The sequence below is a fragment of the Saccostrea cucullata genome, unplaced genomic scaffold (assembly GCF_032062105.1).
Source record: "Saccostrea cucullata isolate Sc308-1 unplaced genomic scaffold, CSIRO_AGI_Scuc_v1 ctg627, whole genome shotgun sequence".
NCBI classification, from domain to species: Eukaryota; Metazoa; Mollusca; class Bivalvia; order Ostreida; family Ostreidae; genus Saccostrea; species Saccostrea cuccullata.
In genome coordinates, this window is record NW_026922202.1 from 1 (window position 1) to 144179 (window position 144179).

General features: G+C 33.9%; 12 protein-coding genes and 1 long non-coding RNA gene across 22 annotated transcripts in view; 6 read left to right on the forward strand and 7 right to left on the reverse strand.

The window, feature by feature from the left end:
* Window positions 1-287: 287 nt before the first annotated feature.
* On the reverse strand, window positions 288-813 carry LOC134261374 (uncharacterized; the record flags this gene model as incomplete). Its single annotated transcript, XM_062743814.1, has 2 exons — window positions 426-813; window positions 288-333 (listed from the first exon to the last, which is right to left on the reverse strand). Coding segments are annotated over exons 1-2 (317 nt in total), but the record flags the coding sequence as incomplete, so codon positions are not given.
* Window positions 814-18196: 17383 nt separating this feature from the next.
* LOC134261371 (NF-kappa-B inhibitor alpha-like) lies at window positions 18197-19776 on the reverse strand. The gene has a single exon (XM_062743809.1). It carries the CDS (start codon window positions 19554-19556, stop codon window positions 18489-18491), a length of 1068 nt encoding a protein of 355 aa, XP_062599793.1. The 5' UTR covers window positions 19557-19776; the 3' UTR covers window positions 18197-18488.
* Window positions 19777-22891: 3115 nt separating this feature from the next.
* On the reverse strand, window positions 22892-27097 carry LOC134261372 (receptor-interacting serine/threonine-protein kinase 1-like). Of its 2 annotated transcripts, none has more exons than XM_062743811.1 (5): window positions 27038-27097; window positions 26034-26126; window positions 25830-25917; window positions 25071-25232; window positions 22892-23182 (listed from the first exon to the last, which is right to left on the reverse strand). In XM_062743811.1, exons 2-5 carry the CDS (start codon window positions 26064-26066, stop codon window positions 22914-22916), a joined length of 552 nt encoding a protein of 183 aa, XP_062599795.1. In that variant the 5' UTR covers window positions 26067-26126; window positions 27038-27097; the 3' UTR covers window positions 22892-22913. The 2 variants fall into 2 exon arrangements, with proteins under 2 accessions (XP_062599795.1, XP_062599794.1); XM_062743810.1 differs by lacking the exon at window positions 27038-27097 and adding an exon at window positions 26886-26975.
* A 3787-nt stretch (window positions 27098-30884) lies between these two features.
* On the reverse strand, window positions 30885-44604 carry LOC134261368 (receptor-interacting serine/threonine-protein kinase 3-like). Of its 4 annotated transcripts, none has more exons than XM_062743805.1 (12): window positions 44516-44604; window positions 42802-42975; window positions 42342-42642; window positions 41889-42102; window positions 41424-41570; window positions 40936-41033; window positions 40034-40700; window positions 39729-39927; window positions 39304-39396; window positions 37384-37586; window positions 36529-36614; window positions 30885-31602 (listed from the first exon to the last, which is right to left on the reverse strand). In XM_062743805.1, exons 2-12 carry the CDS (start codon window positions 42960-42962, stop codon window positions 31180-31182), a joined length of 2592 nt encoding a protein of 863 aa, XP_062599789.1. In that variant the 5' UTR covers window positions 42963-42975; window positions 44516-44604; the 3' UTR covers window positions 30885-31179. The 4 variants fall into 4 exon arrangements, with proteins under 4 accessions (XP_062599789.1, XP_062599788.1, XP_062599790.1 ...); XM_062743804.1 differs by lacking the exon at window positions 44516-44604 and adding an exon at window positions 43090-43213; XM_062743806.1 differs by lacking the exon at window positions 44516-44604 and adding an exon at window positions 43090-43211 and having other exon boundaries at window positions 37384-37583.
* On the forward strand, window positions 31986-34892 carry LOC134261370 (micronuclear linker histone polyprotein-like). The gene is made up of 2 exons (XM_062743808.1): window positions 31986-32074; window positions 32338-34892. The coding sequence occupies exon 2, from the start codon at window positions 32382-32384 to the stop codon at window positions 33597-33599; it is 1218 nt and encodes a 405-aa protein (XP_062599792.1). The 5' UTR covers window positions 31986-32074; window positions 32338-32381; the 3' UTR covers window positions 33600-34892.
* A 242-nt stretch (window positions 44605-44846) lies between the features above and the next one.
* Window positions 44847-52598, forward strand: LOC134261381 (nudC domain-containing protein 1-like). The gene is made up of 10 exons (XM_062743826.1): window positions 44847-44959; window positions 45764-45915; window positions 46513-46698; window positions 47924-48113; window positions 48370-48558; window positions 48953-49002; window positions 49654-49733; window positions 50858-50999; window positions 51567-51695; window positions 51931-52598. Exons 1-10 carry the CDS (start codon window positions 44848-44850, stop codon window positions 52426-52428), a joined length of 1728 nt encoding a protein of 575 aa, XP_062599810.1. The 5' UTR covers window position 44847; the 3' UTR covers window positions 52429-52598.
* LOC134261373 (uncharacterized protein SCO4629-like) lies at window positions 52591-53898 on the reverse strand. The gene is made up of 4 exons (XM_062743813.1): window positions 53813-53898; window positions 53672-53721; window positions 53324-53447; window positions 52591-53207 (listed from the first exon to the last, which is right to left on the reverse strand). Exons 3-4 carry the CDS (start codon window positions 53370-53372, stop codon window positions 52744-52746), a joined length of 513 nt encoding a protein of 170 aa, XP_062599797.1. The 5' UTR covers window positions 53373-53447; window positions 53672-53721; window positions 53813-53898; the 3' UTR covers window positions 52591-52743.
* A 50-nt stretch (window positions 53899-53948) lies between these two features.
* Window positions 53949-74903, forward strand: LOC134261365 (kinesin-like protein KIF15). Its single transcript, XM_062743801.1, has 31 exons — window positions 53949-53976; window positions 55327-55348; window positions 55595-55772; window positions 56100-56176; window positions 56684-56700; window positions 56909-57009; window positions 57224-57394; window positions 57610-57711; window positions 58066-58176; window positions 58525-58650; window positions 59811-59869; window positions 61316-61379; window positions 61625-61745; window positions 62084-62184; window positions 62504-62668; window positions 63095-63296; window positions 64737-64858; window positions 64939-65118; window positions 65463-65660; window positions 68381-68488; window positions 68956-69061; window positions 69308-69438; window positions 69907-69984; window positions 70249-70365; window positions 70889-71065; window positions 71317-71511; window positions 72144-72230; window positions 72616-72696; window positions 73740-73825; window positions 73992-74049; window positions 74225-74903. Exons 1-31 carry the CDS (start codon window positions 53967-53969, stop codon window positions 74585-74587), a joined length of 3714 nt encoding a protein of 1237 aa, XP_062599785.1. The 5' UTR covers window positions 53949-53966; the 3' UTR covers window positions 74588-74903.
* Window positions 74904-91091: 16188 nt separating this feature from the next.
* LOC134261376 (nucleoporin SEH1-like) lies at window positions 91092-101270 on the reverse strand. The gene is made up of 10 exons (XM_062743816.1): window positions 101112-101270; window positions 96962-97012; window positions 96049-96273; window positions 95643-95773; window positions 95309-95401; window positions 94086-94226; window positions 93546-93630; window positions 93339-93417; window positions 91695-91809; window positions 91092-91430 (listed from the first exon to the last, which is right to left on the reverse strand). Exons 1-10 carry the CDS (start codon window positions 101220-101222, stop codon window positions 91331-91333), a joined length of 1131 nt encoding a protein of 376 aa, XP_062599800.1. The 5' UTR covers window positions 101223-101270; the 3' UTR covers window positions 91092-91330.
* On the forward strand, window positions 95227-106344 carry LOC134261378 (uncharacterized). The gene is made up of 3 exons (XR_009990804.1): window positions 95227-95260; window positions 105590-106131; window positions 106199-106344. It is a non-coding gene; the product is annotated as an uncharacterized LOC134261378 (long non-coding RNA).
* Window positions 101355-105575, forward strand: LOC134261377 (neuralized-like protein 2). Its single transcript, XM_062743817.1, has 3 exons — window positions 101355-101521; window positions 102528-103229; window positions 103569-105575. The coding sequence occupies exons 2-3, from the start codon at window positions 102551-102553 to the stop codon at window positions 103682-103684; spliced, it is 795 nt and encodes a 264-aa protein (XP_062599801.1). The 5' UTR covers window positions 101355-101521; window positions 102528-102550; the 3' UTR covers window positions 103685-105575.
* A 1500-nt stretch (window positions 106345-107844) lies between the features above and the next one.
* LOC134261375 (cytoplasmic tRNA 2-thiolation protein 2-like) lies at window positions 107845-124864 on the forward strand. Its single transcript, XM_062743815.1, has 15 exons — window positions 107845-107960; window positions 112365-112436; window positions 115014-115152; window positions 115262-115322; window positions 117126-117235; window positions 117712-117929; window positions 118322-118457; window positions 120400-120449; window positions 120542-120623; window positions 121215-121306; window positions 121466-121529; window positions 122340-122497; window positions 123049-123112; window positions 124267-124325; window positions 124709-124864. Exons 1-15 carry the CDS (start codon window positions 107905-107907, stop codon window positions 124764-124766), a joined length of 1419 nt encoding a protein of 472 aa, XP_062599799.1. The 5' UTR covers window positions 107845-107904; the 3' UTR covers window positions 124767-124864.
* Window positions 124865-129950: 5086 nt separating this feature from the next.
* Window positions 129951-144179, reverse strand: part of LOC134261379 (ataxin-1-like) — a 43172-nt gene continuing 28943 nt past the window's right edge. For 4 of the 6 annotated variants that reach the window (XM_062743820.1, XM_062743822.1, XM_062743823.1 and 1 more), the window contains 2 exons: window positions 135998-137514; window positions 129951-132061 (listed from right to left, as the gene is read on the reverse strand). In XM_062743820.1, the coding sequence (XP_062599804.1) occupies window positions 131669-132061; window positions 135998-137514 (1910 nt within the window). In that variant the 3' untranslated portion in view covers window positions 129951-131668. Of the gene's footprint in view, window positions 132062-135997; window positions 137515-142085; window positions 142476-143791; window positions 143936-144179 lie in introns of those variants that run through there. The other 2 variants (XM_062743821.1, XM_062743824.1) reach the window with 2 other exon arrangements.

The following is a 144179-nucleotide window of genomic DNA, read 5'->3' on the forward strand; positions in this document are numbered from 1 at the left end:
CATACAAATGACTTCTTAATATGTTATGCTAGTCCGAAATATCTGACGTTTCCCTGGCTTTTATTTTATGATTTTGATATTTTACGTGCCTTACGTTAGGACTTATGTTATGTATTACATTAAAAAATGAATTTAATTAAATACCGGTATGCAACCCACCCTACAACCCACCCACCCCAAAAATTAAAAATGAAATTATGGTGTTTTTTTTTAATTATTATTGAAGAATTTTATCATGAAATACTGATCAACCGCATTTTTTCGGTTCAACTAAATGGGGAACTAACCTTTGTAAAGGTCTTGTATAAGTAGCATCTGTTGTAGATGTCAACCCTGAAATTTAAAATCCAAAAATGTCAATAAATACACAATATTTTGTAACACGGAAGTAGAATTAATTAATGGGATTTACTTTTACTTCTTACCGACAACAAACCCAGAATCGCATAGCTTTTTCATTTTCTCGCCAATCTGAATCTCGAATTCCTTGATGAGCTCTTTAAGTTTCACAAGATCTCCATTTATTTTTCTGGCATACTCGGCAACTCCTTTGATGCAGTTCGCAGACCCTCTAGTTTCATCACTAACTTCCTTACTGAAAGTCAGAAAGTCTGCAGTAGAAGCTAAAGAATTCTCTAATTTTCGATGGATTCTTACTCTTTCCGAAATTTGCGACAAAGCATTGATGTCTGCCATGATTCAAAAGACAATATTCACGACTAGGACAGTTTGTTTTTCTGCGTACCAGATAACATTATTATTGAACTAAGGTAATACAAGTTGAAACTTAACAAAGTTATTTAAAAGACCTGACCATGAGAGCGATCAAATATACCAACAAGAGTACCTGTGTTGGATTGCAGTTTGTAAAAAACACGCGATGTATTCTTTTTTCCAAAAGAAGCTGCGATTTAAATTACAAGAATATTTGTTTAGAACCAAAGACCAAGACATACTTGAAAATTTCATGGAATTGCTTAGGGTGTTTTGAATTCAGAGTTATTTTTTGGTAAATACAGCGTAATTTTCTGGAAAGCTATATTCATTTAATTATATTGGATTACAAGTAGGCCTTGGATTTAAAGACATCTGCCATATTTTCAAGATATAAAGAACTGATATGTGTTATCTTTTAATTAATGATCTTGATCGATGCATGATGCTTAAATAACATAAGACACTTGACGCATTCAAAGAACATTACAAAGTACGATAATTATCGAATAAAAATTGCCATTAAAATTCATATGAAAAGTGACTGGCAATTACTAGTATTTTGAAATAACTGTAAAAATAAATTTTGGACGTACCAGGCCTGTAGTATTGATGGGGTTCCTTTTTTCTCCAAACCAAAGTTTTTACTTTTGAAAATGTTTTTTACAAAAAAAATTTGTTATTAGCAGTAAATTATGGTAATTTTGTAATGTGTTTTTAAGCAAATAGCTGTGAAAGGAAGATGAGCAAATATAATTTGGCTTAAATAAAACACTTTTTTTTTTCAAAATAAGCTCGATCTAGTACTCCATTTATTTAGCATTGTCTGCTTTATTTTCAATTGTTTAGTACGCTACTGGAGTTATCTTCCTTTGAATGGTTTGGTTCTTTAACAAACAGAAAAAAACGTCAAAGAATTTTATTGTGGCAAAAATGGGACAGGTCTGTGGTTCCAAAGGCACAAATAATTAGATGAGTAATTACCAATGCTAGCTGTCTGACTCTGGTAAAGTAATGGATGGACGACCAATGCAAAGAACTATCCTCTCCATGTCATATGCCCTGAGTTAACACAGTAATGTTTGCCACATCATGTGCCCTGATTTAACACGTTGACGTTGGCAACGTCACGTGCCCTGAGTCAACATGTCCGTTACCGTTTGCAAAACAAGTACCGAAGATCAAGGTACATGTACTTTGTAAACTTAACTTAGTCATTTGAACTAATCTTTAGAACTGTGAGGTTTTTTTATGATAACGTTATGTTGCAGGACCTGTTTTTGTCACCTTCGCAACGTGACATTCCTCTGTGACAACACATCGTTGGCCGTGGCAACCTGTTAAATCAAGGCCCTGACGTGTAAAACGTTAACATGATAGCTCAGGTCACCTGAAACGGCAAAAGCGCCTTGACTCAGAGCACCTAATGTGGCCAACGAACGTGTTGACTCAGGGCACCTGGTGTGGCAAACAGCAACGGACGTGTTGACTCAGGTCACCTGACATGGCCAACGGATGTGTTGACTCAGGGCACCTGACGTGGAAAACGGCAACGAATATGTTGACTCAGGGCACCTGATGTGGCAAACGGCAACGAACGTGTTGACTCATGGAACCTGGTGTGGCAAACGGCAACGGACGTGTTGACTCAGGGCACCTGACATGGCCAACGGATGTGTTTAGTCAGGGCACCTGACGTGGCAAATGGCAACGAAAGTGTTGACTCAGGGAACCTGGCGTTCCAAACGGACGTGTTGACTCAGGGAACTTGGTGTGGCAAACGACAACGAATTTGTTGACTCAGGGAACCTGATGTGGCTAACGACAACGAACGTGTTGACTCAGGGAACCTGGTGTGGCAAACGGCAACGAACGTGTTGACTCAGGGCACCTGACGTGGCAAATGGCAACAAACGTGTTGACGTATATGGCACCTGACGTGGACAAAGGTAAAAAATTTGTGGTATTCCAACAAGCAAAGGTTATATAGGCAAAGTTTTGCGGACAAACAGACAGACGGAAAGACATGGCAAAAGTTCTGTCTCTTTTTTATTACAAGGCCATTAAAAATGATTTTAAAAATAGGTGGGGAAAAAACAATAGCTGTCATACATATACTAGTTCGAAAATCCCTATAATTCCCAAAAACTAGTTACAGACATTAGAAAGGAAGATGAAGTGATCATGCTTACTTTATATTTTCGTTTTAGTCTGAATAATACTTTATAAATTATTGATGTTTGATAACCATTTCATTAAGCTTAGATTTGAAAAAGTCTTAATTTTTTAAATAGCTTTCAAATGTTATTATGTTGGCCAAAGCAACTGCGAAATCAAAAAAAAAAAAAAAAAAAAAATACACACAGTGTACTAAACGTGCACATTGGCAAAACGGAAAATATTTCAACAATACGGATGGATTTCCACTATTTATGGTATTTTGTCTGCTTCAATCGAACTTCCTATCTGTTGAGTTTGGAAAATTTACCTATTTCTCAGGACATTGTTTAAATGTTCATTCATGATATAGACCAAAGTGTAGAATGAATTGGGGATTTCCAGTTCATTCTTTGAATGGTCTACAACCCTTGATATACTGATCTCTCTGTTCAAGCTATTCAAAACCAATGAGAAATTGTGGCTATTTACAATTTTCTCTCGAATCAAGTTTTGAAAATTTTCAAGTAATTTAATATTGATAAAGTCATTCATACATTCCGGTATTATGAATGAATGTAGACACGTACGCCATCATATGAAAAGATACATTTGATATGCGCAGGCAATCAATTCGAGATGACAATGAAATGAATTCCATTTCATACATTTTTAAAACTAATTCAGAAATTTTGAAAAGGAAAACACCTTTCCTCTCAGAGTAGTTAAACAATTTACGGTGATAAAAAAAAGACATTCCATGAAATTCAGCCAGATTTAAGCGTTTACATGTACATTGTATATAAAGATGATTTTTAATATAAAATTTTGCTCCTCCTGAAGTGTGTAAAACAAGCACTCTCGAGTCTTAACAGTGATGAGAATCCAAATCTCTCTCTCTCTCTGAGAGAGAGAGAGAGAGAGAGAGAGAGAGAGCAAAGGAATTTTTATGAGATTGATCACTGTATTATCTCATGCAAACTTTACAGTGCTCGTTTTTTTAATATAACAAAGTAGAAAATATATTATATAGATATGTATTTTGAAAAAAAAAATTAACAAGTTTTTATAAATAGTATTTTTTTTTCATACTTTACAGTGAAATTGACATTTTTTTCTAAGTACTAGTAATTAATATTCCTCTTCATCGTAAGTATTATTCACTCGATCCTTACTAAATGAAGAATAAAATGAATCACCGGAAATCCCTAAATTGTGTCACTGATTCATAGATTAAAATATAAAATGTGCTTTTTTGGGTCTAAAATCTAAACATATATTTAAAAAATCAATTCAAATAGTCAGATAAAACTTATACTGTATATAATTCCTTTAAACCGTTACAAAATATGAAAAAATTTTGATTTTTTTTAACATTTCACGATGCAGCTTTTTCTTGAGAATTTGAATGTAAACTTGAAGGTCATATTGGGATGATATTTATATCATATTGTAGCACAGACACTTATTTCGGTAAAAAAAAAACCTTTAGTATAATAAAAACACAGGTACTTATTTCGGTAATAATTTTGATAACCCACAGTATAATGTTATTATTATTTTATGGTTTAAAAATTTATTACCGAAACAAGTGTCTGTGTTTTTTACTACTATTTTAATTTCCACAATGATTTTGAATTTAGAATTGTAGTCCAAATCTAAGTTATGCAACTAAATTCGTAACAACAGTATTATTTTCTCTTTCATTTGCATGGCATATTGCATAATATATTTATAATTAGCTTGCTAATTTCTTGCACAATAAAGGGCTTTGGGAGCATGCAAGAACTTGTTATGGACAACATTTTTGACGAAGTTTAAAAAAGAATGAAAAAAAAAATCATTTCTCTTTTCTTGCAAGGAATTTAAACATTGCATGCTTGTGAATAAATGAAAGGAGATTTTGGCATTTCCCATAATTATAAAAGTCTGGATCAATATTGAAGTCCGTATGTTTTAGGGAAATTCCATCTTTTTTCACGTTACAAAACACGTTCAAATTCCCAGAAGTCAAGAATGAAATAAATACTTCATGTAAATCGTGTTTAGGCCTATTCAGTGATAATCAATTAAACATGCAATAGTGTATAAATTTCAAATTATATTTCTCAACGTGCATTATGCATATAAAAATAGGCAAGTAATAATTAAACATGCAATAACTGTTCAACAATAGAAGATCACTGTAAAAACCTACAATGTGGAAACAAAACTCTTTTTTTCTAAATGTGCATTATGCATATAAATACAGGCAGGTAGACTGGAACACCGTAGTGCTATAGGTTGAAACGTCAAACATACTAAACGGAGTCGCCGGCGTGGCCCAGTGGTTAGAGTGTTTGCTCTAGAGTCGCAGAATGAGGAGTTGATCCTCTAGTCACTTGTTTGAATCCCACCGCTGGCCCTGGAGACTTCAGTCTTCTCCCTCGAAGGAAACCGTAATGAAAATTAATAGAAATATATTGAAGAAGACATGTTACCCCCTCCCTCCTTTCGAAAATCATTGCCTTTAAAATTCATAAGAAAAGTAACTGTCAATGATTTTGAAACATTGTTATGTATTAAATAAAAAATGGGGATTCGTGCATGTTTCGGGGGACAGAGGTCCCTCTTCCCCAGACATAACCTTTTACGTTTAAAACTGTTCAGAAAGACTGCTCTCCTAACATTTTGATGTTACATGTCATTGAAGAAGCATCGTTTTTGAAAGGGGAAACCCGAGAAATTTTTTAACCTACCCGAAAAAGCTTGACAAATAAAGGGGGAAATTTCCCTTTTCCCTGTTTCCTGTTTCCCTATACGAAAAATCCTATTTCGAGGGGGTGGGAATATGTTCTATTACTACTTTAAGTACCATTTTTTTTACACTCCATTACCCTCATGGGGAGGGGAAGGGTCAACACGTTGTTGTTGTCGCTGACCACTTTAGAGGCCCTGAGTCAACACGTTGTCGTTGGCCACTTTACGGGCCCTAAGTCAACACGTTGTCGATCGTTGCAGTTAGCCATTTTTTGGGCCCTCAGTCAACAATTGTCTTTGCCGTTGGCTATTTTAGAGGCCCTTGATCAACAGGTTGTCGTTGACTATTGACATCGTGTTTACTCAGCGCACATGACATAAAGCAACATTGTCATCAAAAATTCAAATCAAGATTATTTTTAAAGTTCATGATTCAAAGTCATAAAAAGTGAGAAATAGGATCATGCTTATCTTGCTTGTCTTTGTGGATTGTAGCTTTCAAACATGCTTATGTAAGCCAAAGCAGCAATGGAAGAAATTGAAAAAATATACATATATACATGTACATGTATTTCAAACTGCCAAAGCGGAAAATCTTTCAACAATACGGAAGGATGTCCACAATTTATGGCATTATGATTTTGTCTGCTTCAGTAAAACGTCCTGTCCCTTGTATTAGAAAAATTAACTCCATTCTCCAGACTTTGATTAAATTCCCATTCATTATTATAGATATACACGAAGATCAAAAAGTAGAATAACTAGGGCTAGGTGTTTTCCCAATTTATTCTACAACCAACTCTTGACATTCTACATGATACTCTCTCTCTTTCTCTCTCTCTCTCTCTCTCTCTCTCTCTCTCTCTCTCTCCAAGCTATTCAATATTAATGAGAACTTGGGAAATTTTACAATTTTCTCTCAAATCAAGAGTCTTGACATGACTCAAGCCATTCACTATCGATAAAGCCATTCATACATTCCGGTTTTATGAATGAATTTCGACATGCACGTCATGATATGAAAAAGATGCATTTGACATGCGTAGGCAATTAGATCGAGATAATAAAATGAATTCCGTTTCATTCATTTTTGAAACCAATTCAGAAATTTTTGAAAAGGGGAACACCTTATCTCTCAGAGTAGTTGAATATTTCCTGGTTAAACCATTTACGATAGAGAAACAATATCAAGGGTTTCAGATAATGTAGTAGCTGATTTAACGAAATCTAAAATCTTGGGGGAATTTGTTAAAGGAAAAGTAACATTATTCCATTAAATTCAGTCATACAGAATCATTAATATAAAAACAATTTTTCATATGCACCTCCAGAAATGTATAAAACGAACACTTTTGAGTCTAAATATGGATGGGAACCTATTTTTTTACTCTCTCTCTCTCTCTCTCTCTCTCTCTCTCTCTCTCTCTCAATTAAAGAAAATTAAATATAAAAAAAATGATGAGATTTATCACTGTTTTATCTCCACATTATACATTTCAATGATATTACATTTTTAAATGATGAAATAGAAAATAAATTATAGAGCTATATATTTTGAAAAAATGAAAGAGAATTAAAAAGTATTACTATTATACAAAGAAATTGTCTTTTTTTCTTCTTAGTAATTAATTTTCCTTTTCATTATGTGTTCTTTTTCTTGTATTAATCAACGAAATTCCCTCCTTACTAAAGAAAAGAGTATCGTGAATCACCGGAAATCCCTAAATTGTCTTCCAGCAATTTTTTTGTCATCGATTTAATTTATAGATTACAAATGAATTTGTGATTTTCATATCTACATTTAAAAATTGTTAAAATAGCCAGACCACTCTAGTATATATATTTCATTCAAACCGTTACAGAATAAAAACAATTTTAAATTTGTAAACATTACACGATGTGGTTTTTTTCTGGAGTATAAGGATGTCCAAAGTTTAAAGTCAAAATGGAGTATACAGCGGGAACAAAATCTTAATTATTTTGTAATATATTAATTTTCATAATTTTTACATATGTATATAAGTGCATAGCGATACAAGTATTCCGGGGCGCATTTTACACAAAAATGCTTTTTTTATTTTCATAAACACAAATCTATTATTCATACGTCACCTAGAATTGTATTTTGTTTCCAACATAACTCCCATGTATATCCTTTTTTCTTTGTTACAACAGTTTTTAATTTCTTATGTCCATTTTAAATGTTTCCTTTTTTTTTTGGTATTACAAAAAATTTCATGATATATGATCAAAATCTAAGTCGTGCAACTATATTCGTATCAGTTATAGTATTTTCGTTTATTGCCAAGACACAATGTAAAATATAGACAAGGAACTAATCTAGCAAATTATTGATAAGAATTTGTTTCCAATCCTTTTGATGTAGCCAATAAAATATGTTCAAAACAAAGAATAATTTTCACTTTACTTTTCTTGCAAGGTATGAAAAATTTAAAAAATGACTTTTAAATAAAGGAAAGGCGACTTGGGTATTTCCCATGATTATAAAAGTCTGGATCAATATTAAAGTTCGAATGCTTTAAGGAATTTCCATCTTTTGTCACGTTACACAGACAGTACGTTCAAATTCCCAGAAGTCAGGAAAAAATACAGACATATCGTGATCATCAATTAAACACAATAACTGCTCAACAACTGGATATCACTGTAAAAAAAAAAATGCACTGTTTAAACAAAATTACATTATGCATATAAAAAAGGCAAGTGATAACACGTTAAATATGCAGTAACTGTTCAACAACGGAACATCACTGTAAAAACCTAGAGTGTTGAAACAAAATTCAAATTATATTTCTCAATATGCATTATGCAAATACAGACAGGTAGACCAGAACACTGAAGTGCTGGGATAACACAAAGCTAAGTACAGAGTTGCCTGCGTGGCGCAGTGGTAAGAAGCTCTCGATTCGCGGAATAAGGAGATCCTCGCTTGTTCGAATCAAGTTGTGGGACGTGGAGACCAGTCCCTCGATTAAGGCCGTAATGAAAATGAAAAGATTGAAGAAGAAATATCATCCACTGCAGTGATCATCCCCTTTCTCTTAATTCCTAGAGAGAAATGTTTATGGACTCTTAATATTTGTATTTTTTTAAAAATTGGAAACAAAGTGATATTTTGTACATTAAAGATATAAGTATTTAGAGAAACAAAGGAAATATATGATATCAATTATTTCTTGAACAAATTTAATAGAAAGAATAATATATTATGTGAATATTATATGTTTAAAAAAAAGCTGGTAAAGATTATAAACAAAACTTTGACTGTTCTTATGCTATATACGTGAAAGTGAAACCAAATGTACATTTTTTATTTTTTTTTTAAATTGTAAAATCAATACGAGATAAGAAGCAATTCTTATTACTCAATTTTTATTGATATGAAATTTCAAAAAGCTTTGTTGGAAAAGAGATGGACAAAAATATTAAATGTTCAGGATGCTTGTATATGGAAAAAATATTTGTAAAAAAACTCGAATACAGTGTGTATATACGAGAAGAGAGAATCAGAATTTAAATATAAATTATTACATTGTATTTTGAACAACAATGTTTCTGTAAGCAAGTGGAACAAAGATATTTCCCTTCTAAGTGAAAATAGTGAAGATGATATGAAACATTTACTGTTTTATTGTAAAATTATTAAACCCATATGGGGAAAAAATGAGCCTTTTCTTAATTTGACATTATATGTATTTGGAAATTAATTGTACGTGGATTTTATAGTGAAAGTAGTGGGAAAACTTTCCTTTTTAATAATTTGATAGCATTTATAGCTTCACTGTGTATAAATATAAGATGAAATGTAGACTACGAAATGAAAAAAAACATCTTTAAAAAATCTACATGACTGATATCTATGCTGTATATTCAAAATAATGTGTCCTTAGGAAAATTGGTCAGATTAGAAGTAATATTTATAATGATTTAGCTGATTTTTTGCTATTTAATACTGATATCGGATATAGTGTTAAGTATTGATATGTTTGTGACCTATTAGGATTTTAAACTAGAGGTATACTGTGAGCAATGAGCTCACTAAATGATACCCATATGAATATATTGGCAGTGTCCATGTTTTTCTATTGGAAACCCCAAAAATATGTCGGATCAAAACGCAAAATAGGAGGTGCGCGATGGCAATATGTAATAAAGATTATGTGAAAGTCTCCTCAAATTTCATTCAGTGGTATGAAAGGATAAGAGATGGGTACCCCAGAGCGTAACAGACGGACATCCCGATTAATATCTACCCTCCCGCTTTTCAAGGGGGGGGGGTAAAAACAATTGTGAGCATGTGTACGGTGACCATTTTTGCAAGTGTTAAGAAAGACTATCAGAGAACTCGATCAGAAATGAAGCGGTGAACAGTGACACTGGCCAGTCTCGAAAAACAAACCCTCTTTCTTAGGCTTCGTGCCCCCCCCCCCCCCCCCCCCCCCCCCCCCGTATTCTTTCAGATCATTTGTATAAAGACATAAAAATAATTTCTTATACAAAGGCCCGATTATGTAAAATAAAAAAAAAGTCCTTTCCTTTTATCATGACCATTTCTTTAAATGGCACGGTTGATTATACCCCCCGCTTGAAAAGTGGGAGGGTATAAGATAAGATAAGATAAGATAAGATAAGATTTATTAATACCAATTTGGGGCCCATCAGGGCATACAAGAAATAAGGAAAAAAAAAACATACAAGCAGAAATTCAAAATTGATAGCAGTATTTAACAAAAGATAAATGATGTTACAGCAGTTGGGGATTACAACATACATAATCAATATACTGTAAATAAAAGTTTGTTTAAAGTATTTCTATATATTACTCTTTTGTATTTATTTGTTTCTTTGTTTAACATTGCATAATTTGCTATTTCTTATTTTAAAGATATTGATTAAAAAATTACCCAGCTTGGTAAGCAACATGTCATCTTCATTAGACATAATCCATAAAAATTTTTCTTTATTTGTTAAAGTATAGAAATTTTTATTACTTTTAGCAATAATATTAAAAAAGTCATCTCTATCATGCTTATATAATGGACATTCAATCAGTGAGTGTATCTCATCTTCCACACAGTTCATGTCGCACATTCTACAAATTCTTTCATTTCTTGCAAGGGTGGTTTGCTCTCCAGCAGAGTTTAGTTTTTTTTCGTACCTTCCACTTTCTATTCTGAGGTTATGTGAACTCACTCTAAATTTGCATATAATTTTTCTTTGTTCAAAATTTTTTAATAATAAATACTTTTCAATTTCAAAACTTCTTTTTATATAGAAATATGTTGTAAGTTTACCCGATAGACAACCATCATCTCTTTGTTTAAACCAATATTGAAGGAAATCTTCTCTAATAATTTTTTTCAGATGTTTCTTTAAAGTTATTAGTTTCATTGATTTACATCTTGACAAATCTATGCCCATTCTGTTACAGAAATATGTTACATTTGAAAACCAACTATTTACATTACAACTGTCCAAGATAATGCTTTCTTTGTATGCACTGTATAACAAAGAGTTTTCAGGCATGTTTTCCAGTCTGTGCCAGTAAGATATAATTGCTATAATAATAGAATAAAATATTGGTTGTCTACCCAGTTCAGAGAGAACTGCAATATTGGTACTTCTTTTCCCTGACCCTATGATAAATTTGCAAAATTTCATATGAAGATTTTCAATCTCCCAATCTTTAAATATATCAAATAAACATTTTTCTTTTCTTTGCATTGATGATGACAATACACCCCATATTTCGGATCCATAGGTAGCTATTGGCTTGATCATGTGATCAAATAGATGAAGTAAAGTTTTAATGGGTGGATCTGTTGATTTTATATCTTTGTATATTTTAAATGATGACTTTAAAGCTTTGTTATATAAATTACACCTTGCTTCTTTGAAAGAACCAGAATTTGAGAGTATTATACCTAGGTATTTATACGTTTTTACACATTCTATATTAATACCATTAATTGAAAATGTTTCTTTTAATAAATGCCCACTTCTGTTGAAAATAATTACTTTTGTTTTGTTAACATTGATTTCCAAACACCATTCTTTACAATATTTGTATAACATATCAAGTTTTTGTTGCAGGGCTAGCTGGTTGTCAGATAATAATACTAAATCGTCTGCATATAATAAAGCTCCTATTTGCTTTTTGAAAAGTGAGACTGAGTTAACAACATCTTCATTTAGTAAATTTGCGAGATCATTTAAGAATATTTTGAATATATTCGGGCTTAAGACATCACCTTGTCTTACTCCTAGTTCAGGTGAGAAAGGTTGGGTTAATTTATTATCAATTTTAATCGAGATATAACTGTATTTGTACATACTGCATATTATTTTGTAGAATAGTCCATTTATATTCAATTGAAGAAGTTTAAGTTTTATGCCTTCGTGTATTATTGTATCAAATGCTTTATGGAAGTCAACGAAGCAAGCATACAAACGTTTATTACCTTTGTTGGTGTATTTGTCGATCAGACATTTCATTACAAATAAATGATCCGAAGTTCTAGCTTTTTTTGAAAATCCTATTTGGCTTTCGTGAATGATGTTATTTTCCGATAAAAAATTATCTAATCTATTGTTAAGTATTATATTGAAAAGTTTGCCAATACTGTTGGTAATGGTTATGCCTCTATAATTTTGGGGTAATCGGGGATTTTCTGATTTAAAAATAGGTGTTATATAACCTTCTACCCATTTTCTGGGATAAATTCCGGAAGTGAAGACATTGTTAAACAATTTTAGAATACAAGGATTCATGTAAATTTGTGCTACTCTCAACATTTCGTTGGTAATATTATCCAGGCCAGGGCTTTTATCAGATTTTATACTAGACAAAGATTTTTGTAATTCCTTTAAAGAGATTTTAAAGTCTAGTTTACTAAACGATATAAAGTTTGGTCCATTTTCAAGTTCCTTAATTTTATTTTGAATAATTTGTAGTCTCTCTGAATGCTTATTAGGCAGTTTAAACAGGGTACTAAAGTAGTTATGCCACATATCTGGTTCAATACATTTCTCAGTTTTTTCCTTATTCCCCTCTTTGGCTTCTCTGATTGATGCGACTAAATTCCAGTATTCTTTAGGATTATTTTCCTTTAGTTGATCTAACTTGTCGAAAATATTTTGAACAAACTGTCGTTTTTTGTATTTATTTAATTTAGCATACACTTTTTTAGCTTTGAAATAAGACCCTCGTATGAAAGGGTTGTTAGGAAATTTAGATATTAAGATAGCCTTTTCACTAAGTTGTTTCTTCATTTTCCAAAGATCTGAATCAAACAATTTTTTGTTAACTTGTTTATTTTTATGAACCTTCTTATTTAGTGATAATTTTGCTACTTTTTCAAAAATGTTATGGATATCATTTGTAGCTTCATTAATTTCCTTTTCATTCATTTGTATATCTTTATTTAAAAAGGTTTGTATGTCTTGTTGGATAATAGGGTGTGTAAAAAAGTTCTGGTAGTGGCTTATTAGTGAACTGTTCCATTTGTAACGAATAGGCATTTCTTGAAGATTATTGTTATTTATCTCCCTTGTAAAAGATGATAGTATTTTTAGTGAAATTTTACAATGACAATCAGAGAATGGTAAAAAATCATATACATGAAAGTACATAATATCGTCAAGTAATTTCTCTGTTACAATAAAGTAATCGACAACACTTGAACCTGCATAGTTATGGCAAGTAAATTTTCCATATGAATCACCAAAAATTCTACCGTTAACTATTCTCATCTTATTTGCTATACACATTTCTAACAAGTCTTTACCTCTATTATCTAATGTGATATCTCTATTTTTCCTATCCCCAACTGCTATATCTACATTATAAAAGTCTTCTTTAATTGGAATGTGTGAGGTATTATCTCCTTTTATGTAATCAGGTTCATTACCAGTTCTGGCATTAAAATCTCCAGTAAGTATAATATCACCCATATCTCTATACTTAATAATATCTCTCTCCAGTATTTCTAGTATATCATTATTATTTCTTAAATAACCTGATGTGTAGGGAGGAATGTAGATCAAACATAAGTATATGTCTGATTTAAAATTGAAGAATTCTTTTTTAAGCTTTAACCATTGAAACTCTGTGTTTGTATTTTGAAGTACTAAAATGCCCTTTCTTATGTTTTTCTTTATTAAAATTCCTAAACCTCCAAAGTATCTGTTATTCTTTGACTTATCTCTACAAACTGGGTAGTAAGAAAAGTTATCCACTTCAAGGGTAGTATTATAGCCTATGTGTGTTTCAGTGAGTAATACAATATCAAAATTTTTTATCTGATCTATAAATTTGTTATCTGTACATTTATTTATGCCGTCAGTGATCATACCTCCCACATTCCATGTACATATGTTTAAATAGGTTTCAGCTCTACTCATTGTATTTATAACAATTAATATAATGAGCTATCTTGAATAATTATATGGACAGTTTTGTTTTTCTTTTTTAACAAAAACAAAAACAAACAAACAGAATCTATCAATAAAGATTTGTTCTGATTATAAATTCACAATCTCTTTTAATAAAGATTTGTGTACTGACTAAAAATCCACAAAAGCTATGTGTTATGATATAGCTAAAAGAAAACTTAGTGCCAGGGTCTGCCTCGGTAAGCATGGTAAGGCCGGAAGTCTCTCCAGTCATTATTTTGGTATGGGTTCATGTGCTGGTTTGTTTTCCAGGACGGACGATATGGGTTTGCTCCTTTGTATGGAGCATTCTTGCTCTTATATAACGGTTGTCTCTTGTAGCTGCATGCCTTGTCGATCGCTTTTTTTAAATTGCAGAATCGGCATTTCCGTCCGTCCGTCTGTTACGCTTTGGGGTACCCATCTCTTATCCGCAACTCCTCTCATATCACTGAAGGAAATTTAATGAAACTTTCACAGAATCCTTATTACATATTGCCATTGTGCACCTCTTATTTTACTTTTTGATCTGACAAATATATTTGAATTGTATTTTCCAGAGCAAAACATGGATACTGCCATTATATTCATATGGGAGGCGGGGGTATTATTTAGTGAGTTCATTGCTCACAGTACCTCTAGTTTAAATTGAGTAATTTACAAGAAAGTCCTATCTTTATATAAAGTAAACTAGAGGAACTGCACATGAGCAAAGAGCTCACTAAATGATACCTCTGCCGCCCATATGAATAAAATGGCAGTGTCCATATTTTTCTATGGGAAATCCAAAATATGTGTCGGATCATAAAGTAAAATAGGAGGTACACAATGGCAATATGTAATAAAGATTATGTGAAAGTCTCCTAAAACTTCATTCAGTGATATAAGACTAGATGAGGTCACAAAATGTTACCCACCGCCTCCCATATGAATATAATGGAAGTGTTCATGTTTTGTTGTGGGAAACCCAAAATATGTGTCAGATCAAGAAGCAAAATAGGAGGTGCACAATGGCAATATGTAATAAAGATTCTGTGAAAGTTTCATTAAATTCACTAAGTGGTATAAGAGGAGTTGCAGATAAGAGATGGGTACCCCAAAGCGTAACAGACAGACGGACGGACGGACATACCAATTACTATATATCCTCCCGCTTGTCAAGCGGGGTATAATAAAACTAGAGGTACTGTTCGCAATGAGCTCACTAGCTATTTAATGATACCCCCGCCTCCCATATGAATATAATGGGAGTGTCCATGTTTTTGTTGTGGGAAACCAAAAATATGTGTCAGAACAAAAAGTAAAATGGTGCACAATGGCAATATGTATGAAAAATTCTGTGAAAGTTTCATCAAATTTCATTCTGTGGTATGAGAGGAGTTGCGGATAAGAGATGGGTACCCCAAAGCGTAACAGACAAACGGACGGGTGGACGAACGGACATACCGATTACTATATTCCCTGTCGCTTTTCAAGCGGGGAGTATAAAAAATCAAAAACAAAATTAAAAGTTTACAGGCAGACGGACCAGAAAAAATGTGATCAGAAAAGTCCACTCGAGTATTCGGCTCAGGTTGGCTCAACCTGAAGTTATTTTTGGTTGTTGTTATAGACACTTCCAGACCATTAATCTTCCCTCCCCTTTTCAACAATTTTGGATCCGCCATTGTATTTTGTGCTTTGAAGTTGTCATTCGTCGGACGAATCCATATTACTTGAGCTTTTTTAAAAAGTTGTTTTAAATATAAAAGTTCCAACGATAAATCTAACTACAAAACTTGAAATAGAAAGTATGGATAAGTGGAAAGAACACAAAACAGCTGACGATGATTTACGGATTATTATAGCAATAGGCAAGTCTAAAAAAAAAGAACTAGGTCAGAATAGGGCTATGACCCTTCGTTTGAGTCTAAAAATAATTATAACCGATAAATGAAGGCAATAATTTGCATAAATTGCAAAATCCTTAATACCTATTTGTTTGTTCATTGTTTTCTGGTCATGTAAAATAGTTTTCGCTGCAGTTTTCGGAATAGGAAACTATAGTGTTAGCAAGGAAATTATTTTTTTTAAGAATGAGGAAGGATAAATTGTTTTGTTGGCATTTGGTCAGATTTTAATTGAACTTCCTATTTTCCTTGTACTCGGGAAATTTTATTGCAAATTTCAGGAATTTTAACAAATGTCCGCTCATAAAATGGGACAAAAATTAGAACAACTTGATTTAATTCAATGAGAATTCGTTCTATATATATATTACTTGCGATTTTATTCATTCATAACTCACTCAAAATTTTCACATTTCATATTTTGAAAATAAGAAAACAATTTTTTTTTCAAATCGTTCAGAGTTAAACACGGTTGTTAGTGCTATCTTTTCCCCTTTAGATGAATGGATTTTGATACGCCAAAATAAAGGTTGTAAGGGGGAGAAATGTGATGTGTTGTGGAATGAATTTAATGAATGAAATAAAATACAGTCCCGTCATTCTAAAGATTAATTATTTAAAATGCAATTCAGCAAAGAATTCTAAACAGTTGTCTTTAATATAATGCAAAATTCAGTCATACAAGGATTAAATTTTGTTATTAACATACATGTATTTTATTGTATAATTTATACAAAGGGATTGGTTACAAGTTCTTGCAACTTAAAAAAACCTTTCCCTGAATTAAATTTCCTGTTATAGCAAATTAATTTACCAATGAGACTACAGTGTATATACTTATTTTGACCTGAATCTTTAAATTGGTTGAACTACGTGAATTGGTTGAACTACGAAGTCTGATCATACCGGCATTTCTAATGTTATACATGTAAATCTAACAAAGACATTGAGCGGCATGCAGACCAACTTCTAAATTTACGTCAAGATTTTCGATTTTTACAAAATTCGGACTTGCTGGTTGAAAAAAAAAAACGTACAGTGTGTATGATTTTGAGATGTGTATAATTTTTTGTGTAATTTTAAAAAATTTTCTTATGAAAATTAGAAATATTAGGTTTTAACAATGGTTATTTTTCCTATTAGTTATATATTTGCCTTTGTTGTGTCATCCTTGAACACTAAAATAAACCGTCTCTCGGTCTATCTGCCTTTACTCATATCGTGCATAATGCATGTACCGGTATGTAATATAAATATATTTTTTTCACTGTGTAGATCTTTTTAAAAAATGATATTCAGTTGTTGATAGTTAATGCATGTGCGTTTATCACTGAATAAACAAGATTTATTGATGTCTCGACTTCAGGGGATTTAAAACATGTTTTGTAACGTGATAAAGGACGGGATTTCCATAAAGGCTTATGAACTTTAAAATTGATCCACACTTTTTTAATCTTGGGAAATACCCAGAATCGCCTTTCCTTTATTAACAAGCATTTTTCCAATTTTCCGTACCTTTCAAGAAAAAGGAAAGTGAAAATTGTTCTTTTGGGTATTTAAGCAGGCTATTCCTATTACACACTGATAGTTTAATTGAATTTTAATTTCATTATAAAATTAAAATAAGTACATGATTATCTAAATATACCCGGTACATGTATCAAGTAATATTAATCTATTTTCATTCATATTAAAGAATCATTATATATATTGTTTAGTCATTTTCCCCAGAAAAGTTGCAAGAAGGATTATTGTGCTAATTTTTCACCTTTATCGAATTCTCTGACAGTCTTTCAATTCTACCTCTCCCCCTTTTCCCCCAAAAATATCTTTTGGAAAATGGACCAAAAAAAAAAGTAAGTCTTCGCAAATAAAGAATCATGATATTGCAATATAGACGTGTTCCAATGCTTCAGACATGTACGTCTTCGCAAATAAACAATCATATTGCAATATAGACGTGTTCCAATGCTTCAGACTTGCTTTAACTCGTAAGTTAAAGGGAAATTTCGGGTCATTTTGATGACACAGATTATTCAAATCAATAGGTCTACAGTAGTATATATTCTCCCTGCGGAGTGTCTTTAAAAAGCCAAACTTGTTTCTTTCAGAGTTGCATTGTGTTATCTTTGGTTTTTCCAACGTTCACTCAATGTGTTCTTTGTTAAAATATTTCAGGATATGATATATCATTCACATTGCATGTGAGAAAAAAATCATCTGAATAAATCAAGACAAGGAAACAAAATGACATTAATTTATTCCAACTACATTTTCTATTGAATGTCAACTACACTTTAATAGCGGAAGTCGATCCGACCTTACCGAATTGACGGCAGATCGAAAAGATCATTTAAATAGCTAAGTTAAATAAGCATGATAAATATGATAAATAACAAATTCCCCGGATATACACTCTCAGCCAATCACAGTGCTGCGTACAGCCGGGTTGACTGGGTGCAGAAGTACGAAAAAATGTACATCACAGAACCTCCCTGAGAAACAAGTTTTTATTATTATATACTAATAAACAGCTTATGTTTCTTCATCTTCTTCACTAGAACTCGAAGTCAGAGATTCAAGGAAGTCAATGTTAGCGTTATGGCTCACGAGAAGTTCTGAAATATCGGAGCGCTGGCGCTCAACTGCTACCATTAGGGGAGTTACACCATTGTACATCTTCTTGTCTATGGAGATTTTGGGTTGCTCTAATAATGACGAAACAATGTCTATTTTGTTGCCTTTAGTAGCCAAATGTAGGGCGGTCGCGCCACTTTTTCCATCACCGACGTTCACATCAGCTCTTGATTTCAAAAGAATGTCTACAATTTTGGTGAATCCCCCAAGAACGGCTACATGCAAACAAGTGTAACCTTCATAGTTCCTTACATCGAGATTTTGAATAGCTCGCGATTCTCGGTGTTTCAGAATTTCTTTTACCATGGTAACGTTTCCAGACCGACATGCAATATGAAGTGCCGTGTCCCCGTTGTGGTCAAACATTTCGGGATTAGCACCATTGTCTAATAAAAGTTTGACAATCTCGACCTGTTTCATCAAGACGGCAAGATGTAACGGCGTTTGCCTGAGCTTGTCGTTGTAAATATCTAAGCACTCAGTCCATGGCGCCACTTCTATGAACACCTTTGCCAACATGACATGTCCTGAAATTATTGCAAGATGGAGGAGGGTGTCCCCATCTGCGTCCCTCCCATATATCAAAAAATCGTCATCCGTGAATTTCTCCGACTCCTCCTCGCCTTTCAGATCAGTTTCTGGTACGGAATCGCATATTCCTTCGTCTTGATCCTTCGTACATGTAGTACCAAGAGTCAATTTTTCAGAAAACTCTATTACATCTATTTCCACAGATTCGTCTACCGTTGGCTCTCGTTTTTGGGATTGTTTCAAAATTTGATCTCGAATGTCTGTAAGGCAGCCACTATCTTGGGATGTAATGGAGGCTCCGAGACCAGGGTCCGAATCGAATCTCTCCTCAGACTTCAGTTTGTCCAATCTCCCGTCTGATGGTCCAAATTTATGGAAGTTGTCAGCAGGCATAGGCCCTGCACAGCAGTCCTCTTCAAGATCATTAACGTCCATGTTTAGCTGTGTAGAAACTGTTTATCTCAGTCGAATGTTCAAAATTAAAGAATACAATTCAAATCTCGCAAGTTATGTACCGCTTCGGCTAAATTCCCAAGGAATACTGTTTTCGTTTCGATGGACTTTCCACCCAACGTAGAAACTGGAAATTTTCAATCTAACAAAGACAACGCACAAAGGGACTTGTGCGATAGGGAATTCCCGTTTGGATTTCCCCGTCGATGTGACCTAGATATTTGCAGCGAGCGGCGGTTGTCGGCAGTCATACAGCGTATCGAACTTTAACATATATCGTTATTTTATCGAAATAGACTTTTTTTCCTGATGAGTATATTTTAGTTTTACATAAAAAAATTTTAAAAAGATAAAAAGAATATTATTGTAACCGGTAATTTTGACTTCCGAACAAATTATAAATTAATGGAAATTACATGATTAATACATTAATCGTACGAAAAATATTTTTCTTTCATGAATTTCAAAATTGCTTCATTTAATATCACATTAATGAGGAAATCCATTGGCATTAGCAACACCTTAATTATTTGCTTTGTATCTGTTATATTTAGCATGTGGGCGAAATCGTCTTTTACATATTGCATATATATATAAGTAATTTAATAATCCGGTAATCAATACCTATGCGTACGTCAGCCTTTTAAATACATATATAGCCCGTTCTTTTGATATACATTATGTAAGCTTCTGTAAGCTGATTTCATCGACCCTGATCATTACACGAAAGCAAAGAACCAGAAAATATAAATAGTTTTGTAAAAAAAAAAAAAAAAAAAAAAAAAAAAAAAAAAAAAGGTATTTCTACAAATATCTGCGTTTAAAATGGAATTTTAATATTTTACGACGACAGTCGACTTTAAAGGTGCGACCTCTACTTTTTAATGATTATTAAAAAGTATTTTTACTTGTACTTGTTCTGATACGTTAATGTAAAAACAAATACTTATTTTAATATGATGTATATATCTTTAAATTGTTAATTACATATATACATGTAACTGATGATATTTAAAAATGTTCATATTAATGTTGCTGATAAAAAGATAGTAATTATTTCAAATAATTATCATAAAGTGGATTTTAAAAATCGTAAATGATGATGACATAATTTTTTTTTTCTATTTGCCCATATTTTCAAAATTACAATTGTACAAAGTAAAGAGAAAAAATCAACCCCCCCCCCCCCCAAAAAAAAAAATTACATGCTATAATAAAATTTTCTTTTAAAGATTATACGTTTGCACTCTAACAACTTTTAAACTCTTTGTACTTCGTATACCGTACGTGTTCCCCATCTCGTTAAAGTTATTACATGTGGAAACTTCAGTTTTATTTATTAACCCTAAATTTAAGGAGGGGCACGCCTTTACAAATAGGAGGGGTTATGTGTAAGGTGCGCATCTTGAAACTGTCAATTCTATGCGATTATAGCTGGGACTATCTGAAAGAATATTTATTACTCACTTGTTTACATAAGGGTCTTTCCATTTAAACAGGAAAGAAAACAACAATAATACCAAGCTGATAAACCGGAAACACAAGATGAAATTCCTCGATGAGGGTGTGATGTAATAAAAAAAAAAAAACAGCACCCATTTATGGCAATGATAAGAAAATTCCTAAATGTTCATTCTTTTTTTCCTTAGAGCGGGCGGACAGATTTATCTCAATGTTTTATTGAATAGATTTTAAAATATCATATTTGACACTTTGGGGAAGGGGGGGGGGGGGTATTGTGGGGAAGGGGGGGGGGTAATCGAGGCAGCCTTGTTTAAATGGGCTGCAGTTGTGTTCGAGGCGCCAAATTTTCAGTGATAGCTCATTGTCAAATAATTGAAAAAAGTTGCATTTTAACAAACTGAATTGATCAATAAATATAATAGAAGATAAATTTCATAGTTGAATATGGACTTTATTTCACAAGTGGGACAGCTAGAATTTTTTTTATATTAATTTTCGTGAGTGCGATGCACTTTGAAGGTTTTTCTGTCTGTTAGGGGTGTTTTATATAGTTGTATTTACTCTTTCTATTTTATAACAGGTCAGGGATTTTTTTTACCACAATCTTCGTGAAGGGAAGGAAAATTGATGGAGAGATTTTTTTTGAACTTTTGATGTTCTTCCAACATCGTGAAAGAATACCATTTTTATTCCATAAATATTATTTCACTGTTGAAAATTTAATAATTCCATTTACAATGGGCGCTTTTGAATTGATGTAAATATATATCAAAACAGTTACTGCTCTATTCACTAAATGTATATAGTTTATATATGCATTTGATGTGCGCATCAGTTGAAGCAGTAATCAGTACATGCATTCATAATTTATACAATTGATGAGAGTATTGTATCAATGCAGCTATTGTTTACACAATTTCATTTGATATTCAAATGTTGAGAGCGGCTTCGTATGCAATAATTCAGAATTGAAACATGTGAACAGATTTATAATATTCAATTGTTGCTCGCATCAATGAACTGATTCTATAAACTTATCTGAAGTTATTCTGGATTTTTATCTTAATTTGGAGCTTTATATAGTTGTCTAACAAATCCAGGTGGAAGGGGTGAAAGGAAAATAACTTTTTTGTTAATGTTGGAACCATTTTTTTTTTTTGCTCACAGTTAACAATTGTGATAGCGAGAAGGGCATCTATCTCCATATTATATATGACTTTGACACTTTCAGCCTCGTATGCAATATTTCCATTGATTTTATACCCCCCGTTTGAAAAGAAGGGGGGAGGGGTATAGTGGTGGGGATGTCTGTCAGTACGTCCGTCCGTTGCGCTTTGGAGTACCCATCTCTTATCCGCAACTCCTCTTTTACCACTGAATGAAATTTAATGAGTCCTTCACGGAATCTTGTTAAGAAGCTACACCTCTCCCTCGCCTCGTTGTTTACTTGCAGACAAAAGTTGTAATTATATTATGTATGATTTACTGTGGATTCAAACCTATACACGGGGAATCTATTAAATAATTTCGCAGAAGAACAACTCGAAAAAATAAATTACTAGTACTCGAATTCCCGATCAACATGTACATATGCAGTTCAATGTGAAAGTTTTATCGTAATTTGACTTCTGTGATAATTCATACTCGCGTAAAATAAGGAGTCTACATTACATACGCCTCATAACTAAAAAAAAATATGATGGCTATTATCTAATATAAAAAAATCAAAAGAATAAAAAAAGAATTTAACAAAATGCATTGCAATTTTATTAAAAGTGTGTATTAGCATCACAGATTTTTCAAGGAATTTATGTACAATATAAAATAATTTTTATTACTATATATACAAAATAAATTATAAACATTTTAAAAATTCTACGTAATATTCAACTCCTCCAAAATATCATCTCTGTCTATACTCTGTAAGGCCTCCACAACACCTTGAAGATTGTCTTTTCTCATGTGTTTGAGTTTCCTGAGAAGTTGGTAAGTAATTTCATAATGCCCTTCATCTCTGAAGTCCATTTCTACTTGTTCAATGTGAACCTCTTTGAAACCTAGCCTTCGACAGAATTTTTTATAATCCTTTCCTAAATTCTCAGACAGTTTATCACATTCTTCTTCTGTTAATGTTCTGTCTGGCACTGGGTAAAAAAATGAAAATGTCAATAAAATTTAAGTTTTCATTTTTAAAAATGTATTTTTTTAACATATTATCTGGAAAAAAAATACATCTACAAAGAGAAACAATATTTCTTTTCTCTATTTACAAAAGGTTTTTAGTACATTTTTTTTTTCACAATTTTAATGAATTTTTTAAGATCTGTGAATGGACTGCAGGTGAAAGCTTGGGAATTTGTGAAATATTTTTAAAAGTCAATCCAACATTACATGAAACTACATGTACATGCAAGTACATGTGTACTGCTATAATACCAGTATGCTTGTTAAATTTCCCTGATATTAACTATTCTTGTCAACTGTATGGCTTATTCTGATGGAATTTCCACAGATAAGATAGTTGATTCATTATTTTCAGTTTTAAATCTAGAACAGGGAAATTAAATCTGTGTTTACTTTTCCTTCCTTAATTCTACTTCAACTGGTACATTATTCCTAAAACTGTTTTCATATTTGCTTGGTAATTTGTGAATCATCTGCAGATATTTCTTGGGATTCACTTTCTAATGAACAGAATGGAACATTTTCATTTCAATATCATAGTAAAATTTATTATCTATGCATTACTGGCAAAGATTTAGAAGAGGGGAGTGGATAAAGGAAGAGAGTAACAATGTGCATATGCTGAAGCAAATAAGAAAAGACTTTGGACCCACCCTGTGTTAATAGGCTTTTTTCATACATGTATTTGTGAATGAACTTTACTTTTATTACTGTTTTTTTTTTTCTTCTTGTCAATAAAGGACATTCAGATATTAGGCTAAGACCCCTTTTGATCCCTGGTTTGGGTGGGGTGGTGGTGGGTGATCTGCATTTTTTTTTGGGGGGGGGGGGGTTCCAAGGTCTTAGTTAAGCATATAAATTTGATAATTCTGCAAATTCCAGGGGGGGGGGTCCGGATCCCCTAACCCCCCCTCTAGATCTGCTCATGTTACCATATCTTGTCCTTTCTCCGTAGGAGATTTTTTGACTGAGGTGGACCCCCCCCCCCCTTTTTAAAAAAAAATCCTGGACCTGTGCATGAATTGGTTTTGCATGTCTTTAAACATACATACACACACAAAATTGGATGAATTTTTTCCCTGAATTGCTTCAAACTTGCACATGAGTGGGAAGTAATACCTGTAGTATGGCCTACAGTAGTCTATAGTTGTTTTACTTTAAACTTCAGAGAAACGGTGATGCATTCCATAAAATACCTATAAATGGCCCCTGCCTAAATAGGCACCCCCAGGTCTTTTTCAATTGTCAGGAAATAAGGACCCCCTGTACAGTGATTGAATCTCAAGTCCACCAAAATTTGAAGAAAGTAAAAATGAAACTTCAATGCTTATTGGGTAACCTGTACGTTCATGAAAGTGAAAGATTGTTATGAATGACTTATCACTATGTTTTTCAGAAAGTGAAAGTTACCTATAAGATTTGTTCTATTTGGTATTCTCTAATTTCTCAGTGGAAAAATAAACCATTTATGAATTTTGTAATTTGGGTGGATTATCTTAACTTAAAGGAAAGTTAGATAACCTTCTAGTGGTTTTCTTATTTTCTTTTCAAAAGATTTCTTGAAGTTAAAATATGACATTAAATATTATAACTAAAATAACTGCCCCCTTTTTTCAATTTTTCTAAGCACTGGGGCAGTTAATAGGGATTATCTGACATTTTTTCTTTACATTCTGATAATCTTCCCTGCAAACAAAGTCAACAAATAAATTTAACAAAATATTACAGAAAATATTAGAAATAAAGTAGATATATAGAGCCCTGTCATTGGATCAACCCACAGATATATTGACTTCACAGAAAAGTATATCGACCTCATAAAAGGGCTATATCTGTATAATATCCCACCTTCAATCTTCTTCCTGTCCTTTTTCTTGGCTTTTTTCTTCCACTTTGAACTTGACGCACCGTGATCTCCTACTACCATAAAATTCTGATCTCCTATTTGTATATTTGGAAGTTTGTCACTGGGATTTGTACCCAAGTGTAATGTGGTTCTACCCCCTCCTCCTGAAATGACAGCAGAATGAAAAAGAAATCAGGAATGTTGATAAATTACTGTCTTGCAAGGAGATGACCATTACAAGATCTTTCAATTCCACAATTATTAGGCTACTGTCTTCATTCTAATTTCAGTACATGTACTTTAATTTCATTAAATTCATTTGAAATATAAGTATCAGTTCTCTATCCCTCAATTAATGTTAAATCTGTAAGTTTCCTCATCTCTCCTCATATAAAGGAATTCAAAAAAAAGACATATGAGCTAAATTCACTTTTTATTCAGACTTATGGATTTCTCCAAGCTACTTCAGTGTAAAGATACAATTATCAATTTTATACAGTGTCTTATTAACTAATGGACAGTGATCTAAAAAAACTTCGGGTAAATTCATAAAAAATATTGGAGGACAGGAATTCATTGATAAGAATTTTTCAAGTAGACTATGATGTTAATCTGTATATTACGTGTATCAAGTGTACATTGTAGCTTTAAGATACTAGTTTAAATATAACAATATTTCAATTCCTATATTTAGGAGATGCATTTGTGCATGACATAATGATTATTTTTTTTGTAAATTTTGAATTATAAATGATATTTACTGTGTTCAAAATGGATCATTTGTGGTTGATCTCTACTTTGAGATTTCTTTGCTGAATCTGAAGTGCCTGGTCTGGCATCTGTTTCAATCTGGCAAAAAAAAAAAGAAATTCAATTTTTTTTTGTACATATATAGACTAAATACATATGTGACAGTATTCATAGGAATGGAATGGTCATATGATAAAGATGTGAAAGCGAATCACCTCTGACTGACACGGTGCTGCGTCTTCCTCCATGAAGTCTGGAATTGTCCTTGAAGATATTTTTACAGCTTGAAAGGATGAGATCCCTGTCAACTACAAACAACAATAGCTAGTGTATGAGAATATTTCCATACGTACCATGTATTAAACATGTTAAATGCAATGAAAAACTGAAAAAGAATAAAATGTTCATTACCCTCTCATATTACCTATACAATTTAAATAGCTTCTGTTCTGTGATTTATAGTTTTTGTTTCTAACTATATCAGAGACTTATATACCTAGTACTGATATGATAGAGGTCCTTGTTTATAATGAAAATGATCCCAGTCCTGGACTCGGAATTAAGATTGTTTTGCTGTCCTTTTAAACTAAAATGCTACAGCATAATAATTCCATGATGATCTTATATGTCTTACACATATCAATTTCATGTACATATTTTTGCTTAGATAGAATGTTCCATCGTTAAAATGATAAATGTCCTACGGACCCGGTTTGTCCCATGACACAGATTATTCTAACTAATTTTTGTTATGTCATATATGTAACAGACGGAATGCTGTACAACCAGGTAGAAAGTGAGGAAAGAATAATTCAGCCCCTTTTAATACTAGGCCTACTTTTTTCTGTCAAGTAGCTTAATATTAACGGTTATTCTCTATTGAGAAATTGGTTCCTTGGGTGTAAATACTTGAACCTATTTTACCCCTTGGAGTTTGACCCACTTTTAAAAATCTTTAACTTTGGCCATATCTTTTTAAACAAAGTTGAAGGGGTTATTAAAAAGAGCCATCAACTTCTCAATAGAAAAATAGCTTAACGACACCAGGAAAGAAACCAAAAACATACAAAATTGTCGATTGTCATAATCTAAGAATCCTCCTTTCGTAATTCCTAAGTGTTTGGTGAATCAATAAAGAAATTGAATTGAATTGAAGTGCCAGTATTCACTCTCTAACAGGTCTTTCTGTGTTTACGGTGTCTAATTTAAATCTGTTTACCTTAAAAAGATTGTGAAAATTTCCAGATCGCGCAAACCGAAAGTAGAATGGGAAGGCGGTAAAAGTAGTTCGTCAGAATGCTGGCGGTAAAACTAGTAATCTTCATCCCTGTCTCAACTAATTTGCTTCGTTAGATTGTTTATTTTATTCTTAATGTCATAGAGTAGAGGATTGACCTTGCCTTGTATCCCCCCCCCAACTCTTTTAATGCTAAAATAAGATTTTCCAAATAGACTTTCTTAACATAAACAAGAGGTCCGTGGACCTTAACAGTCACCTGAGTAGAATCCTGTCAATAAAGGATTGTGAGAATGGCAACTTGTAAAAGAAAATTAACTGATAGATGAAGATGAATTGCATAGGCGTCGGAACCGGGGGGCCGGGGGAGGGGGGGAGAGGCGTAGCCCACCGTACCGGGAGGTAGTGGCCAACTTTTCTCTCAAGGCCAACTTCCTTTCACTTCAAATGTTTTCCTATATTTCCTTGCTATAAATGTACTGTGGTGAAAAGTGGGGGGGGGGGTCAACCTTCTCTTTAATGGACATTTTCTATAGTTAAGGTAATGTTCGGGAAAAAAGTGGGGGGGGGGGCAGGCCCCCCCCCCCCCCCCCCCCCCCCGGTTGTTACGTGCCTGTAATCGATATATAGTTTTTTTTCTCGTAATAAAATAATAATAAAAAAACATTCATTTTGACCCAGGCTAAACTTAAACAAAGATTTTTAGTTCCTAAAAATCGACGTTCCTAAAAATTGACGTTCCTAAAAATTGATTTATTACTATAATATATTATATTATTTAATACATGATCGAATGGAACAATGTATGTAGGCTTAGAGTAGAGGATTGACATTGCCTTGTATCCCCCCCCCCCCCAACTCTTTTAATGCTAAAATAAGATTTTCCAAATAGACTTTCTTAACATAAATAAGAGGTCCGTGGACCTTAACAGTCACCTGAGTAGAATCCTGTCAATAAAAGATTGTGAGAATGGCAACTTGTAAAAGAAAATTAACTGATAGATGAAGATAAATTGCATAGGCGTCGGAACCGGGGGGCCGGGGGAGGGGGGGGGGAGAGGCGTAGCCCACTTTTTTGCAAAAATAGACATTATATAGGCATTGAAAATTGGGATTTACCTTTTTTGTTGGTTTAGCCCCCCCCCCCCCCCACACTTTCAATTTGCTTCCGATGCCCATGAACTATATATGTACCGAGAGAAATGAGAAATATGACGTCGGGGATCAACAAAAAGTAGAGGATTGACCTTGCCTTATATCCCCCCCACTCTTTTAATGCTAAAATAAGATTTTCCAAATAGACTTTCTTAACATAAACAAGAGGTCCATGGACCTTAACAGTCACCTGAGTAGAATCCTGTCAATAAAAGATTGTGAGAATGGCAACTTGTAAAAGAAAATTAACTGATAGATGAAGATAAATTGCATAGGCGTCGGAACCGGGGGGCTAGGAGGCGGGGGGGGGGGGGGGGGGGGGCTTAGCCCCCCCCCCTCCGCTTTTTTTGCAAAAATAGACATTATATAGGCATTGAAAATTGGGATTTACCTTTTTTGTTGGTTTAGCCCCCCCCCCCCCCCACCCACTTTCAATTTGCTTCCGATGCCCATGAACTATATATGTACCGAGAGAAATGAGAAATATGACGTCGGGGATCAACAAAATGGATAGTATGGTAATCAGCAACAACTTGATCAGAATTAGTTCTTTTTACTTGCCTCTATGTAACGGAGCCATCTACACCAAATTAACAATATTTTGATCTTTGAATAGCATTAAAAATACAAATAATTATATAATTAGGTATTTTATCTCAAGTGCATTCAGTCATTTATAAAGTCCAAGACTCACTGCCTGACCCCGTAAAAATTACTAAAGTACGCTTTGTATCACTAGCATATAAGTACCTTTCAATATGCATTGTTTTTAAAATACTTTATTCAATGTAACTAATTGCAACATTATTTAGAATGATAAATTACCACATTTGAACAATAAAGGACAATGACTTCTCTTATTTCCAAACTTGATCATAATAGAAACCCAACGACAAAAAAATAAATTAAATCTATCTCAATGGAGGAACACCTGTACGGTGCACAGGTGCTTGGGGACGGGACCCCCCTAGCGGCTAATTGTATTCGGCGCGTTGGCGCGCTCGCGCAACTAATTTGTTTATAAAATTTATCGCTTATACAGTTCGGGCTCGATATTTCACTTAATATTCTTCTACTAATCAAAGTACTGAAAGTACTAATAGGAGTTGAATTTAATACCGGGTAATATAATGTTTGACACCTTGTTCACAATTTTTTCAAAGTATGTTCATTTATGCTTGATAAGCAAGTTTGTGAGAATTAAAAAAAGAAAATGGCACGATTCTACAGAGTGAAAAAGGTAAGGTTTGTTTTGATCTCAACATAACCTGAGAATGATATGCCAAGTAGTGTAACTTTTTTTCTCTATTCATTTTTTTCAATAAATTAATAAGATATTTTACTGACCAAAACTTTGTTTGAAAGGGCTATTAAAAGCAAAGCCATTTCTGTAACTAGAGTTACTCTACATCCTCTAATAAAGAAAAGTTAATTTATCGTAGTAGTATTATTTTAAAACATAACTGGGAATCTTTTTCAAACACTGTTACCAATGTATGGCAGCTTATTGCCATGAAAATCATGTCTTTAAAAAGGAGGTTAATAAAACTCCAGAGTCTAGGGTCATAACGTAATACTGGTAAATTTTAATTTGTTACATTGGTGTCGAAAGCAAATTAAAGTGTGTGGGAAGGGGGGGGGGGGTAAGTGAAAGAGGAAAAATTCGAACCTGAAAAGTCTTAAAAAGAAAAGAAAGGGGGGTTTCTATTATCTAAACACGAAAATCCTATTTCGGGGGGGGGGGGTCGAACTTCCATTATCAATTTTTTTTCTTTCAAATACTACATGTACCACTTACCCTTCTTCCACTTTACTGCAAAGTGCTTATTGAAAGGTGGGGGGGCTTAAACATACGCCATAAAGTTTAATACCTTCATGATATATAACTTTGCAAGCCCCCCTCCAGTTCCAACGCATGTGTTATACATAAAGTAAATTTATAAAAAACAAAGCACTAAATATTTTAAATGCTTTAGATAAAGTTTAATTTGAAGATGTGTATATATGTATAGAGAGAGACAAATCGAAAGTAGGCCAACTCAAAAAATGGGGTAAATTTTGGATTACTCTTGCACAGATTGTGGTAAGGTATGCAGTGGTGGATCCGGGAAAATTTCTAAACGGGAGGGCGCGGTAGAAGGCAGGGGGTCTGTAGGCTGTACTGAAGCCCCAGCTGGGTCTAAGGCAAGGTCCTTTTGGGGGTCAGGGCTGACAAGTTTTTACAAATAAGAGATGTGTTTTCCCCTTTGTTTTAGGATATTGGACATATACATGTAACTTTAACATACAAAAATTTCAACCGGGGGGGGGGGGGGGCGGGATGCGCCTTTGGTATACATGGATCAAAGGGGATCCGGATCCCTGGAAAATTTAAAATTATTTAAACTGACATAATAAAATTACTAAAACTATGCCTCGGACCTCTTCCCCTTGCAACTTGAACCACCACCTCGTATGGAAAATTTTCTGGATCCACCTAACCCAAAAATATAATCGGGCTCGGGCTGTCGACTTGAATATAAGCGATAAGGCTTAAATTATAAAGAAAATCCCTGTCATTTGAGTGTTTTAATGCAGGGTAAAAATACTTATGCGATATTGGGATGAGATGGACGCGCTGGCGCGCCGACGCGCCGAATACAATTAGCCCCCCTAGCTCCCCCCTTCCCAGTATTCAGTATACTCCTAGGGCTATTTAACTTGTTTAAATAAAATATTTTTGTACGACACATTCACAAAAAGGCTAGTTTTAGCTTAAATTTTGGATTTCTTACTGTAATACTTTTTGAATATGTCATAGAAAAATAGTTTATTTAGAAAAGGTTAAAGATCCCTTGGGGTACGGAACACCAGAGGAGGGGGTGTACAATATGCGTGTGTATATGAAATAAGTCCGGTAACCGAATTTCCATACGAATCAGGTCAATTTATTTATATATTGTTTGTTAAAATCAATCATCAATCGAATGTCAAGTAGTCTCCTTGATTTCTATGTTCTGTTCTTGGCCTTCCTCTGTTGACTCTCGACTTGTCCCAATTCTTCTCTCCCCTGACTCAGATTTGCTGCTATCCCCGACGAAAGGAGAAGCACCTTCCTGGATTGCTGTTTTTCTGAAGTTTTTTGATTGTTTATCTCTGTTGCGTTCTGTGTCCAAGGAGTTCTGGTCGTGTTCAGCTTTGATCGTGCTAAGCTTTATGAACTTTACTTTAGAGGGCGCTAAATTTTCTGTCGATTGTGTTTCCCTCTCTTCATTACAGGGATCGACATGAACTGAAGTTTTATTGTCTTCAACGATTTTATCTTCTGTTTCACTGGATGTAACTGTCGAAGATGCTGAGGACATTCTTGACAATGGAGAAAAGAGATGTCTTTTCCTTGAAAATATATCCCTCTGGAACATACAATAAATATAATTCAAAACAAATCGATACATATTAATTTTAATAGCCTACAGTTAAAAAAATACATGCAAAATTTTTTTTTTACAAAAAGTAATAATATAACCTCTTTTTTTCCTCCCTACAAAAATATATAGTTGACTTTAAAGAAATTAAGGGACTAGGAACAAAATGACCAAAATGTGAACTGCAATGATTTATTACCACCACCAAACCCCCCCCAATATTTGTGCAAATTGTGTCTTTGTTATATAATTTAATCTTCTACGTCAGCGTAATGTTTATATAGAGAAATTGCAGAAATGCCCACCATACATACAAACTACTGTATGAAAACGTCCAAGAAGTTGCGATTGATTATACATTCGGAATGTCTCGGTAATCAGCTTTCGTTTTCTGGTTATTTTGGCGGTTAGACTGTGCAGCGAGGTATAACAATAGTGAATAGAAGTTTAAAGCGTGCAGGTATGTGCATTTGTAATTCACAGAATATCCATTTAATGAGTTAGTCACTGCATAACGTCCCATAGCACTTTTGTTGACATTCGACATACTAAGTCTAACGTTATGTAGAGTTGTGTGTCAAACTGTTTCAAAACTATAAGTATAACCAATGGATACCGTTTATATTTTAGATTATAATTGCTTAATCTTCAAAAACCATCACAATGTACCATGTAGTTTTCCAGTGCATGATTTTATACCAGAAAATGTGATGTTATTTTCAGGAGCAGCAGGAGTTTTCTAAATTGAATGCAGCTTGCCCAGAGCCATGAGCTTGATCAGTTTACTTAGATGTGTAAAACAATCAAATGTACCAAAAGCATTGACTTTGTTTCAAAAGACTACATCTAACCATGCAAATAACAATCCATTCAAAACATTGACAGTGAATAGTTCCTTCAGTGTTGTTTCACAGAGATGTGCAGCTACGACTAATATATTAGCAAGCAAAAAGTCATCAAGTATTGAAATCTCCATTCCAGAACCACCAAAACGCCCTTCAAGTTCCTACCTACTGTTTTTTAAGGATCATCATGATCAGGTTCAAGCAGAGCTTGATACAGACATGGGGGAAAAAGCCCCCAGTACTCGGGTCATGGCTGAAATAGGAAAGCTGTGGAAATCTTTGCCTAAAGCCGAGGCACAAGTATACAAGGACAAAGCTAAAAAACTTTCTGAGGAGTATAAGAAGAAAAAGGAGGCATGGAAGGAAAATTTGACTCCATTACAAGAAGAAGTTATCCGTCAGCAAAAAATGGATCATGACGAAGCCTTAAACGAAAGAAAACTCAAGAAACTGTTTAAAGAAACTGAAAAACCTCGGCGCCCCAAAAGAGCACAAGCCATCAACTTAATGGATAATGCAGACCTTGAATCACTATTGAAAGAGGGTGGTGGAGACCAGAAAGAAAAATTTACCAAGTATATCCACGCCAAAACTGAAAAGTGGAAATCACTGCCTGAAGAGGAAAAAGAAGCATTGAGGGAACTTGCCAGTGAACAAAACAAGCAAGCAGAATCTAATTACCACAAGAAACTTGCTGAGTGGGTGCTGAGAATGTACGACGAAGGCATGCTGGATGCCGTGACAAAAGAGGAAGCCAAAATAGTTCTGCATCAGCTGAATATGCCGAAAAAGAGAAGATCAGCCCTGCAGATTTTCCTAATGTCCGACATGGGAAAAGAAATGGGTGTGACGGTGTCGACAGCCAAGGCGTTGTTTGATAGCCTCCCTAGTGGACAGAAGGAGCACTTCAACAATCTGTCTACAAACGATAAGAAAAGGGCAGAGAGGGAGTTTGATGAGTGGATGGATGAATTGAAAGGAAGAGATCTCGGAGAGTACGCTAAGGCACTAGTTAAAAAATCAAGGGCAATCAAATCATCTAGTGATAAAGTGAAGAAGGAAGAAAAAAAATCGAAAAAGAAAACCAAAGGAACTAAAGGAAAGTCAAAGGGGAAAAGTAGTGCAAAGAAAACAAAGTAAATGACAAAACACAGTCTCATTACGAAAATCTTAAGGATGAGTAATATGTACTACAAATCTGTTCTACATTTATATACTAAAAACAACAGTTTGTACCTGTGAATATAATTTTGTATAAGATTAACCACATGTTTTGTTCACACAATTGGTATTGATTGAATATGTCACTTTTCCATATCTTTTCACATCTATCTTGAAGTTCATTTTATTTGATGTAAATGTCTTTTAAAAACTGTATTAGAGGATTTGTCTGATTGCCTTTTTCTGTCTTATACCTTTTTTATACTCTAAAATCTGGTATCATTGGCATTATATATGTTTGGATATAAAGTGAGTCTGTTGAAATTTTTTTTTCTGTTGTATGTTTTGATATAGATTTTGTTTTTGTTGTACATGTAAGTTTGGATGTAAGGTTTGTTTTGTTTTGCAGCTTTGTTTGCGACTGCTAGTGCTGTGCATGTAGTAGTGGTTTACTTGTATACTCTATCATGTACATGTACACGTCTTCTTTCTGAATGTGTATGTAATTTTGTAAATCATTTGGTCCGGTCATTGGGAAGTGGAGTAAACGAATGTAAAATTGATAAGATCTGAGATATGGTTGAATACAGAGTGAGATATTAAGGGTAATGTTCTTATCAAAGATCTGATTGTCATGACATCACATACCTGTAGTTTCATGAGAGCAAAATATTTGGAAGGTATGATTTTATGCAAAATACTAAGTATTTAAGTTAATAATAATTTTCATAATGATGAGACATGTTTTTTCTACTCATTTGTCTGTCTGTAATAGATTCTAGACTTCTTCCTCCAAAAACTGGCATGTTTTGAGCTAATTTTTGTTATGTGATCCAATCTTGATGAGTTACAGATTAACTTTGCATTTTTTTCTGCTTTGACGGAATTTATACAGGCTAAATTCATTACAACACTACATGAAAATGTCCGTACCCAATTTGTTACCCATTTCACTCTGACTAAAATAGTTTCTGTATGTGTTTATGTTTGGAATTAGTCAATTGAAAATTAAGATGCTTTGAAAAATTATTTACAAATTGTTTTTTATTTTTTCTGATATTGTATGACAGAGTTAGAGAAATTGATATTTGTAATGTTTGCTACATTATACGTACATTCTATGGAACAGTATTAAAAGAAGGTTGTATTTCTTGCCTTACAGTTTCAAGTTGATCATATGATAGTATTATTACAGAAAAAAGGTGAATTTTTAAGTTTGTTAAAATACTGAAATAAAATTTAGTCTTCAAGTAAGTAAAATTTGTTCACAAGTGTAGCATTTATTTGATTCTTTATGACTGTGGCAGAGAAATGATCACATATTAATTTTTCTTGAGTAATTGTTGCCTTGATCAATTTAGCTATGACGCAAACTCATTATAAAAACCAAAGAATTTAAGCTATGCTGACGTTCAATAAGATTGTTGAAATTCATATAGTGCCAACTTATGTGCCTGTAGCCTTCCCCCAATTTTAGAGATTGATTGTACTTGGGGCATGCTTTTAAGCATCAATTGAGTTTGAAAATGAATGCTTAATATACAGGTTATAGCTAGTGGAATATTACTACATATATGTAAGGAAAGCTGAGAAAAAAAGATGAAGTCATATTGTTTGTTAAACAATGTAGTTGTTAGTTGGAATTTATCATTTGTAATAGTCAGTAATCCATATATAAAATGTGGAAAACTCTATGGTGACCTTTATTCATATCAATTCCAGTTAAGTAGGCTGTTTTGCACTACGTCTTGATCTTTTTAGACAGATGTTCCCAATGTAAACAATTCACGCCCCAGCTGTGTGATTGGTCAACTCATTTTATGTCAACAATGACATGGAAATAGTCTGCTGCATGAGCAAGAATTCGGTAAGAGCTAGACTACCAGTCATAACGCTTCCGGTTAGGAGGCGTGTACTATTTACCTCGAGCGCAGCTGTCATCATAGGTTGTGACCTAATGCAAAAGTGAAAATGGCACACTACATTGGAATTACCGGGTATTGAATAATATTCAAGTTTATTGGAGTACATGTCCCGGTTTTGAGAACATATGAAAGTAACTTAACTAAATTAAATACAGATTATATATGAGTAATGTGAAGAAACTCGAGCATCCTTTTTTAATGATATAGTAATTTTGTTTAAATAATTTTTTGGTGCATCAGTCCAACAAGTGATCTTTTTCTATCCATCATTGTGTGTTGCATGGCCATACGAACCGCTGGGAAGGAGGGGATAATTTTGCCGAGATATAGAACACCATAGAAAGCAGCTACATGTACCATACACTTGTGCTCCGTCAATGATAATTAATGTCTGTTGACCTTTCATTTTCTTTTCTTTTTTTCAATGAATTTTTTTTAAGTTAAAAGTGCAGCCAACTGAAAAATTATAGCTGCCCCTCCCCCGTTCAACGGAAATTAATAATTTTTTTGATTGTTATTGAGCTTGGTCATAATTAACACATGTACAAATTGTACATGTACTAGTGTTTAAAAACTAAATATCATAGAAGAGAAATCAGCAAATGTTCTTTAAAAAAATTCTTGATAAAAAATAATTAAGATCAATGTCTGAGAACAGCAAGCAAATTCAACTTTTTATTATATTCTTTGATAAAATATTGAAGACCATTTGCTAATTTCAATCTCTTCCCGGACAAAGAAATATAGTAAAAAAAAAACCTTGTGTTTGTAATTTTCTTTATTAAATATTTTTTATGTAAGGTTACAGTCAAGTAAAATGCCAGAATCTTGCATCCCCAGCTATTTATACAATTTTACACAAATGAGAACATGTACATGCCAAACAAAGTTAGACAACTCTTCAGAAGAATTCCTCAATTTTTCCTTGAAAAGGAGAACGTTTGCTGTTTTCTTTTCTGAGTCATTTTCTGTTCTTCACTTACATTTATAGACTGTTCCCCCATGCTCATAGCTTCCTTTTTTTCCTTATCTTTAGTTTTAGCCATATTTCTCATGATGTTCATTGGACCTAAAAATTAGCAATAGAATATGCATTCTAACTATCTATTAATTAACTAACAGGTAAAATGACATGTTCTTTTATAATCAGCTAAACTTGGATATGCTTCTTATGGTCACTTTTTGCCAGAATCTGTAAAATAAGAGATAGTAATTTTGAAAGCAACTGGATATTGGTCCCTCCTTGAAAATACATGTATGTATGCATATAATTTAGAGCAGATGACATTTTCTTTCACCATGTCCCAATAATATTCCTCTGTACAAAATTATTGGATATATTGCCATTATTTCCTTTCAAAAGCCATATAGTCAAATACAATCATGTAAATGTTAGAGTCCTGTATTATGGCTCATGAGTGTGCTAAGAAGAAAGCATTTTTCAATAAAGGAAATTCCTTTATTCCTTACCCTGACTGGTACAAGAACATTTTATATCTTACATGTTAATACAAACTTCTTTAAAGATAGTAAATATCTATAAAGATATTTTAATTTATATACAAGGTCATTATGTTAATATGTAAATTCAGCTACTAGTATGTTCTTACTAAATACTGTGTACAGGGTTATTTTTGCCCAGTGTTACTTTTGCTCTTTCATACTTGCCAACAATTTAGCCCTGTTTTAAATTCCCCCAATCACAATTCTGTTTGAAAAATCATGCTGTGTTCTTTGATTTAGGTCCCTTTTAAATTCTGTAACTTGTGAAAGGGGCAAAAATAAAATGAGGGTGAAAATTTCCCTGTATACAGTAAATGACATGAAACACCTGATACCTTTTCTAGAAGGTTTGAACATTTCTTTGAGTCTGTGGATCCCCCTTAATCCTCCTCCCCCCATTGTGGGGTAGTCCTCTTCATCTTCGTCACTGTCCATCATGTGTCTCCTCATCATCATAGGGTCAGGACCCCCCATCATGTCCATCATCATCATCATGTCACGGTCAGGAAACATCCCCATCGGATACCCCCGCCTACTGCTATAGAAAAATTCTTGTCTTGAAAATGTCTAAGAAAATGCAATTTAAGTGTAATTTAATCAACACAAGTATACACAATGCTTTAATTTTTTCCTAAATTCCAGTCACAATTAAATTTCAGCTGATTTTGACAAAAAAAATGAAAGAAAAAGTGAGCTAGCTCACATACCCCACGCTCCCCCAAAACTTGACAGTGAAACACATAATGAAAGGCACAGCTAGTGCACTTTAAATACATAGTTTAGATCAAAAAAGGCAATAATTGCAAAAAAATCTTCACATCAAAATGTCTTGCATATGAGGACATTTAAATGTGGAATGAAGTTTCTAGATAAATAATGGAATCAAAATTTCTTGGCATTATACAAATCCAAACATTAATTTGAAGTGGTTGGGGGTGGGGGTGGGGGGTGAGAAATTTTCTTGAATAATAGGCAAAACTCTTTGGGATAAAATAATGGAATATGTCCTAAATATCTGCATAGGTTGACGAAACTATGTACAACATTTTAAGAGGAGTGGTGCTGACAAACTGTTCATTGTATATTCAAAATATGGCCAAAAATCTGCAGTTGGAAAGTGTGGAAATTCCCGGAAAAATAAAGGAATGGAATTTCCTGGTAATATGCACATCTACATATTGTGTCCTAAATATGCAAAGTTTAACGAAATTCTGTGCAGTGGTTTATAAGTTGCACTGACAAACTGTTCATCTCTATATAAAAGGTATGGCCAAAAACCTAAGTTTTTAGTGCGGGAAGTCCCGGAAAAAATAATGGAATCAGAATTTCCTGGTAATATGCATATCTACATATTGTGTCCTAAATATCTGCAAAGTTTAACGAAATTCTGTGCAGCGGTTTATGAGGAGTTGCGCTGACAAACTTTTCATCTCTATATTCAAGGTATGGCCAAATGCCTAAGTTAATTAAATAGTGCAGAAAGTATCTAAAAAATAAATTTATCGGAATTTTATGGAATATGCAAATCTACACATATTGTGTCCTAAATACCTGCAAAGTTTGACGAAATTCTGTGCAGCGGTTTATGAAGAGTTGCGCTACAAACTGTTCAATCTCTATATTCAAGGTATGGCCAAATGCCTAAGTTAAAAAGTGCGGAAATTCCCAGAAAAATTAAGGAATCGGAATTTCCTGGTAATATGCACATCTACACATTGTGTCCTAAATATCTGCAAAGTTTGACGAAATTCTGTGCAGCGGTTTATGAGGAGTTGCGCTGACAAACTCTTCATCTCTGTATTCAAGGTATGGCCAAATGCCTAAGTTAAAAAGTGCGGAAATTCCCGGAAAAAATAAGGAATCGGAATTTCCTGGTAATATGCACATCTACACATTGTGTCCTAAATATCTGCAAAGTTTGACGAAATTCTGTGCAACAGTTTATGAGGAGTTGCGCTGACAAAAAAAAGAGGACTGACTGACTGACGGATGGACGGACTGACTGATGGATGGACGGACGGACTGACTGACTGATGGACGGGTCAAAAACATTATACCTCTCGCAACTAGTGGAAGGGATGGAAGATTTTGCATCGTTCATTTGATTCTCTCAGTTATAATATACTTTTAAAGTCAGAGGGGATGAAAATCTCTTTGCTGTTAGTGTCATTTCATTACATGTATAAGTATGTTGTCAATATTTTACTGTACTGCACATACAAACTTTCATTCTCTGGGTATCTCAGACTTCTTACCTGCCTGGCTTTGTTATATACCCTCCCCCTGGTAAAGGATATTTCTGTTTGGCATCCCCAATGACTTTCATCAACAACTCCTGATTTTCAGGCCTACAAAACAAAAATTAATTTTTCAGTATTTAGTAGTTCACCACACAAAGAAATTATAGGTCTGTTTAGCAGCGGGGTGCATTACTCTACCAGAGTGCACTGTGGAATCATCATTGTTCAAGAGGCCCTGGTGACTCATGAATTTACATTTTCACAAACAATATCTTTGTGTTTTATACCTCATTTTTTATTTTATCTCTTGTATATACATGTTACTCATGGAATTAATTTGTCAAAATTTTGGTTGCTGTGCTAATTGACTTCCCACAAACTGAAATGATTCCAGTGACTTTCTGAATGAATGAACTATCTAGTGCATGAGCAGCACTTACTTCATCATTTCACTAAGGAGACTATACTCTGTGTGTAGCAGGGCCAGAAGGAGGACAGGATCTTTAGCTAGTTTGATGACCTCTGGGTCTAAGGTCGTAAGACTCAAAGGATTACTTTCTGGGGCTTCGTTGTTGCTTCGTAATAGCGTTTCAAACATCCTAGGATTTTCCAATGCTTTTTTCACTCTGTAGTAGTTTCCTGTATAAGAATTACAAAATGGATTAAAATAAAAGGTAAAGAGTTTGGTATTCAAAAGTGTTCCCTTTAGGTTTGAATAAGATTTTAATATGGCTGTGTTTCTTACCACCTTTCTTTAGTTCAGTGATATGTGGATGATCCCCAAATGTTTTCTCCACTCTCCTTCTGCGTTCCGTTCGTGAAGTTTCTTGGTTTCTATGATTCCAGCTGTCAGTTTTACCGTATCGTCCTGCCCGCGCTATGTTGTCCAGTTCCTTTGCATTTGCTTCTTTCCATGCCCGTCCTCTTTCCCTTGCCATCCGCAAATGCGTTCCACTTATATTTCCCCAAAAGTCATTTCCAGGACACAAAATTTCCTTTTTAAATAACTCATCCTCATCTAAATATTGTTTTAATTTTTTATCATCATTCAATATTGCTTTATACTTAGGATCAAGGCTAAAGAAGTTATTACAGTAATCAGTACGAGCTACAAGTAAAGCGAGAGGGTCACGCAATATTTTCCTAAACGTCTTTTCAGCACTTGACATCTCCGATTCTTTTTTAAACAACACTGATTGTACTGGGCCCTCGTCTTCCGTTTCCATGGATTCTGATGACTGAGGGCCTTGTGAAGTGGACTGTTCTTGTGAACTTGTGGAAGCAGACGTATTTGTGGATGCTGATGAACTTTGACCTGAACCAAGCTGCTTTGGAGAAGTGTTCTGAGCTGGTTGTGGTTCATTCAGATGATCAATGTGATTGGTGTATATGTAAGTTAAATCATCTGGTGCCTGTAAAATTATAACATTTGCAAAATTATTTTAAAAGTTATTTACATGTACCAATTATTAATACATGCATACATTTCGAAATTTGGTATAATTAATCCCATTATATCATAACAAAAAATATCTATACCAGTATGCTTCAATGGTTTTTTTCTTGGAATAAAAATATGTTTTTATAAAAATCCATATGCTTCAAAGGTTAAAAAAATTAAAGAAAATTATGATGGATTATACTCACAAAAGATTCCTTTATTTCTCTTCGAACATTTTTCATGGCAGTAACTAAGTCATGTTTGAATTCTTTATTAAATTGTTCCTCAATTTCCTTTTTTAAATCTGTAAAGTGAAAAAATTAAAACAGTTAACATACACAATTTAATGATACCTTTAAAGAGCATACAGGGCAATCTACAATTAATATCATCAATTCCAGTGAAGTGTACCATTTTGCATTACATCACATCTTATTTTGACAGCTGCACTCTGTAAATAGTACACACCTCCTAATCACAAGGTTAATGATTGGTAGTGGTAGTTTGTCCTTATCCCTGATGCTCATGCAACAGACTTTTTAAGAAAAAAAACACAAACACGAAACATAAAACCTGAGGTTAGGAGGCATGTACCATTTACCCTGAGTGCAGCTGTCAAAATAGGTTGCAAACTTGCAACATAAAGCAAAATGGTACACTTTACTGGAATTGATAATAATAAATTTTCACCTACTTCCAAATGAAGGTCTCTGTACAGGTTTTTGGTGCCAGCATCTGGTCATTAAGTTTGTCAGAAATGGGGGACAACCAGTAGGTATAAGACTGAAGTCTGGTCGCTGTCCACTTAACACTGCTGACCGAATCAAGTCATCTCGAGCATCTGTAAATGTAGAGTGTTTTTCATAAATCTAAAATATTCATTTACATTGTATGCATTACTAAAGCTAGTAAATACAAAAAAGATTTTTTTCACCTTTGACAAAAATATCGGATAATCTTTCCACATATACATGTCCACAATCAGAAAACATTGTCAATGATGCATGTTTCAAAATGAAACCTCTAACTTACAGTAGAAATGACAATTTATCAAGATCCCATATCTAGAATATCCCTTTGACAAACAATCTTTTCTTCACTACCAATAAACGGAATTTACATATATTGCTTTGTATTATAATTTAACACATGTGCATACTTCCATAGGGGACAGCTCCTGTCAACATCTCCCAGACACAGATTGCAAAGCTGTAGATGTCATAAAACCTGTCAGGGGGTGTGTTTATATTGCTCCACACCTCCGGAGGAACATGTGACACTGTACAGCGACGCCCACTGGAATCTGATTGGTCAGTTCGTCTGGTGGCTGTCATTGTCACAGTTTTCCATTCAGATAAACCAAAGTCGGACACCTGTCAATGTTACATCATATAATTACAAAAATATTTTAAAGCTATGGGGAATGAAAATTACCTCTCTATAAGCTTCACCTCATTATGAGCACATTCAAATTCACTGTAAATAGGTTTACTGTATGTTAGTTTGAATATTGTTTGGTTCCCCATGATATTTTTAACATTTTGTAAAATATGGATGAATGGTTGAAACTGTAAAATGCATTCTTCACATTACATTACCCATATTTTCTCACCTTAGCATGCATACCACCATCCAGTAAAATATTATCTGCCTTTAGATCCAGGTGAAGAATGGTGGGTTTGTGAGAATGAAGGAAATCCATGGCGGACGAGACCTCCATCAGAAACCTCACATACAGGGGGAACTGAGGGGAGAATTGCTTACGGAAATCAATGAGACTCCCGAGGGGCATATACTCTAAAATGAGGGAGTAATTGTCTCTCTGCATTATCAGGCCATATAAATGAAGAATACCATCATGTTCACAGAACTCCATTAACTTCTTGGCCTCTGCTTGCAGCACATTTAAATGCCTGTATATATAAAAAGATTGGTTAAAGTTTTCTCCGTATTCAAACCATTAAATTAAAAAGTTGCTCAAGAAATATAACTGTTGTTTCAAAATTCTAAACAATATAACACTGCTCAATTTATTGAAAAAGAAAGGCAAAACCTTTTTAATGAATTCTTACTTTTTTGGCAGTTGTCCATAGTTTATCAAGGTTTTCACTGCAACATGACCATATTCTCTGTGTTTTCCTCTGTATACTGTACCATATCCTCCCCTACCTATTGGAAGGCTCTCTAGTTCTATCTCGCTCTCATCAACTATAGGAATGCTGACTTCAGACATGGCTACAAGGATTCTGAATCGGAACAAAAACTTGTTGTTGATCATGTTGATATCAATTTTAAAAAGGACCAAATTAATTATTACACATTACAACTTTGAATTCATGCACAATGAAATGTTGAGTTACCAGAAATTATGAATTAGATTTGAATTTTAAGGTGTGCAACATATGTTCTAGTCTTGGGTTCCAGAATCCTCTAGCCTGATAAGATTTTCACAGTCCTACCAATAGCATCTTTGACAATTATACTGGTCACCTGAAAATAACATGCATCTCTTATCAAGCTACTGTTTCAGTGCTGTATCTTAACCTACATATCTCTAACTAAAATTACTTTTTAATATCTTAACTCTTATAGATGGCATATACTCTATATTAACATTATTCTGAAAGTTGTTTGGTCCAAATACCTTGACATTTATGCTACAAAATTTTACCTGTCTAAATTTTTATTAAAAAGTGTTTAATTTTAGGTAAAATTATATTTAAGTTCATTGGATTTACCATTTGTCACGAACCTGTTTGTATTTTAAATAAAAACAGGTTTTTATAATGGCTTTAACTTTTGCCAGTTTTGGCATTTTCTTTAGTTTAACATTTTTCATCGCTTAACGAGGCCCAATCTAGTTGGATATTACGAAAACGGAATGATAAAAAATTCTGATTCTTGGAAATAAATTTGTATGTATTATGCTAAGAAAAATTAGAATGAAATTTTGTTACATTGCCTTTATTGTAGTCAAATGGGGGCACTTTCAAGATATGGACCATTTTTCGTGTTTTTATACACAATTACATACTAAAACTCCTCAATAAACAAAGGAATTGACAAATTAAAAAAAAATAAATGATGAAATATTTTTATTTTCACATATATCATGCAATTCACATCCCTCTTTTAAAAAATGAAAAGAAAATTAGGTAGCCTTTATTGCAGTGAAAAGGGGGCATATCAAAACACAAAAATAGGACTTATTTTATCCAACTATAGCTAGTATTTTATAAGTTGCAATAGGTCAGCTTTATATAACATCAACAAACGATTGTAATACTGTATAAGTTTCTAAAAATTAAATCATTCTTACATTATGGCATAATTTTCTCTTTATGCTCAATAAAAATGGTGCGTATAAACACTTCAATGTTCGAGGAGAAAGACTAAAATCGTTTACTTTTGGTTACAGTTAGATTTTTTTCTAACTCACAAATTGAAATAAAACAAGATAAAATTAATGAATCTGTTCCAAGAAATTGATACCTCAAAATAAATTATGTTTCAAAGTTGTTATTAATTTAAAAGTAATAAAACGCCAGAATGAGCCAGCTTTCAACAAGCAGTCTATAGAGCAAGAGCAAGATCCGCGAAATATTTTAGCGCAATTTGACGTCATTTTAATTGTGACGTTATTGTGTTCAATTGTGACGACAGTCAAGGGTATTGTGACGTGTCTGAGTCGACGCTGCGTTAAAACGTATGCGCAGATCAACTAGATCGGGCCTCGTTAAAAGATAAATAAAAAATAATGCATCCAAAAAATAGTATAATACAAACCAGTACAAATTAATGTTGTCATAAACAGTACAAGAGATCAACAAAATTGCTATCACAGTGACAGTTCCTTTCACATTGCACTGGAAAATCCCCTTACCTATTTATAACTCAAGCACATATCCGTTTAGAATTAGTTTTTGGCAAAACGCATAATACTAAAAATACTTTTAATTTGAATTTAAAAATTTGAAATGAGAGTATTTTTAATGAAATGGAAGATTACATTTTTTAATATTTCCCAATTTATTTTGAAATTAACTAAATCGTAAATTTTTGTTTATGGATATTTAATCTTCGTTTCTTTAAAAACGTATGTCCTTAATTTATCAAGCATGGCGGACAAAGTAGAGTTATGCGTACGTCGTGAACTTTTGGATCCAAATTTTGACGGATATAAGCTGAGTCTTGATCCTTTGCCAACATATACATGCAAATTAGGCAATGGTAACGTTTATTTATTAACTTTATACTACTGTCATTTTCATTTACATTATTTAAGGAGAGCAGAAATATTTTTTTCTGTAAAGATCAAAGACAGTTGGGCACAGGCGTTCGTTTCATACAATACACTAGTTTTTTGTTACTATATAATTATAGTAATATGAAACAAGCGCCTGTACAGTTAGGCCTTGGCTTATAAACATAATGCATATGTATTAATTGAATAGGTTAAAAGAGCACCCCCCCTTTTTTTTTTTTACATATTCATTTGTTAAAAATTGGCTTTTTATAAACCAAGACCTAAATGCCTGTGATAAAGATACCATTCCTGAGAACAAGGGTTTGATTTGTAAAATTTATTTTTATGAAATGATATAAATATTGTGTAAGAATATATTAAACTGTATTAAATATGGACTTTTACTTGTTTTGGGGCCACAGTGAGCGTTGGTTAGAAAAATCTATGGGTCTTGAAAGAGGTCACCACGGAATTCCTCCATAAACCTGCAAAGAATCAGACATTTGCAAAATCGCTCCAAACAATTATGGAGAAAATAAATGAAGTTGCATCGAAAATATCTTTCAAATTAATCAAAGAAAATCTTTATGAGATTTTGATTATTGTTATTATCACATTATCAAACATGTACAAATATCCTCAGATAGTGCAAAAATTCAAATAATGTTAAAATATATACTAGAGGGAATTCAGTTTTGGTTATTTCATATAAAAGGGCTTGAGTGGAGCCACAATATGGGAATGAACATATCTGAGTTTATGCTCACGAATGTACTTTGATTTGACAGGCATTGCGTTTACGTCACTGTCTGAGGACCAGTATTCCTACCATCACGCTAAGTTGTTCGGAGTCCATAATCACCTGTATGTGGATCCATGGAACACGGACTGTGTTTACTTTATTGACAGTGGATGGAGTATAGTTCAAGCCCTATCTACTGTAAGTATTTTGACTGTGTATGTGCATGTTTTTTAACAGAAAAAGGCAGAAAGTTTTCATATTCCTTCTTGTCTTGTAGTTATCATTTTGACTCATAAAGAATCTTAATATACCAATTGTTTTTAAGTGCTCTTAACACTATATACTTCATGGTGTATTTGATGTAGTCAATACTATTCAGTGACCATAGATGATGAACACCAATTTGTTCTATTGCTACATGCTAATTTGTGATTAATCACATTCTGGTGAAACTGTATACAGGGTTATTTTCGCCCCTTGTTATTTTTACATTTTCACATTTGGAAACAAGTTTGCCCCATTTTGAATTCACCCAGAAAGATTTTTGTTTAGGATAGTACACTGTATACTTAGAATTCACCCCGTTTTAAATTTGCCCACTTCCGACGAGGGTGAAAGGGGTGAAAATTAAACAAGGGCGAAAATTTCCCTGTATACAGTACATACAAGTACAAGCAAATGATTTTCTTAAATTCTTTGTGATTTTATCTTGATCATAATACATATTTTTACTTAAATCTATAAAATTGTTTTATGATACAAGGCATGATCTATAAAAGTTGTTACTTTTACCAGGGAACCAGTGTCACTGTAACTGGTAATGTGGGAATAGTTCCTGATCTGAACAGGCAGAACTCTGTGACTGGTCGACTGAATGCCGCCCTTTGTTTTGTGTCGGAGGACTTGGCTGTAGTCGGAGATGGTGCTGGAAAGCTTCATCTGTATTTCACGGGAGCTAGGAACAGTTCACAGCCCTGGAAGGTTTGAAAACATTGCTGTATTTGGTCATATCCAAGGCTTATTATAAAATCAGATTTTAATCCACTGGTATTGGTATAGTCACAGGAGTCTGAAGTTTTAATCGTCAAAAAAAAAAAAAAAAAAAAAAAGAATCCGGAAAAAAATTTTCCTACCCTTAACTAAAAAAACCCCAGGATGGCAACGTGTTTTGGGGGTACCCACCTAAACAAATAGATCTGGGCTTGGTGGAAAAATCTGCAACTAATTCAGTATTCTGGAGTGTTTGTGCTATTTATTCAAGTTAAGAAATCAAATCTGCTTGACGACTACTGGCTGTTCATGGCCTTTTTTCCAGTTTGACAACTCATCCTGGACTCCATGCCACTAAACCGGAAGTGAACTCCGAGGTGAATATATGACGTAATTGAAGAAAAGAACCAAAAAAAATGCATGTAAAACTTCATGTACAGTTTAATGTTACCATACGTGATCAATAAAAAGATATATTTTTCAAACAAAATAATGCTTTATAATGGCGCTTAGTCTAACTTTTTGGCTCTTTGTCGACATGGCTTTTCAGTGATTTAAATTTGGCGCTTGTAAAAACTGAATTATCAAATTCCCTGGTACACATCGTCGTACAAGTAAGAAAAAGAATAAATAACTTTTTTAAGTTCTGTTAAATATATTTAAAATAACTGAATGAAATTACGTTGAACAATTATTTATTTTATTTCATTTGAACAAGTTTTTAAAAACGTCAAATATACACTGCAAGATTCTCTTCCGGTTTGGTGGCATGGAGTCCAGGATGAGCTGTCAAAGTGGAAAAAGGGCTAGAACGGCCCGTAGTCGTCAAGCAGATTGAATTTTTCACATTAAATAAATAACAAAAATGCTCCGGAAACTGAATTAGTCGCGAGATTTTTCTGGCCAAGCCCAGATCTATTTGTTTAGGTGGGTCCCCTCAAAACACGTTGCCATCCTGGGGTTTTTTTAGTTAAGGGAAGGAAAATTTTTTTCCGGATTTTTTTTTTTGACGATAAAAACTTCAGACTCCTGTGGTATAGTTTATCTATAGTGTCATAATATATTAGAACATTAAACTATTTTGTTGTATGATTTGATATAAATTTAATATTTCATTAGTAATCAATATTGAATCCTAAATTTGACACAATTTTTCACATCACAATTAGTACTTTACTAAATAATAATAATCTAGATTTTGCAACTTTTAATACAGATTGTATTTTCTAATGATCCCTTGGAGAACATCACCCCCTTCCTGCTGGTAGACGCAGTGTTGCATACAGTAGACAGTACATACAAACTGGAATGCCTGTGTGTACATGTGATAGAATGTAATGCTGAGCAGAAAGACAAGTACAGATCTACACATCTAACAGTCATCGAGTGGATTACAGTATCCTCAGGTCAGTGTCCAATTTGTGTTTATACAGGACTAAATAACTAAGTAATTACCGGTAAATAAAATTCAACATTCTCTTGTTGATTGAACTTCAAAGGATATATTTTTTCCTCTGTATTTTGTAATCCTGGTATAATATTCTAGAAAAAAGTGTACTTTTCACTTAAGCTTCTATACATATGCTATAAATTTGGTTACCATTTTTTGATTGATTAAAGAGAAATTACTCATTGAGGTGAAATTGAATTTTCATTCAAAAGGGGACAAAATTACTTGGGTACAAGAGCGGAGTAGACGTCTTTATGGGAGACGACCTTACGATTACGCTGCCTTCAGTAAGGACGGGTCTGCTTTGGTTGTCGGGGCTGAGGCAGATTTTGTCTTTGAGTACGACTCTCTGAAACCTGTCCGAGAAGAGGAACCCATGGATGCAGAAACCAATGGCCAAGGTCAGAGTTCAAGTTCAGAAATTCTCCATTGTATATCACTCAGAGAGTCATAATCTTGATCTATTTGTATCATTGCATTTTTTAATATATACATGCATAATTTTTTTGAAACCTTTTTTATAAAGCACCCAAATGATGGAAATACTGGTCATTTTGTGTGAAAATATAGGATTATTTTTTACTTTTGTCTTGCATCATACAAAAAATGTTTATATACAAAATTACCTTTAATTTCCCTTGATAAATTTTATTTATATTTGATAGAATTTTTTGACATTTTAATCAAAATGTGTGGTCAAAAAAAGAAAAGGGAGAGGCATACCTTAAACCACATTTGGGTATAACAGGGCATTCATATGTAATATTAATAAACTGTGATGAATGCTGTTTGTAGAAAAGCCCGAGCCTGAGTACACCTGGTCACAGAACACAGAGGAGGTGACTGCTCATTAGTTTCCAGTTGATAAAGCATCTTTGCACATTGTCACATGACACATACTTTGAAATGAAATTTATTATACAGATTTGGGGATCAAAAGAGGCAGCACTTGGTCAAATTCTGGTTTGGAAAAAACTAAATTACTGTAAACCAACTTTTACAAGCGTGCGAAAAATATTCGAAAGGTTCACCACCTACTCGCAATTATTTTTCTGCAAAATATGCTTTGTAAAGAAAGCATTAATCGTCATGGATTGATTTGAAACTGACGAATTGCTAATAAAAGATGACACAAATAATAGTTGGTTTACAGTATTATAAGCCTGGAAAATAAACATATACTGTAAAATCACATGTTTTTGTGGGGTCAAAATTTTGAGGTTTTAGAAAAAAATATTGTGGGGATTTGATTTCATGGTGAATGCATGTTTAGTAGGAATGTTATATTTTAATCGTGGTGGAATTGCCATTTGCCTCAGAAAACAACGAAAATTACACCTGGTCACAGAATAAGAGTGCCAGGATGGACTGCTTTGTTGATTTGTCATACATGTTATTTGTTATATCCATCAAATGTTTGATATATTTCTAAAGTCAGAAAAAAACTTCACACTGTCACATCAGACATTATAAATGTGTTTTGCTGTATATAAAAGTGTGGAAACCATTTATTGAAGGGTCAGTTGTTTGGGGATATAGATGTAGAAGGCAGCACTTGGACAATTCAAGACCAGAGGTAAAACATTTAGAAAAAAATTAAATTGCTGTAAGGCACACACATTTCAATTTTTAATTTCCAACTCAGTGTTACCTGACTCAGATTTATTTGGATTAAAAAAGTACAAGCGGGCTAGAGAGTTAAATTTTAAGAATATTAGATATTTTGGTAGGCAAAATTTTTATTTTGCCATTTTGAGATTAAAAATCTTGCCATTATGGCAATTCTTATATTTTTTCTGATTTTCGGAGTAAAAAGATTAAAAGTATGATGAATAGAGCGGAAATAGAACTGAAAACAGCAAAGAAATCCCATGGTGTGGGAATTTTAAATTAATATTATTTGTATAGTTTTGTTTAAATACGAGGAACAACAAATTTTTTTGGTGTGGCCTAAATCAACTTTTACAAGCATGCAAAAAATATTCAAAAGGTTCACAACCTACTTTAACTCGCGATTATTAATCTCCGCAAATCATTCTGCTTTGTCATTTATGGAGAATTTGTCGTCAGGTGTGAAAACTAATCCTCAGGGATTGATTTGAAACTGACGAATTGCAAATAAAAGATGACACAAATACTAGCTGGTTTACAGTATATAAGCCAGCCTGGAAAATGTATACTGTAAAATCACATATTTTTGTGGGGTCAAAATTTCGAGAAAAAAAATATTGGTTTGTGGGGATTTGATTTCATGGTGAATGCATGTTAAGTAGTTCATAACAAGCCATTTATTATCAAAGTTTATTTGTCAGGCCAAAACTTTATAAGAATGGACTATGATAATGCAAATTATATTTTACATTTCTTGGTGGCCTTAAATTCATGGGTCTTTCCATGCCTCATAAACAACAAAAATTAATTCCCAAGAAAATTAGTGATTTCACAGTAGTAGAACTCCCTATTAACAAAGTGCTAGGGATGGACAATACTGCTTTGTCAATTTGTCATACATGTTATTTGTTATATACATCAAATGTTTGATATATTTCTGAAGTCATAGAAAAAAAAATTTTCACTGTAAGCATCAGTTCATTATAAATGTGTTTTACTGTATGTACAAGTATGTATAGTCTATATGTTGTAGAATTGAGATATTGAGACACATGGTTTTGTGATTTTTTCATGAATTCCCCAAAACAGGGTGGAGGTGACATTGAGTAAGTGTGAGGAGCAGGTGTGGTCCCATATTGTGGTGGGGGACAATCGGGGGGAGATGACGATGGACCCGGCAATGATAGCTCAGATCCATGAAAGGCTGGCAGGACTTACCTCAGACCAAATGGTCAGTACCATATACAGTAATACTAGGTTACAACAAAGTCACTGGGACTTAAGAAATTACTTCACTATATCCGAAATTTGTTATACATGTATCCGTATAAGGAATTCATTAAATTCATAGAGCTGGGGATCCAAGATAACTTTGCTATATTCGTGAATTTGCAATATCCGTGTTTGTACTAAACGAGTTTTACTGTACATGTATAAATGTTACATGTAGTTCATCAAGCTGCTGTTTTCAAAGTCTTCTCTTAAATCACATTTCAAATTTCAACTATTAAGTTTTCCAAGCTTTCTTCATTGTTACCTGACTCAGATTTATTTGAATTAAAAGGTTATATGCCTTCTAAAGGGAGGTAAATAAGAGAGATCTAAATTTCATCTTCTGGAGAAAATACTTAGATATAGCTAATAGTCAGTGTCCTCTAAGTTTCCCTTATTCTGCCATTGTGAGATTAAAAATCTTGCCATTATGGCAATTCTCTCACGAATTCTTCTATTTTGAAATGCGTGTAAGCATGCAAACAAGTTGATAAAAATAAGTGGAAATTTTTCTTCTTTGTTGTAGAATCCTGATCCTGAAGAGGGAAAAGAAAAACCATACAACTCACAACAGCTTGAGGAGTGTGACGTTTTCCCAGACGAATCCTCTTCTATAATGAGATTTGACGGAGATACGCATAAAATTACACACCAGGTAATCATTATAGTATAGTTGATTAAATGTAAAAGCAAATTATTTTATTGAAGTGTTTTCAAAAGTGTACATTTTTCAATGAAGTTGAATTATCATTAGTATATTTATAGCTTTTTGTTACGAGAAAAATTCTCACAGAATTTGAGGGAGTGAATAATACAATTTTAATAAATTTTAAATCTGTTCAATATTTCAACATGATTATATTGTTTTTTTTTTCTTTTTAAACTAACAGACAAACACGGGAAGCCATCAGTTTCTTTTCTCTGCCTCTCTTGATAAAGACAAGCCTCTGGCTCTCTGTTTACGTCATGACGTCGACGGCATCATGTGGCAGCCGGAAAACCAGTGCAAAGAAACGGAACTTCCCTGGCAACATGTGGCAACGTTCAATGCATTTGGTTATGTTCAGGCCTCTAAACAAAATCGTAAATTTACTTTATGTGCCCCAGACTGTTCGTTTGCTATTATTTGTGACATTTGGCGACACGCATATGTATATAGGCAGCCAGAACCTATTGCAACTCCAGTCAGAAATCGGAAAGATGGACGACAGATTAGCCATGTTGCCAAGCAACAGGTGGTTTCGTTGGAATGTACCGATCACATTGTCGGTGTACAGGCAACATCACAGAAACTCTATATTCTGACTGAATCTGTATTACATGCTGTTCAAATCAACTCAGGGATACAAATTCAGTCCTCAGTTTCAGAAACAAGCATGTGGAATTAATGTTCACACATTCATGAAGAGCATAACTAAAGCTTCACATTTATCTGATTTGGAATCATTTTTTTGCCATCAAATTAAATGTACTCATTTTGTTGATGTTTTCAAAAACGTTGTTTTTGTTAATTTTGATAAATCAGTGAGACAGTAAATTAAACTGTATAATAATGTTGTGTGCAATTTTATTTAATGAGTAAAAGTGGAGTGAATATTATACAGTCAAAGCACTTGAGTATTGATGTGCATCAAGCATAATTCAGCTCCGCTAAGGAACAGCACAAATATAAAATCTATAATTATTAAATATCAATATGGTCATTATACATGTTTGTTTGATGTTTCTAGTAACTTTTGGTAACTTTGAAGAACAGTATCTGGGATAATCTGTGGAATCTGAAAACCTTTCTGTGGATAGATTTGTATTCTGTAAAGACACCCTATCATAGCACTAATAACGTCATGCAATGCCCCCACCTCTGTATTGGGGTAACTGAGCATTGGGATGGGTGGTGATGTCACTAAAACTTGCAAATCTGGAGTTTCCGAAAAACCTGGCCATTGTTTCATAAATGTGGCGTAAACTCTTCTCTCCATGTAGGGCATCTGCACCAAAAGTATCTTTTCTTTTGGCAATAAGTTTCCTTGTTTTAGGACGTTGTATGAAAAGCGTACATTTTCACCTGTATTAGTGGCATTGGATTCCAACAAGATTTGATTTTTATCGACACCTAGAGATATGGCCACGTCTTTGAATATTTCAGCTTCAGGTTTTGTCCATTTTCCTAAAAGGCACACAAAACAATTATTCAGTCAGGACAGTTATATAGTAAGGATGATACTGCATTTTTAAATGTCATCTTTATTCAAAGATTCAATGACTGAAAATTAAGGAATTCACCTCTTGTATTTGCACCTTCCTTTCCCGAGAACAGAATCCAGGGTGCCATTCCTTGAAGCCATAACTTGGCACCATGTTCAGCTGTCCGTAAATCATGATTTCCTAGTACCAGTATAACATCACTCTGCAATGAAAAAAAAAATAAATGATCAGATTTGCTGTTAGTTTCTAAAACTGTAACATATATTATTTTCAGGAATGGAGGTAGGGGTCTGTTTATAACAGTGCCGTTGCCACCATTTGTGTAATAAAAAATCAACCCCTTAAAAATTGATGAAAATTGAAGCAGATGTACTCATTCATATCCAATTAAAATGTAATTATCCAGTCTGACAGGATCATCAGTACTTTTGAAATTTCATGTCCAAGAATCAAGTAATCCCATATTTTCTGAGCCAATAAATGTATATGTTTATTCACCAATCAAGGGCCCACGGGGGGCATGAACAAATTATTACAATATGATAATATTGATTACAATTCTATATTATAACTGGTGATCATTGGGAACAAAGCTGTTGTCTTTAATGCAGTGTAAATTCCTCGTTAAGGTACTCTTAAAAGAAGAAGAAATACGACGAGTTGTTTAATAAGCCATTTTCAATATTCAACAAGTGAAATTGTGTGTACACACTAAATTAATATGACAGCAGGTAAATACTTTCATTTTTAAAGAAAAATAAGTCGTTCAATGGATTTGAGAGAATCGCAAAATTGAAAATCTCTATAGCAAAGACCTATATATCTAATTATCTGCTTTTGTTATGTTATAACATCTGTATTAAACTAAAATATGCACACAAATTTGAAATTAGAATAAACTGAGTTAATTTAGGTTCTTTTTTAAATGTATCTTTGTATTTTTTAAAGAGAATAATTGAAATTTCGACAATGCTACGAAGAAAAAGTATATTTATTATGCAACAAAAAGAAGCCCGCCATTTTCGATATATCAAAAAATATACATTGTGTACAAAAAACTAAATTGATATGTAATATTATTCTTATAGCAGGTAAATATTTAATATAGCATGTTGTAAGAGACTATATTACCATTTTAAAAGCAATTTAGCATTGAAAGAAACTGAATGATGATAAGGAAAGTATGACAGAAATACCTTATGCCCCAATGGGTAGTATCACGTGGTCATTATTTCAGAGACTAGTGTGTGTGGAAGCTGCAGATCCTGTAGTTCGCTGGTCTGAAAAAAATTGAGAAGGACTTTTCTATTTAGAGAAGTGGACAGGCTTTCGCCTACATCCTTGTCCATTTTTCTAAAGAGAATAATAGAAGACCCGAGAGCTACAGTGCCACTCACTGAAGAAAAAGTGTATTATGCAACAAAATAGAAGCTGTTTCTCGAAAAATTCCTCTGTATATATCAAAATCAAATTACTACTTACTACATGTATGTGTTTCTAATATATTTTCTTACTACTTCCACAACAAAGTTTTATGTACCAGTCATGTATGAAGATTGAAGTGCATTGGACTGAAATGTCTTGAAACTTAAAATGGCCTTTTAAATGGGAAATTATTGATGGTTTTAATTTCAGGCCCAGGAGGGTAATTAACAAAGGGTTTGAGGAATGTTTCATTGTGTTAGTAGTATAAAAAAGTATGTTAGAAATAACACAGTTTTTATTATTTTGAGAAGACATATATATACGGAGAATTAAATAATGACACAGCGCACTTCTTTGTGCACAATAAATTTACACATTTTTCTGGTCGTCCAGGGTCCATCCCAATTTTTTTCAGACCCTTAAGCTACAGATGTAGTCCATAAATTGTATGAATGAATATGTACAAATGTAACATATTTCAAGTAGCAGTACACATTAGTGAATTCACACTTCATTATCATTCGGTGATTTAAAATGTTGAGAATAAGCTAAAAGTAGCACCCATAAAAAATAATCCACTGTATGATATAAATAGAGTGTTGTGTTTAATATAGCTTATGAAATGTACTTAACATTTATTTTTTTTTAAATTTTAGACAAAAGTTCAACAGAAGCAAGGTATAGCAAACAAGTGTTCAACATGATCACTGATGATGAAGCTTATTTGATTACTTCTTGATTAAAAAAAACTGTTTTCATCTCCATATACAGTGATATACCCCAGCAACATCAATGTAAAACAAAAACTAAAACTGAATGTACCAGTATGCTGTATTTGTAAAGTGAATTTAATAGAAGTTTTTAAAATGATTTTATCCAAGTTATTTCTTAATACAAATTCTGAAATGTATTTCTCTTTTAAAGTGAGGGGGATGCCATTAAAGTGTTTGTGAGAATTCGCCCCCCTGATTCCTACGACAATGATCGGGGTTGTCAACCTTGTGTGTCTGTCAATGAAAGCAAGACAGCCGTCATCGTTCAAAGCAAACCAGATTCAAAAACCTATACATTTGATCATGTTGCAGATTATCAAGATACTCAGGTACCTTATTCATGAATAACATCGGTAAATATACATTTGAATTATGTTCTTAGGATTGTCTGTTTCAAAATCCAGGGTATAAAATTGATCATATATCTTATCTTTTGAAAATGAAATTGTTAGCACAGTAGAGTGTTAGATCGTTTATAGTATTGATATTTGTCTCAAAACTTGGAAAGTTTGGAAATATGTAGAAAAGTTATCTTCCACATATTTTATTCATGTAATGAACTTGCATAATTTACCTAGATATGTGTATGAATACTTATGAACTGTACTTCAGAGAATGAATCGATTGAATTGATTTTCCTTTTATTAATATTTTAGGAGTCAGTTTTTACCATCATGGGTAAGAAAATAATTGAGAGCTGCGTAACAGGATATAATGGAACCATATTTGCTTAGTGAGTACAATAGTCCTGTATGAGGCCATATGTGAATTTTTTGTTTTCTTTTTTTTTTTTTGGCAATTAATTTGACATTTTTTAATCATACATTTTACTTTGATTTTTTAACATGATAGGTGAGGATGGAAAATAAAAAACATTTAGGCAATATATGAACTTATTTTTCCATTTCTAATTTTTTTTTTTTGATAACTCAGTGGTACCGGAATGTAAATTAGGCAGGTTGACAGGTCAGGAGCTAAGTAGGCCTAATATGCATGCAAATCTCGTGCACATCTCTCTCTGTGTCTCACGCTAAGGAGGCCAAATATGCATGTAAAAATAAAAACTATTGAAATTTAGGCAATATATGAATGTTTTATAATTGAGTACTAACTAGACAGTAGAATACATGCATGACATTCATGTCATGATCATGGTGATAGAGCAAATCCACAATAATGATGTCTGTAACACCATCGTCAGAAACCCACAGCCAATCTGGCATAAGCTTATTTTAATAAGTGTATGTGAGATTGGCCGTGGGTTTCAAACGATGCTGTAAAACATGCATTTTTTTTTTACAACATTGTCAAAGTGTATTTTAATTACTCAAAATAAAAATATTTACATTTGTAACTAATAATTTGCATTTCAGCATTTTTTGCATTTTAGCCATTGGCTAAAGTGAATGGTTCATTAATGTACATGTGTAGCAGTTTTCATTATATATGTGAACTCTGTATATAGGTCCATCTGATGATGTAGACAATTTCCAGCATGACTTAAGGGGAGTCACTCCAAGGAGTTTTGAATATCTGTTCAATTTGATTAATGAAAAACAGGAAAATGTGAGTACTGTATATTGACATCCATTGTTAGTATAAAACACCATTATTTTGGTTTGAAAATTTTACAGTGGATAGTGTAAATATTAATATTGTAATTAACTGGTAGAGAAATACACATGTAATTGTATTAATTATAATCACTTTAATCAGTATAGTAATTGGATGTACAGTACAAGTGTAAAAAAAAAAAAATTTTAAATATCCTTTTCTGTAGGGGTCAGAGTTCCTCTTGAAATGCTCATTCTTGGAGATCTACAATGAGCAGATATATGACCTTATGGAGCCCTCGACAATGACCCTTCACCTGCGGGAGAATATGAAGAAGGGGGTATTTGTGGACAGATTGACTGAAATCTCAGTGACTACAGCACTGGAAGCCTATGAGGTCAGAGTTTTGGAAAAATGATTTGCTTTGAAAATTTCCTGCACAAATTTCAAGATGCAAAAGTTAAAAAATAAAATATAAACAAGTACATTTATTATCTAAAGGCATTATTTGTATTCATCATCATGAAGGGTACTTATACATTGTATGATGACTTTTAAAAAGATCTACACTTAAACAATAAAAATGTACATATACATCTATCTGATTGACAGGTTTTAACATCTGGTTGGATCAACAGAAGAGTAGCGTCTACTTCAATGAACAGAGAGAGTTCCAGGAGTCATGCTGTGTTCACCATTCAAATTGAATCCAAGGTGTGTAGATATTAAAGTAAAAGTACATGTATATGCAGTTTATATAAACACATATTTTGGATCTGTATAGACATAGAGATATTAAAATGTGCCTTTCACATTTCATTCAAATGATGTTAGTACATGAAAAAGTTAAAAACACTTCTCTATAGATACATGTACATGTATGTCTATTTGTGCTTTTGCTTTTGTTTACAGTGAAATTGTAAGAGGATATCTGGTTGTTGGTTTAGTGGGGAGGAGGGGTCCTCTCTTCTCCTTGTTCTAATGCATTTTATAAGTATTAAATAATATTTTTCCATGCTGTACAGACATTTTTAGATATAATTTTTAAGTCAATGGATGTTTTTTCAGCAACCTCAAGGGAAGGGAGTAAAGAATTTGAAGGAGTCTCAGTTGAATTTGGTTGATTTGGCAGGGAGTGAGAGGCAAAAGGATACTAATGCAGTAGGACAGAGATTAAAGGTTTGTAAATGGAAATTAACTCTACTTGTTATTCTTTAATGAAATCAGAGGAAACTTTATATTTGTAAAGTGTACTTTGATAAACATTACAATAATGCAAATTTTATTATACAGATACTTTACAATCAATTCCCAGTTTTTCATGAAAAATACATGTATACAGGTATAAATCAGAGTTAATAAATTTTCAAAAGAAAGTCAAACATTATAAGGTATATAATGTACAGTGTATATATATGTAGATAAACAATGTATGTCAAATTTAATGACACAAAAATATAATATCTTTGACAATGCATGTTTATGTGTTTGTATGTCTCTATATGACTTTATTTTTGTGGTTGTCAGGAGGCGGGGAGCATCAACAAGAGTCTGTCTATCCTGGGGAACGTGATCATGTCTCTAGTGGACATCGCCCACGGTAAATCTCGACACATTCCCTACAGAGATTCCAGGCTCACCTTCCTACTCAGGGTAACAATGATTTGTGTTATGAAAAAGTTAATAATGCTGGAAAAAATTAAAGTTTAAAAAAGAAAAATGTTGATTCAGGACATGTTTGACTGTTTACTTTCAAAATAATTTTGAATTGTTTAATGTTATTACACGAATATGTAGGAAATAAAGTACATGCATATTATGACCAATCTGCAATTTTGCAGAAATGCAAGGTAAAAACTCTTTATCATTTGGCATACATGTTAACCTATTGTGATGAAAAAGAGGGAGATTCAGACCTCAAAAGCGGTAGCATTGCGCGCGTGTTGTTTAACGCTTGGATTACCGATATCTTTCAAGTAATATACATGTATATTATAAGCCTAATGAAATCAGGTACCTACATTAATTAATCTTAAATATCAACAGGAAAGAAGAAGACAGAAATACCATAAGTTTGACATAAATTGTACAAATTCAGATATTTTTCATGCTCATTATTTTGCTTGGATTGGCTGCTTTACTTAGCCTTTTGAAGAGTGATTACCTAGAAGCAATAATTCTGAATGTTCATTTAGTTTTTTTTAAAAAAAAAATGATGGCATGGTTTAATCTAGATCTAAAACAAGTTTGTATCTTTCGTTATATAAATCAGATTTACCGCGATGATCGAAAACGAAAGTAGAGATGTGCCACATGGCTTGGTCAATCGAGTGATTTCTATTGATTTAATTTATAAAGTTGTGAACTTCTGTGCTTTTGAAGACGATGTCAAATGTTTTCATCTAATTCATAAAAGCTGTATCAGCTATCTCCTTTTTCATGGCAGGGATGTTGATTAATTTATCGTAACCAATGTAATCACTGGTAGTCTTATGTTGTTGTCGTTGTCAAATCCGTGCTTGAAATCTATGTACAAAAAAAGCGTTTGTATGATTCAAAGTCAAATCACGCGATATCTAGCGAGATTTTATGAGAGTGGCTTCAAAAAAATGGATAAGCGACCAAAAATACTTTAGTTTACGCAGCTTTTGTAGAAAAGCGGTAGATTTATGAATTAAATCGGTAGGCGGGAGATGGAGTGAAAAAGCGGTAGACTCCCGCCTAAATCGGGAGAGTTAACATGTATGCATTTGGAGAGCCATTTAATTTTTGCCAGATCCTGATTAATATGTTTTTTTTTCTTCCTTTAACAGGATTCTCTTGGAGGCAATGCTAAAACACATATCATTGCTTGTATCCACCCAGGCTCCAAGTAAGTTAGAGTAAACTGGAAGATTCTTTTGTGTAAAAGAAGTTTTATGAGTTTATATTTTGTCTTACATGCACTTTGTAAATGTGAATCAAATTAAATTTGCTAGAAACACAGCAGAAGTAACATTGCCCAAAATATGTTAGATACATGTTTTTTTTTTCTGTAGCCCTGTAAATAATATGCATGAAAAGCTATACATGTACATACACATATACACATTTCTGATTTATTTCTATAATAATGTTATTATACCCCCCGCAAACGAAGTTTGGGGGGGTATATAGGAATCACCTTGTCCGTCTGTCCGTCTGTCCGTCTGTCTGTGCAATTGTGTCCGGTCCATATCTTTCTTACAGAGGGACATTAGAATCTACTACTCCACACTAAGATTGCTCATAACCTAAGGGTGTGTCATGACCTTGACCAAAGGTCATTTGGGGAAGTTCAAGGTCACTGGAAGAAAAATTTCATAATTCGTGTCCGGTCCATATCTTTCTTATGGATAAACTTGGTAGGTTCTCATTTCACACTAAGATTGCTCATAACCTAAGGGTGTGTCATAACCTTGACCAAAGGTCATTTGGGGAAGTTCAAGGTCACTGGAAGAAAAATTTCATAATTCGTGTCCTGTCCATATTTTTCTTATGGATAAACTTGGTAGGTTCTTATTTCACACAAAGATTGCCCATGACCCAAGGGTGTGTCATGACCTTGACCCAAGGTCATTTGGGGAAGTTCAAGGTCACTGGGAGAAAAATTTCAAAATTCATGTTTGACACATATCTTTTATGGATAAACTTGGTAGGTTCTCAGTTCATACAAAGATTGCCCATGACCCAAGGGTGTGTCATGACCTTGACCCAAGGTCATTTGGGGAAGTTCAAGGTCACTGGAAGAAAAATTTCATAATTTGTGTCCGGTCTCTATCTTTCTTATGGATAAACTTGGTAGGTTTTCATTTCACATAAAGATTGCCCATGACCCAAGGGTGTGTCATGACCTTGACCCAAGGTCATTTGGAGAAGTTCAAGGTCACTGGTAGAAAAATTTAATAATTCGTGTCCGGTCCATATCTTTCTTAAGGATAAACTTGGTAGGTTCTCATTTCATACAAAGATTGCCCATGACCCAAGGGTGTGTCATGACCTTGACCCAAGGTCATTTGGGGAACTTCAAGGTCACTGGAAGAAAAATTTCATAATTCGTGTCCGGTCTATATCTTTCTTATGGATAAACTTGGTAGGTTTTCATTTCACATTAAGATTGCCCATGACCCAAGGGTGTGTCATGACCTTGACCCAAGGTCATTTGGGAAGTTCAAGGTCACTGGAAGAAAAATTTTATAAGTCGTGTTTGATACATATCTTTATTATGCAAAAACTTACTTCTGAAAAACCCAGCGGGGGGTATTTTGTCCCAATTGGACAGTTCTAGTTTTTGTTGTAGATCCTTTGGTGAAACACTGTCAACTTTACATTTTGCAAGGAGAGCAAAAATGATTAAAAACAAGGTAAAACTTGTAGAGTCTCAAATTCCCCATGTGATATTCAAACTTTTTAACCAAATATAAAAGGGCCCTGATATAAGAGAATATCCCTGTTCTATAGTGTATGTATAGCAGTCAAATTATTGCATATGAGTGAGACGAAGAAAGAGCCAAAGTACAAGCATATTTTACATGAAGTCATACACATGTAGTAATGTGCTTGTATGAAGAGGACTTACAGTATTTGTTTAATTTTTTCCCCTTCATAGGCTGTTGTGAATGAGGACACTCAGGGAAATGTCATTTCTTTACAACAAGAAATCAAGCGTCTCAAAGAACAACTTGCTGCTTTCATGAACGGAAATCCTACTACTCAGGTGATGTCCACAGGTAAGACCCTCTAAAAACTAATCTAGGAATTTTATCATTCACACAGTGAAATTATCAACTGATTTTGGAAGAATTTCTTTTTTGTATGCATACATGTATTAAATATATATGTACATGATACAGTTGCACATACATGTATTTTAACATTTATTTAACATTTATTTAACAATAATACTGAAACAGATCTGCAAAACACGATAAAGAAGCTTAATATATTGACATGTTAGCAGGATTTTAGGACATGCCTAGAGCAAATGCTATGTGTAAAGATATAAAGCTGGAGTAAACTGTATATTTCAAGTACATGTAATAGTAAATGTTATACATTCAAATTTTAGCAGCAACACCAGCAGCACCTAGCTCTATAACAGATTCTGAATGGAGAGAGAGGTTTGTCAGGAGTATGCTATTTAGAGAGAAGGCTGATCAACAGAATCAGGTTAGTAAATCTTGTTGTCACTAAAAAATAATAGCTTGGTCCCATTTACTCTTACATGTAAGTGTTGGTACATGTAGAGTCTCAAGGAATTGGTGTACATGTAAATTTCTCCATTATATCTGTTTTGATTGGATACTTTATGTAATTTTCCTCATCTTGAGCTTGCACATATCTTTCAAGCTAGTCTGAAAATAATTTTGGTATAAAAATGGTAAAAAAAAGTGTGTACCCAGTAGTCACAAAATATTAATAAAATAAAAATATACCCTGGTTGTTGAATACAAGTACTTGAACAGTGTGTTAATGTGGATGATTTCAGATTTTACAAGAGAGGATAGAACAGCTACAGGATCTCTGTAATAAGAAGGACAAGTGTCTACAGAGCAGTAAGATGATCGTGAAGTTCCGGGACAACAACATCTCACGCCTGGAGAAGATCGTGAAAGAGAAACACGACGTCCAGCCGGCCCTACAACAGACCATTGTATGAAGGGGTTCTGTGTAGTTTAATAATGCAGCAAGTTGTGGGATTATAACAATTTTCATGCCTATTGTTTTTAGACTGTTTGGTATAAACTGTCTATCTAAAACTAGGGATTAAATTTAAAGAATAAGGTCAAATGACAATGTAGGTTGAGATTAAGTTTCACTTGGTCATTTCAAATGTTTTGCATGTGGTTTTTATTACATAATGTGCTAAGAACAGATTAGAATTTTTTTATTCACATACAATTATCACATTGTTAGATTGATTTTTATACAAATTTAAGTCTTATGTTGATATATACTTTCTTTAAATTGTGTATAATTAGCTAAAGAACTTATGCATATACATGTACACATATTTCTAAACTTTGCAGATACCGAGTTAATAAAAAAAAAATTGAAACATTTTTTTTTTACTCAACAGGAAGACCTGAGGGCAGAGATAGAGACCTTAAAATATCAAATAGAACACAATCCAAAGATCACCAAGTATGCAGCAGATATACAGCATCTAAAGAATGAACTGAAGCTGGCCAGGTCCGAGAGAGCGGACTCACAGCAACTGGACAACAAGAAGATGGAGGAGTTAGAACAGCTGTATAGAAAACTAGTGGAGGAACAGAGAGGTCAGGGGCTGTATTTTATTAATTTTTGACCAAGGCCATAGGATATCTTACACACAGACAATGACAGACAGATGGACAAACACTATTTAATACCCACCATTTTCAATAAAAGTTGGGAACAAAATATCATTAAAGGGAGAAATATTTAGTTTCTTGAGAATTAAAGCAAGGCTTAATATTAGGGATGTCAACGAATAATCGAGTACTCGACTATCGTTCGATCATACCGACTATCGACTAAAATTTCTTTAGTCGGTTATTCGTTAAATGTGTGTTTCATCAAAGTAATTTTGAATTCAAGGCAATAAACTTATATTTGCTCATTTTATTTATTTACAGATCAATATTTTCATATGTAAAATTAAGAGTATGGTGTAACTGTTCAAAGGAAATTATTTTTACGTCGATTTATGTTCGGCAAACATGTCTTCAAAATCTAAAGTTTTGGTATACCGGTAGATTAAAACACGTAAACAGTGTTATCAAGGTTATGTGAAACAGAACTTGTATTCTGCAGTGTAACATCAAACATAATGTATCATATACCGAATCAGTCAAATATATAAACAGTCTTCAAGTGAAACTTTCCTAGAGTAAAGTTCTCCGAAAAAATTACCAAAAAAGCAGATTGGGAAAGAAAATCAAACATGTTTATTAATTATTAATGATTGCCTACCTCTTACCGTTTTAAATGGGCATTTGTTTAGTTTTGTAGATTCAAACTAAGATCTGACATGATACAACTATTCAGAAAGAATATGAATTAAAACTGCTATTACAAAATTGTAAATACATGTAAATTGGGGTCAGTTATGAGAGTAATTAAACCGTGTTTTCCTTTTCTGATATTAATTTAATACAATCATTGATTGTTTGCATAAAATTTCATAATTAAGGTTTATCCCAAGCTCTCGCTCTCTCTTTGTTTTTGTAAGAGACATGCTTTAATTGTGTACCTGTCAAAGATCATTGACGGACACGGAAAAATTGGCTTCAATTATGGGGTACATGTACTACCGTTATGTAAAGAAAGTACAAATACGAACGTTTGATATCCTGCATTTAGATAAAATGTGTAGCTAATATATTAATTTTTGAAATTAAATACATATATTGGATACATATTGATGAACAGTGTTTGTAATTGTACTACGTACATGTTTACAATTAAGAAATTCGTTGCATAATGGTGATAGGGAAGGTTAAATATTGTAAACTAGTCTGTAAAAGACAAACAATGAAAATGATATGAAAAAATAATTATAATTAAACGAATATTTGACTATCATTGAACTAAAGCATCCGACTATTCGACTAAGCTGTCCGAGTAAAATTGACATCCCTACTTAATATGAATTCAGTATTTACACAATGTTAAATAAATTTCTCTTGACAGATCAATATTTATGCTCACTATGTTTTTGAACATGTTTTTTTCAGTTGAGGAAAATTTAGGAACTCAGACTCCTAAGCTAACCCCAGCAGCTACAGATAACATCTCCAAGGCAACGGTGGAAAAATACAAATCTCAAGTGGAGAAACTAACAGAGGAGAATGAAGAGGTAATTAACTGAGACATCTAATTTGGACCCACAAATAGTAATTAAATGGATTATGTTGATGATGAATGTTCTTTTTATAGTTGAAGGAGAAGATGAAACAGGCCCAGGATTTATGGGAGAAGAAGGAAATTGAGCAGCAATCTGAGCTGGCCTCAGTGAGAAAGGCTCACGCTGATCTCAAGTTTGTACTCGAGTCCTATCAGATCCGAACTCAAGTCGAGCAGGACGTCATAAAGGAGAGACATTTACAGGTTGTAAAGGTACGGTAAAATCTTTTAAAAAATTCAAACTTATTTGTTCAATGGATTACTAAATAAGTACATGCACAGTGCATCTTGTAGGCATATACTGTTGCATTGAATCTAGTGATGGTGCTTTTAGTCAATTTATATACACATCACCATTGTAATGATGGATTTAATAAAGAAATTTTGGGTAGGGCAACTATTAAGCTATAAGAACAATGCTTTATTTTGATACACACCACTTGTATTAAATCTACTGTCCAAACAAACTCAGTTTAGTACTGTATGACATCCTCCATCTTTAAATGAAATCCCTGGAGTAGGGTGTTTGTAACAGGATAATTTCTTTTATCTTTTAGACAATAACAACACCTAAGAAAGTAGTAAAAAGACTGAGGAGCAGAGAAATATGTGCCCCCTGCTCCAACAGTAGCACCCCCACCCTGAATGATACGATTCCCTTTGAGGAGAACGAGGGGATATTTGAGCAGTCAGAACCTCAGGCCATGACAGAGGAGTACCAGGAGGGGCTGATAGAAGAGATCAAACAACTGCAGGTCTGTACAAAAGTAATAGCTGAGGAGATCAAACAACAACAGGTATGTACAATAGTAATAGCTGAGGAGATCAAACAACTACAGGTATGTACAATAGTAATAGCTGAGGAGATCAAACAACTACAGGTCTGTACAATAGTAATAGCTAAGGAGATCAACAACTACAGGTCTGTACAAAAGTAATATCAAACAACTGCAGGCCTGTACAAAAGTAAAAACTGATAGAGGAGAACAACTACAGGTCTGTACGAAAGTAATAGCTGATAGAGATCAAAGAACTACAGGTCTGTACAATAGTAATAGCTGAGGAGATCAAACAACTACAGGTCTGTACAAAAGTAATAGCTGAGGAGATCAAACAACAACAGGTCTGTACAAAAGTAATGACTGATAGAGGAGATCAAACAACTACAGGTCTGTACAAAAGTAATAGGAGGAGATCAAACAACTATAGGTCTGTCTGACAATTGCAAGCATTGCTATTACATTGAAGAGTCTCTTAATACAAGTTTTACCTGATATCTGTATATGTAATGGATATATGCCGAATACTAGGGCTGTGCAATATTACCGGTATATTGGTATATCGCGGTATTATCCACCACGACAATATATCGCGATATGAAAATCAGATACTGGTATTTCACGATATTTATAAAAATATATAAAAACCTTCTTTATTGTAGAAACTTCTGAAATAATACTTGTAACTTCCCAAGGCCTTTTCAATATAGTCAAAAAATACTTCGTCAGCTTTCAGAGGCAGATAGAGAGAAAAGAGAGAGACAGAATGAGAGAGGAAGCTTTTCATTCACAGTCGCAATTTTAAATATCTTACTTCAAAATAAAATTAATAATTAATAAAAAGACTTTTAAATAAAATTAATAAGAAAGAAAATATATAAAACATTTCTACAGGGTGTATACCATGTGTACTGTGGTTCTCAAAATCTCATGGAATCTACACGATCGACGATGAATGTTAAGTTCAAGATACATATTACAAATAAATGGCCATCCATGTTTTCACGTGATACAATATTGCTTTTTATCATTTTTTAACAAGTTTCATGCCATTTTAAACATCTTCATGCTATACCAGGAGCATGTGTATTAAAACAATAGAAATAGGCCAATGCAGTTCCTGATCGTATGTCATAATGTGAAATTAGGTCGGGTCAGACTAAAACACCAAACGCCCGAAAATAGGTCACAATTTCTTTTTGGCTTTAATTTTATTCTGTGAACACATAAAATTTCCATATAGTATTTATTGTTTTAATCATTAAGTTACATTTTATGCTATTTCAATAAAACAACAAAACAACCCCCCCCCCACAAAAAAAAAAAAAAAAAAAAAAAAAAAACGTTTAAAGAATAAACTATGCATAAACTTTTTTTTCAATTTGAAAATACATCAAATGAGTACATTTTGTTTTAATATTTTACCTGGTATTTAATTAAAGGTTATTATAATTATGTGTGCGATTAATGTCTTACCCCCCCCCCCCCCCCCCTTTGAACTTGACAGCATTTTAAACTTTCTGCACAAATTTATTAATGATAATTAATCTACAATATATCGCGATATATTGCAATATTCAAGGTAAAATATTGTAAAATATTGCAATATATCGCAATATGGTTTTCACTCGCAATACCCAACTGTACCGAATACTGTTCTATATGTAAAATTATCAGACTGTTTGAGGCCCGTTAGGGCCGAAAACTGTCTGATAATTTTAAATATATAGAATAGTATTCGGCATATATCTTACTTAAAACATTGCCATTTAAATGTCCAAAAGTTACCTGGAGGAGTCCGATAATAACACAATGGGAGTTCAGGCATCAATTGTTTTTTACCCGTCTAATAAGTAGACAAAAGAAATGAGACAGTAAAAGCAGTGATTGAACTCTTACTGCATTTCATTCATTCAATGGTAGTCGTTTAGCTAAGCAGGAAAGGGGTACGGTGGTGAATGATTTCCTTTTTGATTTGGAAAATTTTTATTTATTTTGTGCATAAATTGAAATTGATACAGATTTCATTTTTTGGTGATATTATTGCCATCACGATGGAAAGTAAAAATGGGGATTTTAATCCTGGAGTTTAAGTTAATAGAATGGAAAATTCTCTTGTTTTAAAAGTGCAGCTACCTGGAAACAATCCTTATAAAATTAAAAGATTTACCGATCATTTCTCAGAAATGGATTAAATTCGCTTATTCGAAGTGCTGTATCAAAAATACTTTTAAAAGGTGGGAAGTATTAATTTTGAGGAAGGTTTAAACTCGCTTTGTTCATGGATTTGCTATTTTGTATCGAAACTTGATTTCGTTGCGATTGCTTTCCCTGAATTTTTTTCCTAACATTTTTGTTTTGTTTTGGACATATTTTAACCTTTATTTCTCTCTCCTTTTTGTTTTTTAAATACTGTCCGATTTTGTTATCATTGCCGTCCGATAATATATTATCAGACTGGTAATTACTATTATCGGACGGCTACAGGTAAATTTTTAGACTGCAAGAACAAAGGCATGACGTCACAGCAATGTTTTAATAATAGGGTTTTGAAAAAAAAAATGTTACTTTTTTCCTTGCAGTATTTCTCATCAGATTTTGTAGCTACACAACTTTACTGCTGTAAATGTTTTTCATGATTAACTTGTAAATTATAAGGTTATATGAACCAGTATAGGAAATTTCTTTACCTTCAGGATCAGAACAGCTCCTTGAATCAGCATATTATGGACATGGAGACAGAAACAATACAGCTACGACAACATATCTCTAAAGTGGATCACCAGAACGCCAAGTTAACAGAGGTATCAAACTGAACTGTTACACACAGCTTTATGTCTAGGAAAACGTGTAGCTCTTTAAAACAGTATTTTCAGTGCAGAGATCAGTGGGATTACTGTAAATGTATTATATTTAGCGTGTACGATATTTGGCGGAAATTGATTTTTGAAGAAGTTAGCATTGATTTGTTTTAGCGAATTTCTTCATATTCTTATTTATGTGTATATGTGCAAGGCATTTAGCTTTGCATTTAATTTAGCGGTTGCTGCGTTCCGCCAAAGCTGTTAAAAAGAATACACTGCCAAATATAATACATTTACAGTATTATAACCGTGCCCCCAAATTTTAAAATGGTTGCAGAAATCTAAAGATTTATGTTCAGGGGTTTGCTACATAGATAATGGAAAACAAGAGTCTTCTAATATTAGATTACTCTTGTAATATTATGTTATAAATTTATCATATTAATGATGCATGTCTGTATTTGTAGATTCTGGAAAGAGAGAGGGCTTCATTAAGTGAGACCACAGAGAAAATGAGTAAACTCTCCAAAACCTTTAGTCAAGAATTAGAAGAGGAAAAAATTAAATGCCTTAGTAAGCTTGTTTTTTGGCATATTTTTACTGTACATGAGACATTAGCCAAATTTTCAAACCTAATTGTACATTTGGCTAAAATTTTTTTTTAATTGTATTGGAATATGAGTTCAATGAATATTGATGTCACTTTAATAATAAATATTCAAATAATGCTTACAGAAAACTTTATTACTAATGAAATACCTGAATTATACTTAAATATAGCTAAATGTTTAAGTGATCTATACTGATTCTTTTCTGCAGCCTTTGAAAGTGAAAATAGAGATCTTAAAGTTATTCTGCGACAAACAGAGAAAGAACTAGAGGATTACAAAACAAGGTGCAGGTCTCAGGAAAGTGCCGTCCAAAGCCAGGCCGGAGAATTTGAAGATAAGGTATGTGTACTAGTAACTTGTTGTTTGTCGATATGTGTTTGAGAGTCACACTTGGATGAAATAAGTCAATTTCTTTCAAAGCATATCAATATGAGATTTCATAAAAGAACATTTTAAAAGGTACAAACATCATGGAGTCTTGATGGTCATTTGAAGTCATAATTTTCTCTTTGACACAAAATTGTTGTCTCATTGGTGTCCTTATAGGAGTTTTCTTTGTTTTCTTTATTTAAATATTTAAAAGATTAAGAAGGACTTGCACATGAACATGTGTGATTTGAATTTTTTTTTAATTCATGAATTGTTGCTGATCACTGATCATACACCAAGAAATCAGTTACCAGGGGTAATATTTGATAGCAAAAGAAAAAAAGATACATTTACTAATCATGTCATTCCCACATCTGCAGAAATAGGAAATACTGCACTGTATTAAAGACATTTAATGTTAGTTCTTTTTCTAAACAGATTGGTGCTCTTGGAATAGAAGTAGAAAAACTCCAAAGAATAAATGAAGAGGTTGAGGAAGAAAATCAAAATCTGAAGGTGAGAAAGGAATGGAAATAATGTATACATACATGTATAGTAAAATACAAGTTATACTTTATCTAATCCAACATGTATTAGAAGACAAAAAAAGGTAAAATGGAAATGACCAGCAAAATTGAAATTCACAGGGAAACAGTTAACACTGATGAAAAAAAGGTATACACTCTGTGTAAAAGAAAGATAAATTCAAAAAAAAATGTATCTTTAATGGGTATCTTTTCATTTGTTTAATAACAAAATTGAAATCTGATGTCCATATAGGAAAGGCTGATGACAGTACAGGAGACATTAGACTACAGAGAATGTCAGGTCCAGGAGTTAGAGGAGGCCATAGCTGATCTACAGAAACAGAAACAAGACCTCCAGATACAAATTCAGGTACAGGTGTACTCCAGAAATTCATCAGTCTTACGTGTAAATCACTAAATTTACTATGTTTTCATTATTTTTGCATTTTAAATCCACAACATGAAGTTTGATGATCAAGGAAAGTTTACAAATGCTGGAAGAGGATATGATTTCTGTCCATGAATTTACATATCAACGAAATTGTACATGTGTGTTTTGTCAAAAACTTAAAACATCTTTTCCACAAAAGTTAATAAAACAACAAAGTACATGTATATCTGACAATTACAGATATAAAATGCTTTTACCCCCTCTCGGCTAACGTACAGGGGATATAGCAATGCATATGTGTGTTTATGGAGAGTGAGTGGATGCATGATTCTACTCCACAAGTAGTAATTTACATGTATATTGGGATCAATGTACCCTTTTGCAAGGACATGCTTTGCTTGATGCCATTGGGTTTTTTTTCCCTCGTATCATACATGTATAATCATTTACATCTGTATACATGTAATACATGTTTGCCCTTCCCTTTTTTTGTTTTTTTAAGGAAAATCTCAATCAATCTGACATCAATTTAAAGGACAAGAATAAATTGTTTCATGAGCTTGAAACAGCAAGACATGAACTGATTTCACTGAAAGAAAATATGGAGAAGAGAGATGAAGAACAGAGAACACTCACAACAGAAATTCAACACCTGGAGAAGATAAATGTAGAGAACCAGGTAAATTTTTAATTTTCTTAAATGTAAAAAAAACAAACATGCATGCATAAACATTAATGGGATTTGAAAAATTTAATGATGAATGTACCTACAGTGTATAATATATTATAAAATATGTATACATTAAAAAGTGGATTGGACTGCCAACTCTTTAGATGTATCCCTGGTTATTCCAGATATTGGTGAGATAACAAGGTTCAACTGTATTCTCTACAGATTTATACTCATGCATTACTTTTCTGTTCTTTCAGGAAGCATTGTCAACTTTCATGAAGAAAATTGAAGACAAGAACATGGAGATATCTAACATGAAGGATGCATTAGATACACAGGTTCAGAAGGGGGAGGAGCTAAAGGGTTATCTGGACGAAAAAGAGGGCAGGATCTGTGAGCTGGAAACGAGGAATAATCTACTGGTCAACGAAAGTGAAAGCAAGGCTGACAAGGTACTTAAAGCATTTTATATTTAGAAAAATAAACTCTAGGTAAATTTTACATTGTACATGATAACTGGATTTTACAAACACCTGTTAACTGTTCCAAGATATTACACTGAAGAAAAAAAAATAAAAGGAAGGGGAAGAATATTTGTCATATGATATCAAAATGTGTGATATTTAAGAAATAAGGTATCATTTTTTGAGTTTTATTGGGATGTAAAACGGGTTGGTCACGTGATCAAATCCCATAAAGCCCAAAGGGCTTTATGGAAGATTTGATCATGTGCCAACCCGTTTTACATCCCAATAAAACTCAAAAAATGATACCTTATTACTTATATTTACATTTGTGACTTATTCATACTTTAAATTTGCCTGATTGTGACTTTTAACATGTGAAATGCATTATTTTTCAAACCCAACGGCATGTATGTAATCCACTGAACGCGCGTCGACCCTTTATGACGTCACTGAGAAATTACGTCAAACGTTTATCTATAAGCACATCTATGACCTCTTGACCCCGTACCTGTATTTATACAGTTATAAAAAAGCTTGCTTTCAGTAGTGTTATATAAAGGAAAACATTTGCAAATCTAAATATAGGAAGATAATTTTATAATTTTTATCTTTGCTAGATTTCAACACTGCAAGAAGAATTGGACCAAGCTCAAGAAAACCTCCACAGTTTTGCATCAGAACATGAGAAAGTTGATAAAGAAGTGGTATGTAATGTTATAGAGTACATGTATTTGAAGTTTTTTGGCATCAAGATCTACATGTAGCACATGAACCAATTTTTTGAAAAAAATGTTTTGGTCAAAAGTTTCCTTGTAAAATCTACAGTATGTACTCAGTATGTCAAGATGTATGTATGTTGTCAAAATCAGAAAATATATGGGGAAAAAAAACACAGTATCATGTACATGTGTCTCCTTAGTCTTTGTAGAAAGGAATTTTGGTAAAGGTTCCATAAATTTTAAGATTGTTTATAATTTGCAGAATAGTCCTGCTTCATTGAAGTTTTTAGAACAATCAATACAGTTTGATACATTTTGTTTTCATAACAACATTCCTTTGCAAAATCTCATTTAATCATTTTGTTTGCAGGCTACTTTGAAAAAATTACTGGAGACGAAGGAAATAGAACTGGCAGCACTACATGAAGAGAAGTCAAATCTGGCCTTAGAGGTTAATATGAAACAAGTTGCATTTATCTACATACATGTATTACTAAATGTGCACAAGAGTATTCACAGAGTGAATGCAAATATTTTAAAAATAAGTAGAAAATGAAAGAAACTTAAGTATGAAAAATAAAAAAAAAAGGTAAACAAAGTCTTTTTCTTCAAAGGGCTCCACTAGAACTTCAGCTAATCTTATTCTGAACTCGTTATAGCATGCACATCATGTTCACAGAAAATTGAATGTTGAATAATTTTCATGAACCACACTTTGACATATACTATACAATTATTGCTGTTTTATGAGGTCAATACAATGATTTAGCCATCTGAGGAGTACAATATTCACCGAGCCCGAAGGGCGAGGTGAATATTGTACTTCGAAGATGGCTAAATCATTGTATTGACCGAAAAAACAGCAATAATTGTTTTATTATATGATTCACTGATAAAATGATACAGCTCATTACTTGTATGCATTTAATTAAGTCATAGTCAAATACAAGAGAGAAGCAGAATTAGAATGTAATTAAACCTTACTAGTCGTATCAATTTGAAGGGTTTTTTTTTATCAATTTTAGTTGCTATGAAAAAAAAATATAATGTCAGTCTATTTTATAGGATAAATTTTGAAAGGAAGGAGTTATCAGGGAAAACTGACTGCCAAAAAGTAAAAATTGTTGTTCAGTAAAAGTGTTGGAGGGGGTTTCCTGCATCCCCTCTTACCACACTCACCCGAAAATATATTATTTGATTATGTTTTGTTCATATGAAAAAAAAAGTCATAGTCGTTTAAATAGCTTTCCAAAACAATTTGTATCAATTTGGAATTTCCCGATCTATTTTTAGATCAATGTAGTGGAAATAAATCCTTGTATTCACCCGGAACGTTACGTGCAGGTCAATACAACGTAGTATTTTTCTAACATAGTTGGATCTCAGCCAATCAGAGAGATGGAAATTATTCAATCATATAATAAATGTATTTGTATCTTTCATCTTATTAATGAGGAAAGATTTATCTAATAAGGACTGATTCATTTTTGACAGCTGTCATCTACAAAGGCTGAACAGTGTCGTGAAGTTATCGCTCAGCAGGCTTGTGTTATAGAGGACTACAAAGAACAACTCAATCTGTATCCTTTCTTCATTTTCATTCTGATTATATCACATAAAGAAATACATGTTAATATGATAAGCTATCAGCTTTTGTCTGTATTATGTAGCCGCTGGACCCACAATGTATTGTATAGATGGTATCAGTATTGTTATTCTTGGTACATCAGTCCTTAACAGATATAGATTGAGGAATTCAGAGATGTCAGTTCACCAGGAATCTCAGGAAATGGACAGATTAATGGTAAGGCACAAGTTTAGGATGATAAAATTTACGTTTATCTACAGTATTTTCAGTTAAAATATTGTACATGTACATCGAAAATAGAAGATGCAGTTAATTAATTAAATCCGGTACTTATTGCAACCCCCCCCCCCCCCCCCCCCCCCCCCCCCCCCCCCCCAATTTCTCATTTCAGAGACACAGTCCCTTGGCACACAGACTGATATGCAGAGAGAAAAGAATACATGACATTGACAAAGAAAACCAGTCTCCTTCGAAAAAATTCATGTCTCCAGTTCTCAGATTAAAGGACATGGAGCAAAACAAAAACAGACTCTCTTCATCAGATTCCTTGAACGGCATGGAGAATGGAACGCTTTCTCCGATAAAAAGAAAACCCGTACTGTCAGAAGATATCGTACAGAATGATAGAAGTGTTCGGTTGTCGGAAGATTTAACGGACGATAGTCAGATGGACTTGGACCAGGCTTTTGTGACAGCTCACACTATGCAGGCGTATGTGTCGAAAACCCTAAAGAAGGAATCGGAAGATGTTTGATATGAGCTTGACAGAGAAGATTGTGAGAAATTTGAATGCATGTTTTATTGTGCTCGATGGGGGAAGTGTTAGGGAGATTTATTGTCCATTGCTGCATTACAAGAGATTTTAGTTCTACAGAATAGTGATTTTATGATTTGTACTTTACATGCAGTTTAACTTGACGCTGTTCATTTAATAATGAACTTTGTGATTGTTTCAAGCAATGCATTTTGTTTAGTATTAGTGAAAAATGTTATTTTAAAAAAACCCAATCAAACCACAGGGATTCACATGAATATATATATCTATTGAATTACTATATATACAAATATATCTTTACAAGGAATATGGTAGAATAAATATTAACCAAAAGATTTTGAGTGAATTATGAATAGATTTGGTTTAAGAGAGGAAGAAATGCATCAGATGAAGATTAGAAGGACTTGAGTTTAAGAAAACAGTTTAAGATAACGGTAGAATTTTCAGAGGAGGCTAATGTCAGTCATTGAATTTCTCAGACTATATCAACTCAGCCCTGCCTAAGACTAGAACAGATTTACATGAACTTTTAACATTTTTACAATTCAATAGAAAACTTCATAGATGCTCAGGGGTAAATTAAACAAAAATGATGAAATATTTAGCTTTTTGTACATGACCCAACCCATGGAACAAGGAGAACTGGTGAAATAAATATCATGAAGGAAAGATGTTTTTCCTGGAATCACCTTACAATAAGAAGTTACTGTGCCAGAAAAAATTAAATATGTGAAAGTTTCATTACATAATGTATGTATGAATAAACTCAGGTGACCTATTCCTATCGGTTTTTGTCCATCGTCAGGCGATGTTTGTCGTGTGTTAACATTTGAACAGTTTCACCTTCTTCTCTGCAACCATACGACGAATTTATAGTTACCAATTTTGACCTAAAGCATATATGGGTGAAGGGGAACAAAAATTCTGAATTTCATGGTCCCTGTCCCCGTAGGGCCTGAGGGGTTGGACCAAAACCACTAAAATTAATGCGATCTTTAAAAATCTTCTTTGCTCCCGGACATCAAGCAGTCAAACTTGGCATGATTGTAATCAGCATTCAGTCCTATCAAAATTGTGAAACTTGTGGCCCCGGGGTCGGGGTTCTAGTGCTAGGGGAGGGCTATATAGATTATATAGTGAAAATGCTTTATTTCTTCGAAAATCTTCTTCTCTGCTCCTGGGTATTAAATAAACTAAGTAAATAGTCATAATGAGCATGAATGCCTCTTCCAGAATTGTGAATTTTATGGCCCCAGGGTCACATGTTCTGGTGTTACGATGGGGCTGTTGTGATTATATACTGAAAATGAATTATTACTTTGAAAATCTTCTCTACCCCTGGGTAGTAAATAAACTAAGTACATAGTTATAATTAACATGAATGCCTCTTCCAGAATTGTGAATTTTATGGCCCCAGGTTCAGGGGTTCTGGTGTTTGGGTGGGGCTCTATTGATTATATAGTGAAAATACATGAATTCTTTGAAAATCTTCTTCTCTGCTCCTGGGTATTAAGCAGATGAACTACCTATATAGCTATGATGAGCAGGGACCTTTATTTCAGAATTGTGATTTTCGAGGTTCCTGGGTCAGGGGTATTTTGAGGTGGGGCTACTTATATACTGAAAATGAATTAATTGTTGGAAACCTTCTCCTTGGTATTAATCTAACATTTTTGATAAGCAAGGGTGCCTTTTCCAACATTGTGAAATGTGTGGGTTCATGTGTGGTACAAGGGACACTACTGATTATTGCTGAATATTACTGATTTATTGAAATGCATTTTTTGTTTCCCAACCCTGCTTATGTGTATTAAGTAACAAAACTATGCAATTGCTAAGTGTATAGTTATGATCAGCAGTGGTACCTCTTTCAAAATTGTGAATGCCATGGCATCTAGTTTAAAACATCAACCAAATTCAATCATTGGTATATTGTTGCATGATGCTACGGGTGACCTACAAGGCCCATGGGTCTCTTCTCTTATTAATTTAGCAAAAGTAAAATTAAATATGACAAAGTATATAATTCCTCTTCTATAAGAGTTTTCTATATATGCTAAATATACAAAACTTTATCTAAGGTGGCCCCACCGTACACCCAGGGGACATAATTCATGAAATACACAGTATTTAAAACATACATAAATTAAGAAAGTTTCCATTATCCAATCATATAGGTTTCATCTTTTTTGTCCAATGCACACATCTCTCTAGTGTGGCATCAATGCACACATGCCACTCACATCTTCAACTGAAAATACAATATTACACACAATAAGACAATGAAATAAACTTACCATCCTCAAGTGGTGTATTGCTGGCAGGCTTACTTCTATCGGAGTTGTTTCTTGGCTTCTATCACAGCCAAGATTGAGTACAAGTCACAGTCTGAAGTTTTATGAGTGAACTCAAATCAGTTCATCCACAAAAACAGGGACATTAGCAACTGGTATACCACATACAAGCACTCTATTGCAGACTGTGACTTGAGTGCATCAACAATGCACACACCTCACTGGGGCAAAAATATTACAAACAATAAGACAATAAAATAAACTTACCATCTTCCAGTGTGTATTGTGTTGTTTCTTGGCTTCTATCACAGCCAAGATTGAGTACAAGTCACAGTCTGAAGTTTTATGAGTGAGTGGCTCAAATCAGTTTTTTAATCCACTGGGTTTGTCTATAGCATAGACAAAACCAGGGACATTAGCAACTGGTATACCACATACAAGCACTACCTATTGCAGACTGTGACTTGAGTGCATCAAAAATGCACACACCTCTCTTGGTGGGCCACGCACATCTTCAACTGAAAATAGAAGATTACAAACAATAAGACAACAAAATAAACTTACCATCATCCAGTCATGTATTGCTGGCAGGCTTACTTCTATCTGTGTTGTTTCTTGGCTTCTATCACAGCCAAGATTGAGTACAAGTCACAGTCTGAAGTTTTATGAGTGAGTGGCTCAAATCAGTTTTTTAATCCACTGGGTTTGTCTATAGCATAGACAAAACCAGGGACATTAGCAACTGGTATACCACATACAAGCACTACCTATTGCAGACTGTGACTTGAGTGCATCAACAATGCACACACCTCTCTTGGTGGGCCACGCACATCTTCAACTGAAAATAGAAGATTACAAACAATAAGACAACAAAATAATATCATCATCCAGTCATGTATTGCTGGCAGGCTTACTTCTATCTGTGTTGTTTCTTGGCTTCTATCACAGCCAAGATTGAGTACAAGTCACAGTCTGAAGTTTTATGAGTGAGTGGCTCAAATCAGTTTTTTAATCCACTGGGTTTGTCTATAGCATAGACAAAACCAGGGACATTAGCAACTGGTATACCACATACAAGCACTACCTATTGCAGACTGTGACTTGAGTGCATCAACAATGCACACACCTCTCTTGGTGGGCCACGCACATCTTCAACTGAAAATAGAAGATTACAAACAATAAGACAACAAAATAAACTTACCATCTTCCAGTCATGTATTGCTGGCAGGCTTACTTCTATCTGTGTTGTTTCTTGGCTTCTATCACAGCCAAGATTGAGTACAAGTCACAGTCTGAAGTTTTATGAGTGAGTGGCTCAAATCAGTTTTTTAATCCACTGGGTTTGTCTATAGCATAGACAAAACCAGGGACATTAGCAACTGGTATACCACATACAAGCACTACCTATTGCAGACTGTGACTTGAGTGCATCAACAATGCACACACCTCTCTTGGTGGGCCACGCACATCTTCAACTGAAAATAGAAGATTACAAACAATAAGACAACAAAATAAACTTACCATCATCCAGTCATGTATTGCTGGCAGGCTTACTTCTATCTGTGTTGTTTCTTGGCTTCTATCACAGCCAAGATTGAGTACAAGTCACAGTCTGAAGTTTTATGAGTGAGTGGCTCAAATCAGTTTTTTAATCCACTGGGTTTGTCTATAGCATAGACAAAACCAGGGACATTAGCAACTGGTATACCACATACAAGCACTACCTATTGCAGACTGTGACTTGAGTGCATCAACAATGCACACACCTCTCTTGGTGGGCCACGCACATCTTCAACTGAAAATAGAAGATTACAAACAATAAGACAACAAAATAATATCATCATCCAGTCATGTATTGCTGGCAGGCTTACTTCTATCTGTGTTGTTTCTTGGCTTCTATCACAGCCAAGATTGAGTACAAGTCACAGTCTGAAGTTTTATGAGTGAGTGGCTCAAATCAGTTCTTTAATCCACTGGGTTTGTCTATAGCATAGACAAAACCAGGGACATTAGCAACTGGTATACCACATACAAGCACTACCTATTGCAGACTGTGACTTGAGTGCATCAACAATGCACACACCTCTCTTGGTGGGCCACGCACATCTTCAACTGAAAATAGAAGATTACAAACAATAAGACAACAAAATAAACTTACCATCATCCAGTCATGTATTGCTGGCAGGCTTACTTCTATCTGTGTTGTTTCTTGGCTTCTATCACAGCCAAGATTGAGTACAAGTCACAGTCTGAAGTTTTATGAGTGAGTGGCTCAAATCAGTTCTTTAATCCACTGGGTTTGTCTATAGCATAGACAAAACCAGGGACATTAGCAACTGGTATACCACATACAAGCACTACCTATTGCAGACTGTGACTTGAGTGCATCAACAATGCACACACCTCTCTTGGTGGGCCACGCACATCTTCAACTGAAAATAGAAGATTACAAACAATAAGACAAGAAAATAAACTTACCATCTTCCAGTCATGTATTGCTTGCAGGCTTACTTCTATCTGTGTTGTTTCTTGGCTTCTATCACAGCCAAGATTGAGTACAAGTCACAGTCTGAAGTTTTATGAGTGAGTGGCTCAAATCAGTTCTTTAATCCACTGGGTTTGTCTATAGCATAGACAAAACCAGGGACATTAGCAACTGGTATACCACATACAAGCACTACCTATTGCAGACTGTGACTTGAGTGCATCAACAATGCACACACCTCTCTTGGTGGGCCACGCACATCTTCAACTGAAAATAGAAGATTACAAACAATAAGACAACGAAATAATATCATCATCCAGTCATGTATTGCTTGCAGGCTTACTTCTATCTGTGTTGTTTCTTGGCTTCTATCACAGCCAAGATTGAGTACAAGTCACAGTCTGAAGTTTTATGAGTGAGTGGCTCAAATCAGTTCTTTAATCCACTGGGTTTGTCTATATAGCATAGACAAAACCAGGGACATTAGCAACTGGTATACCACATACAAGCACTACCTATTGCAGACTGTGACTTGAGTGCATCAACAATGCACACACCTCTCTTGGTGGGCCACGCACATCTTCAACTGAAAATAGAAGATTACAAACAATAAGACAAAAAATAAACTTACCATCTTCCAGTCGTGTATTGCTGGCAGGCTTACTTCTATCTGTGTTGTTTCTTGGCTTCTATCACAGCCAAGATTGAGTACAAGTCACAGTCTGAAGTTTTATGAGTGAGTGGCTCAAATCAGTTCTTTAATCCACTGGGTTTGTCTATAGCATAGACAAAACCAGGGACATTAGCAACTGGTATACCACATACAAGCACTACCTATTGCAGACTGTGACTTGAGTGCATCAACAATGCACACACCTCTCTTGGTGGGCCACGCACATCTTCAACTGAAAATAGAAGATTACAAACAATACAAACTTACCATCTTCCAGTTGTGTACTGTTCGCAAGTATACTTCAACTGATGTTGTTTCTTAGCTTCTATCACAGCCAAGATTGAGTACAAGTCACAGTCTGAAGTTTTATGAGTGAGTGGCTCAAATCAGTTCTTTAATCCACTGGGTTTGTCTATAGCATAGACAAAACCAGGGACATTAGCAACTGGTATACCACATACAAGCACTACCTATTGCAGACTGTGACTTGAGTGCATCAACAATGCACACACCTCTCTTGGTGGGCCACGCACATCTTCAACTGAAAATAGAAGATTACAAACAATAAGACAACAAAATAAACTTACCATCTTCCAGTCGTGTATTGCTGGCAGGCTTACTTCTATCTGTGTTGTTTCTTGGCTTCTATCACAGCCAAGATTGAGTACAAGTCACAGTCTGAAGTTTTATGAGTGAGTGGCTCAAATCAGTTCTTTAATCCACTGGGTTTGTCTATAGCATAGACAAAACCAGGGACATTAGCAACTGGTATACCACATACAAGCACTACCTATTGCAGACTGTGACTTGAGTGCATCAACAATGCTCACACCTCTCTTGGTGGGCCATGCACATATTCAACTGAAAATAGAATATTACAAACAATAAGACAATGAAATAAACTTACCATCCTCCAGTGGTGTATTGCTGGCAGGCTTACTTCTATCTGTGTTGTTTCTTGGCTTCTATCACAGCCAAGATTGAGTACAAGTCACAGTCTGAAGTTTTATGAGTGAGTGGCTCAAATCAGTTCTTTAATCCACTGGGTTTGTCTATAGCATAGACAAAACCAGGGACATTAGCAACTGGTATACCACATACAAGCACTACCTATTGCAGACTGTGACTTGAGTGCATCAACAATGCACACACCTCTCTTGGTGGGCCACGCACATCTTCAACTGAAAATAGAAGATTACAAACAATAAGACAATAAAATAAACTTACCATCTTCCAGTCATGTACTGCTGGCAGGCTTACTTCTATCTGTGTTGTTTCTTGGCTTCTATCACAGCCAAGATTGAGTACAAGTCACAGTCTGAAGTTTTATGAGTGAGTGGCTCAAATCAGTTCTTTAATCCACTGGGTTTGTCTATAGCATAGACAAAACCAGGGACATTAGCAACTGGTATACCACATACAAGCACTACCTATTGCAGACTGTGACTTGAGTGCATCAACAATGTACACACCTCTCTTAGTGGGCCACGCACATCTTCAACTGAAAATAGAATATTACAAACAATAAGACAATGAAATAAACTTACCATCCTCCAGTGGTGTATTGCTGGCAGGCTTACTTCTATCGGAGTTGTTTCTTGGCTTCTATCACAGCCAAGATTGAGTACAAGTCACAGTCTGAAGTTTTATGAGTGAGTGGCTCAAATCAGTTCTTTAATCCACTGGGTTTGTCTATAGCATAGACAAAACCAGGGACATTAGCAACTGGTATACCACATACAAGCACTACTTTTTGCAGACTGTGACTTGAGTGCATCAACAATGTACACACCTCTCTTGGTGGGCCACGCACATCTTCAACTGAAAATAGAAGATTACAAACAATAAGACAAGAAAATAAACTTACCATCTTCCAGTCATGTATTGCTTGCAGGCTTACTTCTATCTGTGTTGTTTCTTGGCTTCTATCACAGCCAAGATTGAGTACAAGTCACAGTCTGAAGTTTTATGAGTGAGTGGCTCAAATCAGTTCTTTAATCCACTGGGTTTGTCTATAGCATAGACAAAACCAGGGACATTAGCAACTGGTATACCACATACAAGCACTACCTATTGCAGACTGTGACTTGAGTGCATCAACAATGCACACACCTCTCTTGGTGGGCCACGCACATCTTCAACTGAAAATAGAAGATTACAAACAATAAGCACAATCAAATAAACTTACCATCTTCCAGTCGTGTATTGCTGGCAGGCTTACTTCTATCTGTGTTGTTTCTTGGCTTCTATCACAGCCAAGATTGAGTACAAGTCACAGTCTGAAGTTTTATGAGTGAGTGGCTCAAATCAGTTCTTTAATCCACTGGGTTTGTCTATAGCATAGACAAAACCAGGGACATTAGCAACTGGTATACCACATTCAAGCACTACCTATTGCAGACTGTGACTTGAGTGCATCAACAATGTACACACCTCTCTTAGTGGGCCACGCACATCTTCAACTGAAAATAGAATATTACAAACAATAAGACAATGAAATAAACTTACCATCTTCCAGTGGTGTATTGCTGGCAGGCTTACTTCTATCGGAGTTGTTTCTTGGCTTCTATCACAGCCAAGATTGAGTACAAGTCACAGTCTGAAGTTTTATGAGTGAGTGGCTCAAATCAGTTCTTTAATCCACTGGGTTTGTCTATAGCATAGACAAAACCAGGGACATTAGCAACTGGTATACCACATTCAAGCACTACCTATTGCAGACTGTGACTTGAGTGCATCAACAATGTACACACCTCTCTTAGTGGGCCACGCACATCTTCAACTGAAAATAGAATATTACAAACAATAAGACAATGAAATAAACTTACCATCCTCCAGCCGAGTGTTGCTGGCAGGCTTACTTCTATCTGTGTTGTTTCTTGGCTTCTATCACAGCCAAGATTGAGTACAAGTCACAGTCTGAAGTTTTATGAGTGAGTGGCTCAAATCAGTTCTTTAATCCACTGGGTTTGTCTATAGCATAGACAAAACCAGGGACATTAGCAACTGGTATACCACATACAAGCACTACCTATTGCAGACTGTGACTTGAGTACATCAACAATGCACACACCTCTCCTGGTGGGCCATGCATCATATTCAACTGAAAATATAAAAGCACTAACAATGAAACAATAAAATAAACTTACCATCTTCTAAATGGGTATTTCTGGCAAGTATTCTTTAGTCGTTTTGTTTGTTTCTTGGCTTCTATCACAGCCAAGATTGAGTACAAGTCACAGTCTGAAGTTTTATGAGTGAGTGGCTCAAATCAGTTCTTTAATCCACTGGGTTTGTCTATAGCATAGACAAAACCAGGGACATTAGCAACTGGTATACCACATACAAGCACTACTTTTTGCAGACTGTGACTTGAGTGCATCAACAATGTACACACCTCTCTTGGTGGGCCACGCACATCTTCAACTGAAAATAGAAGATTACAAAAAATAGCACAATCAAATAAACTTACCATCTTCCAGTCGTAAATTGCTGGCAGGCTTACTTCTATCGGAGTTGTTTCTTGGCTTCTATCACAGCCAAGATTGAGTACAAGTCACAGTCTGAAGTTTTATGAGTGAGTGGCTCAAATCAGTTCTTTAATCCACTGGGTTTGTCTATAGCATAGACAAAACCAGGGACATTAGCAACTGGTATACCACATACAAGCACTACCTATTGCAGACTGTGACTTGAGTGCATCAACAATGCACACACCTCTCTTGGTGGGCCACGCACATCTTCAACTGAAAATAGAAGATTACAAACAATAAGATAATGAAATAAACTTACCATCCTCCAGTGGTGTATTGCTGGCAGGCTTACTTCTATCGGAGTTGTTTCTTGGCTTCTATCACAGCCAAGATTGAGTACAAGTCACAGTCTGAAGTTTTATGAGTGAGTGGCTCAAATCAGTTCTTTAATCCACTGGGTTTGTCTATAGCATAGACAAAACCAGGGACATTAGCAACTGGTATACCACATACAAGCACTACTTTTTGCAGACTGTGACTTGAGTGCATCAACAATGTACACACCTCTCTTAGTGGGCCACGCACATCTTCAACTGAAAATAGAATATTACAAACAATAAGACAATGAAATAAACTTACCATCCTCAAGTGGTGTATTGCTGGCAGGCTTACTTCTATCGGTGTTGTTTCTTGGCTTCTATCACAGCCAAGATTGAGTACAAGTCACAGTCTGAAGTTTTATGAGTGAGTGGCTCAAATCAGTTCTTTAATCCACTGGGTTTGTCTATAGCATAGACAAAACCAGGGACATTAGCAACTGGTATACCACATACAAGCACTACCTATTGCAGACTGTGACTTGAGTGCATCAACAATGCACACACATCACTAAAAATTAGACAATAAAATAAACTTACCATCTTCCAGGTGTACTACTCGCAAGTATACTTCAACTGGTGTTGTTTCTTAGCTTCTATCACAGCCAAGATTGACTACAAGTCACAGTCTGAAGTTTTATGAGTGAGTGGCTCAAATCAGTTCTTTAATCCACTGGGTTTGTCTATAGCATAGACAAAACCAGGGACATTAGCAACTGGTATACCACATACAAGCACTACCTATTACAGACTGTGACTTGAGTGCATCAACAATGCTCACACCTCTCTTGGTGGGCCATGCACATATTCAACTGAAAATAGAATATTACAAACAATAAGAAAATAAAATAAACTTACCATCCTCCAGCGGCGTATTGCTGGCAGGCTTACTTCTATCGGAGTTGTTTCTTGGCTTCTATCACAGCCAAGATTGAGTACAAGTCACAGTCTGAAGTTTTATGAGTGAGTGGCTCAAATCAGTTCTTTAATCCACTGGGTTTGTCTATAGCATAGACAAAACCAGGGACATTAGCAACTGGTATACCACATACAAGCACTACCTATTGCAGACTGTGACTTGAGTACATCAACAATGCACACACCTCTCCTGCTGGGCCACATATTCAACTGAAAATATCATATTCAACTGAAAATATAAAAGCATTAACAATGAAACAATAAAATAAACTTACCATCTTCTAAATGGGTATTTCTGGCAAGTATTCTTTAGTCGTTTTGTTTGTTTCTTGGCTTCTATCACAGCCAAGATTGAGTACAAGTCACAGTCTGAAGTTTTATGAGTGAGTGGCTCAAATCAGTTCTTTAATCCACTGGGTTTGTCTATAGCATAGACAAAACCAGGGACATTAGCAACTGGTATACCACATTCAAGCACTACCTATTGCAGACTGTGACTTGAGTGCATCAACAATGTACACACCTCTCTTGGTGGGCCACGCACGTCTTCAACTAAAAATAGAATATTACAAACAATAAGAAAATAAAATAAACTTACCATCCTCCAGCGGCGTATTGCTGGCAGGCTTACTTCTATCGGAGTTGTTTCTTGGCTTCTATCACAGCCAAGATTGAGTACAAGTCACAGTCTGAAGTTTTATGAGTGAGTGGCTCAAATCAGTTCTTTAATCCACTGGGTTTGTCTATAGCATAGACAAAACCAGGGACATTAGCAACTGGTATACCACATACAAGCACTACCTATTGCAGACTGTGACTTGAGTGCATCAACAATGCACACACCTCTCTTGGTGGGCCACGCACATCTTCAACTGAAAATAGAATATTAAAAACAATAAGACAACAAAATAAACTTACCATCCTCCAGTCGAGTGTATTGCTGGCAGGCTTACTTCTATCTGTGTTGTTTCTTGGCTTCTATCACAGCCAAGATTGAGTACAAGTCATAGTCGGAAGTTTTATGAGTGAGTGGCTCAAATCAGTTCTTTATTCCACTGGGTTTGTCTATAGCATAGAGAAAACCAGGGACATTAGCAACTGGTATGCCACACACAAGCACTACCTATTGCAGACTGTGACTTGAGTGCATCAACAATGCATACGCCTTTTTGATGGGCCATGCTCATCATATTCAACTTAAAATATAAGATGAATAACAATCATACTAAAGGTAAACTTACTTTCTTCCAACTGGTTACTTCTGGGAAGTTTACTTCAATCGGTGTTGTTTCTTGGCTTCTGTCAAAGCCACAAGAGTGAGTACAAGTCACAGTCTGAAGTTTTATGATTGAGTGGCTCAAATCAGTTCTTTAATCCACACTAGCACTTGTGACTTGGACCATGCGCTTCATATTCAACTGTAAATACAAGATCACTAACAATCAGACAATAAAATAAACTTACTATCTTCCAATAAACCCTTTTCCAATGACATATTTTGCTTAGGAGTTATTCCACTTAGCCGCCATCTTGTAGGGCAAATATTTCAGCAACCAATTTTAAGCATGCATGCATGCATGAAATGTTTGGGGGGAAATATTTACGGTCTTATGATCATGGATTAATATAGGCTTTAACAAATGTACATATATTATATTCATAAGAAAAACAGTGTTATCTTTACATCAGTAACCAGTATAACAAATTGAACTTGGTTGAATAATGAAGGGATCTGGGAATATTGTCCTACAATATGGCGACTAAGAGGAATAAATTCTAGGCAAAATAGGTCATAGGAAAAGGGTCTAATGGTGAATTGTGTGTACTGCAATTATGGGCAAAACTACGTAAATTAGTAGCTGCTACCTTTTTGTTATTGTTGTGCTTGTAGCGGGAAATATCTTTTTTAACTTGCACTTTGGACCATCTGAACATTTTGAAATGTCATTCTAGGCCTAGCAGTGATATATTAGCCCAATAATTTCATTGATTATTTATCTTAATAAAAAATAAAATCAATTTCAAATTCGGGTAATAGTGGTATGTGTGTTATAAACGAAAAACAGATCATATAATCATTCTAGAGAGTATTGTAACGTGGTATGTATTTCTTCTGCTTGAGGTGAAGAAGTTCGGGTAATTGTGCTTATTTCATGACAATGCATAAATAATGATATTTTAATTATTTCCATTTTTATTTTGTGTTAAAATTATAAACATGAGATACAAACATTGACATAAAACGCATTAAGATCTCCAAACCTGTTGTTCTCTTTTGTATTTCTATTTTTAACCTCCCCCTTTTCCCGTGCATCCAAAGCCTTCGCGGCCTACAACTCGAATGAAGTCATGGTAACAGTATCCGGGTTATTTCCACAAATAACGTTCGGATCGGATACTGTGTAAAAATCCGGAATTTTAAGAGATATTTTAGGTCACATCTCAAACATCAACTAATGTCTCAAACACCAAATATAAAAAAAAAATTATAATCAACTACTCGTAAATATATACAGGCAACTGATTAATATTCAACATCTTTGCCTTGTAAAATGCAAGCAGGTTCAGAGGTTGATAGAGTAGCAGAAACTTATAGTTCAATATGTTGTTCAGTGAATGTTCTTCTTTCTTTACAAATATAGTTTTGTCGAACCTGATACATAGTAAATTTGCATGTTTACTTACTAATCTTCCTTTTTGTGCGTGAAAATTGTGTATGTCCGACCAGCATAGCTTTACTTCTCATATATCATGCATCTCTCTATGGGTGTACTGTCGTTGATAATAGTAACCAATGAATTATAACAAGTTAAGGGTTTGTATTATGATTTCGGAAGATAAAATACATTTATAAATGAAGTTTGTCCCAACACTAAACATATTTGTATAGACCAAACCTGTCTGGATGTTTTCTTCCTTGTGTATTTTGCTTTTTCTATCTCTGCTCTTTTACACCGTCCGCACACTTTCGCGCTCCGCAACTCTTTGTTGACAATAGGATCTACTTCCTTGGTAACCGATTCTCATTCGGAATAAACTCTGTCATTTTCATACGTAAGTGACCCAATATTTCCGAGTATTTCCGAATGCCTCCTTCACAGACGAGTTAGGTCCCTTTGATTGATTTTTTTTTTTTCATTGAAAGGCCTAAAGTACGAAAGTTGCACTCTTTCAAAGAATTTACTTCTGTAAAAAATCTTGGGAAAATATCGTTTTATGAGCATTTAAACAGTAATTTGGACAGGAGGAGCATAACCTATCGAATTTGTTGTCGAGAAAAAAATGTAATGATACTATATAAATATATCAATATAAAATAAAATAAAGTAAAAAAGGATTACCGGTAATTTATATTTTAGTAGAATTATACCGGTATTAGCTTGGATTTCTTTTTAAATAATTTATTGAGGAGGCCCAACTGCAAATTAGCTTTGTTGTAAAGAATAACGCTGATAATCAATACAATAGCCCCCCCCCCCTCCTTTTTTTATTGCCCTCCGAGAAAGATCTCTTAAACAATATTTTATAAATACTGTGTTAACAGCTTCAAATGTAAGATTAATGCAACGCATCAAATTGACTGCAATAAAATTATTAATAAGTTTTTCAAAGGATTTTTCCAAAATAGAATCCAAATAAGCATAGAATTCTTTAACTAGAAAAAAGTTAAAGCATAAGTATTTCAAAACTTTATATATAGCTAATTATAAAAGGAAATATTTATCTTCATAAAATAAACAGGCCCCGAAACTAATACACTGGGGTCTTTGCCTTGAGATGATTTATTTTCTTCACAATTTTGATATTCTATGTACCAGGAAAACTGGCACGTAAAATATCACAAAACGCCAAAAATGTCAATGGAAACGTCAGATGAATATTATACTGCACGTCTTGGCGATAACTGAGAAGTGAAGAAGAAATACCATTTTGTCGTTGGTACATGTAGCTACACAAGTATCCCTGTCGACAGGCCACACCTGCCATATGCTTCTTGTCACGATCGGGAAATAACGGAAAAATCGTTAGACAATTCAGTCTGGATTCTGGAATTAATGACCTAAGAATAGTATGAAAAACGTTTGACATCATATGAAATAATGATAATTTGTATTTACTGAAAATGTCATTGTATTTACCATATACCTTGATAAATAATGATTTTAAATGAAACCTTTGATGTCCTTGTTTCATTAACCTGTTTGTCGGTAGCTTCCTTCATTTTAGAAATCGTTAGTACGATTGTGCATGTTCTTAACCGTGAGGCATAAATTCAAAATGCAGTTGAACTAAGAGAAGTTTGTGATAATTACGTAAAAAAAAATAATAAACTTCAAACATCATTTTAATGTTTGCCTTCCAATTAATTGAATTAAGATCAAGTTTGATAATAAAATTCTACAAAGATAGAGACTACATGCACTATTTGTTTGGTATTCGTTTAGCTGTTTAGTGAATTATTATATGTATTTGGACTGTAAATAAAATAAGTCGTCCGGACAAATTGTATTTGTTTGGCTGAATCGGTTATTCATTCCGGTAAATTATTATGATGTCATTGTTTAGATCGAAATTACTATGCTTAGCTAGGTTTAGACGCATTAGATATTTGTTCCTCTGGTGTAATCATGCAAAGGTAGCAAACATCCACATAATGCTACGATTATTTTCCAGGTCATTGTCGCAGAAATTACCCAGTGCCAATCAGCGAAATCATTGTCTAGACAATATCTTCAGGTTCAGAAACTCAAACTAGCCATAAAAGTAGCGTATGACACGAAAAAGCGTCTCGATCAAGGATATTTATTCGCCAACGTTAGTTTGCAGTGAATGCCCCTTAACCAATGTCATGTACCTTAAAATCTTGATCTGCACATTATTTTACATGTAACAGTAATTAAGTTCTTAATGTGCAATATACACGAAGTGAAACACACAGCAATAATTTTAATCTAAACCACGATGGTAACATTTTTTGACTTTTATTTACTCCCGCATGTTCCATACATGCATGGTTTTTAATTTACTAATCTCCAATATTTATACCATATTTATCTGTTCCATTGACGGATAGAATGCGCTGTGTTCTGCTGCATAACCATTTCATCTTTGAATTGCTTATTTGAAAAATCTTTAGCCATCTACATATTTATTACAATTTTTTTGTCAACTGTGGTCATATGGAATGTCTTGATACTCTGATTGCAAAATCAACATTCTTTCTTTTTTGCCCATGAAACATAGATGGTTATAGTGAGAGTGAGATGCAAATGTTGAATGGTACTTTTGGTAGAAATTTAATATACAAAACTCCAAGGTCAAGGGATCAAAAGTGTTGGTGCCCCATCTACCCTCCAATGGACATGTGAAATGTGAAAGAACCCAGGAATAAATATACCTGTAAGATGGAAGTCCTTGCTTCAACTATGCAAAATATGGCTCTATCAGGTTAAAGCCTTTTTTTTGTTGAAAATAATAGAAAATGGTAGAACTAGAAAGTCGTGTTCAAAACTTTGAACATCAAGTTTTGTTCTTGACCTACTTTTGAAATACAATAATCTTGGCAATACCTTTGGTCGGTCTTAGGGCTGTATGTACATGATCCAAGTGTATTGAATTTCCCTGTGACAAGGATTTCTCTTGGATATCACTTTTTTAACTTTCTGACCTTGACCTTTGAGTCTGACACACCTATTTTCTCTTGTTCTTTGCTGTTTATTGTTATTATGAATTAATTCTCCAATTTTCCTTAATTACTGTGACTCTGACAAAAAAAAATGTTAATGCACAATTTTGGACCATACCATTTGGAATTCTTACAAATAAATATTGTTAACATCAACATGATCAATGACACTACAACTCACAGTTTTAATAAGCATAATAAATTTAATATTTTGTAACATTTTTGATGCAAATATAAATAACAGATTCTCCTAAAATTCAATTTCTGCATTTTCTTTTTTAACAAATGGCAAATTTCATCCTTTCCTTTTAAGATAATAAAGGAACATTATCATCCAAATACATGTATTAGTCAACATCTGAAAAATTATTAATATTCCATTTCTGAAATTCTACACAGATGACTGCAATGAATTACTTTTCATACCAAGACAATGTGAATGACATAAAAGTGAAATTTAAAATGTTAAAGTTCAAGTATTTGCAAAAATTTTCATGCCTCATGAGTAGACAATCTCATTCATGAATCTTCACTGGATTTATGCCCAACATTCTTCTCCATTGTATACTTTTTAATCTTTCCATAGAGGTATATAAGTAGTAAGCAAAGCATTTGACTTAATTAACAATGGTAATATGCAGTTCATTCAAGAGCTCTGAAGGCTTAGATCACTGCAATCTTTTCTCCACAATATAAAACATCATTAAACTGGAATGTTCACACACTGACAATATTCACCGTATATGATATATTGTAAGTAAGACTAGAATGTTTTGGATGAGGCACGTATTCCATTTCCTACCCAGGTGATCAGGGTCAGTAATATGTTTTTCCCTGGTCCTTCTTCGTGTGAAATGATGGCCATCCAGAATTCCGTTTTATATTCATCCTCATTAAGTCTTCATTGCTCTGCTGGCTGAACACAATATAAATCCGTTATCAACAACCAAAGCACATTTTGTCAATGTTCTACTTTGTATCACATTTTCTTGCAACAACATTGATCATTTCATCTTGAAAAAATCAATTCACTTTTTCACAACCATTATGATGGTAGAATTATAAAATTGACTGCAATCTCAATAGGTAAGATCTTTTTTTTAACAAATAAATTCTCCTTAAGGAGCCTCAGTGCCAGACCACTTGGTTAGCATTTTGCATAGGCCCTTGTTGTATGTACCTTACACCATCGATGGGGATCTGTGAGGGGTTGGCACTTAAGTTTCTGTCAAAGCGACTCTGAGAGGCATCTCCTTTGATTATGGATATACATTTCCACCTTCCAAGATAGTTTGCTGCAAGTAAGCATTTTAAAACAAATTAAATTATTGTTATTAAAGCATTCAAAATATTCATTAACTCAAGAATATTATTTTTTAATGGAATGTCATTTATGTTCTCTCTTGATGTTCAAGTCATTGGAGGCACACCCCCCCCCCTTTTCCTAACACAAAAATAGTTTTTTTTAGGTTTGTTCCATTTTTTCTAGTTTCAGAGGTTTTATACTTGTTATAAATTGTTCATGCAATTTTTTTGGCTTCTCTATTATTACACACATCCCCCAATTTCTTTGAAAGACAATGGTTTTACTATAAAAATGGTGTCAAAAACGAGAGATTTGTTAGTACATTGCCAGTATAAGGTGATTTAAATAATTTGGTACAAATGCTACTTTAAAAGTTATTATGCTATTACTAAGATTAAATGAAAATATTTTTTTTTTGTTATTGAAAATAATACAAATTATGAGCTTTTATTCCACTACCTGTTCATGGCTCTGAAAAATTTTATTAAAAATAAAATTCCTATGGCTCTAATTTATTAAAAATTTCCTAGATAAAGTAATCATCTTTCTTGAAAGTGTTTGAGAAAAACATTGCAGCATATTATATATCATTTGTATTAAAGTTTTTATAAAACTTTGATAGAGTTTATTAATGAAGCAAGACTGCCCTCTAATTGAGTCCTATCAGTTATGACCTGTGGAAGATGCTAATGCATAAAGTGCAGCAATTTTTTTCCACGCATTGGGAAAGGGTCCGGTACAGGTTCAGTTGGGAAAAATAACATAGAGGAAAAACAGGAGAATTTTCTCTCATTTATGCAAATGCAACGTATTTTACATTTATTCCAAATAAATTACCTTTTACTCCTTGTTTTAAAGAATAAGCAACAAGTACTTAGTTTTTTATATCAACCTCCCATGTTTTCACATTTTCATGCTTTCAATTTGTCAAAATGTATGACACTACGCTGTCTATCCCACAGGTCCCCCCAAACTACGACTTTCTCTACTTTCAATTTAAGCGGAAGTGAAACAATTAGTCAACTTGTACAATGTTTCATTTAACAAAAAATACGATGTCGTCGTAGTCTCATCGCAGTCTGTTGCATCACAGTTGAATTGGGAATTTTAGTCACAGAATTGGGAAAATTTAATGTTTTTTGGCATTGGGAACGGTGCCGTTTATCGGTACCAGTTATATAAGGAAAAAAAACGCTGAAGTGAATGGAAAAAAAGACAGAATGGGAGCCTGGGGTAGGGGTGGGCTGGGTGCATGTATGTGTGTGTGTTTTGGGGGGGGGGGGGGGGGGAGGGGGAGGGGTGTATGTGCTTGCAAGTTTTTTTTATCAAAACTGAAGAAAAACATACAAAAACTTTTAATGAAAAAATATTAAATACTTGACAATGGGGTGAGGATTTGAATGCATGTCCTTGGATCAAAGATGGGAAGTAATTTTTAGTCCCTTAATCAAATGCCAACATATGAAAGTGGCATAATCCTCTGCATATAATCCCTACTATTATGAAGACAATCCTTACCTTTCCATAACCTGACACAGCCATCATCCCCTGAGGAGGATAGCACCGTCCCTGTTACATTCCAGCTGACTCGCCATACCTGTAAAAAGATAACAAATTTTGCTTTTCCGTCTCAATGGACTTTAAATTAGTAAATATAGAAACTATTTTGGACATCAGAGTTGTCCTTTCTTACTCTTTTCCTGTAATTCAGAATCTTTTTATTACCGGTGATTCATGGTCTGGAAAACTGGCCACTTGCTTCATTTCAAACCTGCTGACCACTGCCTGATTTCCAATAACAGAATCTCTGCTACAAAACAACAAGATAATTTCATCAGTAGATTACATTTTTGCTGATATTAAACATACTTTGTTGGGATTTTTTTTCCTTGAGGCAAAAATTTCAAAACTTATAGTTTTCATACCCTCTCCAGATAAAAGGTACAGTGTAATTCAAATTTTTTTTTGTAAAATTCACAAGGACTTTCTGTATGTAAAATTATTTATATTTAGACCAAAGAATAAAAGAAAGAGAAAACAAAATTCAAAAAATGCAGCAAAAAATTTTAATCCAAACTATGTAAATCTCTGACACATATTAACATCAAATGCCTTTAATACATCCTATTCTCAACTATTTCTTTTTCTCTGGCTCTCTCTCAATTAGATCTTCTTTTTCCAAAGATAAAAACTTAACAAAAACAAATTTCAGTTGGAGATCAATCACATTAGCAAAATGAAACAGAACACAGCACAATGCATTACCCAAGTGGAGTTAGACTGATAATCTTTAGTTCCTTAGATGCTATGGCCAACAGATGATACGATCTACCAAGGTTTGGAGCAAAGGCCACATCATGTACTGGATCAGTGACAGCTACTATTGTCTCCACTTTGGTCCATTTCCTTAAAAAAGAGAAGAAAAAATATTGAAAACTATCATGTGCTTTTTTCTGTCTGTCAAGCTATTGGAAGATAACGAGGCATTATATCATTTACTAACACGTTCATTTCAAAGATCAAAAACTTTCCACTTGTCAAGGTGTTGACACATGCTACTCTAATGATTAATTGTTGCTATCTACATTCATTATTTTCAAGTCTGAATTCAGTTTATCATATGATATAACTTAGATTTTAACTGTTTTTACTGCTTTTGAAGATCTTGCACATATGATGTCAATATGCCAAGTGACCATAAAACTAATAAACTCAAATGCTGTTGATTGCTTACTCAAATTAAGGTCAGACGACACGTTCCTCAAAAATATATAATTTTTCCTAAGAATTTGTCAATGAAGTGTAGGTACTAAAACAAGCTTCCTCACAAAAAAATTAGGGTACCTTACCAGTCATTTGGACAAGATACCACAGGGTCATATTTCTTATATAACCCTTATGGGTAATCTTCCGAATGGCCTATATCACAACTTTTTGATGTACTTCTATTTAAAAACATTTTGAAAACAATGTAGAAATTAGAAGAGAACAACAAATATGAATATTTTTTATATAACACCACGAGATACAAAACATAAATTTGATGAACGTGTCGTCTGACCTTAAGGAAACTACCTTTTATTCTTAAAACGTGCAAATTCAATGCAATTTGTAGTTATTTAATTTAAATACATTACATGCAGTGTATGTACATACATTATCAGATTTCTCACAGGTTAGGTGTTAATTTTCAATACAATACATACAATGTATGTATATACATTATTGTAGATTCCTAATTATACGCGAAGATTCAATTTCCGCATAATTTCGCGATAAGAATCACTCACGAAATAATATTACTCGCTTTCACATGTATTTTGTTGGCGTTAAAATCCATGTTAATTCTGTCGATAATCCGTTCCCGAAATATTCTCGTGATTTGAAGTTGAAGAGCCCATTCGCGATAATAAGTACTCGCGAAAAATAAGGAATCTACAGTAGTAGGTATACATACATTATCCTATTTCCCACAAGAAAGGACATACCTGGTGCTGTCATTGTACTCGAACACCTGGCATTTCCCTCCACCAGATGGATTGTTATCATCACTCCCCACCGCTATCATTGGAGGGTGCATCCTGTTACAAATAAATTAAAATATATAATAAAAAAGGTCTTTATTTTAAGTTATAAATTTGCAATGTAAGCCATATAAATGTGAAAGTTATGAAACTTTCAGGCAAAGAAAAAAGAGGAAGATCTTCATTAATCTAATATTAAATCTAAGTTTTTCTGTATCTATCAAAGAAATAAAGTGGCCTGTCACTGATTTGAACATTTTTAACCTTTAGTACTTTTTTAATATTGTATTTTTTTTACCTTGAAGAATTCCAACTAAGACAACTGCATTTGAACTTTGTTTGTATGTCGTGTTGTAGAGACCATTGGCTTATGTTCATTACATCTGGACATTCGTAAATTCTTACCATACCATCAGAGCAACAAATTGCCTATAAAAAAAAGCAAGAACAACCACATAATTACAGAACTGAAAAGATCAGAACAGTCAAACCTCGTTATCTCAAACTCAATGAGACCAAGAAAAAGCTTTGAGATATCCAAGGATTCAAGATATTCAGTGTATAATCACTTCAAAATATACATGTAAATAGTACTCAAAATATCAGTGTTTGAGATACTGAACTTCAACTGCATTTATATTTCCAACTACATGATTAAATCTCAGTACAATAAATAAGAGAAAATAAGACAGCATTCCACTAACCAACTGTAACCCAAGATGTTTTGGAGCAAATTTGACATCAGTGACTGCCGTGCGACTGTCTACCAAAATGCTCTTTTTGATCCAGTTGCTCTTCACCCCCTCCCTGCTTACATCCCCAAAGTTTTCCTCCCACACTGCTGCCTGTCTGTCAAAGGAACAGGTGGCCAGCACCTGTCCAAACTCTGGGTGGGCCCAGGTTACCCTAAAGACTGAACCACTGTGTGTCTGAAAAAAATTAAGAGATTTTCAATTCATATGCTATAATTCACTTATATTCATATTGATCAAATACACTGATAACATTATGAGCCTTATATACTTCATGGAATTGACAGAGAGTATTTCTATCATCAGAACTGATATCAAAATCAAAGGCTTGCAAAAATTTACAGCATTCTCATATGGTTACTGGAGTATAAAAAATAATTACAAGCAAATACTAGTATTCACATTTGTGTTAACCAAATTCAACAAGGCTTCACTAAACTAATTTCATGACAAGCTAATATTAATTAAAAATCACTCAATTTTCATCTACTGTAGATTCCTTATTTTTCGCGAGTACTTATTATCGCGAATGGGCTCTTCAACGTCAAATCACGAGAATAATAATTCGCAAATGGACAGTTGATAAAGAGATTTTACATAGATTTCAGCACCATAAAAATAAATGAGAGTAATTTTATTCTGTGTGGGGTGCTTCTCGCGAAATTATGCAATAATTAATTCCATGCGTATACATGTATTTAGGAATCTACAGTATCAAATTCACTTTGACAAACAAACATAAAATGTTGTTTTTGTATTTCACCTGTATTAGCTTATTTATCTTAAAATTTGATTCTAATAGTACTAGTATGGGACAATCTTCCTAAAGTTTGAATGAGTAAAGCTTTATTTCTTGTCAATGTACCTTCCAGCTTGCTGTACATTTCCATTCTCCATCTTCTCCAAGATCCCAAACCTAAAGTAAAAAGAATTAAAGCATAATTAAAAATGAAAACATTTCTTAGGTCCTTTACTTTTACCTCAGCTACATGAAAATACTAATACGGAGCACAGTAAGCTGCACAAAATGCTGCTCTCATTGCACATTGTAAATTCTTTGAACAATGCCTATATATAGGCAAAGAGAAAATTTAGACTGTGTATGTACATTAATTGATCTATATATAGTTCTTTTCACAGTAGCTTCTAAGCCAACAATCTATCTCACCTAAAAAAAAAATTCCGGGAACTTAAAAACATTTCTGAGATAATTCAAGTTATATTAAAATTTCCAGGAATACCTGTATAATTATACAGTGTGCCAGTAAATGTCTACAAGGCCAGTTTACATTCTTTTTAGTCTGTAATTTCACAATTTGCATTTGGTTCTAGGCATTTTAATGAAAAGTTGAAAATGTATTGAAAAATCGTACATTACAAATATATGCAAGATATTAAGATTTATATGATAAGGAATCAATATACCTAGAAACCTCTTTGCATAAAGTGGAATAGTTGCATTGTTATTTTTATAGCAGAAGCCATGTAAACAAGCAAGTGAAAGAGACACCATTTCAGAGCCTGCATGCATGTCTTTGCTCTTTTAAGATTAAATAGCGAGCCCAGCTGAGCAAGTGGCACAAAGCACCACTCGTCACTGTGAGCTCCTAAAGCAACACCTGGGCAAAGAGAAAATTCAGACTTTGCACATTGTTCCAAATGATTTTTTTCACAATTATTCTGGACCCACAGGGATTTATCAAGGCTGCATCACTTGTTGAAAAAAGAAAAAATTCCCCTTTTATGAAAATTCTCTTAACTAAACAGAGAATATTTAAAACATGGTACTGAAAAGAAGTTTAACAGCATATCCTAAAAAGTTCAAACTTGCCTTGATTTTACAGAGATATCAGCGTTTGTTGAAGATCTTGTTTACATTTTGATGACCTTTATTTGAAACGAATATTTAACATGTTTCTTCTGTTAGATTGTGAGTTTATATTAATAAACTGATCTTTAATTTTGGACAAAAAACGAGTAATTACAATATCAGTCGAAGAAATATGTATTCCGCAGGTAGCTACACTACTTTCACTTTAGCTTCCGGAAATAAAAAAAAATGCAAGACATTTTATAAAACACACTTACCTATAACCCGTTGACATTACCGTAAACAATAAAATTATTCCTCTTTATCCGCTTTAACCTTTAGACATTTAACTTTTAAAACTTTAAGTTATTTTTCTGTCGATTTACCATGCATTTATTTAAATTGTGGAGGTGTGTTCTTTTTCAGCCAATCAAAAACTTTACCAGAATTTTGGTAAGCCTCGTTTTGGCGTTACAAACGATATCACGTATCTTTACCAAATGACTTACGGAGACAGCTGTCTGGTTGAACGAGACTATTTAAAAGAGAGAGTCAAATCTCAATGATAAAACAATATGTCAAAATATAGTGGATTGCAGAGTTAAAAAGAAAAGTGTAGATGAGTAAGACGGAGCTTATATCACTATGGATCGGAAGAATGGAGTAACAACAAAAACATCAGGAAAAACAGAATTGATTTGTATAGATATTGAGAGAAAAAATTATAAAGTATTGCTGGTTTAATTTTTTTTTTTTTGGTTATTTATATTTTGTCGAGTTTTTTTGGCCTTTGTAAAGGTCTACAAATGGCCCTCAGAAGCTCCAAGAATGCAGGATTTTTGCTCCATTTATTTAAAAATTTTCAACCTGCGCCCCCAGCGCTAACGTGCTCTCATTTTTCCCCTTTACATATAAAACGGTAATAAAACAAAAAAGCTAGATAAATCCCTGACCCACAATGCATCACTTGTTAAAGCTATGTTCTTGAAAGAATTACCGAAAAGGATCAACAAAAAGTTAACTTGCCTTGATTTTACATATCATGTTGAAGATTAATAGTCAAAGAAACATTCTTCATTAACTTTCAGCACTGTTCAGGCTTCTTTATGGGAATGCAACTTACATGAATTCATCATGTGACGTCAGTCATGAGTGTCTAGACGCACCAAATGACTTATGCGCTGTTTGACAAGTCAAATCTCAATTAAAACAATAGAAGTATCTGTGTTTGCCCGAACGATTGCACCATCAACATATTAGATATTATACGTTATTTATAGCGAGCGCGAAGCGAGCTCAATAGACTAACGTGTAAGAACAAAGAAAATTCGGATTGAAATCTGTACATACGTCAGCCAAATTTCTCGAAATCTGCACTACCCAATGTCCTTTGCGCGAAATGAATAAATAAATAAATAATTTAAAGCATATATCCTTAGAAATCTTTCAAAGAAACAAAAATAACAAAAATTGCACTAGTTCTATAGTTTCCATGCCACAACACCGTATGATGTCACAGCTTGTTAGGCGCTCCCCCTGTAAATGACGTATGATAAGTATATATAGGTCTAAACTATAAAATATCCAAGGCCTGCAACTGGGCGCCATTGTGGATTTCTGGGACCGACTGACTTACTTTAAGGGTTTCTGGGGTGTACTGGGCTGGTTATCAGCATCGGGTACTGTAATTTATTGAAATAAAATATTTGCAAACTTTTATCCAGCACCATTCCGTTGCTTTCTCTTGTTTTCAAACATTTCTCTATTACACCGTCACACTTAGCTGATCTCGGGATGTCGATTTTCAACAACTCGTGCGAAGTTTGACAATATTTAGCAGGATGGTGTATGTTGTGTATATGTGTTTTTTGTTTGCTGAATACCCTCATTAAATAAAAATGAAAACTCGCTGAAATTAGCACGTTTTAAAAATGTCATATTTAGTTTTTTTTTTCTCTTGAAAAGACACGATTTAATGCAATCTGATTTATTTTCTTTTGAGCTAGACATAAAACTTTTTTTGCCCAACATTACCTTTACTATTGAAAATGTGCGTGCCCCCCCCCCCCCCCCACACACACACACACACTTATTACCATAGTATTGCGATATGAAGGAAAATGTACTATTGTATGGGAAAAAAATGAAAGTGAAAGGAAGTTGGCTTTGAAAAAAATTGGCCACTACCCCCCCCCCCCCCCCCCCCCCCCCCCCCCCCGAAATAGGATTTTCGTGTTTGAGCGTTTTTTTTCGGCTCGTCAACTTTTACAGGTAAGTGAAAAAAAAATGTTTCTCTCTAGCAGCCCCCCATCCCCTCACTTTCAAAAACGATGCTACATGTACGTGCCTATGAGAGTATATATACTGTACATATGACATTTTTAAAACGTGCTAATTTCAGCGAGTTTTCATTTTTATTTAATGAGGGTATTCAGACAAACCAAAAAAAACACATAATACACAACATGCACCATCCTGAAACCAAGCGCCTATGTACTTTCCCCACTAAATATTGTCAAACTTCCGAAAGTTATTTTCGTACGAGTTGTTGAAAATCGACGAAATCGACTTTTCCGGCCGAGATCAGCTAGGTGTGACGGTGTAATAGAGAAATGTTTGAAAACAAGAGAAAGCAACGGAATGGTGCTGGATAAAAGTTTGCAAATATTTTATTTCAATAAATTACAGTACCCGATGCTGATAACCAGCCCAGTACACCCCAGAAACCCTTAAAGTAAGTCAGTCAGACATGCGAAATCCACAATGGCGCCCAGTTGCAGGCCTTGGATATTTTATAGTATAGAGGGGTAGACCTATATATACTTATCATACGTCATTTACAGAATTACATGGGGAGCGCCTATGAGCATGTCGAGAAGTCTCGTGCGGCTTGACGTTGGTAGTGGCTGATCTCAAGTGTTTTTGATGGTAAACATCACGCCGTAAAACATATTAAACCAAGACCCAAACACCAGTGGGACGTGATATTTTTAGTACTCTGGCCTCAATTTTCAAGTTTTCCAGGGCTAGTGAGCTACTGTTAAAGTCAAAACCTAAAGTTTACCAACGCTAAATATCTACCTAGAGCTGTAGAGCTAATCAAAGAGGCTGAAATGGACGTGTAACAGGTCCCATGCAACCTTTTGGTTTAGAGTAAAAACCATGACAATTTTTGGTTTTAGATCTACATGTATGAAATTTTCACCTTCACACTTTGATCGCTCGAGCATGTTGCCATTCGTTTACCGTAAAAGTCAAATGAAACATCGTGTATTAAATCTTTGTGTTCAGATTCAATCTGTTTTGTTACAAACATGTTCCTTTTCCTCTACTTTCACATTGATTAAAGCGGCAAGCTTTATGAGTGAAACTTAATCTCATTGGTCAATGATAAACAAATAAGCCAATTACAATGAACGTACTATATTCATGAACCGGAAGCAGTATATTTTATGTATTTGCTCATAGGCCTGATAGGGTACGGTCCATATGCGATAGATGTATTTTTTCCAGAGAGAAATACACATTTACCATATATTTGAGCTGATTTTACAGACTTTTCTTCATGGGCATTAATGCACATGGTTCATTTGTACATTCATCTAGTATTTAGAGGTATGAAGGGATAAAACGCATTTCTTGTACTTTTAGTTGAAAGCCGAAAGTAAAATATTTAGCATGTAAGTGGGTAGGTGTGAACAACAGAGGAATAAATGAGAATGCTATACATTAATGAACCTGTATTTTGCCTTTATGTATAATTGCACGTCTTTTGATATAAAGTGTGATTTGTTACTTTCTTTCACACCTTGTGTTACAGTGGCAATTTTTTTGTGTGACAAATATCAAAAATGAGATTGGTATTTGTTTCTTTCCAAACATGGACTATTCATATTAATGTCATGTTAGGACAGATCTTTGTCATGTCCATAAAACTAGGTTTGTATGAAAATATTATATAAATTTATCGATAGAGATCTACGTTCTATCTAAATGAAGATACCAGGTATGCTAGTACCGGTACTGTTTGAATTTTGTGTCCTCACTTTGAACAAGCTGTGGATAGAGCATCTTTGTGCAGACTCAGTTTAACAATTGGCATCCAGTATGTTGACAATATGACAAAAAAAAAACAAGACTGGTAGAGATAAAATATTACCCTAGTTGAAATGGCTCCATGGCAGAAAATTTTGGACTGATAACAAAAAAGAATTGAGAAACTTGACAAAAAAGTTGTTTCGTTTTTTGGTATGCATTTTGTTGTGACAGGGACCTATATACATTATACTTAGTAAATAGGTCCCTGGTTTTGATAAAATTGTTTACTTGTCATTATTTTTATGTTATTTCAACTGAATTCTTCAAAATTTTACTAGATAAAACCTCATTATCTTCAGTTTGTTGTGAGTGAAAATTTGTACTCTAATAAGTACACTACACAGTAAACTTTGTCTGAAGGGTAAAGTTTTAAAGCTTATGCATGCAATCTCCATGATTTACAGTTTATGTTGTGAAAAATAAGCATGAACTTCTTCAAGTTTGACATTGTAATTTTAATTTACAAATTGATATTTTAATGCACTACTTATGTTGTAATTTACACTATGGAATACTTTTGTAGATAATGATTACATGTAACTGACCATGACGAGATTTCATCCTTACCATGGGCAGAACATTCGCCTTCTCCATGACAACATGGTGGCATACAGGGAAACAAGCTTTGCCCATGCACTGACATTCAGCGAGAAGCCGCTCCGACCAGGTGAAATATTTCTCGTCGAGATAGAGAAAAACGAACGGGGATGGAGTGGGCACATGAGGATAGGTCTGACTCAGTTTAATCCTGCCGATCAGTTTGAGTTACCGCAGTATGCACTCCCAGACCTGCATAACATGGGAAAATCATGGATATTTGCTGTGACTAAATCGCACAATAAAGTGATGTTGAATGAGGAAGACGACAGTGATAATGGAGATGAACCTTACCAATCCGTCGTGGGTGACACGGACATTGTACAGACTCCTCAGGGGTCATTCAGTAGGAGCTTGTTATTACCATTAGGAAAACTTTTCCCTTCGAATAAAAGTGGAAATAATTCATATCATGTGCCCAAAAAGAGTGTGTTACCAACTGACGTAGGTAGCAGAATTGGGATTATGTACAAAGTGAACGGGGACACTGCGGAAATGAGGTTTATCATTAATGGGGAGGACCAGGGGCCGTGTGCCCGCTACATTCCTTACCAAGGGGGGAACCTACACGCTGTGGTAGATGTCTATGGTACAACCAAACAAGTACGAATTATCCAGTTGTATGGAGGTAAAAGTCAATATACAAATCACATATTTAATGGGTTTATAATTAATGTAGTGAAATGTACTAACTGCTTCAATGTTTTATTGATATCATTGAGAAAACACTTGATGAACAAATTTTTAAACTGTTGTTAAAGAAAAATGATGCAGATTGTGGAAGTTAAGGCTTATTGAAGGTGTTAGATATATTGACGTCACGCTAAATGCAAATACTGATATCCATCTTGGTAAATGATGCAAAAGGCCAGACTTCTAGCAAAGTGTACTGATACATAAAAAATAACTTTAACATAATTTTGTCATAATTATAAAGCAAACGTTCATTATATATTTTATTTTCCAGTGTCCACTCTTCAGAATGCTTGCAGGGATAGGATACTACAACTAACTAGTGAAGAAGACCTAAATAAGTTGCCATTGCCGAAAAAACTCAAGCAGTTTTTGAGATATGAGTTATAAATTGCTTTTCATGACTTATTTTAATTGTTTAATTTTGATTTGATTCAATGTAATGTTTCACTGTTATTATCATGTTAAAATTGTTCATAATGTGCTGTGATGTTTTTTTAATTTCAAGAAAATTACTGTTGACTATTTTCATAGGGCACCAGATTTCTGTCTATATGTATGGTTTGTTATTAGATGAATTTTTTCATGATAATTGCTCATGAAAAAAATTACACTTTTGATTTCTTAATGAATTATGAGCCGTTCCACTTGAAAAAAAAAATGGCAATAGTTGGAGAGGGAAAATGATAAAGTGGTACATATATTTTTACTCCTGAAATGCAATTCTATAAAGAGACTTTTCAGATATTGTCTCCATTTATTAAATCCTGGTTAGAAGGCACTACTTAAACTGAATTTTTAAGATTCTTATTTCTGTTTGATAATTTAAAAAAAAAAAATTGCATTTACCTTGCTCATGTCTTGCTAATGAGAAAAAACGGAGGGGGCTAAGAAAAAGATATATTTATAGTTACTCAATATTTGGATCAAGGTTTTATGTCAAGGTCACCAGAAAGGTCAGTGGAGAAAAATAATTTACAACTATAAACATTTACGAGAACAGAGTCACCTGTATTGTTGTGCATGTAAATTATAGTGATAGAAGTAAAAAAGGAAGAATTCTATAGAGCATAATGGAATAAATAACTGGATAGAAAATGCATAATTTTAATTTCTGGGTTTTTTTTTTTATCATGATAAAATGTTATGTTATTATTGTTTGGATTAGACAATGTGTAAAAGTTTCATTTTTTGAAATGAGTGATTTCTTAATCATACTAATCTTAACTATTTCTCTTACTTGTAGAAAAATGTAGTAGTTAATGTCAAAGGATTTTTGAATTAATGATATTCCCCCAAATTTATAAATATTGGTGTCAAAGAATGCACTTCTCATTTCATTTAAAAATGCTTATGGAGATTGATTTTTTTCTTTTTTTATATGTTTACTTTGTATTATTTTACCTAGGGAATGATTTTCAGGTCAAAGCGGTTCACAATTCTTTTGATAATTCTTCATTTCACTGCAGTTATTGTGTTGCTTTGAATTTCACACAAAGCAAAGAATGTATACTGTCAGTAGCAAGCTATTAAACATGTAATGCTTATGCATAAGAGTATCATGTTAAATGGTCACAGTGTTTTTACTGAATTTTATTTTGAAGAAAAAAAAGAAATCCTTTTCATGAATATTGAGTCATTTTGAAAAATACACTACCAAAAATATTCAGTAATTGAATCATTGTATAACAATGAACATATTTAAATGTAACTGACAGCACTTTAATTAAGTTTTTGTTGATGTGCTGGAAGGAATGGTTGTGCCATGTCAAAATCATGTCCACGTGTAAGTCTGAGATATTTTCATTATGCTGCATAGACATATTACCATGTATTAAGGTGAACCAGCCACTCTATAATGAGAGATAACTTTTAAATAGATGTCACTAGGTTTCCTTTATGCATTTTTTGTCCATTTATGATTTTTATCTAAATTTTGCACCACATGGTCAAACTGAATTTGCATGATATCAAATTCATTTTCATGTTTTGAACAGATAAATCACAACCTTCTACAATTTAGTTATATACATGTATTTGTACAAAATCTTGGATAATTTTGCCTATATTTAACTCTGCTTTTTGAAGACATTGAGTCATAATTAATTAATTATTGACGTGACAAGTGCTACATTGTAATGATCAGCATAACATATCATTGTCCTTTCTTGAAATGCACATGTGATTAGAACAAAAATCTTTCAAAAATATAGATGCATTTCATAATTAATTGAATGAAAAAAAAATCATTTCGAAAGGAAATGCACATTAATGTTGAAAATGCATCCTACGAAGATATTTTAAATTTCAGTGGGAACACTTCTTTGTAGTTATTAAAAAAAGGATTCAATGATTGCTTAATTCATGACAGTCAAAAAGTTTTTATTTATTAATAGTCCAAAAGGGTTGAAACGGGAAGGGGGAGTTTGTGTATAATCAGTATTTTTTGCAGATTTTTTTCTTTTATTTTAAAAAGGAAGGAAGGGGGGGGGGGGTGTTATATAATGCAAACTGACTGTAAATTAACTTTGGAGAGATGTTACATGTAAAGGTGAAGTTTGTTGAAATAAATGTTTGGCATATGTATATGACATAAATAATTAAACTCAATTTTTTCTTATTTTTTGTTGTTGGGTTTTTTTTTTTTTGTTGAAAGCACTATACACAAAGTGCTGCGTGAGGGTCTAGCTGTGTTGAGACTGATTTTTCAATGTTATATGTTCATAGATGCTTATGTCAAGTATGTTTAAAACATTACTTTACACTTTTGGAATTATATAAAGCTACTTCTTAAGTAATATTAATGGATATGTTCATATAGAAGATTTTCTTATACAGTAAAACATGGTTATGGTACATATATATAATATTCTTATCGGAAACAGTACCTAATATAAATGTAAGGCATAACACAGTTATGGTAAAAACACTTATAACAAATTGATGCTTGCAATGAGTTTTCATTTCCCATGACCTTTAAAGTATTGTGAACTTAATGGATATAATGAATTATATTAATTTATAATGAATCAGAATCATCCATCTGGCACTTTGTTATATACGCATGTTTTACCATATTATTAAAATTGAATTTAAAAAGTTTTTTTTTATTAATAGTTCACTAGAGTACGGTAATTCAGCATATCTTGAGTAAACATTAGAGAACTTTTAATAAGTATTTTAATTTGTAGAAGAAGAATCTCATTAATTTTAATTTGCTGAGGAATCTTATTAATAAACAGGGTTCGACACTAACGCTGGCCCGGGACAACTGAATACTGAGGTCGGGCTACATGTACCAAACATGTCTTTAAACTTGCCCTGCAGGGCTACATTAAATTTCACCAATTACTCATTAAGAGCAAGAAAATAATTATGATTTACAAACAATATACTTGATAATTGTTAAATTTATTTTCAAACATGTTTTATCATCATTATTGTTATTTTTGTAAGTCAAAATGTAAACTTTAAAGGTAATTCGAAATACCCTATCATTATAAATATGGAATTTTTCAAATAGAAAAATATCTTAGGTATAATCATAGAGTAACATATAATTTTTACCCAAAATACAGCCAGAGTGCAGGATTTTGCATCTCTATTTTCAAAATTTCCCAGGGGAGACCCCCGTACCCCCACCAGCAGAAGGGGGAAACCTCCTCCCGCACCTACCCATATGTGTTAAATTCCAGATGTACCTCGATCTACATTTTATATGTACTAGTAAGAAATTGTCACCTCTGTTTCTTTTAAATTCAGTGCCAGGTATTGAGGATGTTTTATACATCAAGTTCAAATTGGCAGACCATTGAAGGGTGTTATTCAATCACTTTTGAAGCTAGATCTTACCTGATATCCATAGGAAAAGTGTACATTATCATATTGATCAGAATCAAGTGTGAGCTATGGAACCCACTGAAACTGAAGATAGCAACTGTTGTACCTTCTATCTTTTTTTAAGGACATTAATATATGTTTAAAAAACTTGCTATTTTCAGAAATTTTCATTTTTATATTAAATGAGTGTATTCAGAGTTTCAGACACACCTAGAAAAACATTTTTAAAAACCCCACAAAATACATCATCTTGAAACCAAGCACCAATTGTTTAGTAAACTTAACCTATAAATGATCGCAATCATTGTGTCTTATTTTGGCTGCATTGTTCCATACAAACTGTTACACCTTTGTTTTTGTGATAAATTTGACTACAGAATACTCTATCCACTTGACAAATGCTCAGGGGTCACAGCTATTGTGATCGGTCAATAGGGGATGCTTACTCCTCCTAGGCACCTGATCCCATCTTTGGAATTTCCAGGGGTATGTGTTTAATTTGTGCTGTCCACACACTTCAACCTTCTTCCCTGCATAAAATTTCCTAGATCCACCTATGCACATCATTATTTAAAGTTTTTCTCCTTGAATAGATACCCGAACTCAAACTGGGTGGGTAGACGAATAGGTCTGTGTACGGGTTACTTTTTTAACTCAATAAAATTCTCTGTCGGCTATGCGTTTTGCAATAAAGAAATAAAATTGGAGGAATCAAGCATATATTCTACATTGGGCATGAAAAACAAAATTTCATCACAGATACCGAGACCATGTGCAGTGTTCAAGAAGGCGAGGAAATCTCTCCTGTTCGGAGAGAAAAAATAGTGTATGTATTGGATCAACATTATCTGAAGAAAGGTGTGACTTTTAGTGAGGCCAAAGCCGTTGCAAGTGCTTCTCAGTTCTGTTTCATTGAATCTTTCTGCTGTTCGGAGTGAAAATATTCTGACCCATATTGCACAGCATTTTCTAGTTAGAATAATCTAACTGTGTCTCGAAACAAGCCCTCACTACAGCTAGAATACGGCCCATATACTTGCTATTTAGCAAATCGGAGCGGATCCGCTCTGAAATGAATTTGAAGAATACAAAAGGGATTAAGCTGAAAATAACTACCAAACATGCCAATAGTCAAATTAATCAAAACAAACTTTTTTTTGGAAATTGTGTATACCTTTTATCCCTAAAAAAATAATTTATTCAAAGACGAAAATTCAACTAATTCTTTCAGCGTTTTTTCTTGCTTCAAATTTACCAGCCAGGTTACATACAACACTCTGGATTGTTTGTAGATAGAATGTTCTATCGTTAAAATGATATTGTCCTACCGGTTTTATCGTGTATTCGTAATGTAGCAGAAAGAAACACGGGCGAAACTCGCATAGTGCATTTACTAGGAACAATCTAGAGAGTTCCGAATGTAAACATGGCAGGTAATTTGAATTGAGAGAAAAACGTTGAGAAGATTAATTGGATTTTCGTATTTATATGGATTATTTCTTGGGATAAAAGGCATAAGCAATCTCAAAAAGGATTGTTTTGATTATTTTGGTAGTTATTCCCAGTGCAAATCATTTTATATTCTTCAAAATCGTTTCGGTGCGATTCTGCAATTTTTTGCAACATTGCGAGTATATGGGTGGTATTCTAACTGTGGTGAGGGCCTGTACCGAGACACAGTTAGATTATTCTAACTAGATTGTTTGTAGTTTTGAACTATTTGTCCAAATTCGCTTCCTACATGCAAATAAGGCTAGGGCATTATTTTTGGTAGCTGCAGATCTGTAGTTCTCAGAAAAAAATATATTGACAGACCAGAGAGCTACAGCGCCACCCATTGTAAAAACTGTATATTTATTGCCCACAAAAAGTTGTGCTTAATTCTTCCGAATTCTTACCTCAATCGCAAAAAAGATAGATCAAAAATAAAATTACTAATTTACTCCTCTATGAAGTACTCTCTTAGTTGACATTTGCAAGAAGTGCGTTGAACTGAAATATCTTGCAAACCAAAATGGCAGTAAAGATAGCTGAAATTTTTGATGATCTCGATTTAGGGCTGAAACGATTCACCGAAATATCGATATTGTTCGATATAAGTGCTCGGTTCAATTTTCGATTCACCATCTCGATTTTCGGTTCGATACGTTTTTTTATAATCGGGTTTGGTTAACTCTTTGAAATAGATCGGGTTCGACCTTATTTTAACAGTTTGACACACACGAGGGAGACAATTGGGATGGTAAAGTTGCAGAGTAGGCTGCCTCTGCTATTATTTATACGAATAAAGTGTTCTTAATCAACAGAACCACAAGTATCAGAGATGTGCAATTAACAAAAATTAAAATTATAACTACGCCTGTAATACATAAAGTACAACCGGTATTTTACTCATTTCTTGCGATCAAATTCCCAACCAGTGAATATTTTCCAGGCAGCATGCTCCTACTGTCAATAAATCTCCATAATTTTCTCCATTTTGCAGTACTTCCTGACTTATTTACTTCCAAAAACGATCGTTTTTTTCCTAATCCGAATTTCCTCCGTTTATTGTAAATACAAGCAGATATCTCATTAAATTATTTACGATCACTCAATCAACTGAGAGATCAGTGTGATTCACGTGAAATATATTTCTAGTGTATTTAAGGATTTAATATGAAAACAAAATGAATTTATTTTCATTCTAAATGAGCTAGTGCAAAATAATCAGAAAAGGAAAGATCTTCAGATATTTTTTTTAAATTCATTTTTATTTTCTGTCATAATCATTAATTTTATATGAGTTAATTTTTTAGTGAGAATAAAATTTTAATTTTCAAAAGATTGACCTAGTACCCTGACTTTTTCAATGATTATTTTTTTTTTCAACATTTGTTTTATTTTAATTTTTGTCCCTATATTTGGGCTAATAACTTTTTACTTGGGGCTAGTAACTTTATTGCTGCCACTAGCCCATGGGCTAGTACTTGAATTTTTAGATTGCATACCCCTGGTAGTATATTTCTATTGTATCACCACTTTTTACTCTTTCTTTTTTAAATCTGAATACGTTTTCTTTAACCTTATGAATAGTTTCGTTCTTAAATTGTATCGTATTGAAAAAATTGAATTGTGACACAAGTATTGCAATACGTATCGTATCGTGGAGGGGGCGTATCGTTTCAGCCCTATCTCGATTACAGGACCAGGAGGGCTATTAACAACAATTATCATGTATAAGCAATTTTTTGTTGTGGAAACAGTGAAAGAATATATTAGGAACACACAGCTAGTAATATTTTGAGATGACAGTTTAAATACATGGAGAAATAAATCGAGAAACAGCGCACTCTTTTGTGCGCAATAAATATACAGTTTTTTCAATGGGTTGCACTGTAGCTCTCCGGTCTATCAATTTTTTTTTCGGAAAGCTACAGATCTGCAGCTATATTTTTGGCAGCCATGCAGCCTTAAAAAAATACATAATTATTGCAAATGTTGTGAAGATAAGTATTACTAAATATGCTGAAATGAATTTAACTTAAAAGGTCAAATCAAAAGAATTCTAGCTGTGATTGCGAATTCAAATCAAAAAGTTATGGAGGTTATTATTATTATTATTTTTTTTTATAGTTTTCTTGGTATGAAGAGATCAACAAATTAATAACATTAAATGTTCAAATCCAAGATGCAGAATGATGTTTTTCTTGTAATGTTTTGCACAATTAAATCTTCTTGAACCATAGTGCAGATCTGCATGCAGCTCGCTGGTCCGGGGAATAAAGTGTGATAGAAAATCAGAGAGCTACAGTGTCCCCCACTGAAAAAATTGTATATATCTGATGCGAAACTATTAGGATGAGTGCAGTTTTATTTTTGTACAACTCTCTCAAATATGGGTTTGCATTCTGCCTATGATGTTACACTTTTCAGTATATAATAAACTCCTTTAGCCTGTGTTAACTGCATAATTATGTTTCATACATGTATATACATGATATAAACATGTTAGTTCATCTATTTTTTTTAAAATGATATTTATGACAAACTAGAACTAGAGTCTCTAAAGTTGCAGACTCCTCATGCATATGGGGATAAAAATTCTTAACTTCTTGTGGACTCTCAAAAATTTCTTTGAACAATGTGCAGCTCTCAACCCAAATTTCCTTTGTTGGTAAACATCTGTAGAGCTTACAGCGCCTGCTCTTACCTACTGTATGGACCTTACATATATTCTTTAACCACCTCCACAACAAAACCATGTGACTCGACAATTCATGTGCAAAGTGCATTGGACCAAATTATCTTGTAACCCAAAATGAGTAGGTGAAATTTTAGATGATTTAAATTTCAGGCCCAAAAGGGCTACATGTATTAACATTTATAAATGGTTTAAGGGAATGTTTTATTTGGGAATGTTTTTTAAGATATTTTAGGAACACACAGATTGGTGCACGTAAAATTCTAGAAATAAATAATAAATCGAGAAAGCTGTAGAACAAACTTTTAGTGCATCATCTTTGAATTCAAGATCACTAATTATGAAAGTTATGTCTACATTGAATTACTCTTTAATAAATAGATGGTAGAATAGAAGTTTGCCACAAAAATTACTTATGACCCAAAAGTATGTCATGGTCTTAGCCCATTAATATTGTCATTTGGACAACAAATCTAAGGTCTCTGCATGGTAGAAAAAATTATGCAATATCAGACAGAAAAAATGTAAAAGTTGTGTTCAGTATTCATTGCATTCATATGGAGAGCTATTGAAAGTTCATACTTCAAAAAATTTTAAGATAAATTGTGATCTGAGGAATGTTAGGGTGTGTGTCTTCATCTTGTAAAATTTCTACCACAACCCAAGAAACACACATTTGGTCTAGTTTCTTTAACTGCAAGAGAAGTGAGAACAATTGTGGATATTCCAAGATGGCCATAACCATACGTTGTAAGGGAGAAACATTGTTAGCTCATTCTTTGAACAAAGGTTTCATATGAGATGAGGCTGTATTAATAGGATCTTGACCCACGGTCATTTTTTTTAATATTCAAAATTGTTAGAAAAAGTGTGTTTTTTTTAGAAAAGGTCACTAGCAAGAATCTATGTTTATCAAACACAATTACATGTTCTATTAGATTAATTAATATGCATGTTATTTTTTCCTTCTGCTATGTGATCAAGCCCTAAATTTATTCCCTTGATTATTAAGATCGTTAAGACTTTAATTTACTTTTTCTTTGGTAGGGAGGAAAGAACTTGTATGAAGTGTGAGAAGAAGGCAGTTTTAGTGACTCGAGTCAACGATGCTTTCTGCAGGTAAACAAATTTTATAACGATAAACTTACTGTTTAACTACAACAATTGCTGATAAAAATGAAAAACAGTCAAGACTAAGAGTAAGGATTTTTAGGTCACCTGAGTAAACTCAGATGACCTATTGCTATCTCTTTTCGTCCGTTGTCGTACGTCGTACGTCGGTCGTAAACTTTTGAACATTTTTAGCTTCTTCTCTGGAACCACTCAACCAATTTCAACCAAATTTGGTTTACAGCATCTATGGCTGAAGGGGAACAAAAATTGTGAATTTCATGTTCCCTGCCCCCCTGGGTCCTGAGGGGTGGGGCCAAAACCACTAAAATTAATGCAATCTTTAAAAAGCTTCTTCTTTACTCCTGGACAACAAGCAGTCAAATTGTTTGCATGATTGTAATAAGCATTGAGTCCTTAACCAAAATTTTGAAATTCATGGCCTTGGGGTCAGGGGTTCTAGTGCTAGGACGGGGCTAAATAGATTCTATAGTGAAAATGCATTATTTCTTTGAAAATCTTCTTCTCTGCTCCTGGGCATTGAATAAACTAAATAAGTACATAGTTATGTTGAATAAGACTGCCTCTTCCAAATTGTGAATTTCATGGGCCCAGGGTCAGGGGTTCTGGTTTAGGGTGGGGCTCTATTGATCATAAAGTGAAAATACATAATTCTTTACTCATCGTCTTCTCTGCTCCTGAGTATTAAATAAACTAAATAAGTACATAGTTATGTTGAATAAGAGTGTCTCTTCCAAAATTGTGAATTTCATGGCCTCTTGGTCAGGGGCTCAGACAGCTGTTAGGGTGGGGTTCTATGGATTATATAGTGAAAATAAATTAATTCTTTAAAACTTTTCTTCTTTGTTCCTGAGTATAAACCAATGAACTATGTACATAGTTATGATGAGGAAGGATGCCTCTTTTAAATGCATGAATTTCAGGGCCCCAGGGTCAGGAGTTTTGGTGTTAGGGCAGGGCTCTAATGATTATGCAGTGAAAATTCATCAATTATACAGTGAAAATTCATCAATTCTTCGAAAAACTTTTCCTTTGCTCCTGGGTATTATGCCAATGTTCTAAGTACATATTAATGATGATGATGAAAGGTGCCTCTTCCAAAATGGTTAATTTCAGGGCCCCTGGGTCAGGGTACTTGGAGTGGAGGTTACATAGTCTGAAAATAGATTAATGCTTTGATATCTGCTTTTTGGTATTAATCAACCATTTATGATGATATAAAATTTATGATGAAATTTCCAGAATTTTGAAATATGTGCCCTTAGGTTCAGTGGTTCCTGTGGGGTGGGGTGCACAACTGGTTATAAGGTGGAAATGCATTTTCTCTTTGTTACTCTTATTTACCCCTGGGTACTAAGTAACCAAAGTAAGCAAGCTAAGTGTATAGTCATGATAAGCAATAGTGCCTCTTTCAAAATTTTGAATTTCATGGCCTTTGATTTAAAATACGAACCAATTCAATTGTTGGAAAGTTGTTACATGATACTCAGGTGACCTATAAGGCCCGTGGGCCTCTTGTTATTTACACAAGCATATACTAAAACCATATTTAGATACTATAGTTTATATATAGTTTATAATCAGATGCCCCAAAATACTACTGCATTTATTAAGAGTAGTCAACTAAACAGAAACATTTTGTATCAGAGAAAAAAAAAAAGTGATAAAATAAAACATATTCACGATTGAAATTGCAAGATATAGACTTCTAAACTTGTCTTTCTAACATTTCGTAATGAACTTAAACAGATCAGCAACACCTTTAATATCTTTAAGTTTACACTTTAGGTTCAGATCCTCCACTCATGAGAATCTTCTGCAATTTTATCAATAACCTCAAGGTGTTGGTTTTGTATTTTGATCATAATGAAGTGCAGGTTTCAAAAACATTTTGATGTAAATTTAATGGACCATATAAACAAACATTTTTTTTCAGTGAAAGTGAAAAACTATCAAAGTAAAAATAAATAACAAAGAACTCAGATTATTTGTTTAAGACATTAAATAAAATAAACAATACAAGAGGCTTTTATAGGGGACTTTTAAATGCTGATATCAATGGTTGAAGATATGTACAAGAGTTACAGGTGCATAGATGTAACAAAGGATCCCAGTATGTAATACATGTATTGTGTGTAGTTTAAATGTACAATGTATCTTTAACATTATATTTGCACAGGGTTCATTTAGTTCTCAAATTGTTAGTCTTTCTGACATTTCCAAAGGAATTTTCTTGAAAGAGATCATATACCCATACATTTTTGTTAAGTCTGAAGGAAAAAAAGAAAGAACTGTGAAATATAAATGAATTTATTGCATGGAGTTAACAAGAGAAAATTCCTTGCAAAGAGACTGGGATTTTCACAAGCATTTCTGTGGGTTTAGGTAAAAAAAAAACATATATATTTAATCAGTTACAATTAATTAATACTGTCTGTATTCACCCTGGAATTAATTGTTATATGCAGCTTGATTTTGCTACAGCATGTATAGATTATTTCATGTTCAAGGATTTGTAATCATGCACAGAAAGTCTTTCTTAAAGCAGGCAGTTTCCTTTTGTAGGGAGTGTTTTATGGTGTACGTGACCCATAAATTCCGGGCGGCCATCGGGAAGTCAAAGCTGATCCGCGATGGGGAGAGGGTGCTTGTGGGCGTGTCCGGGGGGCAGGCCTCCAGTTGTCTTCTACACCTGATCCAGGAGGTATGGACTGTAATTATAAATGCAACAACATTATACAATGCAAGAGATATTTTTAAATCATTTTAGGTTAAAAATGTTATGCTTTAAATATTTAATCTGTATTTTGAAGGGACTAAGTGGTCGTGCACATAAGAAGTTAAGATTCCAACCTGGACTTGTCTTTATTGATGGTAAAGTTGACATTTTTTTGAAAATTTTTCAAATGTTAATCTTCTTGAAATGAATCATTATACAATAGAGGAAGGGGTAGTTCTTACCTTAAAGCGACTGTACGGCTGCATATTGTGTGCTTTTTCATTCAAATTTACCCAATATATCATTAAGAAATATGGTATAAAGTTGAAGTTAGCAGTTTGAGAAAGATAAATACTCTCACCTCATACAAAATTAACGTAATTAGAATCTGCCGGAAAATTAAGGGTCGTACAACTTATATCTGTTTACTTGTACCAGGTGGATTCTAAAATGACACGTTCTTACATTTTAGGGTTTACAATTATAATAAAATATGAGGTACCCGGTAAAAGCAATTTTCTCAAAAGCGAAATATAATAACTCTTCAATAAATTAATAATTGTTTAAAGCATTCAGAAAAATTTAACAGAATTAGAGAATCTACGAAATCATATAATCATGTTATCGCGGCAAAATGCTAAACAAAATATTTTTCTGCAGTTCCATTACAATTTGCACTTCAAATGGCAATAATTTTTATATATCATAGGTGCATTTTTATGTTGAGTTTACATTGATTTTTTTTTACTTTGAAATCCACAGAGATACGAGAAACAATAGCTTGTATCAACAATCTGTAGAGTAGAACCTTTGGGAGCCCCGCGTGAGTGTCATCGAGACTCCGTGTCTTCATCCAAAATTATATTAATCTCCCAACTAATTGTTTTATTAGGAAAGTTGCTTTGAAAGCCCTATTTTCAGTTTCTTTTTCTTTTTGGTCGACTTTGTCAATGTAGCAGGCATACCAGGCTTCCCTCTCTTACCATGCTGTTTGTTTATGAAAACTATGCATGCATGTGGAAATTGAACACGTTGCGATATAGATATTTATGGGCCATAAATAATTATTAATTTTAATGAAATAATCAGAATTATTTAATAATGAAACTTGTAATTTTCTAAAAGTGCAAGTTTTACTGTATAGTTTGGTTATGCTATCTTGTATGGGAGCCAGTCAAAGCGCCCCCTAATAAAAACATTCCGGTCAAAGTGTCCCTTAATTTTAGTCAAAGCGTCCCCTGATTTTAGTCAAAGCACCCCATGATTTTGGTCAAAGCGCCCCCTAACATATTTTTATAGAAAAAATACCGCCCCAAAATATTGGTCAAAGCATCCCCTGATTTTAGTCAAAGCGCCCCCTGATTTTGGTCAAAGCGCCCCCTAATATATTTTTATAGAAAAAATATCTTTATATAAACAATTCTTAACTGTCCCCAAGAAATGGTCAAAGCGTCCCCTGCTTTTGGTCAAAGCGCCCCCTAATACATTTTTACAAAAAAAAGTATCGAGTCAATCCTCAAGCAATGGTCAAAATGTCTCCTGATTTTGGTCAAAGTGCCCCCTTATAGAATTTTTTTCAGGTAACTGCCAAACGATGATAATATGATAAATACAAAACAGTTTTATTCTGTAACGTTTGTAAAAATATTAGGGGGCGCCTTTACCAAAATCAAGGGACCCTTTGACCAAAATCGGGAACGTTAAGACCATTGCTTGGGGACGGTTCCCGGACGATTTTTCCTAAGAAAAAAATGTAAAGGGGCGCTTTGACCAAAATCAGGGGGTGCATTGACTAAAATCAGGGGACGCTTTGACCAATATTTGGGGGTGGTTTTGTAACATCATTTTACTGTACAATTCTATAAGGGGCGCTTTGACCAAAATCAGGGGGCATTTTGACCAAAATCAGGGGAGGGGATTTTTGGAGGATTTATAAAGTATTATACAAACCATTGTAGAGGGTGTGACAGTGGGTATGTCAGCTGAGGAGAGACTGACAACATGTACTCAGGTGTTAGAGATCATGGAAAAAACGGGATTCCCCTGCTACCTCAAGGCTCTGGAACAAGTAAGCCCCCCCCCCCCCCCCCCCCCCCAAACACACACATAGTCCCATCCCTTTGAGTTTGAAGACTGAACAAGGTAATGCAAATTCATTCAAAAATATAAAAAAATATTGGCCTCAAGACTTTGGGATATGTTCAAAAGTTGTTCCCCTTCATGCAGACCTTTGAATAATTAAATGTCCTTTTTGTACCTAAAAGCTCTGGATTTAGTGAATTGGTTGCACTGTAGAAAAAACAATTACTATGAATGCAAAAGGATATTTTCATAAATATCAAATAATTCTTCAATCCTTTATAATGATTTTTTTCATAAGTACACATACATTAATCTAAAGCACAATCCCAAATGATGCTGTTTGATCAAAGACAAAGAACTTATCTAATCATAATTTTGTAAAGCACAATAATCCAAAATTAGAAAGGAAAACTCTTATTGTTGAGATTGTGAATAAACTATTGTTTTTTTAACCTTGTATAGGCTATGGAGTTGGACAGAGAGAATGCTTCAAACTCGCCACAGTTATCTGCAGTCACAACAGAAACAAAGGAAATGGATACAACCTCAGAGACTTCTGGTAAAACTACGGAAAATATGACTAAATTCCACAAGTATGACGAGGCAGAGGAGAAGCTTAAAGGCCTTCTAAACTCCCTGAAGTCTGTCACTGCTAAAGAGGACCTTATCAAGTGTCTCAGGTACAGATATTGATAGGACAAAAAAAACTTACCCAGAGTACCTGGGACAGACTTAATATTATTAACATATACCATAGTTGTTAAAATTCATTCTTAAATTTTAGCAATATTTGATGCACAAAATAAATTACTTCAACATGTTGAAATCATTATTTTTATAGGTAATGTGCGACTTTGAAATTTTGTAGGCAGTGTCAAATTTATAATTTTGAACTTATACCTTTAATTTTGTTTAGTAATGTGTTTTGATACCTATTACTTTCTTGATCAAAATGGGACTATTGTGTAAAATTTGTGTAAAGAGAAGCAGCAAAAAAAACACAAAAAAACAAGAAAAACAAAAGATTACAGGTATTTGATCTTTCTTAATTAGTTTGAAATCCATTTTTTAGACAGAACATTCTGATTGACCTTGCTCGTAAGAAAGGTTACTCCAAGGTCATGTTGGGTCACTGCAGCACCAGACTGGCTGTCCATCTCCTGACTGACATAGCTCAGGGCAGGGGGGCACATGTCGCCATGGATACAGTAAGTCCCATAGATCATTGAAAGTTTTTACTCAAGTAGCTTACTGAATAAGTAGAATTTTTAGCGAGGATTTAATTTTGGAATTTTTAACTAGGGTTTAGATCTCGCTAAAATTGAATATCGCTAAAATAAATTGTGTTTTATTTGTAATAGCTTTAGTGATCATTTTAAAATTGCTAAAATTACTTCTCGCTAAAACCTGAAAAAAAATTTGAAGGAGAAAGTGCTAAATTTGCATCTTGCTAAAATTTAAGTACATAATAAAATAAGATTGAATGAATGAAAATGATAAGCTTTTGGTTTTACAAAATATCTTTGAAGTGAAAATTGTAGGTAAAATTTAAAGAAACAAGAGGCCCATGGGCCACATCGCTCACCTGAGAAGCTTTGGCCATTCTGTTCTTTACCAGATTTCCCCCTTGTAATACATATTGTGACCCCACCCTACCCCACTGATCATAATTTAAACAATTTGAAATCTACACTACCCCAGTATGCTTCCATATAAGTTTCAACTTTGATTTTCATATTTTTTCTATATATTTCTATGTAAAACTTTGATTCCCACATTGTGGCCCCGCCCAACCCCGGGGGGTCATGATTTGAACAATTTAGAATATACACTACCCCAGGATGCTTCCAAATAAGTTTCAGCTTCTCTGGCTCAGTGGTTCTTGAGAAGAAGATTTTCAAAGATTTTTCTTTTATATTTCTATGTAAAACTTTGATTCCCCATTGTGGCCCCACCCTACCCTTGGGGGTCATGATTTGAACAATTTAGAATCTACACTACCCTAGAATGCTTCCACATAAGTTTCAGCTTTTTTGACCCAGTGGTTCTTGAGAAGAAGATTTTAAAAGATTTTTCCTTTATATTTCTATGTAAAACATTGATTCCACATTGTGGCCCCGCCCAACCCCCGGGGGTCATGATTTGAACAATTTAGAATCTACACCACCCCAGGATGCTTTCATATAAGTTTCAGCTTTACTAGCCCAGTGGTTCTTGAGAAGAAGATTTTCAAAGATTTTTTCTATATATTTCTATGTAAAACTTTGATTCCCCATTGTGGCCCCGCCCTACCCCTGGGGGTCATGATTTGAACAATTTAGAATCTACACTACCCAAGGATGCTTCCACGTAAGTTTCAGCTTTTCTGGCCCAGTTGTTTCTTGAGAAGAAGATTTTCAAAGATTTTTCCTTTATATTTCTATGTAAAACTTTGATTCCCCATTGTGGCCCCGCCCTACCCCTGGGGGTCATGATTTGAACAATTTAGAATCTACACTACCCAAGGATGCTTCCACATAAGTTTCAGCTTTTCTGGCCCAGTGGTTCTTGAGAAGAAGATTTTCAAAGATTTTTCCTTTATATTTCTATGTAAAACTTTGATTCCCCATTGTGGCCCCGCCCTATCCCCGGGGGTCATGATTTGAACAATTTAGAATCTACACTACCCCAGGATGCTTTCATATAAGTTTCAGCTTTACTGGCCCAGTGGTTCTTGAGAAGAAGATTTTTTAATGACCCAACCCTATTTTTGTCTTTTCTTGAATATCTCCCCTTGCGAGGGGATATGTCCCTTCATTTTAACAACTTAAATTCCCCTTCACCCAAGCTTTGTACCAAGTTTGGTCAAAATTGGCCCAGTGGTTCTTGAGAAGAAGTCGAAAATGTGAAAAGTTTACAGACGGACGGACGGACAGACGGACGGACAGACAGACGGACGGACAGACGGACGACAGACAAAATGTGATCAGAAAAGCTCACTTGAGCCTTCGGCTCAGGTGAGCTAAAAAGTCCTGCGTACACTAAATGTACTACCAACATTATTGAGAGGGAAAGAACATTTTAATCTGTGAAAGGCATTTGATAATGTAATGTGTTTTTGACTGTTTGCTATTCAAGCTTTAATTCTATCACATAACTTATCATCAACAGGCATTTGCGGATACAAGATGCAGTGACATCACCATTGTTAGGCCAATCAGGTATGTCCTTCATATTTTACTTTTATACAATTTTATAATTGTGAAGTCTTATGGTGTCTCTAATTTATCTTGTTGTTCATGTCCTATTTCAGAGACTTCAGCAGTAAAGAGGTCACAATGTACAACATCCTGAACAACGTACCCAATGTTTTTATTCCGACAATTACTACCAAGGTAATTAATTGTCTGTATTTATGAATTTATGTATTTATGAAAGACCTATGTCAAAGAAGTTGATTTTACTTGGTGCAATGCATATTCTTGAGTTGTTCTTGTAGTTAGATGTAAGTTCAGTAATTATGGCTTTTTGGAAATTCTTGGTTTTTAGATTTTCAAGAAAGAAATAGCTTGTTTTAAATTTTGTTTTAATTATTGATCCGAGATCAATACTGTATACAGGGATCCCTTTCACCCTACCCTCATTTTGGTGAATTTAAAATGGGGCAAATTCAAAGAATACAGTATAATTTCTACAACAAAACTACGACTGGGCGAATCTAAAATGGGGCAAAATTGTTTGCAAGTATGAAAGGGCGAAAATAACATGGGGGTGAAAATAACCCTGTATACAGTATATAATGTATATAATTTATATTACCCCCAAAAGAAACACTGGCTTGAAAATCTTGTAAATGAAAAAAAAAAATTAACTTTGTGGTACAGGTATATCATTGTCTCAAGCCATGGTTTGGAGTGCATATTTTGACCATGGTTTGCGAAGCTGTTGGTACACATACATGTATATTAGAATGTTCTTTGATCTAGGCCCCTGACAGTATAAGTATAGAGCACCTTACAGAGAAGTTTGTGACAGGGCTGCAGGCAGACTATCCCTCAACAACCAGCAACATAACGAGGTATACCTACACAGTGATAAAAAATGTGATCAAGATAGGCAATATCATGAGGTTATTAAGTAATTGTAATATTTCTACCTTCAAAACCTGTGGTTTTCTATTGAATGTTTATGAAACTTAACTTCATCCTTTGTCTTTGTTTTTTAAATAAATTTTTAGGACTGGTGAAAAGTTGCACACGGAAAAGAAAAAGGACACAGAGAGTCAGTGCGCTGTTTGTCAGGTGTTAATTTAAATTGTCTTTCATGTAAATTAGGGATGGCATTTGCTATAAACTGGTTAACCAATTACATGTAACTGAGAATTAATACTTAAAAGTCAGACAGTTTATTATAGTTGCACTTATGGGTGAAAAAACTAGAATAGATACATTCTTTACATAAGGACTGACAAAAAAAATTATATTTTGAAATGGCCAACCTGTTAATTGATTGAAACAAAATTGCAGTGTACTGATGAGCAATTCTGCATGTGATCCCTATTTAATTCAAATAAAATTTACATTACCAGATAGTGTTTTCAGAACATTAGAACTTACTACAATAATTGAAAACCAATAGAATTAGGTAAGATTGTTGGCACTGTCTGTAAGTAATGAATTGACATTAGTACAAAAGAAATTAAAAATTAAGGCTAAATCTTTTAACAATCCAAATGACCTATGAGATGTTTGCTTATACTTACGTCTGTGGTGGGAAGCAGATGATGGTCAATGATCAATGACACCCCCCCCCCCTCCAAGCCCTGGATTGGACACCCTCTGGTTTTCTCTCCAGCATAAGATGGTACCCATCATTAAAGCTGGATGGAATAAATACAAATGAAATGCATTGTCTAAGGACTCACATGCAACTTCAAGTGTCCAATGTAAGGCTTGAACCAGTAACCTTTGAGTTTCTGGCCAAACACCTATGACAATGGAGCCATATGCTCCACACTAAGATATAACACACTAATAAACGGAAAAACAGATTTAAATAAATTAAAAAGATTTTTTTTTTTAAAAACTGATAACTTTTTTTTGTCGTTTTAGGCACCCCTGGACACAGATGTGCCTCCATCATCAGCCCTCAGTGCTGTCCAGTTCTCGGAGACTGTGTCGCGTTGTAGTAGTGTGACTCTGTCTATCTGTAACAGTGATAAAGAGTGTTGTGGGCGGGGTGATGGGAGTTGTCAATCAACAGATCTAAAGTAAGTCAAACTGATAAAGAGTGTTATGGGTGTGGTGATCCAAAGTAAGTCAAACGGATGAAGAATGTTTGACTGTGTTAAGGGTGAAGTGCTCCCTTTGTTTTCACTAATTTTTTTTTCTCTTACTCTTTTTAAATGCATTGTTTCTTGCAATTATTATTTACTAGTTTAGGAAGGATATTTTTTGATTATGTGTTTTGTTGTTTCAAAGAACTGTGAACAATAACTCCTGATTCCTGCGTACATTTTACACATAACGCAATGTTTGGAATATTTGCTATAAAGTGTTTTTTGAATGTAAGGTTCACTTCATTAGTTATTGATAAATTGCTCCAATACCAGTGTTAATTAACTAATTGCTGATTTATATGGTACAATTTTATACAATCATATAGCTGTTTTCAGTCTATTCATATGCCCCTTCCCATAGAAAAATGCTATTGCTCACAGGTCTTATGTGTTTGAAATTTCATGTAAGAGTAGCTTTCCTTCTTCAATTAACATACTCAGAGAATATTTTATGGATATTCAATGATGATTCTTTATTTTAGGTTAACAAGAGAGGAGGTGATATCAGCCTTGTGTTATGCTTGCAGACTCTTGATAAAAGAATTGGTGAGTCTAGATGTCATTGACAATTATGAAATTAAAATATCTGATCAGGCCATTTTACTTTTTATTTTCTTTTTATCTACTTATTTTTATAAAACAATTTTTGACTTGTGCTCAGTTAAAATAGTCAAGATGGCAAACCTAAATAAAGAAATCAGTGTGGCCATGTACCCAAGTAGGTCAAAATGTCAAAAATGCTATCCACAACCATGAAAGGTCCATAATATATAGTGAATGATGGAGTGTTGCTGACTTTTGTGAATTTGATTCAAGTATCAAATAAAAGTTAAACACATCCTCAACTTTCATTATGTAACATGTTGATTTTAATGGAATTTTCTAACATGCATATTTACATTAATGCAAAAGGCAACCTAAAACTTCTAAAACTTAAAATAGCTGTTTAAAATTTGGGATGATTTGCTTAACAGGCATTAATCTTTTGATTTTGATGACATTTTTTTTTCTTAAATCCATTCACTAGTTTGATCATTACAGTATTTAAAATTTCACCAAATAGGGATTGACTGTGAATTTTTTTAAAGTGTCAATAATTTTTCAATAAATTTGAAAATAAAATTATAAAATTGGATTGCTAAGGAGCTAATGCTTGGTTTATATTATATAATTAATTAATTCACAACTTTAATAGTTATTAACACATTTTCTACCTGCATGGATAACCAGTCAGAAGCATGTAAAACTGTGTTATCTAAAAAAAAGAAATGAAAAAACCTATTAGACTGTGGAATTTATAGAAAAAAATGTCAGTGATAGCAATGACATCATTACTTTGAACCTTTTGCCCACACATTGTCATAGATTTTATCATTTCTTGTATATATACGTGTATTTAGCATGTCTTATTCATAAATGTTTGCAATGGTGCTAATGTAGTGATATTACATATACACTCTATTCACAAATGTTCTAGATATCTATTCCATGATTTCATAGTTTTTTCTAGACTGCATAATTGGATTCTAGTGAATGTTCTTTATTCACATTTAGTTTGATAAGATTCACATTTTTATTTTCAAATCTTGTCTTTGCTAAAAGAAGTATCTACAATGAATATTATTTTGAATGAAAATGAACAGTGTAATTTAAAAAAATGTTATAACAAACCTCTTTTTTTTTTTCTTTTTTTAACACAGGATGATGTGAACAGGTTGCCTAAGCATATCCTTGATGACATTAGAAAGAGACAAAGAAGGTATGCAATAAAAAAAAAAGAGAAACTTCAGAAATATTTATATATGAAAACCATAATTATCCTAAACTGAAATGAATAGATTTAAATGAGGTTGATGTATTCAAAATTTAGAACATCACTAGATATTGAGTGGTTGGCGTGTATTCTATTTATAAAAGATTTTTTTTTACAATATTCACAAATTAATACATGTACAAGTATTATCATGTTGTCTGTACCAAAACTGCCTAAAAATGAAACTGGATTTTTCAAGTACACATACAGTTTGCTTTTAAATTAGTAGTTTACTTATAACGTTTGTTGTTGTATATACTTATATTCTCTGCTATTTTGTATTACTTATATTGTATATATGCTTATAATTCTGTTTATTGTATATGTAGGGTAAAGATGAAGACAGAAATCCAGGATTTCCTACTGGACACAGAGGATCAAAATTAGAATAATACAGATTTTTAAGAATATTTTTCTGTTGTACAGAAGAGTAAAGTATTGACTAATTTTATGAATATTTAAAATAAAAGAAATGTACATGTGATTCTTGGGAAGTTGTTATAAATTTCATTTCAACTTTTATTTTAAAAATGTTAATATTGCCCATGGCAGTAAAATTTGGAGAATCTTGGGTTATACATTCATAACCCTCACACATTTTGTGTGACCTATGAACTAATTACGTCCTTATTTGGTTATCATTATCAGGTCTGGTACAATCACTAGATTTAGCTACGTAGCTTGATTTACCTACATAGCTTTATTTACCTACCTGAGGTAGCTTTATTTAGCTACCAAATCCATTTATTTCTATAAAAAAGCATTTTTCTCAGGGTGTGCAAAAAACATCATTTTGATGCAGTGATCATTTTCAACTTTGAACTTATCTGATAACAACTCATGATAAAATCCCTCTTGGAAAAATGTTTTTTTCTGCACAATTGCAATCAAAGTTCTGAAAATTTTGGGGCTATGTATGACAGTTAGAACAGTTACTCCTTGAATAAAATGACAAAGAAGTCCAGTTACGGTTAACATGATAATAGGTCGGTTATTATTCAGCACAATGTGAGGTACAGTGTAATCATACTCAGCCATGCCTCGCCACACGCATGAGAGAGGACAGATAACCAAACAATGGAATTACATGTTTTGCTCTAAATTCTCCAAATACAGCAATGTATAAACTAATCTCTGCTTTGGATTGTTTTTTAAGCCTCCCTAATATAAATGTCAATAGTCATTTAATTGCGATAAAAAGAAAACTTTTGAAAAGTTACATTGAAATAGCTAAATAAAGCTACCAGAGGTAGGTAAATAAAGCTACGTAGGTAATTCTACCTACGTAGCTTAATCTAGTGATTGTACTGGACCTGATTATGTCAGAAAGTGTAATTCACATTTAGATTTATGAATGAGACAGAGCAACAGAGACCAATGTGGAGGGTAGGAGAGGTTACTGTGTCAGGCTACTTTAGTATATTGACAGTGCATCAAAAGTCAACTTTTAAACTTTATAACTCTCACCATGATGAACTTATATAGTGCATGGACAGTTTATTATCTGCTGTTTATTTTTTACTGCAATTTGGTATGTTTCGGAAACAAAGTTTGGATCATATTGTGTTTTAATTACTTTTTTCCTCAGTTCTCCTCTGATACTGTTTTTGTCTGTCATTATATGGATTAATTTAAGATACCTTGACTGGATTTACATGAAAGCAAGCACATGGTCTTCACTCTAATTTTCTGACACAAGTGTCTTTATAATGTACATCCTTGTACCTGGACAAAAATACTTTCACTTTTAATAATATACAGTTATATATTATAAGTATTAAATTCTTCAATATAATTACCTGAAAATTGCACATATGCATATGAGCTGCAGTTTAATTTGCTGAATCTTAAATCAATAGTATAATATAATGATATACATTGAAATGCTAACATTTTCTGTTTGAATGGAATGCTTTGAGCTTTCTTTTGAATGTTGATTGTCACATAACAACCGGGTCATTTCTTCAGAAAGGAAAAGAGGTCAATGGGTTCATTAGAGTACCCACAAAATAGATATTTCATTAATACAATAGCCAATTAAAAGTCATTCACCAGAATTGATTTATGCTTTTTCTTTGTTCTCAGGTGAGCAATATGGCCCATAGGTCTCTTGTTTTGTCCTCATTGTCAAAGAGTTGAGGGTACATAGTTTTTTCCCAGTCCGTCTGTCTGTTTGTTTGTCCCCCTAAGAAAACTTTAACACTGCCCTTAACTTTTGATTGGTTGCAGCTAATATATATAGATGGCTTTCATGTTTAACATGTCTATTTCCTGTGAAAAACCTTTTTTTTGGTATAAACATTTTTGACCTCTTGACCTTGGATTAAACCTGCTTTTGAAAAAAAAATTCCAAACTCTTACCTTGGCCATTATTTTGGAACAAGCTATCAACTTCACATGTAGTCACTGTGACACTGTCAAGACACTTCCACTGGTATAATTTTATTTTTTATCCTTTGACCTTAGAAATTGACTTACCTTAAATATAATACATGTAATAACCTTGGCTTCAGCTTTTGAACAGATTGAATTAGGGTTTTCAAATTTCACAGGTGTATTCCTTAAATTGTGAAGATCTTCTTTTGAATATACCAACAATTTTGACCTTGACCTACTTGTGAAATATTTAACCTTGGCCATAACCTTTGAACAGTTGGAGCTCTGGCTTCACATGTTCATTTATGACAAGGCCTTTCCCTGGGTACCATTAATTTTGACCCTTTGTCCTTTCAAGCTATATCTTAGAGTTTGAATCACTTTAAAAAAAACAAACTTAGCCATAACTTTTGAGTGGAAGGAGCTTGGGCTTTTATATTCTCAAGTACAGTGGAGCCTCAATTATCCGGACGCTTTGGTTCCTAGTCAATTTGTCTGGATATGTGAAGCGTCAGGATACCTGAATTACCAGTTAAACACAACAAAATAACATTTTTAAAAAATTATGTTCCAATGAAAAATCGTCCGGATACTTAAGCATCCGTATATCTGAAGGTCCACTGTATATTTATTGTTTTTTTTCCTTTGGGAAACAACATTTCTGATCACTTGACCTTGGATTAGACTTGCATTTGAGAAAATCTAACTTGTGTTGGCATGTATAAAGGGGAATCAGTGTTGGACAAACACATCTTGTTTCACCATCATTTAAGACACAATTTAAAGTGACAAGTTGAACCTCTTTAACATTGCCATATGTATGTCTTGCTCATCTTGAAGATTCTCTCTTTACAAAAAGGTGTTTCAAAATGTCAAACAAATGTTTTGGCATTTTGTAAAACTGAACCACTAGGCCATCATTTCTAGGGCTTGACATTTCTGTTATTTGATTCTTAATTTCATTTGCATCTCTTCAGAAAAATAAAATTTCTCACTTCAGAACAAAAGCAAAAAAGGGCAATTTGATAAAAACTTTATTTTTAGAAATGTTTTCACTTATTTTGTTTCAACAGACTTATGGAACAGGAGCACTTTTTTAAAACTGTATATTTATTTAAATTTTTTAACATTTTTTGTGTCAATTTATACAAAACTAGTTTCACATCTAAGTTTAAGCACAACTAACAAAATAACATCATAGATAACATCATTGTAACAGATAATTTTTCTCAGCACAGGATAAAAGTAGAATGCAGAAAAAATTCAGACAAAAAATTAACAACAAGCAAGATTATAAACATGTGTACACGTATGTCATTCATTGCTATTCATTATTATCTTGCTCATAACTAAACTTTTTCATTTTACAGAAAAGGGATATGTGCACATATTATAAGTGTAGATGTAGAAAGGTTTTCAAGCACTTGATATACTGCTAATATGTGAACTGAGAAACTATGAAGACACAATGGTTAACAGGTGTACCTTGTCTTACCAAGGTAATTAGAAACTTGTCAGTATATAATCATGGTATATGATCTTAATTATTTTTTTCTCTCAGTGGATGTATGGATGTGTGTTTCATTAAGATATAACTGTTTTGAAATGGTGGAAAGGTTGTCCAGAGACATTACCTATAAATAGGATCGTACAAGATAAAATCCTTAAGAAAACTAAGGATTTGACTTTGGCACCGAGACCAGATTTACAGTGTTAATTTCTTTATGTGTATTTAAACCATGACCACTCATCTTTTCTAGAAGGAAGTATACTGTTAATATTTCACACATTTTTTTTGTACTAAGCAATTTTGATCCTTTCTGCAAAATGGAGCATGCCAACTAGAACTTTTAACAGTGCAACATGGACCATTGGAGGTTATGAATGGATGAAATAAAAGATCAATGAAAAATTCTAATACCTGTTTGTGGCAGTTTTAACAGTCACCAATTTACTTCATTACAACACACTTCACAATTCACTGGGTTTTATAAACAACAATGTTGCCCAAATTGCATCAAAAGGCAACACTGAAAATGAGGCAAAAGGAAATTTTGAGATACATTTCCCCCTACAATAATTATTCTATAGGCCCCCGAAACAGATCATTTTCAACAAAACAATATCAAATTCTCTTGTTTATTTTACTGGTGTGAAATGTGCAAAAATGTCTGAAAAATGAACAACAAAATGTGTTAACTTGGACAACATGAAAGGCACTGGGTATATGCAGATTGTGCGATGTTGTGATGTAATAATTCCTCCAGATCTTTTTAGCTGCCGGCCCCTGACCTTTCTCTATCACAAAATGGGACACTTAAGTGTGAACCTTCAGTCTTCCTTAATCCCTGAGCTTTATCATATTTCCCCTCGCACAACGAATGAACATGAAGTTGTAAGATGCAATGGCATATTGTTCAATTGGGTTTTTTTGTTTTCTGGGAAATGAAATGTAGTATATGCAATTTAAATGTTGAGATGCATTGTAAAATGTTCACTATATTTTCTAAAGGAAATCTTACAAACTTCATTATCGCTTCCATGTAAAACTGTGAATTGATGTTATGTGGTAAAAAAAAATTAATTTTTATTTGAAAGGAATAATTTTCAACAACAGTTTGGACCTAGGTATTGCAAGTCACAGAAAAAAAAAATTATTATTGTTTGTAAAAGTCTTCAAAACATTGGTATTTTTTCCTTGTATACTAAGTATTTTTAAATTGCTTCTCTTATGTCCCTTTCAATTAAGTAAGGCACTATAATATGCGTACAGTGTGCAATATGTATCAAAAGTCTCGGTGAACAGATATTTTAGTTAATTGCTAGGAAATTGCCTCCGATGATATTGCCTGTAATTTGAGATCTAAAAAGGAATTGAGTAGAATATAAGTTGTGTACATGTTATGCATTTTATGGAAACAATCCATTTTTTTCAACTAACCAAAGATCTAGGTAAAGATCTTGATCTAAACTAAACAGTAAATGTAAAAAAAAAAATGAAAAAGGCTTATATGTAATGAATTTAGTGAAAAAAAAAGGAAAATCAAACATTTTCCCCATATTTTTAAAAGAGAGTCAAATTTTATAACAATTATTGAAACATTACTAAAAAAATTTATCACAAGTTGACCCAAACTCAAGAGTAGAAGAGGTACATCTTGATACATTGATCTAATTTTGACATGCATTTGTCATTCCCAAATGATTAATAGAAGTTGTTGCCCTTTGCATCTGTGTTGCTCCAATTTACTGCGTGTAACAATAACAATGCATAACAACATGCAAATGCTCTACTCATAGCACAGATTCCCAATTCCTGTCTCACCAAAGAGTTTGATAATTGCTCATCAAATATGCTAGCTGCTTGACATTAGCCATATAAGATTTCTACATGACTCGTTTGTTATGAACAAGATGAGAAAAGATGGTTTTAGTTTACAGACCACATTTCCTTCAATATTGCATGACTGTGATGCGTAATCCATTAAAATATGGATAGGCATTGCAATACAGCACCTATATTGTCTTGAGAATATATTTTTTGTTAGCAAGATTGGTATCATTTTCTCTGACATTTTTCTACTTTATGGTATCACATAAGAAAAAAACAGTTTGCCATTTGTAATACTTTAACACTGACTGAACTCTGTGCGTCTGTTGTAATTTCGACAAAAAGTGCATTCAAGATAAAAAGTATAAAAGACAGATATGTTATCAATACATTGGCATTTTTATAACAGAAACTCATCATTTGATCGAGAACAATAATTCATATATGAAGTATTTAGTTTAAATCCATTTATAAAAAAAAAATTAATATTTTTTCTTTCAAGTAAAAATTATATCCAATATACAATTTACAACATTAATTGCTTTCCATAAAATTTGAGATACACTTGTATTGTGCGTTATCTATAATAAAAATAATCTAAAATTATCACAATTTTCCATGAAACAACATGAAATAACAAGAAAAGACAATTCGTAACTAAATCCACATAGGATTTGTACAGTAAATGTCAATTAATTAAAAAAAATTCTATGAATTATATAAGAAAGCACTCTAAAAATACTGATGATGCCATAAAAATCTGTCAACTCACTGCCATGGGGGCAAAAAATATATAGTTCTTTAAAAATGTCAATTTTTAAGAATTTCTAAGAGGATAATTTGTTCATTAATATAAACATGTTTTATGTTCAATAGGCTCAAATCTTTTCATACAAAAAAAAAATTAGTAGCTTACAGCAGATCTCTATAATAGTTTAGGTTTTCTCTAAAAATAAATTGAGAAAAATACTATGAATTGCAATATGTTCCTATTGTACCATATGGCCTAATAAAATAAGCCAGAGAATGAGTTGATTATACATGTATATACCCTCAGTAAAATACATCTCTTTACACAAGTAATGCAGATTTTCAAATTAAAAAACACCTGGGAATCTATCTAGACTATCAAGCATTTGATACACTGTATCTTCTATTTAGCACTTTTGAAGAAAAAAAAAAAAAAAAACCATATTATAGTGCTGGGACTGTAAAACAATTGCACTAAAACAGCAACCTGACCGAGTCTCTCCGTGGAGTGCAACCTTTTAATACAAAATCTGAAGGAACACATTTAACCAATAAAAAAAAAAAGTATGCATGTCATGTATGATAAACTAAGTCAAAATGATGGCATACTCTAATAGGTACTTTTTTCATGTTCCAGACAAGCCTTTTCTTGTTTGATCCAATATAAATTCAGATGACTGTATCAAAAGCTCTTCAGATTGCTGTTATACAATAAAAACAATGATGGGTATAGATAATAATTTTGCTGTGTAACAACAAAGTAAAGAAGTAATAATAACAAAGATATAATTTGTTTTGAGTAGAAGGGGGGAGGGGGGGGTGTTGTGGAATATCAGGTAACACTATAACGAGCCGTCTCCTGTTTCACTTCGACAGTGTCCTTAGGAGGATCGACGTGGTGACTTGACATGGTGGAAAGATGATGCTTCCTGGGGCGGTTCTCCAGGTCACTGGGGGAGGTTCTCTTGTGGGCGGGGCTCAGGGAGGAGGTGGAATTTCTGAGGGCGGACCTGTGGGGGGACTCTTTCAGCTCCAGCTGTTGTTGTTGGGAGATCTCGGCTGCCCGTTCCTGTACGTCTTTGTGCGTTAAGGAGATGCAGACGTCCCCCACTGTGAGCTTCTGGCAATCCAGTCCGTATCTATGGAGACTCCGCTCAGGCTCACACGAGGACCAACCTTGTCCAAAGACAAAGAAAGGGTGCTCTAATGTCGCCTCCACCGTCACCTGAAATTTAGATCAATACCTTAGATAATGCAGTACATCAAGAAAGTTACTTCATTTTATTAAATAAACACATTTGGAATCTGAAATTTCATTGTACAGCTTTTTGCACCTCTTATGGTAGCCAAAAAAAAAAAAAACAATCAAACTTTTCAACCAAGATAGAATCAAAATTTCATCGACTGCATGATACTTTCATTGTTAATTTAAAACAAGATATGAATGTGAAATGTATGTCCCAGCTGATAATAGTGAAACTGAAATATGACCTTGACCTAGCCTTGACCATGGCAAAACATTTTTAAGTCTCTTATTGAATAGATATGATTGGGATTAATAAAGTTGCATGGGGACAAAAAAAAGAAAGACTGACAAGAATAATAATCCCCCTTCCCCATTCTATAATGTATAAAGACCAATAAATGACTAGACTGGTATTGCCTGTCTTTACCGTATGCAGGAAAATTGTATATCGGATATCAGACATGCAGGCCAGTCTAATAAATGACAATATCAGAAATACAGAATTCTTTTTACAGAGAGTGGTGTGCAATATAACGTCAGTAATTATAAACAAGAGGCCCACGGGCCTTATAGGTCACCTGAGCATTATGCAACAACTTTCCAGTTATTGAATTTGATTCATGTTTTAACTTAAGCCAGATGATATATGGCATTCACAATTCTGAAAGAGGCACCATTGATCATCATAACAGTACACTTAGCAGTTGCTTAGCTTGGTTACTAAATACCCATACGCAGGGTAGGGGAACAAAAATGCATTCCAACTAATCAGTAATATTCAGCAATAATCAGTAGTGCCCCTAACACTGTGACATAGGTCCACACATTGCACAAATTTTAAAAAGGCACTCTTAAAATTGCCTATCAAAAAATAAATAAATGTTTTATAAATACAGGAGAGATTTCAAACAATTAATTCATTTTCAGGTAGAGCCCCCCCCCCCCCCCCCACCCCTGACCCAGGGTCCTTGAAATTCACAATGCAAGATTAGGGCCCTTGCTCATCATGACTATATAGGTAATCTGCTTATACCCAGAGACAGAGAAGAAAATTTTCAAAGATTTAATGTATTTTCACTATATAATCAATAGAGTCCCGCCCTAACATCAGAACCCCTGACCCTGGGGCCATAAAATTCATAATTTTAGAAGAGGCATTCTTGCTCATCATAACTATGTACTTAATTAGTTTATTTAATTCCTAGGAGCAGGGAAGAAGATTTTCAAAGAATTCACGTATTTTCAATATATAATCAAACTAGCCCTGCCTTAACACCAGAACCCCTGACCCTGGGACCATAAAATTCACAATTTAGGTAAAAGCAGCTCATCATAACTATACACTTAGTTAGTTTATTTAATACCTAGGAGCAGAGAAGAAGATTTTCAAAGAATTCATGTATTTTTACTATATAATCTGTCCCCCCCCCCTCCTCAACACCAGAACCCCTGACCCTGGGACCATAAAATTTACAATTTTGGTTGAGGCACTCTTGCTCATCATAACTATGCACTTAGTTAGTATATTTAAAACCTAGGAGCAGAGAAGAAGGTTTTCAAAGAATTCATGAATTTTCACTATATAATCTATAGAGTCCCCTCCCCTCCTCAACACCAGAACCCTTGACCCTGGGGCCATAAAATTCACAATTTTGGTTGAGGCACTCTTGCTCATCATAACTATGCACTTAGTTAGTTTATTTAATACCTAGGAGCAGAGAAGAAGATTTTCAAAGAATTAATGTATTTTCACTATATAATCAATAGAGCCCCCCCCCTACACACACCAGAACCCTTGACCCTGGGGCCATAAAATTCACAATTTTGGTAAAAGCATCAACATAACTATACACTTAGTTAGTTTATTTAATACCTAGGAGCAGAGAAGAAGATTTTCAAAGAATTCATGTATTTTTACTATATAATCTAGTACAAAACTTGAGACATAAAATTCACAATTTTTTTACACTTTAAAGTATGCTATAAAATTATCATAAAAAATGCATTTAGATCTATATTCAGAACCTTAAATTGCAAATTGTTAATATTCATGAGGATTCAAAACATTACATGCACCTATTATAAATATGTATGTTGAGACAGCTACAAATTCAACAACCAAGAGGAACAGAACAGAAAAGATTATAAGTAAAAATGTCTACATTGTTTAATACTAAACCATTTTTTAACTTGGAGGAAGCAATTTTACTTTTCTTTTGGAAGAGATTGGAGGGTTCCTTCAGGGTTGTCAATAAGACCCAGGGGGATTTCCCTGCTTAAAATGACATAATCCCTCAGTTATTCTGGTATTCCCCCTGAGACCCCTGTTAGGGGAGGAACCTCAAACGCCCTTCTACTTTTTCCAATGTCTCCAGTGATTTGAATTCTTATAGGGACAACCTTGGTTCATACACGTAATTGGAAGAGGCAATGCATCCCTTCCCCCTTCCTACAGTCCTGCAATAGTTTGTGCTAGACTGCTCTTAGTACTAAACCTGTCATTTGATAAACATGATAAAATTTATTCAATGGAAAAAAATATGCGTTTTAAATCGCCATTCATTTCCATCTGTTCGGCTTTCAAATTACATATGAAATATAAAATGTAATTTGAGACTTTTCAAGTCATTTTAATGTCATATTTTTAAATCCAAAACCTTTCAAGAGCAGAATGTTTTCTAATATTGATGAGCAAACTAATCTTCTGCCCCCTCATTCCATGCTCGGTTATGTGACAAAACCACCACCGATGGAATTATTAATGGTGGCGTGGGAGTGCAGCCCCACATTGTCAACAAGTTGACGATTTCTGATCAATACGGGACGAACTGGGAGCATTGATTGTCACTCGCTGTCTGCACTGACATGTGTAAGGCGGCAATTCAGCAGAAAATAATGTTTACACCCTCCAACATTTCTGCTGATATGCGATTCATATTAAAAACCCAATCTTACCAGGGGAAAGGGGGAGGGTGTCTCAAATGTCTTCTTCTAATTAAAGCTAGATATATCTTTGCAAGACCTTCTATTGATTTTAGCTTCTAGAGACATTGCAGAAAAAAACAATGAAAAGTGTAGGAGAGACATTTTAATTATTCAGAAAATTTATTGGCTATTTACATTCTGCTGCTGCCTAATATAAATTTACTTAATGGATGTTCAAAGTGACATTTATAAATTTTTTAGATCATTGCCCTTGTTCCAGAAAATTTGCAACAAAAAATAAAGTCCTCTAAAAATATTAAGCTATTTTTATTTTTATGGATCAATTTATATTGACATATATGCTTGTGCTTGCATTTTTAATGAAATTTAATCTCAAGCTTTGTAAAATTATGCATGCTAGAAAAATAGTAATTTAAATTATAACTTCTGTCTTTCTCAAAAGAAAGGAATTGCATATAGCTTTTTTACTGAGAAAAAAATTCCGAAAAGACCGAAATTGAGAATCAAGTCGATCATTATGAAAATAATCTTGTTCTTTCACATCACTGCAAGTGCAGTACTAAACTATAAATACCATTTCAATTTCCTAAAATCAATCCTCAAAATAAAATGTTTTATTTCAGAAATGAGTATTAATTAATGGCATATTATAAAAAATTTACATAGGTGTCAAAAGGTTCACCTTTCATGCACTATGACATGAAATCCTGACATATTTATTCTTAGCAATGCTAATTATTTCTCTGATAATGGCAGAATTATGGGATTGTTAACAGGCTTAAATAAGAGTTGAAATGCAGACATTTACATAACTGCACAGTATAGCTCTGACAACAACTTTCATTACTATTTTATTATCTGTAGGTCAGTATACTGTCAAAGAAGTTAATTACACAAGGTAGCAATCTCTTTATACCCAACACCACAGATTCCATAGCATACTGAAAAATCATATTTAATGCTACTCACCTGTACTTTATGTTCCCCGACCACAAAGCCAAGAATGGCCGTACTGTGGTCTGGATTGAATTCAATTTTCACCACAGTACTGGAATCTATTTTGAGATCACTGCTAATTTCTGCACTCTGTACAAAATCATCGGTTTGCAAGTCCTCCACTCGTTTTAATTCCCCATTACTAAGCTGTATAATTGATCCTTTCATGAAATGGGGAGGGTAATGTAACTGTGCACTTGAGCCCTGTGTCATGGCCGGGCTCTGTCGCATGGAGGTCTGTAGAGGCACCATGTGCACACTGGGCCCCTCGTCCATGGAATGTTTGGTCGACACCCCACCGTGATTATTTTTTGATCGTTTTAGGGCCGGTTCATCCCCCGTGTAGGTGGTGAACCTTGAGTCTAAGTGAGAACTCTGTATTGCACTGTCCGAGGGACGAGTCAGAATACGGTGTTTTAAACTCCCCTCCTTCCCACTAGGCACTTTGTAGCTGACCTCGCGGTGAGAATCCCGCCGAGGTGGGTCCTTAAATGAAACAGATTTACCTCCAGAAAATTCAAGTGATGAAAGACTTTGAGCACGCTCATCCTTCAGACGAGATATTATTTCATGTTCTTCCGGTAGCTTCTCCCTTTTCAGGTCTGAGTGAATGATCTCAGCCTGACTAGCTCCGTGGTGAGCGTCGGGGCTCGGAGACATTGAGGCTGACATTGAGCGCGGGTGCGAGCTACTGAGCCCCGAATACTGTGTCACTGGACCGTAAGTATTGCGTGGAATTTGGGTGTGGGAAGTCTGTTGCACCACAGTGCCCATACTCTGTAACACAGCGGAGTAGGACTCGATTTGTGGATAAGGTCCAGAGAGAATACCGGACCTCTGTAAATTATATGGATTCTGATAAAATGTATTATAATGTGCTAACGATTGTAAGTGTGATCCTTGCACTGAGGAAGGACTGTGTCCTTGCAGCGAGTAAGGAGATATTGAGCTGCTAGCACTACCCCCTGGGGAATACAAACCAGGGTACTGACTATTTCCATGGGTAAGAAGTCTAGAGGCAGCTTCGTTCATGGGGGGTCGGAACACCCCCGACATACTTCCGGGTGAGGCTGCTGAAGCTAACATGGTCGTAGAGAGGGATTCACTTCCTATGTTGCTGGCATTACTTATCATACCTTCGGAAGGCCTCGGAGGTGAAGCTTGATTGTTAGAACCATCGTGAAGCCAATTGATATTTTCACTGCTATTATGAGGAGCACTTCCAGTCATTCTACTGAACCCATTGTTGTTTTTATTCATTCGTTCACTACTGTCATTTTTCAGGTCCAGAGCCTCATTGTTGTTTTCCTCGATCCTGGCTTTGATTCTCTCCCCTTCGCTCACTTGTTGCTCATTGCCTCGCTGCGTCTCTTTCCTCTGCGTCAGTAGCTGACAAAGGGTCTTGTGATGCACAGATTTCGTAGATGGAGCAAAGCCATGTCGTACATCAGAAATTGAATTAATGGAGGCTGCATTCACATCTTCCGTTTCTGAAAATAAAATAAATAAAAAAATTAAACTATCTCTCTCTGTAATCTATTGAATTTTCCTCATTTCCAACTTGAAACATATAAACCTTGATTTTTAAAAAATCGGAACCCATTTACAGATAAAAGCTCTCTTGCGTACGTCACCAGATGGATTGATTCCTATTTAGCTTGCACAAAAAAAATCTCAGGCAGTTGTGTAATTTGTACCACAGTAATATTGATTTACATAATCATCATATGCACTTTTGAATACTAATTATAGCCATGTTATTTCAAGACCAGAAGAATGTTTATATATATATAGCACTGATAAGTCATAACGTGAAGTTTATAAATATAAATGGACTTAGACCAAACACTTCCTCACATGTTTGACAGGAAAAACAGAGTAAATATATAAGTATGTATATAAATAAACACATCATAGTCATACCAACCACTGTTTGTAGTAGTTATCAGTGCTTTACTAGGTACTGCATGTCTACATACATTGATAGTAGTAAATCTAGTACTATATATATATATAGGAACAGGACATTCTTCCCCACGTATTTAATGCAGTGACTAGGATATTAAATCTCTCACTCACAGTACATATATGTACATATGTATATATATTAACTATATAAATATACACATGTACGAATAAATCCTTGAGGAATTTAAATGTCTTCCTAATCAGTCCATTCATCAGGAATTGAATGAATGAAATACAACAAAGAGATCACTATTGACAAACTGCCAAAGCTGGAAAATACTAGGGCAGTGTTGGACATTGTTTGAATCACTCTGGGATTAGAAAAAAAACAGGCCCCTTATTGATTGCTGTGTGTGTTACTGCTATAGCCAACTGCATGGACTCTTTCATGCACATCAGTGACCACAGAAAGCAAATCAATATTAGACTGACCATAACTAAACAGCATCCATCATTGATTAGACCAGGGTCATAAACACACAGTAAATTGACCTAATCCTTGGTCCTAATGTGCTGTTTAATTTCCATCAAATTGTGCAATTACTCTTCAATGTGTGAACTTCACCATTTCTTTCATGTTTTTACAGTTCCAGACAAAACAGTTTAATGGTCTTCAGACGTTTGGGAAATATACGAGGGCAATCCAAGTGCATTTCCAATCACATGACCCAGTGTATGCTAGTAAAGCCAGTTTTGAAACATTTTTCTGTGTTGACGCCTACACAGCTATGATTTTCCTCATCCAAATTACCATTTTTCATGCACCAAAATGTAATTCATATCAACTTTCATGGCCAATATTCTAACTTATTGATAGCCAGTAGCTATGATTAGTATCAAAAGTATCAGTGAAATTGTTTCCTCTTAGGCTTTTTTCATTTGCTTAATATTCCACAATCATACCCAATGACACACATTATTTAAAAAAACCATTTGTGCACATTTTGATAACAAATGCAGCATTGTCCATACGAACACAATTGAACTGCATCCTGTTAAATCAAGTTTTTCAAGCTTTTATCTTCTGCCTTTTCACCATCTCTCTCTCTCTCTCTCTCTCTCTTTGAGCAAGCTGTCAGTAACCTTCAACCTATGACCTGGGTACTTTAAACATTTTTCACAAGCTAATTTGGAAGATTTCCCTAACCAAACACACCCCCACAAACTAAGAATCAGCTGTATTATTGAAATACAGTAAAATACAAGTCTACATCTACATGAAGGCAAAGAGATTAGAGTTGTTGATATAAATTCAGAGGTGATTAAATTTCTATACTGCAAACTGCACCTTAATTTACGATGGTTCGGTAAGCAGACTCAGATTTAACCACTGACCAAAATATCTTGAAGAAGCACTTGAAAGAAAGTGCAGAACATCATGCACTGAAGTCTGTAATAAAACCTGACCGATCTTTATAATGTGTTAATTAATGTTATCGATAAATATGGAGATCGACATACAGTTATTTAACTCAACTCACAACATTAAAAAAACAGAAGCATTTGAAAAGCATTTGAAAACATCAAGGTTTCATACATGATGCGAATGCAGTTTTAAAATAATTATCACTTTCTTACACGTGATTGCGAAAAAAAACCTACACTAGAATTGTAACTGCATGTTCATTTCCAATCTCCAATACTGTAACCCTTCACCACTCTGAAATATTTTCCAATGAAAAACAGCATTTAATGGGCAGTAAAAGTCATTTAATTGCTTGTTCCGACTTCATTTTGCCAAAAATATTGTCATGCCTGTGGAAGAAAAAAACCAAAAGAATGCCATCATAATCACTTCTCTCTGTTTGTCAGATGAGTGTTAACACAACTGCACTGAGGAGCAATAAAATAATCATCAGAAATTCCACCTTCATAATTGTTTGGCAAATAATTATAAAAGCAGACTAATTGCACACGCATTAATTCACACAGACTGATTAGAAGCACCGTGTCAGGAAACACCTTTTTGGCAGAAGTACGTATTGCCAGAGTATCACGCACACTAAAAATATCAACTAATACTTATAATGCTCACCTGTGAGGCCAAGATATATATGGAAATGACAGTTACATATATTTATACAATACCCTCATCATAACAAGAGACCGTGATTTTCTATACTCAGTCTGATCAATAATTGACAAGGCCAGAAAAAACATGTTAATTACTAAATGACAACTGTACGATTCTATTTTATTATATTTTTACCTTATTGAAGATTTTTCAAAGTAATTGGAAGTAAATGAGATCAAGTAATTGAATGTATTTAAATACTGGATTTTCAATTACTTTTTTATTTATACTTTTTTTCAAAATGAAAGTTAATATTTTAAAAACTTTTAAATATATAAAATGTTTTATAAATCTCAGTTTTCCCTATTCCCACTTGCAAATTATAACAATGATTGCTTAGACAGTTTTTTGTTTTAGAGCAATTAGACTAACTACATCCCCTTTTAGATTTACCGGTACCTGTATTCTGTTCATTTTAAGATAGAAAATAATGAATGGAATTGTTGACAAAAAAGATTAAAAATGCATGTTAACATAAATTTTTTACAGTGTGTCACACTCATTATAAGGTCTAATTTTGACCAGGTGTGAACCCCTAGCTATCATACCCAAGAACAAAAACATATCTGAATGAAAGTTTTCGTTCGCTATAGAAAAAACTTATTTAAAAAAAAATATTTTAATTTTTTTTTAAAAATTCAAAGTAATTGAAATGTATTTAATTACATTTGTCAAAGTAATTGAAAGTAATTAATTACATTTGAAAAAATCTTTGCAAGTAATTGACAAAATTATCTTTTTACATTTCAAAGTCCTGATAAAAATGTTACAACCATTCAAGAAATTGTGTGTTACATAAATTTTTTTCATCTTTTCTGGATACTTGCAAACTTTTTATTTTAAACTTCAAAAGTAAGTACTTGCTTTCCAAACTTTTTAATTTCAGTCCATGATTCAATTGTGTGCATTTCAACAATTATTTAAACTTTAAGCTCATGAGTTTTTAACTTTGTTTCACGATTTTCCAATTTTGTTTGCAGCTTGACAATTTATAATCTATGGCTGTGAAGTCAATAAAAAATTAGATTTAGTCAAGACATGTAAAGTCCAATCTTACATAAAGTTCAAATACAGCATTTGACGTAACAATATATACATCTGGAGAGAGAGAGAGAGTTCTACTTGATTACAGAAAAGTGAAAATCGAATGATAAAAAAACATGTCAGAAACTACAAAATTAATGACATTCTTTCAATTTCAGTAAGACTTCACAACCAAGACCTTAATCCTCACATACCCACACCTATTTCTGAGTTGTTATTTTTAGATTGTTCTGAGGTTAATATCAACTCATGATAATACGACATCTCTGATTTACAAAAGCATCGAATATCAATATTCTCATGACCTGCGTGCAGACTCCCAAAGGTACATGTAACCTTATCCCATAGAGAAATAAAAGTGTGTCTGTTTCAAACTTCCTTGACATATACACCTGACCGCCTAAAGGGCAAAAAGAGCGCAAAAAAACCCCTTCTTCTCTGCAGATAAAAACTAAGCTTTAGTTTACGTTGCTTGGTGGTGTTTAACAAAAAATCATTAGTGTTAAATGATCAGACTTAATCATTTGAAAAGTCTGGGTAGCATACAGAATTGATTGGAGTCTTACAAAGTTACCAGTTTGCAATGTAGGTCATGTATTCTTTTTATCATTGATCCAACCAATTCAGTTAATTTAAGCAAAAAAAAGAGAAGGATATAGATTTAGCTGATATCATCATATGCCAACAAGAGGGCATAATCAACGAGATGTTATATCGACCATAGTCTCACCTTAATTAAAATTCCAGAAAAACAAACCGAACACAACAAAAACATACCTACAAAAGCCAGTCAAATGTTTCAAAGTTTAAAAAAAAAAATACACTGCAGAATAGAATACAAACAAAAAATTTAAGGAATGGGTGCAGGACCCATTTACGCTTCAAACTCCATGTATAGAAAAATATTATCTTTCAGAGTCAATATTTAAATACAATGCACAATGCACAACAATGAACTAAATATAAGCCACTTACCATCTATCTTTCCTTCATAGCAAGGAGGATACGTAGTCTATTCATAAATTTACACGAACACAACCCAAAATGTTTTATCCATTGTTCATGATTTGCATGTTAAAGGAAAAACCAGTCTGTGCTATATTTGTGCCTCTAATCCTTTGTGAATGCAAGAAAAAAGAGCCCTTCGAACGACAGAATTCTTTCGGTAGCAGGAGATTTAACCTTTTTTATCTGCTGATAGTATTTGGGCAAACTATGAAATTCCTTGGTGTACTTTGCCAAGCATGTGCACTGAAGCGTTTTTTCGTCTCGTTTCAGCTATAAGTATATTCATTGACGAAGTTCACTGCGTACTCTGTTGGGGCGACCCATCCATCATGCTTGTCACCCAAATCTGTGTATATAAAAATGTATACACTTCTTCAGCGATTCGAACAATATTAATTAGTTCCTTTCCATATGTGGAATGGTTGCGCACAAACAAAAGGGGCCGCCGATGACCAAGCTTTCATTCAGACTATAATTATGAATCAAAAGCCTCTCCAACAGCCAGGTAATCAAGTCACATGCCCTTCACTGCAATCTGTGTCCAGGTGTATTATGAGAAATATCGATTCTGATTTACAAACTTGTATGGCCCCTAATCTAACACGTCAATTAGCTCGAAACTCTGTATCCTTATTTAACACTTCAAGGTTAGCCTTCTTACACAATATGTTTCTCATTACTTAATATTGACCATTTTTTCCCCCCAAGTACTTTTTTTAAATTTTTTTAATGAACACTGATGATTTTATCTCAATCTTTCATTTGCACAGATGAAACAAAATGTAAGAATACAGGTTAAATTAACCTGGAAAAAAATAGAAGAGTTGAATAAACACAGCAATCACTTTGCACTCAAGGCCATAAATACTGACCCTTAAAATCCTCAGTCATGCACTTCATACTGATTAAAAAAGCAGCAGAAATGCCTAAGCTACTTAAAACTTTAATACAAGACTTCTCAAATGCCCCTGATTTAATGTAATTATGTCAGTTCATTACTCATGCAGGTTTAATTGCTCCTAGTTTCTGCAGACCTGAAACCTTTTGTTTTGGTATCTGTACATATTTTACATATTTCTTCCTCTTTTTTATCATATATCTATATTCCTGATGATGACAAATACATGTAATAATGAATACCAAGTACTTTAAAAAAAGCACTGTAATGTCTGAAAATTCAATACACAAACCGTCTGGCAGATGTTTATCAGTTAGAGTGGTGGTTCTAAGTGTTTATGTCAGGCTTGTGTCAAGTACACCAAGGAGAGAAATAAAGGCCATTAATTTGTTGTCATCCACACAACATAAAGGATGGACCTTACAGCGACCCAGGGAAATGTGTATTTGTGAATGAAAACTTTATGGAGTGCTCATTACACAACGATATAGCTGAATAAGCAAGATAGCCCGTTTATACCCTGCAGTCATACACATAATTTTACCTTGATTTAACAACTAATACACCACTGCCAAGAGCAATATTTCTGTGCCGAAAACCAAGGTTCAACTGCAAGACTACAACAGTTCAAGAATTTTACAGATTGCAACATGGTTTTAAAGTTTTACATCTACCAAAGCCCTCCTTAGCCATGTTTTGCCATTTCAGTAAAAAGAGAGAGAGAGAGATGGAGAATTTGAAAGAAAGAGCTCTGAAGAAATTAATAACATCCTACCTGGTGTATAGACCATTCTAAGAGAGCTGCCACTCTGAGAGGCTAGGACAGGAGGAGACCCCACACAGACTTCCCATGCCAAGAGTGCTGGAGGTGTCCCCCGATAAAAACGATGTACTACAAGAAGTTGTACAGGTTGATAGTAAAGAGAGCCCTCAGCCTATCCGCAGTGAGTGACTCATCAAAAACAAGGTCAAAACAGGTCTCTCCTTCTAGCCGCCCCTGGGGGGTGGTAACGTTTTAATGTCTAGTGCCTCTAGTGTGTATTGAATTTTTTCGGCAAAGAATTTTAAAATCTATCTCAGGTGTTTGTTCCTAGGAAAAACAAACAAACCAGGTAGAAAGACTTTACACCCCTCTTAGGTCAATTTATAATTCCGAATCGTGA

Coding starts and splice junctions, on each gene's coding strand:
- LOC134261371 (XM_062743809.1), bottom strand. CDS start 19,556: ATGGACGTTAATGATCTTGAAGAGGACTGCTGTGCAGGGCCTATGCCT.
- LOC134261368 (XM_062743805.1), bottom strand. CDS start 42,962: ATGTCTGAAGTCAGCATTCCTATAGTTGATGAGAGCGAGATAGAACTA. Junction 42,643..42,801: donor TATGGACAACTGCCAAAAAA/GTAAGAATTCAT, acceptor TTATATATACAG/GCATTTAAATGTGCTGCAAG. Junction 40,701..40,935: donor GAGAAATAAAGGAATCTTTT/GTGAGTATAATC, acceptor ATAATTTTACAG/GCACCAGATGATTTAACTTA.
- LOC134261376 (XM_062743816.1), bottom strand. CDS start 101,222: ATGTTTGTAACAAAACAGATTGAATCTGAACACAAAGATTTAATACAC. Junction 93,631..94,085: donor ATCAGTCTAACTCCACTTGG/GTAATGCATTGT, acceptor GTTGTTTTGTAG/CAGAGATTCTGTTATTGGAA. Junction 91,810..93,338: donor CTGTGTCAGGTTATGGAAAG/GTAAGGATTGTC, acceptor GCTTACTTGCAG/CAAACTATCTTGGAAGGTGG.
- LOC134261377 (XM_062743817.1), top strand. CDS start 102,551: ATGACGAGATTTCATCCTTACCATGGGCAGAACATTCGCCTTCTCCAT. Junction 103,230..103,568: donor AATTATCCAGTTGTATGGAG/GTAAAAGTCAAT, acceptor TTTATTTTCCAG/TGTCCACTCTTCAGAATGCT.
- LOC134261370 (XM_062743808.1), top strand. CDS start 32,382: ATGAGCTTGATCAGTTTACTTAGATGTGTAAAACAATCAAATGTACCA.
- LOC134261372 (XM_062743810.1), bottom strand. Junction 25,233..25,829: donor AATGATCCATTTTGAACACA/GTAAATATCATT, acceptor CTGTCATTTCAG/GAGGAGGGGGTAGAACCACA. Junction 23,183..25,070: donor GGACAGGAAGAAGATTGAAG/GTGGGATATTAT, acceptor TTTTTTACCCAG/TGCCAGACAGAACATTAACA.
- LOC134261373 (XM_062743813.1), bottom strand. CDS start 53,372: ATGGCACCCTGGATTCTGTTCTCGGGAAAGGAAGGTGCAAATACAAGA. Junction 53,208..53,323: donor GGAAGGTGCAAATACAAGAG/GTGAATTCCTTA, acceptor TGTGCCTTTTAG/GAAAATGGACAAAACCTGAA.
- LOC134261375 (XM_062743815.1), top strand. CDS start 107,905: ATGTGCAGTGTTCAAGAAGGCGAGGAAATCTCTCCTGTTCGGAGAGAA. Junction 115,153..115,261: donor TTCTACACCTGATCCAGGAG/GTATGGACTGTA, acceptor TGTATTTTGAAG/GGACTAAGTGGTCGTGCACA. Junction 122,498..123,048: donor TGTCAATCAACAGATCTAAA/GTAAGTCAAACT, acceptor TCTTTATTTTAG/GTTAACAAGAGAGGAGGTGA.
- LOC134261381 (XM_062743826.1), top strand. CDS start 44,848: ATGGCGGACAAAGTAGAGTTATGCGTACGTCGTGAACTTTTGGATCCA. Junction 49,003..49,653: donor AGAACACAGAGGAGGTGACT/GCTCATTAGTTT, acceptor TGTATATAAAAG/TGTGGAAACCATTTATTGAA. Junction 51,696..51,930: donor CGCATAAAATTACACACCAG/GTAATCATTATA, acceptor TTAAACTAACAG/ACAAACACGGGAAGCCATCA.
- LOC134261365 (XM_062743801.1), top strand. Junction 72,231..72,615: donor AGAAAGTTGATAAAGAAGTG/GTATGTAATGTT, acceptor TTTTGTTTGCAG/GCTACTTTGAAAAAATTACT. Junction 74,050..74,224: donor AGGAAATGGACAGATTAATG/GTAAGGCACAAG, acceptor TTCTCATTTCAG/AGACACAGTCCCTTGGCACA.